Genomic DNA, 144,179 nt, shown 5'->3' with positions numbered 1-144,179 from the left:
GTAAAATATAAATCTGTGTAGACAGGTACGCTCTCTGATCTATGTTATACCAGATAGCCAGGGAGAATGGCTACAACATGCAAATAATAAACAAACTAAACAACAAAATAAAGAATAAAATTAAAAAAGGACAAACAATGAACACATCACCAGCCACAACGCAGAACTAGGAACACAAGCACGTGACAAACACATGGAACCAGAAACACCTTCCAAAGAACATAGCAACAAAAACGCCCACAGCGTGGGGAACATCCTGAAGAAACAAGGACTACAAATAACATTCCGCACAAAAAACACAGTACAGAAAAATCAAGGCACTAGGAACACCTCCACACGCAAATTCTCTAAATCTGGAATCTATCAGTTAACTTGCAGTTCATCTCAGTCTGTCTACACAGGCCAAACATTTCAAAACGAGGTATTCTGAACACCTCAGAGCCTGCAAAAGTGACGGTATACAATCCACTTAGGCAGATTATCTTATTCAAGCAAACCAGTACTCAATATCATCGAGACTGATGCATGTGACAAACTGGCACCACGCTGAGGGCACTGTCAAGCTTTCGCTATTTTAAGTACAGTAGAACCCCTCTAATCCGTCACCTTCGGGACCAGGACCATGGTCGGAACGAGAAAAAGGTCGGATTATCCGAAAAATCTAATATTTATTGCAAAAAATATAAAAACACATTTAGTACAAAAAATTATACTATTTAATAACTAAAAGATGTCCACAGTAATATAAAAAGAAGCTTTTTACTCAGTGTTAAACAGTATATTAACTAAAAAACGTCTACATACACTCTAATATGTATTGGTTTTCAAAGGAAAAACGAAATAAATTACAGTACCGTACTGTACATAATAACGTATAAACGATATATACTGTAAACTAAAATATGTTTATAGCACTGTATATAAAAAAGAAATTTTTTACAAAGAAATAAACTACTGTATGTATAAAATAAGAAATGATTATACTGTATGCATTGTTTTTACAGTAAAAACGAAAACAAATTTTTTGGAAAAAAAGTGAGGGATACATTTTTTACGAGTTTTCCAAGGATCAATCCAGCCTTCACTGGCAGCAAATTTACTTTCGGCTTCCAGTTTTTTCTGCAAAAATATTGCTTTTTCTTTGAGAATTGGCCCAGATATTGGAGTTCCTTTCCTTATTTCTTGACAAAACCACATCCACAATGCGTTATCAAGCAGTTCAAGTTAAGGCTTTTTTAATGTTTTGGGATTCTTCAGAGTGTTATCACAATAATCGTAACTGTATAGGAGTCAACGTCTTTCCGATTCTTCCTCCAATCCTTAATTGTCGTAACGCCTACATTCAGTTTCTTTGCAGTTTTTTGGAGCGAATCTCCTTCGCCCAGTCTTTGTAGCACTGCAAATTTTTCATTTAGTGAAAGAGTTACGTGTTTACGTTCGAATCCAGACATGTTGAAAAACAGACAACTGTACACGCAGTGAATCTACAGTAATAAGTACGGTAGAGAACACGGAATAAAGCAAACAACCAAGTTTTTTAATCCCAACAAAGGATAAAACTGTACAATAACGTACAGTATAACAATATGCACAGCGACAGACACCGCAACAATGGCCCGACAGGCATCCAGTCAGTGACAAGTCGGCACAGGTTCGCGAGCCTGAGCATGGTCGGACTAACCGGAGTGACGGACCATCCAGGGTCGGATTAGAGGGGTTCTACTGTACAGTGCTTCACAAATTTATCGCCATAGATCTGGATGTTGTACTATTTAATGAAGTTTCTGTGACTGATAAAACCTTTCACCGTGCACTAGCGTCATGGCGGTGACAAGTTGCGCACTCTTTGTATTTATTCTTGTATTTGCACCTGTTTCTGACGATGACCCCAGCAATTTGCTCCCTTAGGTATTCACACACATGTGAACATTTGAACCTGTCTCTGAGGTCCTAGTAACACGTCGATAGCAGCTTGAAGACATTGTACTGTGAAAATACTTCGGGCATTTGCCTGTCTCGACTGTGTCTCTAACTTTTCGTCTACACAGAGTTGGTGTTTTTGCTAAAAGAACATGAGCATTATCAAAGACTACTTTTTTGTATTATATTACAGGGGTGGCTTGAGGGCCCTGAAACCCTACCTTCTGTGACACGCTCACCGAGTAACCAAATCAGCGAGGAGTCATGCAACTCATTTATAAATCTTTTCTATCTGTCTTCACTTAATACAACTGAGTCATGGTCCGAGACCGACCAGCAATATTGAAGAACTGGTCGAAAGAGAGTTTTATATGAGAACATCTTACGTGCATGGTTTACACTTCCATAAGATTTTTTTTTTCGGAATATAGCATCTGCCATCCTCCAGCCTAGATTTATCTAGTTATACATGTTAAATCGCCTACCACAGGGGCTCCCTGACACTCCAACAGTGTGATTGATGCCGATGACCAGTCACTGATAGCGTAGTCAAACGTTATCTCATCAGTTTGTCATTTATTTGTGTTTAGAGTTAGGTGGCAATCTTTGCACCGCAGCTGTTCACATATAAATTCCTCTACGTTTTGTAACGAGCATCTGACGATGTCACCTTCCTCTAGAGAACTTCGCTGCGTACGATCTCACGAGGTATATATGTAATTTACCAGGGCAGTTACATACAGTGTCCGACAAAGAAATTAAAGCACAAAAAAGAGGTACAGCATTCCGTAGACGCGGTCGTATGGCATTGTAACTTCGTTCCCGTACACACGATTGTCAGGTATATAAATGATTGTATTTCTGTATGCCAATAGAACGGCCACCAGAGTGCATTAGTATTGTTCATGTGTAATGTCACCAAGCGTGGTAAAACATACAGGGTGTTTCAAAAAGGATATACTTAATACAAAGTATTATTTTGTCCAAACTATCGATCGCTGCGCCTCAGCTCGGCTATTGGAGAAACGAATACATATTCCAGTTCATATTAATAGCCGCTAGATGTAAGTTGTCTTCTGTTTTGCTTGGTAACCGTCATATGTTTAAAACGGCTACTCCGGAGCAGAAATCATGTTGTGTTCTCGAGTTTGGGAAGTGCACTTTCGTGATCCCAGTGCAAAGACGTTTCGGGTTGAGGTACGAAATTGATCCTCCGAATGGGTGGAACATCGCAGGTGGTATTAAGAGTTTCTAGATGCAGGACATGTAAATAAAGGATAGAGTCTTGGCCACCCTCGTGTTCCTGTAGAAAGTGTTGCACGGATTCAAACTGGTTTGCAACGTAGTCCTACAAAATCAATTCGTCGTGCCAGTCGGGAGTTACAACTGCCTGCAACAACAATTTGACGTGTTTTGATACGTCGGTTGGTTATGAAGCCATATACGTTACAGCTGTTACAAGCTCAGCATCCTAATGGCAAATGCAAACGTGTGGCATTTTGTAACGAGATTCTTTATGCTATTGACAATGATAACACTTTCTCACAACATATCGTGTTCAGTGATGTAGCGACTTTCCATGTTAGTGGTCAGGTAAACAAACACAATGTTCGAATTTGGGGCCTACAGAACTCAAATGGAGCCATTGAACATGTACGAGATTCGCCCAAAGTCAATGTGTTTTGTGCGATATCCCAATCATCTGTTTACGGCCCATTCTTCCTTGATGGAAACTCGGTTAACGGTCAGCAGTATGTCGCTATGTTACAAAACTGGAAGTTTCCTAGGCTGCACGAAGACAACTTCATTTTTCAACAAGACGGGGCACTCCCTCACTGGAGTCGCCATGTGTGTGAATATCTGAATGAAACTCTACCGAACCGTTGGATTGGTCGTCAAGGAACCAGCGACTTAGCGTGTCTCAGCTGTGCTCCGCAGTCACCAGACTTGACAATCTCTGACTTCTTCCTGTGGGGCTCTGTTAAAGACAACATTCCTGTACCACCACTCCCACAGAACCTGGAAGAGTTGAAGAACCAGATCCGAAGTGTCATAACATCAGTGACGAAGGACATGCTTGCCCCAGTATAGGAGGAATTTGAGTATCGATATGATATTGTTCGTGCCGCTGGTGGAGAACATATTGAACATCTGTAATCTGAACTTGAGAGGTTCGTAAACATGTGTGTAGAATTTCATATTTGTATGTCTTAAAGTAAAAAGCATCGGATGTTGAGTGATCACAATTAAGGACACGGGGATGTTGCATACTTGTGTAAGGCAGCATTACCAGCAACTGACAAGTCTGAAATGGGCCTCCTTACGGATCTCCATTTGGCTGGCTGGTTAAATCGTGCAATATCCAGATTTTTGAGGCATTCAGATTTGGTAGTGGCCCGACGTTGGGCAGCTGGAGGGCAGGCATAATCATTGTACAGGCTCTGGTCCACCATGTCTGACCAAATTAAAGGAGGATAGCCGTACTGTGCATGAAGTACATCACAGCCCCTTCAAGTCTGCACCTGCCATCCGAGAACAATTAGAAATTTACTCCCTGCAACATTCTCTGTCATCTCACACCACTGTTCAGAGACGCACTAGGTAATTACCGTCCCATTCGTAGACTGTGGTTAACACCATAACACAAACAGCCTCGTTTGGAGTGATGCCATGACAGAGAAGTATGCTGATTTATGGTATCACACTGCGTTCATCAATGAATCGCGATTCTGCAGTACCCCGAATTACCATCATCGACGAGTAGGTCGGAGGGAGAGGTCCTACTCTTCCAGTGTTTTGGAGATATGCAGCGGTGCTACTCCTGACGTCATGGTGTGGGGAGTCATCGAGTATGACTTCAGGTCACTGCTGATATCGACTGACAAACCTCTGGCGGCACAATGGTACGTCAAGGACATCCCATATCATCACGTGTTACCTCTCACATCACAACAGCGCGGTGCCGTTTTTCAACAGGACAATGTTTGTCTACACACGGCACATGTCTGTGCGAACTGTCCGCGTGGTACTGAGGTAGCCTCGTGACCACCGAGATCCCTTTATGTGTCCTCGATTGAACATGTGTGGGACCAGCTCGTATGTCAACACGATCCTGCGCTATCGGCCGCACTTTAAACCACGCGTACCGCCATTCACGCTGCCACGTTTCCTACAGCCGCCACCGCGGCACCAGGCCGCTGCCACGAACTACTACGTGGCTACCAATGATATACAAGCATCCCCTCTCCGAAGCTCCGGCGGCAGGTCTACTTAAGTTCTAAACATCGATGCACAGAGCCCGATTTGTGTGTTTGCCATTTCATAACATTTACAGACTTTTGTAACGGTAAGGGCTCATCATCTATGGAACAGACATTGTATTGAAGACTGACTGAATTGTAAACCTCTGTATTTGTGTATATTTCAACTTTCAAGTCTACTGTTATAGAATAAAGTAACGTCTCAATTCTCGGTCCCCGAACCACATCTGTTCTTCGCGCCCTTTCCACTAAACAACACAAAGCGTGTGAAGGAAGTTACAATACATCCCAGCGCCAGTATCTAAGACATCAAAAGCCAGTTACGACAGTTGTGGGACAGCCCACTTCAGGAGAGGATACAGCGTGTGCACAACACACCTCCCATCCATGTCAAAAGGAGTGCAACTTTATACTGATAACTGGGTTTGTACTCCCAAATTCTTTGTAAATTTGTCTCGATTTTATTACCACTAAAATAAGATCACATACCTTCTCAACCTGTGAAGTATCACGTCATTTCCTTCTTCCCTTCTGGGTGCATCACTTTTGTTTTTTCAGACATCGAGTATACAGATGGTGGACAAAATTACAGAAACACCAAACATACATCACACTAGTACGCCTAATGCGGTGTAGGAAACCCGTTGGCATTCAACACAGCTTCCAGTTGTCTCGTAATGGACAAATACAGATTCTCTTCATGGCCTTCAATGGAAATCCTGTACCATTCCTCTTGCAAAATAGTGGCAAGTGCAAGTAATTCTGATGGATGTGGATAGGATCACGCCTCTTTCATTCCAAAGCCAACCACGAAGGCTCAATAATAATGAGATCTGGTACAGATTACAGGAACACCAGACATACATCACACTAGTACGCCTAATGCGGTGTAGGAAACCCGTTGGCATTCAACACAGCTTCCAGTCGTCTCGTAATGGACAAATACAGATTCTCTTCATGGCCTTCAATGGAAATCCTGTACCATTCCTCTTGCAAAATAGTGGCAAGTGCAAGTAATTCTGATGGATGTGGATAGGATCACGCCTCTTTCATTCCAAAGCCAACCACGAAGGCTCAATAATAATGAGATCTGGTACAGATTACAGGAACACCAGACATACATCACACTAGTACGCCTAATGCGGTGTAGGAAACCCGTTGGCATTCAACACAGCTTCCAGTCGTCTCGTAATGGACAAATACAGATTCTCTTCATGGCCTTCAATGGAAATCCTGTACCATTCCTCTTGCAAAATAGTGGCAAGTGCAAGTAATTCTGATGGATGTGGATAGGATCACGCCTCTTTCATTCCAAAGCCAACCACGAAGGCTCAATAATAATGAGATCTGGTACAGATTACAGGAACACCAGACATACATCACACTAGTACGCCTAATGCGGTGTAGGAAACCCGTTGGCATTCAACACAGCTTCCAGTCGTCTCGTAATGGACAAATACAGATTCTCTTCATGGCCTTCAATGGAAATCCTGTACCATTCCTCTTCCAAAATAATGGCAATTGCAAGTAATTCTGATGGAGGTGGATAGGATCACGCCTCTTTCATTCCAAAGCCTACCACGAAGGCTCAATAATAATGAGATCTGGTACCTGGCGACCAGGGGAAATGCGACAGTTTATCCTCGTGTTCACGAAACCAGTCCTGTCGTCTTGAAACACAGCATCACCATTGCGGAACAAACATTGTAAACCGGGATTGACCTGACCAGCCAAAATTACCACAAAATCCTTGGTAGTAATGCAGTCTTGCAAAGTACCACGGGGCCCGTGGAATATCACGATTTGGCTGCCCAAATCATGACCCCCGCCATGTTTCACTCTTCTACTCTACATCTACATCCATACTCCGCAAGCCACCTGACAGTGTATGACGGAGGGTACTTTGTGTACCTCTATCGGTTCTCCCTTCTATTCCAGTCTCCTATTGTTCGTGGAAAGAAACTTCAACAAAAGCCCGTACCGAACTACTGAGCGTCTCTCCTGCAGAGTCTTCCACTGGAGTTTATCTGTCATCTCCGTAACGCTTTCGCGATTACTAAGTGATCCTGTAACGAAGCGCGCTGCTCTCTATTGGATCTTCTCTGTCTCTTCTATCAACCCTATCTGGTACAGATCCCACACTGGTGAGCAATATTCAAGCAGTGGGCGAACAAGTGCACTGTAACCTACATCCTCTGCTTTCGGACTGAATTTCCTTAGGATTCTTCCAATGAATCTCAGTATGGCATCCGCTTTACCGACGATCAACTTCATATGATCATTCCAGTTTAAATCACTCCTAATGCTTACTCCCAGATAATTCACTCTTGGGATGTAAACTCAGTCAGAAGTTGGAAACAGTATACAACAAGACTCATCAAAGGAAATTACGAAATGACTTTCTTCCATTGCTCCATAGTTCAGATTTTACGGCTTCGGCACCGCGTGTACTTTTTAAGGGCATGAGTGCGTTTGGAATTCCAGCTCGTTCTGCAGTTTCCCCTTATGGAGCTCCCTTCGTGTTGTTTTGCCGTTGATAGAGTCCCCGAGTGCGACATTCAGTTCTGCAGTGAAGTTTACAGCTATAGTCCTCTTATTTTTCGACATAATCTTCTTCAACGACCGTCTGTCACACTCACTCAACAAACAATTCCGTCAGCGTTGTGACAGTTGATGACGTTTATCGCTTTCCCCGTACAGAGTACCAATCTTCGATACGGTGGCTCTTGAAATACCTAACAAAAAAATGTTCAAATGTGTGTGAAATCTTATGGGACTTAACTGCTAAGGCCATCGGTCCCTAAGCTTACACACAACTTAACCTATGGAGGACTCGAACCTCCGCCGGGACCAGCAGCACAATTCATGACTGCAGCGCCTTAAACCGCTCGGCTAATCTTGCGCGGCAAACACCAAACACTTGGACCGTATGAGCAGCCATCACACGAGCTCCAACAATTTGCTCACGTGTGAATTCGCTTTCCTCCAACATATTGCACTCACAACAACACACAATACTGTTCTGAGCACGACGACAATTACAACATATTAAGGTCATTGCAAAGGTGCTGTTAGAGGCATAACAGTGCCACTTACCGTCTACGTTTATGTTTCAACATGGGTTTCTCGCGTAGATTTCATTTTTTTTTTGTCCAACCTCTGTATACAGTAGCAGTGGCCCTGTAACAATGCCTTGAGGGCCACCAGACGCTAACATCGCTTCTGACGAGGCCATCCCATAAGGCGACTCGATAGTGTATATTACCACTGCTAAAGTTGAAACGTCCCCTTTGGAAAATTATGAATGACTATGCTGGAAAACCTCTTACGTTATTTGATTTACAAACAGCTGAGCAAAACTGAACATACTCAGACATTTCTCTCTTTACTCATTCTGATCATCAATAAACTGACACACAATATTTTAGCGCAATGCAATCTGACTTTCAATAATCCCTACCAAATAATGGCCCTGACTAACAATAACCTATACCTTTCGTGAATCACTCACATCACAAAAATCTTCATTACTCGAACTACTGCAATACAGCGAGCGCTAATACTGCCAGCTAAATAAAAGATTCTAACTACTGAAGGCACTAACTATTGATAGGGATAGTTAGCAAATTACAGATTTTGATAGAGAACAAACAGTGCATTTACCTTAATAATGTTCAAAAGTCATCAAATATGTGTCAGTTCATGATATCCAGTCTTACAATTTCCTCTTTCTGACGGACACACGTCCATATCGTCCTCTCAAACCTCTGGCATCTCTGTCCCTACATCCACCACTGCTGGCGGCTCACCTCCAACTGCGCCACGCTATTCGCTATTCACACCCAACTGCCCAACACTACAATAGCGAATATTCCAACAATGCCAACCAGTCAAAGACTGCACACAGCACAGTCAGTGATTTTCATATAGAGCGCTACGTGGCGTTACCAACATAAAAAAATAAACAGCCCACTTGCAAATTGATAAGTAACCCGTGGAAGGACACACAAAAGCGTCACTATGTCTTGAATAGTCGGTTTTTCGTACCAATTTGGTGTGTTATGGTAAAGCAGTTGAAAGAACAAAGTTACAAAACCAATACACTAATCTTGTAGTTTGCAAGAGTATTAAACCAAATAAATAATGGTACTACGCACTGAGAAACAGATGTTAGCGATATGGGGATTCGAGACGAGAGTCTCTTCCGGGGCACGTGTGTGGCTGGGATCTCTTTCTCCCGAACAGACGTGACACGGCGCGCTGCTGCCCGGAGTTCCTCCAGAGACCAGAGCTGCCTGCTTCCGCCTCCGCCGCTGCTGCTGTCATGCGATCTGCGGGAAGCGATTCGTTACTCTTGAAGAATGGCGGCTCGCGCGAAGGGGTCAGCGGATCCGCCGTTTAAAGCGACAGCTCTGAGCTCCCAACTCGCGCTGCCAAACTGCACAGCGGATCGCGTGTGGGCGACACACGGCTCAGACACCGCCACTGCTCACCTCCCGTTTCGTTCCACAGGGGACACATTGACACATGTTCGTTCTCTGGGCTATTAGGTTTTGCGCCCAGACACTTCTTCCTCTTTCCTCGCGTTATTAAACCACTGCATGGCAGGCACTTCCAGAATGACTGTAACGTGATTTTCGACGTGTAATAATTCCTGAACTGCTAAGCTGCAGACTTCTACAACTAAAGCTTCGTGAAGTTAACCGTCTTTGTTACCAATGTGACTCATTACGCGATGAAAAATGTAGAGATGGATGGATGGATGGAGAGGGTTGTATGGGCGCACGACGGCAAGGTCTTCAGCACCCGCTCAGTAACAGATTGAGACGGGTGTCAAGAAAATAATCAGAACATTAAGATGAAACAGAACGTAAAACGCATGTAACAAGGTTGGAAAAATATGTGCCCACGCACACCTATACGTGGGCCGAAGCATGCCGTCAGCAGTAAAACATGAACAATACAAGAAGAAAGTGGTAGAGGGAGCTAAAACAATATAGCAGATGGAAGTGGCTGGCTGACCTCAAGGAAAAAAGGGACGAGCCAGCCACTTTGCAATACACTGAAACTTCCAGCCTAAAAGTTTAGGATAGAGTCCAGACACATCACAAAACTTTAAGACCCTAGACACAAACGTCTCATCATTAGCTAAAACACAGGGCAGAACCCCATCAACTTGTGCTTCTGCCCTTGTGTCACGGTATAAAATGTAGTTTGTTAAAACGTACCGGACAGAGATGTGCACACCACAAGCACCACAAAGCGGGGGCTCCTCCCGCCGTAATAGAAAGCTATGTGTGAGAGGACAGTGCCCAATCTGAAGACGCGTGAGGGTCACTTCCTCCCGCCTAACCAAACGGCAGGAGGAACGCCATGGCCGCGTTGTTGACTTCACCAACCGCAATTTATTGGCCGTCACCGCCAGCCATTCTTCCTCCCACAACTCCATGCACTTCTTGTGAAGTGCAGAAATGACAGACTGCAAGGGAATAGGACACTGGACCACATCCTGCTCTCTGCAGGCCTCCTTGGCAGCCCGATCGGCCTGTTCATTACCCCATATTCCTACATGACCAGAGAAGGGCCAACATCATCATCATGTTTAATGGTCACAGTTTAATTTTTTTCAGGTTATAATTAAAGCTTATGACTACTCATCATAGGCCTGTAAGATTTCTTTTACAGCTTACTGGTCGGTAACTGCAGTAACTAACCCACTCACCAAACTATGAGCAAGGGCAGGGAAGAAACATTCATACTTTACCGACTGACCTCTGCCATCTTGTAGAACCCCTACATCTGTTCCTGTGCCTTTGTCCCACATCAGTTTAGGATCGACGTGCTTACTAACGGATAACGCATGGTTAATTCAAGAGGTGGTAGGATGCCCTTCCTGTTACCATCCCTCCACATTCAGGATGGAAAATGTGTACCCCATTGTCCGGAAAATGGAATATGTGCACCCCAATTGTCTGTGTGTACTGGTATTCATGTGGTAGTGAGCGGAAGTTTTCTAAATGTCCAGTATTCACCTAGTGGTATATGAGAAAACGCCTAAAAACCACATCTGGGCTGGTCAGCGCATCGACCCACCTCGTTAATCTGCTGGGCGGATTTGATCTGGGGCTGAAACACCTCCCTGTCACGAAAGTGAAGTTTCAACACTGCATGCAAGTTCAACACGGAGCTCAGAAGTTTATGTAACGTGTAAATTGGATTAGTGATCTCCCATTGGCACTAAATTTTACTACTATTCTGCCCAACGCCGCCAAGGACGTGTCACACGATGGGAAGGTCGTCACAGCCCCTCTTACCCACATTTCACTCCTTCGTTTGATGACTCTGCGATGGAGGTAAAACCGCGACGCCCAACGCTGAAATCATTCGGTTTTCTTATGGAACACCGAGGGAAACATTTCAGACTCACCATCGTACAGAACCGATAAGGGTGCCAATGAAACAATCCCTTCCATTTGGGAGTTGATTCCCACATATTTCGCTGTCAAAAACAACACCTTACAGTGCGATGAGCTACAGAACGACGTCCCTGACGAAGTTCGACATTGTCGCCACCGCCTGGCCGTTTCAACCCAACTCTAAGAACAACGTGGGGCTACAATTACACTGAACATGATGTGACCACTTTGGAGCGTAGTGCGACCGCAATTATTGCTCTGGTATACAGGGTGGAACCACTAGAGACCATTCGAAGAAATCTGAACGTGATCCGAATCATCAAACGGCTTTTATGCGTTTTCACCGCTTGTGTTTCGCTCTCTCTTATGTGCTACATTATCATTTACATGAATGAAACTGCAAAGGGTCCTTCTAAGATCTCTCAGTTCGACAACACCCTCGGTGGCAATCATCCATCTTCGTCGATCACTTTAAAAATGTAGCTATCGAAAACTTCGACACCAATTCAGTCTCCCGGCTGCTCTCGCGCCTAAAGGTAGGCAAACCGTACCTAACGTGAATAGAAGGGTTTACCTAGCCCTGGTGAAATTTGGCGCCAATGTGACATCATTAATTCGCCTTAAAGCTCATAAATTTCTAAACTGTGGCCTTTTATCGCATTTGTCGGTATCTTGCTGTTTGAAGCGTCGCTGCACCCGAGGATGATGTCACAGGGAGCCATGTTTTTGCACCGTCATAGAGGAATGTTGTTGGCACGTTTCAGCCAAATTTCATACTTATTCATTGGAATGGGAGACAGTTACTGTGTTTCGAAAAGTGATCCTTTGATTTTGTTGCACAGTGTAAAATGAATGCTGCTAACTAACCCAAAGTTAGTGTGGATGAAGACAAGGACACGTCTTAAACCTACACAAGGGCTGGCAGGCACCTTTCATCTATCCAGTCTGTCAGACAGTCGCATTTAACCATGCGGCCACTCCATCACGTGTCCTCCGCCATGGTTCTCGGTGTTATAGCACATAACGAACTCAGGAAAAAATTGATATATGAATCCAACTTGTGACAAAAGTGCCAGTTAAATAATATGTATAGCACTACCAAGATGCTGGTCCCATACTAGCAACACTTATTCGTTAGCAGAACAGACATAGGACTCCTGCTTCAGGCTCTCTGTTATGAATCATTAGAGGCCATATACCCCACAATTTTCTGGCCATTCCCCTCCCCACACCGGTTCTGTTAGGTGCTAGAAGCATGACAATCCTTTGGCGTGTTAGGGTGCTACTGGTTTTCTCCAAAGTGAAGATTTCATTCTAATTGTCGTCTACACTAACTTTAATACTTGTTGTGGATGATTCAAATAAAATATAATTTAAAAGTAAGACAAACATAAGCTAGCCATGCCATAGAATTCTTTCGATATATGAACAAGTCCATCATAAACTCCGCCAGTTGTAAACCTCACGGGAGTAGGTGCATCGATGCGACTTTCCCACCTATATCGTTCTATCGCTTCCGTATCAGGTTAGTCAGATACTACTTCAAGGCATCCCAACGCTGAACAGAGGACTAGAAGAAATCGGACAAGTTCTTCATAGTCGAAAACGTGAAAACAATTGTAACACCCCACCCGTCACTTAGCTGGTTTTGGCATGTGTTCACCCCAACTAATTGACTAACAGATCAACAGAGAGTGCAAAGCTGACGCAATATCGGATAACACAAAAAAGTAATATGGCCCTGTGACTCCTGATTGAACTTTGGTGGCAGTATTGACATTAATTTATTCAAAATTGATCACTTTTAATTAAAAAGGAGTGCACATTGATGTTATATTCAGCTATTGAACACCAGATGCAAATGTTGAACATAAAATTAATTAAGAAAGTGACTTGGGATTTCAACTACTTGATTTAAAACAGATGAAGTCCATTAGCACAAATTTATTTTAACTCCCGACCTTCAATCATCACATTACAAGACTCTCCTATCAGGCAATGGTAATAAATTGCGTTTGTGTGGAGTAAAGCGCGCTAACTCAAAAGTAATTCCTATCGACTGACCCAGGCATAACGTGAAGTGCAAGAAGAATTCTACAATACACGCTCCATGAAACCCTCGTGGAAACTTTGTTGACGTGATCCAACAAAGAAATCAGTGGCCGGAGCGGGAGCAATATCACCGAAAACAGCGTGGCAGAGCGGCGTCGTTGTGTGGACGTTGCCCAACCTCGTGGTGCTGCGAGGCTGCGCTCATCTATTCACTCCTAGCTATCTTTCTCAGTACATAGCTGAACCAAAACTTTCTATCTCCAAGCTCAATCGTTCCATTTACTAAGTCCTAAACTGCAGAGATGCTCACTCTTTCTCAGGCAAGCTGAGTAAACAACACCACGTCCTCATTGTAGGCAAGCTGGGAATGGAAGACCTCTACGGAAACTTCTCACAGTCCGCTCTTCGCCTCCGTTTCCCCTCCAGCAAAATCACTTACGCCAATTGCAGCGCAAGTTGCGTTGATTATGCATTGCTTCCCAGTGCTGACCAATGCCTGCTCTGGGAAGTGAACAAATTCCCATAAAATTTCCCTTCCTCTCAACTTCTGCTATTTAGCGCCTCTCAAGCCACCCATCAAGGTTAGCGTCTGCACAAACACCAATTGTTCCAGAATTCTGATTCCCAGGAGAGTACTTCAAATTCCTTGGTCCTACGTTCGTATCGGAGGCCAGTGTATTTCATCCTGTCGCTCTTCCCCTGATTTACTTCAGACTCTGCGGACCATGAATTCAGTGTGAAGTTGCTGTAGTCATGAACACGCATATTTTGACCTCTGTTGACCACTCCACTGCAGCTATGCGCGGCTTTCTCGCATGTTTCACTGAAAACGGGACGACGGACATTTATCAACAGGCGTACAAGTTCCCGGTACACCAGCATGGGGTCAACCACCCGCTCACTGTCACTCATCTTAAGGCGGCTGGAGGCCGCGCCGCATTACCTCTTTCTCAAGAGTTTGAACCTCCCTAAGCTGCCTATTGTCACTTCCCGTCGTCGTTCCCCAGCCACGGGCCATGGTCAACTCTGTATACTTCCCTGAGCTAAACTAACTTCCAGTAAATCTACGCGTTTCCACAAAGTTTTTCATGTCGTGTGAATTACTTTAAAACCATCACCCAACATTAATTATTCCAATACATCCATACTATACCCTCTACAAGATGCATTGTGCCTTGTCAGTCATTTTTGTTCAGCCCTACTGTTCGCTCAACGTGAGGTAGGTGATCTTTAAAGACTTCATGTAAGGGGCATAGTTCTTGCGATCTTACATAGCCCTCTCTTCAAATCAATTTTGTAGTACAGGTGATGACTCCAGTGGTGTTACCACCTGTGGTACAAAATTAATATCTCCATAACTGGTATTTTAATCCGTTTGCATGGTTAGTTACGGGCTATTGATTACCACTGCTTCCTCTCTGATGCAAACTCCCACTCGTTCCTAGGGTACCTGCCTTCAATGACTGGATATACTGTTAAAGACATGGTCATTATTTCGTCTGATTTTACTTTGATCTCTGCCGATTCCTGGGACAATTACTGGTCAGAGTACTCAAAAGAAAACTACAATTATATTACAAGGACACATGTCGAAAAGGGCAAATACACATGTTTAAGCACCTCTGTGCTTGTCATTTCAATGGCAACCCCCGCAGTTATAACTTAAGGTCCATTCACTCTCAGTTATCCACCCCTACTCGACTTAAATTACTAAAAACATATATGAACAATATTCGTGTAACATTTTGTGAAGTTGATAGTAGTTGCTCTCATTCAATTATATGTGAACGCCCGTTTGACATCTTCTAAATAAAGGTGGTTTTTTTGTGCCTCACTGTCTGTGGACGTTTATATTGTGCATGGTGTGTCATCTTTACACAATTCAACAAGGTCTGGCCCAATCCCTTATTCTAACACAACAGACGTGGCATGACAAATATATGACGTTTTAACAGATAGCACATTTATAAAATCATAACATCCTTATAACATAATTCATAAACAGAACAAATGAGTACGTTCGTTGTGGCGCATGTTATTCTTTTGAATCCACACTGACACACACACAGACGGCACAAGTTTCTTGCAGGAACGGAAGTGACATTAGTTCTGACTAGCAAGTTGAGGGATGGCTAACGGCTGAGAAGAGAGCAACGTCGATTACGGAGATGGCGCCACAGTCGCCCGCATCTTCTTGAGGCAGGATGGCTCTCACCTAAAAGCTCGTTGTTAACATCTTGTCCAACAGGCACCGTTGGTGCATGTATGATCGATGACCACTCGCGGCTCAGCCACAGGTCATTGCTCGTTCTATAGACGTTTTAGGGCAAGGGAGGGACCGTGATCAGACAAGAGCCAATTTTTTTGCTCAGGCCTTCAAAGTTGGTGTCATTACACACAAAAGGTCATCTGGGCTATCGCTCCACCTGACGTGGCGAGCAACAATATAGAAACCTTCTTGGACCTCTTCATTTCTGCCCCCCGATTCGTACCGTGTACAGAGACCTGGACCGACCTATTTGTCGTACACAGAGGTGCTGGATGTCAACTCTCCTTGGCTGCTGAGTTGACCACCGTCCCCGTCGCTTCAGGGCGTGGTCTGCATGCCATCACCATCGACAGCTGTGTGCTCCCCTCATTGCTGTCGTCCTCATTCCTTGTCAGCTCGTGTGTGGTGTGCCAGGTGTCGTAGCTTCAACTCCCTCTTGCTCAGTTACGCCACCTTAACACACCAAGGCAACTAATTTTAGCACATGGAAAGTGCTGATGTTTAACCATCAGTACCATACATTTATTTTTTCTGAAGACAATGAAATTGTCTCATTACAAAAGGAATGATTTTCTTGTTTGTAAATCAACTTCAGGATCAATTAAAATTTAAATGAAACAGAGCTTTTTTTATACATAAACATAAAAAATGTACAAGACACCTTGCTCACAGTCATTCACACACACACAATCAAGGGATAGGGAATCAAGATTGTCTGGACAGGATCCCATCACCATTTCTAACTACCAATTCCTACGACTAACACGGTGTTGGCCAACCCGACGACATATTTACTATTTACTACTTTTTATCTCTAATCTTGTTTTTTCTTCTGAATTCCCTATGTGGCAGACGTCCCTCTTATTGTGCCTGTGAACGTGTATAAAACACAACAAACTTAGACATGTGTCAGTCTTACCAAGATTTTTGTTGGAAGTTTGGATAGCGTTCTTTATCGTGTTCTATTGCGACACTTCTTCTCTCCTCTATTTTCTTCCCGTTTTCTCCTTTTGTCACGAATGGTTTTATAAGGCCTGTGAACATATTTCGGATTAGAAATGTCATAATGGCACAACACAAATATAGCTCACTGCTCACACTCGCAGTTGTTACGGTTTTATAAGGCCTGTGAACACATTTCGGATTAGAAATGTCATAATGGCACAACACAAATATAGCTCACTGCTCACACTCGCAGTTGTTACACTATCTTGGTAGCAATAAGTATTTCTGGCGTATCAATGCTGCTGATCGCTCTGTAGATGATTACATCGGATTCATTATAACATACATTGGGTGCGCTAATTCGCGAAACTCCGCATAGCTGTCCACCTCTTACGTATTCAGGGGCATGCGAGATGCGTCGGTGCGTTCTTGTAACGACCTACGGGACCCGCTACCTTAAACATGTTCTCCAATGACGGAGATACAATTGGAACTTTCCTGTAATTTACAGAGTCACTAAGTAATCTTTTTCTAGGGGTACGCCCAGAAATACTTGTATTCCTTTCTTTAATCATGTATCCTTACAAAATACTCTAGTGCACTTTACTTTTTTAACATCGAGAGGCGAGATATCATTATTAATAATAAAAACATAAAAGATAGGCACATATAAACGAGACATTCTACCACTAAGATCAGTACACACACAACAAACAAGACTTTAGAAAAAATCCTTATTCTAAGCCTATATTTACTACGTCTGCGCTCTGGTCTAGTCATTCGTAATCCTGCCCGTTAAGGTGGGATGGACCAGGCTTCGGAGGGCGGTCTTCGACCTCTTCCTGGTTGTTATTTTGGTAACCATTATTCCTGCTCCTTCCTGATTGCTGATTACCGCCCCAAGTCCTTTGTAATTTATTATGTTGCACCGGAGAGTGTCGCTCTTCTTCCGTGTACCTTCTTTTCGATATGCCATTACCCTTATCTTGATTGTGGCCGTTGTAATTCGGTACTGGCCTACTATACCACTGAGGTCCATTATTGCGACGGTTGTTATTTTGTTCACGATGTCGGCGTTTCTCCCGCGCGTGTTCCTCTTGAAAAGCGAATTCCAGTTCGCGCAAAATGCCCTCAAACACCTCAGTATCGCTACCACAACGACCAGCAAATGATTATTGATACGAAATTGGAAGTTTCATGTAGCATAATCTAATGATTTCGGCACCGCTACATGGGTTGTCCAGGTACTGGTTTCTTTCTGTCATATTTTCAAAAAAATTTACAGGACTCCAGTACCCTGCCCCTTCCATATCTCTGGACATCATAATTTCTTGTTTGACCCTTTCTTGGGTTTCCTTAGACCAATACTTGCCCAAGAAGGCATTTTTGAATTCTTCGAACGAGACGCTCGTCTTCGCTACATTTCTCATGTACTCAGCGGTCTCGCCCTCCATATGGGAGCACACAAAATCCAGCTGGTACATCAATGGCCAGTGTGGGGGCAAAGATAACTCGAACTGCCCCATAAAAGGTTTTGGATGCAAGCTATTACCTTCGTCCTTGTAGTGATGGAACTTTCGGACTGATACAAAATTCTTGTAGTCAAACCGGTCATCATTCCAGTTATCATTTCGCCCGTTCTTACGATTCGTACGAACTTCGGGACGTGGACTAATTCGTTCCGACACGCTATCGTCATCTCTCCCCCTCTGTATGTTCGACAGTTGTTCGGTACATCTAATCAGTCGACAGCAATTGTGCTCACTGGACAGCTACGCGCTGTCCGTATTTATCTCGGTCGTTGCCTCAGAGCTGTGAATCAAGGCGTGACTTCCGTTGCTTATAGCGTCAAATTTGTCACACCGTGAAGCGGTTATCTGTGTTCCGGCAAGTGACGGTTCAGCCGACGCAGTAATTACACCCTTCTTATTTCCTAATGTCTCTGTAATGAGACGTTTCACCTCGTCCTCTAAATTTCTTTTTAATATCGCCACCTCCTCTTTCAACATCTCGTTAGGCCCTATGTCCGGTTCCTCTTGCTGCTTTTCTTCGACACGTTTTATCCGGCTTTGTAGCCTTGATAACATGACCTTTCCTACTTTTGCCGTGCTTTGCGTGGAGTCCCGAGTTTCTCTCGCTATTTTCCTTGCACCTTTCGCAATTAACTTGGCTTCAATTGCCGTTCGTTTGATGATGGCAATCTTTTTCTCTATTTTGACGCATAGAATCTTTACCTCCTCTTTTACTTCCCTGTGAACTTCTGTGAGCCTATCGTTCAGTTCCGAATTTTTAATTTCGGCATTAAGGTTGGCGCTCTGCTCTAAGTTCACCATTTGCATCTGTTGAAACAGGTCCGTAATGTTTTTGAGAGTAACCGCATTTTGATCCTTGTCCTTTTCTGGTTGAAAATGCGCCTCTTCTCCTCTGTTCTGAGGAAGCCTTCGATCTCTAGACAAGTACCGTCTCCGCACCCCCATCGGATCACTTGTGAATGAATCGTTTGTTAATGGTCGGACACCGTTTTGTTCCAACACACTCTGGCTTCTTAGGCTGTACCTTCGATACTTATGGAGTAATCCCGTATTCCCTGCGTCCCACAAGCCCTCAGTATCACTGCCTGAATCAACGTCTTTGCTATTCAGCGGACTAAACCAGTCGTGAGACTCAGTTTCAGGACGTTGCAACTCACGTTTGTCACGCTCATCGGTAGAGCTTTCCCTGTTATCAGCCATGTTCTCCCGAGTAACAGTCTGATTATATTCTGCCGTTGTCTTGGCTTTTCCCCTCGTTATCATTTGCACTTTTATGTTACACGAAAACTCAAAACCCAAGTACCCCTTACACTCAATAATTAAATAACGCAAAACATATTTCAGGACACAAATTGATAGACTAGGTGTGAGCAGTGATCCGACAAATAGTTATGAAGCATTCCCCCAAAAGGGCTAGTACCAATGATAGTGTTCTGTGTGCTCATCATCGGCTGATTACGGCACCGGACATCATAAGTACTCCAACAAATCACAAATATAATGCATAGGCACCTATACTTGTCAGTTTGAAAGGACAGCACATGAAGAAGACAATGTAACTTATTGTAACTAATGCTATCCGTTTTTCAATTAACAATGGCTAAGTAATGGATCACGTCGAAAAATTTCCTTTTCGAAGACTACTTCCTAGCAAATCCCTAAGTATCGTATCCTGGCATGGGTCAGCCATATTTAACACCCCACCCATCACTTAGCTGGTTTTGGCATGTGTTCACCCCAACTAATCGACTAACAGATCAACAGAGAGTGCAAAGCTGACGCAATATCGGATAACACAAAAAAGTAATATGGCCCTGTGACTCCTGATTGAACTTCGGTGGCAGTATTGACATTAATTTATTCAAAATTGATCACTTTTAATTAAAAAGGAGTGCACATTGATGTTATATTCAGCTATTGAACACCAGATGCAAATGTTGAACATAAAATTAATTAAGAAAGTGACTTGGGATTTCAGCTATTTGATTGAAAACAGATGCAGTCGATTAGCACAAATTTATTTTAACTCCCGACCTTCAATCATCACATTACAAGACTCTCCTATCAGGCAATGGTAAAAAATTGCGTTTGCATGGAGTAAAGCACGGTAACTCAAAAGTAATTCCTATCGACTGACCCAGGCTTAATGCGAAGTGCAAGAAGAATTCTACAATACATGGCCCATGAGATCCTCATGGAAACTTTGCCGACGTGATCCAACAAATAAAACAGTAGCCGGAGCGGGCGTAATATCACCGAAAACAGCGCGGCGGAGCGGCGTCGTTGTGTGGACGTTGGCCGACCTTGTGGTGCTGCGAGGCTGTACTCATCTATTCACTCCTAGCTATCTTTCTCAGTACATTGCTGAACCAAAACTTTCTATCTCCAAGCCCAATAGTTCCATTTGCTAAGTCCTAAACTGCAGAGACGCTCACTCTTTCTCAGGCAAGCTGAGTAAACAACGCCATGTCCTCATTGTAGGCAAGCTGGGAATGGAAGACCTCTATGGAAACTTCTCACAGTCCGCTCTTCGCCTCGGTTTCCCCTCCAGCAAAATCACTTACGCCAATTGCAGTGCAAGTCGCATTAATTATGCGCGCTTCCCAGTGCCGACCAATGCCTGCTCTGGGAAGTGAACAAATTCCCACAAAATTTCCCTTCCTCTCAGCTTCTGCTATTTAGCACCTCCCAGGCCACCCATCAAGGTTAGCATCTGTACATACACTAATTGTTCCGGAATTCTGACTCCCAGGAGAGTACTTCAAATTCCTTGGTCCTACGTTCCCATCGGAGGCCGGCGTATTTGATGCTGTCGCTCTTCACCTAATTTACTTCAGACTCTGCGGACCATGAATTCAGCGTGAAGTTTCTGTAGTAACAAACACGCATATTTTGACCTCTGTTGACCACTCCACTGCAGCTTTGCGCGTCTTTCTCGCATGTTTCACTGAAAACGGGATGATGGACATTTATCAACAGGCGTACAAGTTCCCTGTACACCAGCATGGGGTCAACCACCCACTCACTGTCACTCATCTTAAGGCGGCTGGAGGCCGTTCCGCATTACCTCTTTCTCAAGAGTTTGAACCTCCCTAAGCTGCCTATTGTCACTTCCCGTTGTCGTTCCCCAGCCACGGGCCATGGTCAACTCTGTATACTTCCCTGAGCTAAACTAACTTCCAGTAAATCTACGCGTTTCCACAAAGTTTTTCGTGGTGTGAATTACTTTAAAACCATCACCCAACATTAATTATTCCAATACGTCCATACTATACCCTCTACAAGATGCATTGTGCCTTGTCAGTCATTTTTGTTCAGCCCTACTGTTCGCTCAACGTGAGTTAGGTGATCTTTAATGACTTCGTGTAAGGGGCATAGTTCTTGCCATCTTACACAATAAATGACTGCTACATAGTGCATGGAATGTTCTCTTGTTCAAACCTAAAATTCATTTCCAGGGATCAGAATGCTTACCCTTCCTGTTTGCCCCATTGTCATACTCTTGACTTCTCTTATTACAAAGCGAGATTTTTTTGTCTTCCAAGAGCTTGAGTATAGCCTGTGTCAAAGTGCAGCTTGGAGAATCTGACATTGAAAAAAAATCCCAGGAAACGCTTGTTAATTCGGACATTGTATACCTCTTTGAGTTGTGTGTAATAGCTGAAGTGCACCACAACTGTCGCCTCTTAAACTTTCGAAATGTCTGCTGTGCAGTCCTGACTTATACTGTAATATTTTGTAGATTTCCTCATTAATAAAATGTTGTTGGTTATAAATGACCAAATAAGATGAATTATTTTGTTCTGTGTGTCTTTTCTGAGATAAAGATGATACTTGCTCTCTCCTTGCTTTGTTCTCTGCAAGTGCTCCATCATCACAGCATCGAACATTCCGAATATTCCAACGAGTTTCAAGAAGTTTCCGTTGTCACACTGAAAGCGTGTATCTGTACTTCCTCTCAAAGGTAGACACTGCTGAGCTAGGAAATTTATTTTCGATATTAAACGCTCAATAACTTTTTTCCAATGTTCAGCATCAATTTTCAGTAGCTTTTTATGATAGGCGCCCACAATTCGTGAATTTTTCAGTTCTTCAGAAAACACGATCCGCTTTTATATCAATTTCAAATTCTCGTTCGATTTTCCATGACTTTCGAGATAAGAAGCAAAGCGCCGACAGTCGCTTGCCGTTCTTTGCAAGTTCTGCTGTAGATGACGAAAAAAGTTTGCAACAAAAGCAGAAAACATCGTCCTTGGTCTTTGAGTACGCCAACCAATGCCTGACTGCGTCTTCCAGTTTCTTCAGAAAATAGTTGCAACGTACAGAGTTGAAGCACCGGTTGTCCACGTTTTTAGGACATTCTTCAGTTTCCTTAATGCACTCGGGAGGACCTAGCACGGCCCAAGTCGTTCGAACACGGTCGTTAATCATTTTCAGCCACCTTTCGGGATCTTAATCAATTGCATCTTCAATTTAGGCTCACCTTCAATCCCAACTGCGGTGATAACTACCGTAGCTGATGTCCCTCCAGTATTTTCCGTGTCGCGTCGTCTAATTTCAGTTCCGACTGATGTCTCGTTTCGGAGCTTCCCTCATAAGCCAGGTCTTCAATCTAGTGGAGGCCTGTAGACTGCGTTTCTGGCAGTTTTCAGCAGGCTTTTCTCTGGATTAAAATTCCTTAAACTCAGATAATAATAAATCACATCAGAATATTATAGAACTTTACATTGTGATTTATTAATGATGTCAAAATTTACACAACGAGCAAGTTGAAGTACAGTCAACAAAATAAACAATTTGCTGATACAACAATTTAAATTCTATGAGTAGTAAATTATACAGGGTGGTCCATCTGAAGTTTCGGATGAGATTATCTCGAAAGCTCAAAGGGGGAAATCAGATGACACTACTACACGTGACCTCCAGCCCCCGCCCCCTTGAGTGGGGTGGGGGATATCTTTTAAATCTTAAATGGAAACACCAATTTTTATTGCAGATTCGGATTCTCCATAAAAAAGTAATCAAGTTTTGCCTGAAACATTTTTTAAACCATTGACAGATGGCGCTGAAATCGAGAAAAAATTAAAACTGAGGAAGAACTCTGATTTATTTAGAATTATCCGAGAAAGACGAATCAAATCGATAAAAAAATGTAAAGAAATTCTTTCGTTACGCCAACTTAAGCTATTTTTGTACAAAATGTACCGTATTCTTCTTTCAGCGTTAGCCAGGAACAACGACTTGGGCGTAGTAGAATGATGTTCCCATGGGGTGCTTCATTAGTGTGAGTCCCGTTGCCTCTCACATGTTTGGGTGCTTCATTTGTGTGAGTCCCCTTGCCTCTCGCAATTTGGGGTGTTTAATTAATGAAATTAGCCACGAAGAAATTGTTCAAAATGATCCCCATTTGCTGCAATGCATAAAGTCAACCACCTGCAAAAGTTGTCCACAGTTTTGAGCAGCATGTTTCGTGGTATGGCAGCACACGCTCTTCGAATGCGTTGCTCCATATCGTTTCTGGTTGTGGGCTGTCTTTCATAAAAAATACTTTTTAAATAACTCCACAAGAAAAATCAGGAGGTGTTAGGTCTGGTGAACGTGGAGGCCACTGAATTGGTCCGCCGCGTCCTATTCACCGACCAGAGTACCATAAATTTAAAACGTTCCACACATTTTTAGCGGAATGGGGAGCTGCTCCATCCTGTGGGAACCACATTCGTAGATTCTAAATCAACATCTTCCATTAGCTCCAATAGATCATCGCGGAGAAGTTGTAAATAAGATTCCCCAGTGACATTTCGGTCAAAAAAATACGGTCCTATCAAGTAACCGTTTAAAATTCCACACCAGACGAGTGCCAATGGTCAGATGCCCATTCAGTAATAGTTTCCATGTGTTAATATTGGCACATGCATGGGTCGTCAGCCGCAGAGGACCACCATTAAAAATGTTCAAAAACACATGTACTGCCCCCAGCATTAAAGCCAATGTTACTTCTGATACAGTTGGCCACCTGTCCTATTTTACCAGTCCACACAGCCTATGACATCTGTAATGAAGGGTAGCCGCCCAACCCAACGACATCTGGACATGGTCTCACCTTTGTTTTGCCATGTGTAGAAAACACTCATCACAGCACTCCTCGAACACCCAACAAGTCATGCAGTTTATGAAATGCTCATGCCAAGTATGTGTGCTCTCACAATCTGCCCTCAATCAAGCTCAGATATATCGCACAACTTCCCCATTCTGCAAATAGACACCATTTTCACTGATACTACATACACTGTGCCTGTATCTGACTCGAGTCATTCCTCACGAGATGAGACTGCTATCAAATGGACAGGTTTATATCAGTAGCAGGCCGGTGATCCTAACGTTATGCCTGATCAGTGTATGTAAATCTTGATCATCTTATATAAATATAGTTTAGGCTTTGAGTACGCTTAGGGAGTGCTAAATGTGCAGACAGTATAGTCTGTGTATAATATGTTCTTAGGCAATATTTTATTTCCACTGTATGTAAATGGATGGATGTTGACTACAACCTTATCTCTACTAAGAAGAACCAATCTTGTACAGGTGCACAGAAGTTAATGTAGGTTATATATTTCTTACATTTTTTTATAAATGTCTTGTATATCTGGGTGTAGTTGTAGATCAGTAAAAGATACATGAGCATTTTATATTCATAAATTATTACTTTAACAGGCTTAATGTATAAAATACATAACTTGTTTTCTTTTCTATACAATGAAAGTAGTGTACTTCAAAAGGTGCTTATACACTGAGTTATGGATGCCTGCACTACATTAAAAAAAAGACAGTCATGCCACAATAATGGTTAAAAAGGGGAGCATAGGAATCAATGGCAGTTGAGCTGTATCCATCTTAAATAATGAAATAAATTTCATCCATATGGATGTTGCAGACTTCACTTATCGAAGTAGATTTGCTAAATACGTTTACCTGTTCAGAGTCCTATAGCCCACAACAGCGTTTATGGCCTCTGTGCTGGAAATGGGTAGCAGTCAGGTGTGCAGCCAACCAGTCAGCACTCAGTCGGTTTCCTCGTTCCGTACTGTGTAAATATTCATCATATTTGAGCGTCCTTATCGTGTTTTATATGCGCGAAACTATAATTGACTTATTTCTGTGGCATTCTGTGTGTACTGTGAGTTTTTTGTAATGGCTGGAACACCTACAAGGCGACACGTGTTTAACAAATAGACAAGGAACCTTATTTTTAAAGTGTACCCTTCCGTCAAACGTGATGTAGATTCAGGCGAGCCAGTCTGCGAACTTCTCAAAGTGCAGGAACACACTGCAGTGACCTGTGGTGGTACTGATGTTCAAGCTGTCTCATTACGTAAAAGGAATTTCGGTCTCCAGGAAAGAAACGGCATGCCAAAGCTGTTAAAAAGAATCGACGAATTAAATCAAGATGTTTTACATTGAAAGGTTGTCGAATTTTATGAAAAGGTGAGTTCCCCATGACAGCAAAATTGGTCACAGTTATGTGTGAAGCTACTGACTTCGAAGGAAATGCAAAGTCAATCCAAATAATATCCCTTAACTAACGAGGTATGGTCCCTCAGACTGTGTGAATATTTTCGAATTCACTTGCCAACCTCAGTCATGGCCGAGTGCATCTGTATCCCTGCCCCTCCCCCCCCCTCTCCAACACAATCCTACAATATTATGCTGTCGTTTGTATTACTGCTTTCTTTGTTTGTTTTTAACACACGTTACTGACATGTGTTGGGGCCTCCTAGACCGCACCTTGTGAACAACATACCAGTTTTTTTCAGTATAGTACAAAGTTACATCGCAGGAATGTATCATCCTTCATGATACTAAGTTCGATGAAACTGTTAGTCGACGGATGGAGAAGGTGTCAGTCATATAGATCACGAAATATACGAAAAAGTATACAATAGCCAGTGATCACAGTTCTCCAAGCGGATAGTCATTCAAAGGAAGAATTCAGATGAACTGTGATTGATACCTTCCCATTTCTCCAATAAAATACATAATGTCTTAGTTTAAATGAAATATGCTCTGAATGGTGATAAAGAAAAATGTAGATCCCAGAACTGAATGTTAGTTTTGTAGACTTCCTTCATGTACTTATCGAGAGCAATTTTTATCTGGAATTTTAAAACTGAATTCAGTTATTGTGAAAATTTTCTTGGTACAGACATAGTACAACTTTTCAGAAATTAAATTTTAGTACTCTGACAGTTTACTTATGTGCCCTATTTAAAACACTGCACAAAAGTTTGTTGTTTTGTGTGACAAAAAGTAAAATACTATAGGTTTTATGTAGTGAAATCAGATCATAAGGGAGTATTTAAACAACATTTCAGTAATTTCAAAACTAAATGTTACATAAGAACCTAAAAATTTCAAATGATTTGCTCCTTAATACTCAGTTTAACATAGGGTTGACAGAGATCCCACCTCGTAGTATACATTATAGGAGACTTACCGCATGAGTTAAGTTATAATGATTTAAATATGTAAAATCTAATGATGGACAGAAATTTTTAATGGTGTGTAGTGATATTGCTGCTGTTAGGGCATGTCTAAGAACAACTCGCAATGTCAGATCAAAAGGAAATCAACTGAGTATTATTTGCAAGAGACTTGGATAAAGCAAAACCAGAGTAGAAGGGACAAGGCAGCTTGAAAGTTCCAGTGGGAAAAGGACACCATCTTATAATTTGTCAGTCCAGTTCCGCTGCTAGCGGATTTGTGCCTCAAAGAACACTTGTATTTCGATCAGAATCGAAAACCAATTCTAATTACCATTTCGAAATGAGTGGGGAAACTTGGTTTGAGTATCAGCTGTTGGCCTATTTGCATCCAGATCCTTTCATTGTTGTGGAAATGCAAGCTATCACTCTGTTATTCTCAACAGGCCTCCTACTACAAACACAACAAAAAATGATATGCTTTCTTGGCTGTGAATTAATAATATACAACGTTTTGAAACACAAACCAGAGCATACCTGTTGGAGCTCATTAAGATTTCAAAGACAGCTGTAAAAAATATGAAATTGATTACATAATTCTGCAACATGGTCACAGGGTGACACGGTATATCCTTATTGTAATTATAATCCAATAGAAATGGTGTAGGCACATGTGAAGATATATGTGGCAGATAAAAATACTACATTTAAAGTAGCCCAGACTGAAAGACTGATCCATGAAGCAACAATCAAAATCACAGTCGATGATTGGGAAGCGTGCATATGTTACATTTAAAAACTGCAAGAAGAAAATTACGGCAAAGAAGTTCTTAGGGATGAAACAATAGATTCGTTAATTGTCAGTCTGGTACCCACATCCAGCGAGTCCAGTTCTGAAGGCAGTGACAGTAAAACATATGAATAAAAAGTTATCATGGAATGTACATTTATTTCGTAATTTTCATGGAACATTTACCTTCTTGTCAAGCAGTATGTGCAGTAAAATGTGGTTCAGGTAGTAATGTTTCTGTAATGAAAATTTTATTTTACTTATCTCGCTATTCAGACTGGAGTACGATGTAGTTTAAAATGCTGTTCATCCTGCTGTAGATATCTTAGAATTATTCCTTTTCCTTAATAACGTAAGAGGCAATCGAAGGTGTAACCCATTCTTTAAGTTGCTGTTTATTATAGAATCCATTCTGCAATGCGAGAATCTGTATCACTGATTTCACTTCATGTCATTAGGGATGGGATACACATCCCATTCTGTAACGTGTATCTCATACTTACTAGGTACATATAATAAATTTATCACAAGACAGTTTGTAGCCCATAAAGAACTAGACTGTAGCGAGGTAGATTAAACTTCTGCTATCGCTTGCAACTGTCCATAACGTAGTTTCTGTATATACCCTTTCAGCTAAGTTGTCAGTGCAGCATCGCTCGTGAGCTACACAGCCAGTGGCCATTAACGCGGACGCCGACAATAGTTACAAGAAAAGTATGCCTGAGTGATCTTTGACTCTCTAGCAGAGCCGACTAGACTGTCTTCCCCAGTGGATCAATTTAAGAACTGTTAAAGCGTTAATATGTCTGTTCCCATGAACTAATATTGAATATATTCCAGGTAGTTTTAGTTATTAAAAGTTACTAATATAAAAATGTTATGTTTCATGTACTCCATGTCTGATGAGACGATTGGCGGCTACTCTAGCCGCTGTTAAGATGTCCTGAGCATTTCCATGGTGATATCACCTTACACTTTGACCGCTAACTCTTCATCACATTGTATAAAATGAATACATAGACACACAAACATTGTGTATCTGTCACGTAAAATGTGGTTCAGTAACAGAAGCACCTATTAATAATTAATGAACAGTCTCCACAAACCAATGAACATATTTTCCTTCAGAACTAGATAAACCATTACACTGTCTGAGTATTGCAAAGGACGAAAAAAATAGAATGGTACTTGAATTGTCAGTCTCTGACACATTGTCAATCTCTGAAGCTTTTGAAGTAATTTCATGCCCATTGGTTGCAGATAAAATGAAACATAAGAAATCATATTTCTGAACACTGTGAAAAAAAATCTTGTCGTTTAAAACCATTCACATCAGTCCACCATAATTTCGGTTTCACACCACCTCCTGCATACAGCACACAAGCAAATTCCACCACACATTTACACTAACATAACACTTGTGATACTACAAAGTTTTTCTTTTTGACTGCACCCATTGATCAAATATATAGTGTCTCCAAATGCAACCATCAGTACTCTTACATTATACATATTTCATCTAAGAGTACACACTTTAATTCATTTAGTGTACCTCCGTTAGGAATTATTTTTTTATTATTATCTCACACACTCGCCCAATTCTCACATACACATTTTTATACATACCATAGTCTAGACTGTGTCAGATTCTCTGTTTTTGACAGGGGACATCTCTGCGTGCTTTTAAAGATCAGTAGATCTAAGAGAATCAAACTCTAGCAAACTCAGATAAGTAATAATAAAGCACGATCGCAAAGATCAGAATATTTCCTAATGTGAGTCATGTTCACCTAGACTGCTCAGTGACCATTCAGGGGTTGTTTTCTTATAACTAGGACCATGAATAAGTAAATATTTTTAGCATATTCACTCTTGTTAGTGAAATCTTTTAACATTCCTAGGAATGACATTTACTTTTTATCTAAGATGGAGACACTCAACTGCTGTTGATTACAATGTTCTATTTTTTAGCCATTGCTATGGTGTGACTAGTTTTAATTTTAATGAAGCACATACAATCATAACTCAGTGCAAAAACTACTTTAAAATTACACTGTTTTCACTATGTAAAAAAGAAAAAAGTCACAAGTATTACTTATTAGCTCATGAAAGTAATAATTTCTGATTATAAAAGGCTCTTACACCACTTATTGATCTACAACTTGTAACGGAACATATTAAAGGCTTTACTTTACCGAAGTATGTGATACCCTCCACATTCAACCAGTATAATGAGTATTTATGATTATAGAAACGTTATTGTGTATGTTAACAATGATTGTATAACATGTCTCCATAAACAGTCTACCCATTAAACTATACTGAATAACTGACCCACACAAAAGTTAATATCACTTGATCACTGATACAGCAAATGTCATCATGTAAAAACACTAAGTTCATCTTAAATAATTAATATGAAGTACGAAAACTAATGGCCAACTTAGGTATTTTGGATCTCCTTAAATGAAAATCCCCCAGTGAAACCTATTAGCTCACTATGAGCGTTTTCACTCAGTATTCACGTAATCAATCCTACTTTAGACGAAAACCAATGTAATTCTTAATAATTCATGTTATTTACTTATTACGCAAATTAGAGAAGTCAATTGACAAACTTCTAAAAAACGGCCTTTTTGTAACAAAGAATTATTCTGTCAAGTCAACAAATCTGTCTGTCATTTAAATAACATGTTAAATTATGTTACTTGCTGTAAATTAATAACTTTTCTGCACAAATTATGATAACAGATGTACATATGCCTTATAAACTATATCTCTTTTTATTAGTTCTTTGACAATGTTATAAATACAAGCAGCAAGAAGGGCTGGGGGCGCAACCGGAATGTCACTTTGGTAAAGTGTGTATTATGTGTGTTATTGTTTGAGGTGGATAAACAATGCAAAGAACATGTAAAAGAAGTACTACTTTGTGTTGTGTCATTGTCTTTGGTAGACAGTGGAATTAAGATGGCCACCAGAGTAATAAATATTTGAAGTTTAAATATGTGTGTGTTTCACTCATTATTTATCGTCAAAAGCATATTAAAAACACGGGACTTCATCTTTTTACCCCTAGACAACCAGATTTAGAGCCAGCATCAACATCGTGACACAGCAGCGACCCAGCAAGCAGCAGCGATTACTACGATGCATTTTAATGGTGTCAACCTAATATCAAGTGCTAACAAGCTCCGTAAATGGGAGTGAAATAGTGCGATTACAGCTATTAGCAATATCTACAACTAGGTGACCATTACAAACTATACACATAAATATAAGACATGCATCAAAAAATGCATAAAATATACAACCTACCTTAATTTCTATGCAGCTCATGTACAAGATTGGCCATCCTTACTTGGGAGAAGGTTGTAGCCAACATCCATTCATTTGCATACAATGGATACAAAATATTGCATAAGCACATATTATATACAGTTGAAAATGTGTGAACAGTTAGCATTCCCAATGCATACTTGGATACTAAACTATGTTTAAATTTATACATAGCAGCAAAATTTCTTAATTATCTAATACAGAAAATATCCTAAATACATGTATGCACATCGTATTGACCACATCTTTCTAAATATTTGTCTAGGGTATGAAGATAACACTACAGGCTGATATACATTTTTTTTCTTTTTACTATATTTTCTTTTATTTCTTTCCTTCTTTATCTTCATCATACATTGAAAAGGTTATTTCAGAATGAGTTTGTAAATTTAATTCTTTGTAGAATTATGTTCCTGTTTACACATGTAATTTTTATGAATGTGATTGTTATGCTGATGTTGCTATTTGTTAATATGTTATTTGAATTCATTTCATATGGACTGAGTAATATGAAATTGTGATTTTATATAAAGCTCTAAATCGATGTAATCAGAATCTTCGAAAGTGTTATGTGAAGTGAAGTGTATGCACAATGTAGTGTCATATCGACAGGAGGAAAGAGAAGGCATCAACAAAGTGTCGAGAATGAGAAGGACATAGGGAAGTGTCTGTCATACTGCATACATACTGCTACACATCGTGTTCTGATCGGTGAAACTTATCAGTGTTTCGACAGTGGTACATTTATGGTCTCAATGTGTAGTTAACGTAGAGGAAGGTGTCATTCTTCATAAGGCTGTGACTGCATCTATGACGATGGGTCCTACAAGGAATGTTAAGAAAGGTAGGAAGATATATTTGCTCAGCAACGGTGACAGAATACAAATTTCAGAATATCTCAGCAGTCTGCATCAAATATTCGATGCTGAGGACGAAGAGGTGGAAAACAAATGGAATAAATTCAAAGGCATCTTTCAATATGCCCTAGATTAGTATGTTCTGAATAAGTTTTTAAGGGATGAGAAAGATCCATCATGGTTTAATAGCCATGTTAGAAAGGCGCTACATAAACAAAGAGCACTTTATCTCAGATTCATGAAAAGTAAGAGAAGTAACTGACAAACAAAAGCTGAACGAAGCGAAAAAGAGCGTAAGGAAAGCAATGAGAGAAGCATTCAATGATTTTCAAAGTAAGACGATGTCAACCGACCTAAGAGATTTTGGTCATGTGTAAAATCAGTAAGTAGGTCAAAATCATCTATTCATTCTCTCAGCGTCCACACCGGCACCGAAACGGAAAATGACAGAGAGAAAGCAAAAATACTGACTTCGGTCTTCCGAAATTGTTTCATCGAGGAAGATCGTAACACTGTCCCTCCTTTAAATCGTCGTACGAACATCAAAATGGCACATATTGAGATAACCGATTGCGGAACTGAAAAGCAGCTATAATCGCTTAATAGTGGAAAGGCTTCAGGGCCAGATGAGATACCTACAAGATTTTATAAATATTATGCGAAAGAACTTGCGCCTCTTCTGCCAGTAATTTTTCGTAGATCGCTTGAGCAACGAAAGGTACATAACGACTAGAAAAAGGGCAGATAATTCCCCTTTTTGAGAAAGGCCGTATGACAGATTCACACAATTGTAGACCTACATCATTGACGTCAATCTGTTATAGAATTATGGAACATGTTTTATGCTCGAGAATTATGACGTTCTTGGAAGATTAACATCTCCTCTATAAAAATCAGCATGGGCTCCGCAAACAGAGATCCTATGAAACTAAGCACAGTGGACAAAGGCGCTCAGTATGATGCCCTATTCCTCGATTTCAGTGAGGCATTTGACATGAAAACCACGCACTGCATGAGCCGTGCGTGGTTCGTGTTCAAGTCATCTCCTATTTAACACCCTGTTTTTACCGTAGTGCCATCTCGTTATGTTAATTTTCAATTACTGGTGTCACTGAGTAGCTGCCTTGCCTGCCCATGAGCGGTAGCAGCAGCGCTTATCGATATAGGCCCTGCAGTATTATTTTTGCTGGGCTGCTATTACTTCCTGGTGGTCGTGTGTCGTCCAACGAGTTGGAACGCGCCAGCAGCGCAGTTCGGACCGGGCAGTGAAGTCAGTTGGAACGCGCCAGCAGTGGGGTTCAGACCAGGCAGTCGGGACAGCTGGGACGTGGCAGAAATTCGGTCGGGTTGGAGCCGAAGTGAGATTAGGATAGCCACGACTCGTCCGACCGTTGCCAGCACACATGGCTTGAGTGGGGGCGGTCTTGGTTGATCGTCGGTTGGCCGTCTTACCAGACTATGTGTAATTGCTCTCTGATCACTTATGGGTTGGTGGTGTGTGTCTCAACTCGTGCTCCGTCCTGGTGATAGCACAGTCACTGCTTTTAGTTTTGGTCACCTTCTTCGTCCAAGTGTTTGTGAAATTGTGTGTAGTCTGTGATCTTCACTGCCGAGTTATTTTAGTGCTGTCTCCGTGCTGATGTGTAGCAGTTAGTCGGTTGGCGCAGTCGCGTTGTAGCACGAGTGGGGCATGCAGCGCCAGGGAGGTGCGGTTAGCCATCACTCGCCAATGATTGCCGACACACATGATTTGAGTGGGGACTACTTTGGTTGATAGTCGGTCGGACGAAGTATATTTGGCCGGCGATCGCTTATGGGTTGGCTGTGTGTGCCAATTCGGGATTCGTCCTTGTTATTGCACAGTCACTGTCGTTAGCATCGTCGAGTTCTTCGTGCAAGTGTTCGTGAAACTGTGTGTAGTTTATGTGATTCTGACTGACAAGTTAATTTAAATATTCCCGGCGTACTAGCTCTGGTCGGTTGGCGTGGAGTAGCGAGGAAGGACAGTATAGCCATCACTCGTCCGACGATTGCCGACACACACGTTTGAGTGGCAACGACCTTGCTTGGCCATTTGGTCGGTCGTCTGATTAGACGACGTGTATGTGGGTCGTTCACCGCTTATGGGTTGTCTGCGATCCGTTCTTATTGTTGTTCCACAGTCTCTGTTGTTAGCATCGTTTGAGTTTTGGTGCAAGTGTGGAGCGGAACTGATGTTGATCATTGGTCTGTTGACTGTCGGTCGATTGGGTTGTCTTCGGATCGGGAATGGTTGGCCCGACTGCCTGTCTCACCTAAGCGAGCGTCAGTGTTTCAGTTCCAGGCCGACCCTCGAACGTCTGAGCGCCCTTGGATGTACTGCTCTATTTTTCAATTTGTTCTTGTTGTTTGTACTTATATGACTTCTAGCCGATTTTTTAAAAAAATTATAGTTGTTTTGCTCTTCAGGCTTTCACCCTAGTTTAAAGTACTGTTTCACGTAAGCCCTTTGGCATTTTAAAAATTTTAATGTTGTTCAATTTTAAGCCTTGGGCCTTCAGCCGATTTTGAGTTTGAGTTGTTTTGCTCTTAAGGCCTTCAGCCTAAATTACAGAACTGTTTCATTAAGGCCTTTGGTACTTATAAAAAATAATAATGTTATGGAGTTTGAAGTGTTAGGCCTTCAACCGATTTGAATTTAACTTGTTTACTTCAGCCTAACTAAAGAACTGTTTTAAGATAAGGCTTGCCTTTTAAATTTCTGATTATGCTTGCATTTTAAGTTATTGGCCTTCAGCCGTTTTTAAATTAAAGTGGATTTCAGCCGGCAATTAAGTCCCAAAGATTAAAGCTGTGTGTTTAAAAAAAAAAGAATTTTTTTGGATCTTGTAATATTTGATCAGATAATAAAGTTATATGTTCAACTGTAACTGACAGCCACTTATTTTGGTCCCTTTCCACAATTTATACTATCTGTCCTGCCCTGCGGGATTAGCAGGGCATCTCACTGCATGTTGTACCACCATACAGCGAGACCTTCAGAGGTGGTGGTCCAGATAATAAAGTTATATGTTCAACTGTAACTGACAGCCACTTATTTTGGTCCCTTTCCACAATTTATACTATCTGTCCTGCCCTGCGGGATTAGCAGGGCATCTCACTGCATGTTGTACCACCATACAGCGAGACCTTCAGAGGTGGTGGTCCAGATTGCTGTACATACCGGTATCTCTAATACCCGTCCTCTTGCATTAATGCATGCCTGTATTCATCGTGGCATACTATCCGCAAGTTCATCAAGGCACTGTTGGTCCAGATTGTGCCACCCCTCAACGGTGATTCGATGTAGAGCCCTCGGAGTGGTTGGTGGGTCACGTCGTCCATAAACAGCGCTTTTCATTCTACGCCAGGCATGTTCGATAGGGTTTACGTCTAGAGAACATGCTGGCCACTCTAGTCGAGCGACGTCTTTATCCTGAAGGAAGTCATCCACAAGATGTGAACAATGGGGGCGCGAATTGTCGTCCATGAAGACGAATGCCTCGCCAATATAGTTGCATTCTCGGTAGTAGGATGGCATTCACGTATCGTACAGCCGTTACTGTTACGTCCAGGACCACCAACGGCGTACGTCGGCCCCACATAATGCCACCCCAAAACAGAAGGTAATTACCACTTTGCTGCAGTCATTGGACAGTGTGCCTAATATGTTCAGCCTGAAAGGGTTGCTTCCAAACACGTATCCGACGATTGTCTGGTTGAAGGCATATGTGACACTCATTGGTGAAGACATCCTGAGTGGTCCATTTGGCATGTTGTTGGGCCCATCTGTACGACACTGTATGGTGTCATGGTTGCAAAGATGGACCTCGCCATGGATGTCGGAAGTGAAGTTGTGCATCATATAACCTATTGCACACAGTTTGAGTCGTAACAGAAGGTCCTGTGGCGGCACGAAATGCATTATTCAACACGGTGGTGTTACTGCCAGGGTTCCTCCCAGTCATAATCCGTAGATAGCGGTCATCCACTGCAGTAGTAGCCCTTGGGTGGCCTGAGCGAGGCATGGCGTTGACAGTTCCCGTCTCTGTGTATCTCCTCCGTGCCCGAACAACATCGCTTTGGTTCACTCCGAGACGCCTGGACACTTCCCTTGTTGAGAGCCCTTCCTGGCACAAAGTAACAATGTGGACGCCATCGAACCGCGGTACTGACCGTGTAGGCATATTTAGACTACAGACCACACGAGCCATGTACCTCCTTCTTGGTGGAATGACTGGAACTGATCGGCTGTCGGAGCCCCTCTGTCTAACAGTTGCTGATCATGCATGGTTGTTTACCTCTTTGAACAGCTTTAGTGACATCTCTGAACAGTCAAAGGGACTGTGTCTGTGATACAATATCCACAGTCAGCGTCTATCTTCAGGAGTTCTGGGAAATGGGGTGATGCAAAACTTTTTTTGATGTGTATATATAAATGATCATGTAGAAAGCGTCTGATGCTCTTTAAGGCTATTCGCAGATGATGCAGTTGTCTAGTAGTAGTAACGCCACAATATGGTACGAATTTGCAGAACGACCTGCAGAGGATTGATGAATAGTGCAGGTTTTTGTAGTTGATCCTCAACGTAAATAAATGTTACATATTGTGCATACATAGGAAAAGAAATCCACTACTGTACAGCTACACTATTGATGACAAACAGATGGAGACAGCGTCAACCATAAAATATCTAGGTGTAACTATCCACAGGGACCTTAAGTTGAAGGACCACATAAAACAGATAATGGGAAAAGCAGACACCAGACTCAGATTCATCAGAAGAATCTTAAGAAAATGTAACTCATCCACGAAAGAAGTGGCTTATAAGCCACTTGTTCGCCCGCTTCATGAGTGTTGTTCATCTGTCTGGGGTCCCCATCAAGTAGGACTGATAGAGGAAACAGGGAAATTCCAATGAAGAGACGCGCGTATCGTCACGGGATAATTTAGCTGGGGAGAGAGCATTACGGAGATGCTAAATAAACTCCACCGGAAGACGTTGCAAGAGGGCCGTTGTGCATCACTGAAAGATTTACTATAGAAATTTCAGGACAGCACTTTTCAGGAGGAGTCAGACAACGTATTAATTCCCCCCCACACACACTCGCGTATTGACCACGAGGAGAAAATTCGAGAAATTAGAGCCAATACAGAGGCTTACTGACAATCACTCTGCTCACGCACCATTCGCAAGTGGAACAGCGTTGGAGGTATCAGATAGTGGTACCGAAAGTACCCTCCGCCACACACCATTAGGTGGCTTGCGGAGTTATATGTAGATGTAGAAGATTAACGAACTAATAACTTTATGTGTTGCGTTGCCCATTTGCCGGAACTGTGTTCTGGCTCATTAAACATAAAACTTCGATATGCGGACAGGTAAACTATCTGCACACCGTAAAGATGTTTTCGGTTGTAGACAGTACTAACTCTTTAGTGCATACATGGCTTATACAATGAAAGAGAAAATATAGCAACACATGTGTCGTTTGTTGACATGAAGAATTTTAATAGTGAATTCTCGTTGTCCTAATCGCCGCGAGATTCAAGATGTTATGTAGGCAATTGCGCACTGTGCATATTTTTCTGTTTCAACCACGGCCTAATGATCTACAGTACAGTCGTCTTCATTTAATTTCGTATGCGGACAGATATACTGTGAAAAGTGCCCCGTCATGAATGTAAGCCATAAATCTGAAAACTGTGGTTAAATTGTGTGACAAACATAATGACGTCAGGTTACGTCACGCGTTAATGGAAAGAAGCGGGTTTTATTTTCGTCGTTGTATGCAGACATGCAGAGTGAATCACCGAGCGTGCCGGCTGCTGTGGCCGAGCGGTTCTAGGCGCTTCAGTCAGGAACCGCGCAACTGCTACGGTCACAGGTTCGAATTCTGCCTCGGGCATAGATGTGTGTGATGTCCTTAGGTTAGTTAGGTTTCAGTAGTTCTAAGTTATAGGGGACTGATGACCTCAGATGTTAATACCCATAGTGCTCACTACCATTTAAACCATTTGAAACACCGAGCGTACCTGTTACATTCACAACTGGCGCTCATGATAAAGATCAGCAAGACGGCAATAATTAGTGGATCACACACTCAAAGATTGTGGATGAAGAACGTGGATGTCGACGACTCGCGAGCAGCATCATCTAAGTGAAAACTCTTTCGAAGGAACGTCTGATGAGAGACACCGCAAACTACATCATTCTAGTCAGTGAAGTAAAAACTCCTTATATAGGAACAACAACAACTTTTCTTGTTCATTCAAATTACCTAATTGTAAATCGTTATATTGTAATACTATTCAGCTTTATTTTCAGTAACATTCAGAATAATAGTTAAAACTTGATTTCATTCCTTTAATTATTGCTTTTCATAACCATTATAATTTTGCAAACCTATTAACATCTGGTACTGTCATTTTTGCAAACAGTAATTACTAATACTAATGAGATAAGAGTTAAACAGTTTTGGTTACTTTTCATTTGCTGTCAACTGCCAATGTTTTTTGTATTGATATCTGCAAGTGTTTACCTATGTTTGCATATGTGTTGCTCTGCACTTAATCTTGTACGAATTATTGTTCTCTGCCGATGCATTTTGGCCATTACGCATAAACCGTCATTGCGTTAGTATGTAGAAACATATCAGAATTGTTCAGTTTGTTTACAAGAATATTTTATCAGTGGTAATCTGCTTTTATTTGGGCTGATGGGAGATCATTCGTATTGCTATAGTTTTTGGGTAGTTACTTGCATGTGTAAATGTTATTTTTAGACAGATTGAAGAAAAGTATAGTGTTCCTGGTTCCAAGTAACTTAAAATTTCTGGAAGCGATAAATTTAGGGGAGATGTGTCACTGTATTGTCAGTCTGAGTGGTTGAACATGGTCGGTTCTAACCCAGTCGAGGTTCTGTTTTGGATGATACAGTTACAATTTGTGATACCTCCTGATCCGTTATCGCCCCAAGGTCAAATCCCTTAATTTTATGTAATCTTGGACAAGCCAACAAATAGCGTCCTGGATGTGGGATCCAAATAATTTCATGTGGCTCCACAAATATGAGATGCTATTTCTTGTTCATTTTCTTTATAAGTGTAGACTTAGCGAGGCTTTTGTTAGATATACATCACTCTCATGAAATTTCTGAGTTACAAGAAGCTTTTCATAGAAGTACTTTTTGTTTGATGGACTCTTTCTGTAAGGTTCATGAGAGCTTGCCTTACTTTCTCTTCGTATTACAACATTTTATGAATTTCCTTAGACACTATGGGTCATTTCACACACTGAATGGAGGGGAAGGTATGGCAACATGTTTTATCAGGAATGACTTCCATGTGGTATTCATACCCACAAACAGTGCCTGGCCTTTTTTTGAGTGCCATATATAGCAATAATGGGCTGATTAATTCACCTTGCTGTTCTGCTGTGAGAGATTTCGATTCAACCAGCTTATTAGTATTGTATTTCTCAGTACAAGGAACACCTAATTTGCTATGATGCTGACTGCTCAAGTGCAGAATGTCACTCCTAGCCAGTTTAATTTTTAAACCTTGCCAATGTCTGCCATAGTTCTCAATTAGCAACAAATCTATGAAAATATTCTTCCCATTAATCTTTAAGCAGCATTTGGCTGTGAAATGGTCGACTGATGCATCATTCTCTCTCAGGAACTCAGTGTCCAAGACACAATGCTCTACGAGTCCTTCTGCAACTAGGAACATTACTGTATGGTTCCATTCCCTTCACAACAGCAAGATGGTTTGTATCGTAACATTGTGCAATTTTGTGCCTAAGGCTCTCGAAATCCTACAAATATGCACCAGCAATTCTACTGAACAAGTTAGTGGAAACCACATTCACCGCAACTCCAGTATCAATTGCTATTATAGCTGGTATTTTGCCAACAACAGCATTCACATGAGAGTGTGTTACAGCCTTATGCTGTTCACTGCATTTATTGAAATCAGAATGCATCTTGTCCCTGATGTTTGCCTCACCGTTATATCCCAGGAGGTGTTCTTTATTATTGTTACTGCCCCCACACCATTCCATGACCAACACCTGAGGGCAAAATGGGGTCACTTTTAGTTCACTGTCGTCAGTGTGCTCGGCTAACCTTTCTCAGCCACCTCAATCACATTGATAAGTTTATTTTGATTATGCCAATTTTGACCAGGTTGGCTATACTGCAATGGAAAAGGATGTTTACATTGATTATGGGCATTCTGTGACAAATTGTTTCACTGAACACGGTGATATTGGTTAGTGTGGTTGTTTGTCCACTGGTTAGCATGGTTAGGTTGGTATCCAGGATTAAAACGGCGGTCTTTTATGTTACATTGATGATAGTGCTGGAATTTTACATTGTCCATGCCTTACCAGACAATGCTGTTTGTGGAGCAACATAATTAACATGAGACTCATTCATTTGGTTGTATGGGCCACTCTTGTTGCCTGCTGGTGCCGACTGACTCACCACACTAACTGTTTTCAAACTCGAGTCTTCTTGTATAAGATCTATAGCACCTAGTGCAGGCATAGTCTTCTAGGTTTGTCTTTGATGTGTGACTCTCTCTGAATTCTGTCAGCAACAGGACTTTGAGTATGTTATGTGGACACAGCCCAACACCTTATTAAGGTGTTTCTCAAAGTACTCCAAAAACTCAGTTGGCATTGGCTTAAAGCTTTAGGGCGAAAAACTTTCTTCCTGAGAATTTCTTAGATACTGCAGACCAATTACTTCAAAGAAAATGCTCTTTTGAACTGCTCATATGTTTGACAAATTTCTGCTTATTCTGCCGCCCATATGGCAGTTCTCCCAGGGAGAAAAAGTGTAAAATCTAAACTTTGTAGATATAACCATGTTTAGGAGATTCATCCCTAAAACACCATATAAGCACAACAGGCTCAAGCCTTCTTTTGTATGGAAAGACTATGATTGATTAACCTTTCAGTAAAACTGAAGAAAAAACTGATGCCACCCTCACAACTTAAGATACATCATTAGATGACTGGTTCCTTTACCCTGATTAGGTTATTGTTGCCTATCAGATTGAAGTATGTTGTTGTAGTGCATGTCAGCTGATGTTTGTCCAACTGACAGTGTAGCTCGAACTATGTCGTCAACTTTGTATAATTCTTTTCTCAGACCATTCACCTGAGCTGCATCTCCATTACTAAATCATCCCAAGTTTTTTCCCAAAATTGATTTAATATGACCTAATTCAGTTTTTATCAGTACAACCAAACTTTTATGGTTGGGTGATGTTCCAGTTTTAATTCGCTGCAGAGCAAATTTATGCTCAGAATCTTATTTTTTATGATTAGATTAGATTAGATTAGATTAATACTTGTTCCATAGATCATGAATACGACACTTCGTAATGATGTGGAACGTGTCAGGTTAATAAAAGATGTCTGTACAAGAAATTACATTACACAAAATATTGCATGACACTAATGATTAAGTTTTTTTTTTGTTTTTTTTTACTTACTTTATATCTAAAAATTCAGCCAATGAGTAGAAGGAGTTGTCATCTAGAAATTCTTTTAATTTATTTTTAAATGTTAGTTGGCTATCTGTCAGGCTTTTGATGCTGTTTGGTAGGTGCCCAAAGACTTTTGTGGCAGCATAATTTACCCCTTTCTGTGCCAAAGTCAGATTTAACCCTGCATAGTGAAGATCATCCTTTCTCCTGGTGTTATAGGTATGCACACTGCTATTACTTTTGAATTGGGTTGGATTATTATCAACAAATTTCATAAGGGAATATATATACTGTGAGGTTACTGTGAGGATCCCTAGATCCTTAAATAGATGTCTGCAGGATGACCGTGGGTGGGCTCCAGCAATTATTCTGATTACACGTTTTTGTGCAATGAATACTTTTCTACTCAACGATGAATTACCCCAGAATATGATGCCATACGAAAGCAGTGAATGAAAGTAGGCATAGTAAGCTAATTTACTGAGATTCTTATCACCAAAATTTGCAATAACCCTAATAGCATACGTAGCTGAACTCAGACGTTTCAGCAGACCATCAATGTGTTGCTTCCAGTTTAACCTCTCATCAATGGACACACCTAAAAATTTTGAAAATTCTACCTTAGCTACAGACTTCTGTTCAAATTCTATATTTATTACTGGAGTTTTGCCATTTACTGTACGGAACTGTATATACTGTGTTTTATCAAAATTTAAAGAGAGTCCGTTTGCTGAGAACCACTTAATAATTTTGTGAAAAACATCATTTACAATTACATCACTTAGTTCTTGGTTTTTGGATGTTATTACTATACTTGTATCATCAGCAAAAAGAACTAACTTTGCATCTTCATCAATGTGGAATGGTAAGTCATTAATGTATATCAAGAACAGTAAAGGACCTAAGACCGAACCCTGTGGGACCCCGTGCTTGATAGCACCCCAGTTTGAGGAATCAGCTGTTGTTTTAACATTACACGAACCACTTATTTCAACTTTCTGCATTCTTCCAGTTAAGTATGAATTAAACCATTTGTGCACTGCCCCACTCAAACCATAATGATTTAGCTTATCTAAAAGAATTCCATGATTTACACAATCAAAGGCCTTTGAGAGATCACAAAAAATACCAATGGGTGATGTCCGGTTATTCAGAGCATTTAATATTTGATCAGTGAAAGCATATATAGCATTTTCTGTTGAACTTCAATATCCAAACTAAGGAGCAAATCTCCAAGGTCATGGAACATGTCAGTATATGAAAGTACAGCATAAAAGAAATGACAAGTAAAAATAAAATGTTTATGAACCCGAAAAAAGTCAATCATAAGTTTATGTAAATGCAATCGAAATACAACAAGAATCAGCTTAATTTTTCAAGGAACTCTTCGACAGATTAGAAGGAGTGACCCATGAGGAAAGTCTTCAATTTCGATTTGAAAGTGCGTGGATTACTGCTAAGATGTTTGAATTCGAGTGGTAGCTTTTTGAAAATGGATGCAGCAGTCTACTGCACAGCTTCCTGTACAAGAATTAAGGAAGTCGATGTCCGATCCAAATGCAAGTTAGATTTCTGCCAGGTATTAACTGAGTGAAAGCTGCATATTCTTGGGACTAAGCTAATATGGTTAACAAGAAATGCCAGTAAGTAATATATATATTGAGAGGCCAATGTCAAAATATCCAGACTTGGGAACAGGGGTCGACAAGAGGTTCGTGAACGTACGCCACATATTGCCCAAACCTCCCGTTTCTGAGCCAAAAATATCCTTTTAGAATGGGAAGAGTTACCCCAGAATATAATACCATACGACATAAGTGAATGAAAATAAGCAAAGTAGACTGATTTTCGTGTCGAAAGATCACTCACTTCAGCATTAAGTCTTTGAACAAGATCCTGAACGTGGGCTTTCCTATCTGAACACCTAGAAATCTGAACGGTTCAGTTTCACTGATCACATGCCCATTCTGTGAAATTAAAAGGTTTCTTTTCGACATGCCATGATCACAGGTTATGAACTGCACTATTTGAAACTGGGCCAGTGTTGCACACAACATCCTTTACTACCAAGCTAGTGTCATCAGCAAACATAAATATTTTATAGTTACCCACAATACTAGAGGGCATGTCATTTATATAAATAAGGAACAGGAGTGGCCCCAAAACCGATCCCTGGTCCCCCCCCCCCCACTTGCCTACACCCCACTCAGACCCCATGTCACAACCATTCTCAACATTGTGAATAATGACCTTTTGCTGTCTGTTGCTAAAGTAAGAGGTGAACCAATTGTGAGCTGCTCCCCGTATTCCGTAATGGTCCAACGTCTGGAGCAATAACTTGTGTTCGAAACCTTTTGCTTAAGCCATCCATGAACTCACAAAGAAAAGAGAAATTAACATTTTCAGTTGTTAAACAACTTCTAAAGCCGAACTGTACATTTGATAGCAAATTATGAGATATAAAACGATCAATTATTCTTACATACACAGCCTTTTCATTAACTTTTGCAAACCCTGATGGCATAGTAATAGGTCTAAAATTGTTTATATCATCCCTTTCTCCCTTTTTATAAAGCGCCTTTACTACTGAGTACTTTAATTGTTCAGGAAACTGACTATTTCTAAAGGTAAAATTACAAATATTGCCAAGTACAGGTCTAACATATGCTACACAGTATTTTAATACTCTGCTAGGCACTGAATCATATCCATGAGAGTCCTTAGTCTCCAGTGAATTTATTATTGGCTCAATCTCACCCTTGTCTGTATCACAGAGGAGAATTTCAGACAGCAATCTCAGAAAGGCATTTGACAAGAAAGTTATATGATTCCCTGTAGAAATTACATTTTTATTTAATTCACCAGCCATGCTCAGAAAATGATTGTTAAATACTGTACATATATCTGATTAATCAATAACAGAATTATTTTTACCACAAAATGATTTTTTATCGTTGACCTTGTGCTGTTGATCACACACTTCCTTCACAACTGACCATTAGGTTTTAATTTTATCCTGTGAATTAGCTATTCTATTTGCATACCACACACTCTTTGCCTTCCTAATAACATTTTAAGCAGCTTGATTGTGACTACTTCTAACATTTTGGTATAATTCCCACTTTGTTCTACATGATGTCCTTATCCCACTACTCAGCCACCTGGGCTGTCTATTAATGCTAGTATCCTGTTTAGAATGTTCTAATGGAAAGAAATCTCAAAGAGCATGAGAAATGTGTTAAGGAAAGCATTATATTTATCATCTATGTTATTGACACTGTAAACATCCTGCCACTATTGTTCCTTGACAAGGTTTACAAAACTCTCTACTTATGCTGGATTAACTTTCATACATAGTTTGTAATTATAAATGACATTTGCGTAAATACAAAAGCCTTTTAGTGTTAAAATTTGTGCATCATGGTGAAAAAGGCAGTTCACCCTCTTACTAACAGAATGCCCATCTAATAATGAAGAATGAACAAAAAAAATGTCTATGGCTGTGCTACTGTTCCCCTACACTCTAGTTGGAAAAAACAGTCTGGATCAGATCACATGAATTTAGGAGATCTACCAACATCCTTTTTCTTGCACCATCATATACGAAATTTATGTTGAAGTCACCACATATAACTAATTTCTAGTACTTCCTACAGAGTGAATCAAGAACCCTCTCTAGCTTGAGCAGAAATGCTCTGAACGTAGTCAGACTTAAGGGACCTATAAACAACAACAATCAGAAGTTAAGTTTCACTAAATTCAACTGCCCCTGCACAACATTCAAATATCTGTTCAATACAGTGCCGCGATATGTCTATGGACTGAAATGGAATACTGTTTTTTACGTGCATAGCCACTCCCCCACCTCACAAGGAACTTCCTGAAAAACAGCCAGCTAATCTGTATCTTGGTAAAGATTATTTAAGTGGTGCTCTGATATACCGATAATTTCAGAGTCAACTTCTAGAAGCAGTTCATTCACTTTATCACTAATACCTCTTATATTTTGATGAAATATGATAATTCCTTCTCTACTTGGAAACATGGCATCCTCTGAAGGTGGGCCTGTAGTTAGAGGGACCTCCTTTAAGCAATTGTAGCCACCAACTGACTTCAATCCAAAAAAGTTGAGCTCTAACACCAGCTACTACAGGAATTTATCCTTGACTGATCCCACCACCACCCACTGAATGGTCACCTGAAAGCTTTGCCATTCTCTCCTTCCCTTACCTATTGAGGTACAGGCCATGCCAAGTGAAACCCGATCTACTGATAGACCCAACTGGCACCACTGAAATGTGACCCATGGCCTCTGCCATCAGTGCCCTCTCCAGCCCCATGTTAATGCAACTGACAGCTTCATTAAGATGAGATCGATCATGATGCTGAAACAGTTGCACGAAATGCACATTGGTGCCACCAATTTGGGAAGCTATCTTTACCAGGTCACCACCTACATCATATTCCACATCCCTATCACGACTTTTCCCTGCTCCACCCACAATCACTGCCTGATGCTCCTTTGTAAAATTCCTACATAACTACCCTATGCTGTCAGTCACCTGAACAAACGCTGCACCAGGCTTCACAATGCTGGTGAACTGGTACTCACTCCCCAGCACTTCCTAGAACTGCTAGCCCACAGCTCTACTGTGCGAACTACTAGCAGCAGAATCTTGTTCTTTCTGTTAGACTTTACTACTAACCTAGGCCTCCTAACTGCTGAGGTCTGCTGCATGTTCCCTACATCTACAGCTACAAGAGACTCGTCTCCACCCAACTCCGATAGTTAGTCAAATCTATTGCATACATGCAAATGCAAAGTATAACTGTCTGAATACCTTCTTGCCAACTGCCTGTTCCCATTCCCCAACTCCCTTGACCCTCCTCAACCTATCTAGTTCCTAGTTTGCTCGCTGTAACTGCACCTGAAGGGCACAGATCTTATGCCCCTGCTCCTCTATCAACTTATTTTTACTACAGATTGTGCATTCCCAGCTGAGGATCACGCTAGAACGCCCATTGACTTCCCGACTGCATCCCCCCCAAATGAAAATACTTTGAACAAGTCCCACACAGTAACCCACTACTCACAAACCTAGACCACTTCTCACTCATGGTAAACTTTTACAGTTACTGAAAAAAACTATATGTCTACGTTACCTAAGTTCAGTTACACCAGTTTATAGAACTAACATTAGCGGTCACGAAATTCCCTGTCTGCTAAGAAAGCAACTACTTGTATTAATAGTATTACACCACAGCTCATACCAGTACTAACAAAACTTCACAAAATTATTAGCTAAAACCATGGTTAAATTCATGCCATGTTTCATCGAATCCATTTTTCTCTTTGATGTATCTTAAATCGTATGAAGTTCTCTTTAACATCTCCATAACTTTCTTTAAGTTTTTGTCAATCTTCTTCGGTTCCTCACCTCCGGCATCAATTTTTCTACATGCCTCACAATTATCATAGAGTGTCGAAACCTGCAGCTAAGAGGTATGAGGCTAATTTGATTTAGAGTAACACAATCTTGGGAGAGCCATTTTATTTTGTGGCAGTTGTGATGTGGGAATGGTATACCTCAAAAGACTAGCATGGAAACATTCTGAAGTTAGATTAGATTAGATTAGATTTACATTCATTCCAATTGATCCGAAGTGAGGTGGTCCTCCACGATGGACTGAAAGTAAGCATAGTATGCCAGCTTTTTCATTGTTATTTCCCTATGTATGACACAATTCGTATTGCAAATAGAGAGTTGTTAAGATGCTTCAGCAGTTCTGTGGTGTGCTCCTCCAAATTGAATTTATTATCAAGCTGTAGTCCCAAGAATTTAACACTGACCACGTCTTCTATCTTCTTGTCATCGTATGTTAGACATATACTCGTGGGACACCCCTTACTAGTTCTGAACTGTATGTGTGTTTTCAAAGTTTAGTGACAAAGAATTGGCTAGGAACCAGTGATTAATGTCCACAAATATTTTATTAGCTGATCTTTCTAAGACTACACTTGATTAGCTATATATTGCAATGTTTGTATCATCGACAAACAAAACGAACTTGGTATCTGGTAATGTTACTGATGAAAGGTCATCGATATACACAAGAAAAAGTAAGGGCCCCAAAGTGGAACCTTGTGGGACCCCACATGTAATTAGTTCCCAATCGGATTATGCCTGGTAGCTTGATAAATTTCTCTCTCCTAATAACACCCTTTGTTTCCTGCCAGAGATATAAGATTTGAACCACTTTGCAGCATTTCCTGTTACACTATAATATTCTAACTTACTTAAAAGGATATTGTGATTTACACAGTCAAATGCTTTTAACAGATCACAAAATATACCAGTTGCATGCAATTTTTTGTCTAATGAATTAAGCACGTTTTCACTGTAATTGTAGATAGCCTTCTCAATATCAGAACCTTTTAGAAATCCAAACTGTGAGTCTGACAGTATGTTATTTGAGATAAGATGGTTATAAAGCCGCCTGTACATTACTGTCTCTAAAAATTTGGAGAATGCTGGCAACAGTGAAATTGGACGGAAATTTGATGCTATTTCTTTATCTCCCTTCTTAAACAGTGGCTTAACTTCAGCATATTTCAACCATTCAGGAAATATTCCACTGATAAATGATTGCTTACACAGATAGCTGAAAGTGTTACTTAGCTCAGAATCACATTCCTTAATTAACTTTGTTGATATTTCATCATATCCATGGGATGTTTTTTATTTTAAAGATTTTATGATGGACATTATTTCTGCTGGGGTAATGGTGTGTCAAATTCATATTATGGAAGTTACTTGAAATGTCTGGTCTGAGGTATTCCATAGCAGCATCTACCGAACCTGACAACCCCATGTTTTCAGTAACAGTTATAAAATGTTTGTTAAAAAGTCCTGCAACACTATACACATCTGTCACCAAAGTATCATTTACTCTTACTGCTATTTGTTCCTCTTCACTATATCCCATATTGTCTTTATTTTGTGATCTGATATGACTGTCTTTTCCTTGTAATATATTTGCTTTGACATCCGTATTACAGTCTTTAATATTTTGCAGTATTTCTTGTAGTGTGCTATAACATCAACATCGGAACTGTTTCCGATTGACATACACAGTTTTCTTTTTGTTTTACAAGGTACTCCTATTCCACGAGTAATCTACGGATTCTTTGTAGAGTTTGCTCTAACCTTGGTAAGTTTTGGGGTAAAACAGTGTTCGAATAAGGTAAGCACTTTATTAGCAAAAGTCTTATATTTTTCATTCATGCCATGAGCACTGTAAACATCAGTCCAGTGAATGTCTCTGAGGAGTGTCATAAAATAATCAATTTTTGGCTTATTGATTACTTTCGTGAGCTCAGATTTAACAGATTATATATTCTGTTCAGTATTAACATTTAACAGAAGGAACTGCATGTCATGGTCTGAGAGGCCACTGACTATTGGTTTTGTAATATAACTTTGTTCATTGGTCTTTTCTATACAGATATTACCAACGGCTGTTTATGAGCAATTGGCTAGCCTAGTGGGGAACTTTACAGTGGGAATTAAGTTGAATGATAGTGTTACTAACTCAAATAAGTTTTTATTGAGAGAGTCTTTAAGGAAATCTACATTGAAATCACCAGCAACAACTATTTCTTTGTTTTTGGTTGTTAAATGGTCCAGTACAGCTTCCAGGTGGTTTACAAACAGATTAAAGTTACCTGTAAGTGCTCGATATACACTTAATATTATGAAGCATTTTTTATGAAATTCTACTTCTGTTGCACATGCTTCCATATGCTCTTCTAGGCAAAATTTATGAACGTCTATGTTCTTAAATTTATGACAGTTCCTGATAAATGTGGCAGCTCCTCCTTTCTCCATTTCTGGTCTACGAAAGTGAGATGGTAACCTAAACCCTGTAACACTTAAAAGTTCTATACCAGTGCTCACACTATGTTCAGAGAGGCAGATTATGTCAGCTGGGTTCGAAAACTCGAATTCATCTATGCAGATAGTTAATTCATTAATTTTATTTCTCAATCCTCGAATATTTTGATCCAGTAAAGATAGCTGACATTTCACAATGACTGAGTTAAAATTGGGTAGAGTGAAAATATCTGCTGACTGTTGAAAATTCTTAACCAATTCTTAACGAATTACCTTGTTAAAACTTAAAAGCTGTGTAGAGGGGGAAAAATAGCACAAAACGTTTTTTGTTTGTGCCCAATTTCACTTTTATGGTGTAAAACATCCCAAAAGGAAATATGGCATTTTAGATTTAGAAGAAATATCTTCTAAACAATAACATATAAAAATTATTTTCAAACAAAAATTGATTTGTAATTAATCTTCTTGAAAATTATATAATCAACTTTTGTAACAATTTGAAATTTTCCAGAATAACCATCTACCATTAATTAATATTGAAAAAGGAATATTTTTGTTACAAGATGTATTAAACAAGTTCTCAAGCCACATACATCACTGTGTAATAAAGCAGGTTTCTGAAATACCATTTTTGGAAAATAGTCTGTACACATTGTGCTGTCAGAATTTTCAACATACCTAGTTAAAATATCTAAACATTCATTATTATTCTAATTATTTTACTTATATTTGTTTTATGTTTTATATTTGTATTTTACATTTATGGTCTTTTGTTTTTTAGTTCAATGTTTCACATGCATGTATGTTGTTAATTGAAAATAACAAGTAACTCATTAATAATTATGACAATGATAATCTGGAAGGAAATGCTTAAAACGCAACTATTTTTACATGATGCATGCAAAAAGAACGAAACTTCCTCACATTGCGTAACAGATGGAGAAGACACTAAAAAACAAAATACAGCAGGATTTAAATTGTCATAGGTGATTGTCTAAATATCGTGATTTGTATCAGGCTTATTTCAGTGCACTGGCAAGTCTTGGTGAAGAGAATTGATTATGCCCTATTGACTGCAACTCTACTATATTGTTTCTCAACTGGAGGTTGACATGATAATTATTCAACAGAACTAGATCTGAAAATCTTCTCACAAAGTTATTTGGAACCTTGAAAGCTGTATATGTTCCATGTCTGTAACTGTGCCATCAAGCCCTTTGGGACCACCAGATGTTTCTTGTCCACAGGTATGACACTCAAAACGGTTTATTTCATGCTGACCATCTGCTTTTTCGTAGATATAAAAGATACTAATGGTGACTATAGTCCAAGCTTTCGAGAAGTCCTTTTTGAAGCCACAAATGTCCTTTTGGCAGCATAGAAATCTGGTAAACAAACATCTGACCAGCTCAAAAGATGTTTCCTTTCCCAGTGTTGGAGAAATATCTGTGTAATTGTTATATTCTTACACTGGCCTCTGTGAAAGTACCAATTATAGCACCATACCTGAAGACAATTAACTTGCTCATTTGGTGATCCCAGAGTACTTGATAGCCAGGTAAAGCCGTGGACATATACAGCTTTTGATGTTCGAAGAACTTTATGAAAAGACTTTCACACCTAGTTCCGTTGAATGATTATGATGTCAGTCTCCACTTGAGAAGCAATATAATCAATCTGTATCCATTAGTACACAATCAGTTCTCTTAATCAAGGCTTGCAAATGTACTGAAATATGCCTGATAAAAATCAAGACAGCTACAGATCACTGTGACAATCTTAAATCCTGCTCAATCGTTCATTTTATGTGCAAGGCGTAAAAAAGTTATGTTTCAATCTTTCCATAACACGTTACCATTATTGTAATTATTTTCTAACATAATAATAAGTTACTCATTTTTTTCAGTTAACAAAATATAGTATATGTATATGAAACAGCAAATTAAGAAATAAAAATCATGAATGTAATATTACAATGTAAAACTTAAACCAAATGTAAGTAAAATAAATAATAAGAATAGTATTGAATGTTTAGGTATTTTAATTATATATCTCGAAAATATTCTGACAGCACATTATGCAAAGCATATTTTCCCGAAATGATATTTCAGAAACCAGCTTTACTACACAGAAATGCATGAGATTGGAAAACTTCTTTACTTTAGGTTGTAACAGAAGTTTTCCTCTTTCAAAATTAGTTAATGTTGGAGGGTTATTTTGCAAAATTTTAAATTATTAAAAAAGTTGATTGTTCAGTTTTTAGGAACTTATCAACTTCCATATGAAAAATAATTTCTGTATATCATCATTTTGAAGAAATTCCCTCTAAACTTAAACTGCCAAATTAGCTTTTGGAATGTTTTTTACCGCATACAAGTGAAATGGGAAGCAAACAAGAAAAACGTACTCCATTATTTTGCCCCCTCTACACACCCACCATATTTAATCAAAATTGTTTATTGATACTTGGGGATGTTCCCTCGTGAGTCATGTTCAGACCACATATCTGTCAAGAGTTCTCCATGTACATTTCTGTTCCCAATGTCAAGGACATCCATTACGTGCTCAAGGTCTTCTTTTTCTGAACCTACTCTGATATTGAACTCTCCCATTCTAATTTTTATGTCTCTGCAAATAGTTTGTCTAAGGACTCAATTCACCCCTATGCAAAACGCGTCTTTTAACTCTCTTTCAACAAGGTTTATGACTCTGAGTCACACTGATGTTCCACACATTTGTTTTAAATTGTACAGTTATTGTTCTAACTGAGACTGGCTCCCACTTGAGTACACTTTCTTCTAGTAAGCTTTCTTTCTCCTGGACATTGTATCTCCACCTGTTTGCCCTACATGCATCAGCAAGCCTTCATTTTTTGTTCGGATTTCTCCATATTCTGACCGCTCTAATTCCCTTAGACCCACATATCCAATCGGTAGTTATCATCTCCTTTCCAACTTGTATTAGTCTTCCTGTGTCTCTCAGAATTCTTACATTCCAAAATTCACTAAGGGTTTTCCTTTTTCAAGCCAAAGCTCACATCCTTATGATCCACCCAGTTATTTCTCCTTTTAGCTTCTGTGATCTTAATTTTTTGGTGGGGTGAGTCATCAATTTAAGGCGCAGGATGTCCTAGTGGAGCTGCCACCTCATGGCCTAGAAACCTGCTAACACTTAATTTCAGGACATTGTCATTTAGATAACTTAGCTTCACCCCAACAACAAAACATTATCCATCCCTCTACAGTAAGGCCTAAGTGCATCATTATTGTCCTGGTTGCCAAGGATCTTCCACTGCCACATTAGAGGAGTGTGCCTGCTACCACACAGTCACAGAAGCTGGAAAGGAAAGAGCAACAAGCAGGACATTGTTAGACATTGCTTGTCTGGATCTTTTGTGAAGCCCTGCCTGGATTGGGAGGCCCTGTCAATCCCCAGTATTTACCCAACCACATCACTAGACCACACAAAGCCCCTCATTCACATGGACAGTGTTTACATGGACAGTGTTTTGTTAGGGTGATGTCTCCTGAGTGTTCTTACTTAGTATCCTGCATGGAAATGTGTCGTGTTATAAAGAAAGATTACTTGATTTTAAAACAAAAACAAAGCTCTCATTAATGCACAGAATGGTTTCACAAAAGGAAATTTGATGGAAATGGACCACTTTCTTAAACCTTGTTTTCAGAGCTGTAGATGATAGTGAATTAAACTATGGTTTGTTTTTTAACCTTTCCAAAGTTTTTGAGCTTATCATGATTTACTACTTTTAAAACTATGAAATTATAATGTCCATGGTGCTCATATTTGTCTAATAGGAAGGAAAGAGTGGAAAGCTGCCAGGAATGTAAAGTGTACTATGATTGTGAAAAGTTTATAGGGTGCTGACAGGTTCAGTATTGGGTCCATTATTATTTTCAATAGCAAATACTGTTTTATTTGCAGACAATGACAGCTTCTTTGTGAAAGGAATGAATGATCATGACCTGCAGCAGAAAACTGAAAAAATAGTAGTAGTAACAAAAAAGTTATACAAAGGTATCTGTCTAACTTTTAATGAACAGAAAATGTGAGGATCAATTTCAGCCATATAAAAAATAAAACTATAATCAATGTAAAGGTTACATTAGGCAACAGCCAGATCCAGCTAATTAATCATATAGAATTGTCGGGATTATGGGTGGATGAACATTAAAGGTGGGGAAAACACATAGAAACGTTTAAGGAAACGTTAAGGAAGTGCTATGCATATTAATAATGCTCTAAGATTATTTGAAATACTGAAACAGTGCTAACTGTTTATTATGCCTCCATCCATAGTTTACTTGGGTCTTGTATGCTATGCTAGAAAACTGATTTTGGAACTTAAGAACCTGTACTGGCACTACCACAGTCATGTACTTGTTTTTGTTCGAACAGTCAATTCAGTTGTAAGACACCCTGCTTAATTGGCAGTTTCTAATTCTGTAGCACCACAGGAGAGTACCTAATTAGTTTTGTACTATTACAAGCTTCCATCTACAAGTGATATAATTGCATTTATATGTGTACTTAGTAGTTTAATTCTTAAGTGTATTGTGTGTTTTTATATTTGCTAGATACAGTTCTGCATTTTAATAACTGTTTCGTGTATAGTTCTGTTGCTTGTATTGGTGAACCACAGTCATTTGTTTGGTTTTGTTTGTACAGCAGTAAGACACCTTAGTTACCTTGCACCTTCCATTCCTGCAGCACCAGAGGGGGGTACATCATCGGTTTGTGAGTTAATTTATGAGCTTCCGACTAGAAGCGACTTATTTGCATTTACCTGCATGCTTAGTAGTTTGACACTTGAGTTTATCACACGTTTGTTTATCTGCTAGACGTTGTGTGTTTTAATAATTGTCCAGGGTATAGTTTCGAAGTATTTATTATGAATAAGGACTGTGATTGCAGTGTCTTGGCACAAATTGAGCTGGTGACACTTTGCTCATAGTTTTAGGTGTTGCTGGTTTCACTCACATAGCTTGATACTGTGCCAATAGCGTCACTGTGGGGAGTCAGATGTGTGGATACAAGGGTCATCCAGCTCATCCCAGGTGTCCCCCAGTCAGTCCAATACTGTGACCAGCACAGTTATTACCTGCACTAAGTTGACCACTCAACCGTGGTCGAGTGGTACATCGTTCCAAGGTGTGGTAGGCATTGAACGACTTTCCAGAGGCCAATGAAAAGGCCTCTCCCATTCGTCTGGCAAATAGTTTTCAGGTGCTGTTTGTAACTGATAAAGATCCTGGGTCAAATGCAATCGCTTGTATTGTTTCAGAGGAAGCCTCTCAGCCTGCAAGATTCAGGCATTTACATATGCTGGATTACTTAGTTGGTAACTACCGTGTTAGATGTGTAATGAGGCCCCTTGAGACATGGCGCTAAAGAGGGAAAGATGTCCAGTGTGCACTCTGTGTGCTTACTGGGAGAGTCCTCCCAGATATTAAACAGGTTTTTCCTGATGCCATGAAGAGTACAGGTTACAGTCAACGGCAGTTGGTGGCTCATGTCGCAATTAGTGATGTGTGTTACTTTAGATTGGAACAGATTCTCCCTGGTTTCTGGTGGCTATCTGAAATTGAAATAGTAAAGCCTGCGACTCACACTTGCAAGATGAAGACAGAACTCACCATCTGCAGCATCATCGATAGGACCGGTTGCTGACCTTTGTCAGAGCCGAATGCAGGGTTTGAATCAGATGCTCAGTTGTTAATGCAACTGTGTAGGCCACATATCCCTCGACTTTGGCAATGGGGTGGTGGGGAATTGTGTTACACTTTATAGATCAAGTGTCACTCAGGAGGCAGCTACAAATACAATTGGTGATGGCATGTTTCTTGCTACTATCTTGTAGCAGTGAAACTGAAGTGGGTAGTTCATGTGAATTAGTATGGGTACGTTATGCTAGAAAGTCAGAATTAATTTACAAGGGTTCGTTTTACAACTGTATGATACAGGTGATATAGTTTCTCAAAGATTGTAAGAAAGCATGAAGATCCTTTAAAATACAGTTGTAGTTGTTGATAAATCGATATATTGGCGAAAATAGATATTCAACGTCAATGGTATGCACAAAATTTCGTCAGAAATTGTATTAAATATTTTCACCAAAAATTGTTTTGAGCAGTTAATTCAGCAGACAACTCGATGTGTAAATGGTTGTAGCAACATGCTAGATTTCTTAGCAACAAAAGATCCTGAACATCACGACAGATATAGGGACTAGTGACAACAAGGTCCTTGTAGTGAGACTCAGCACTCTAACATCGAAACTCACTAAAAAGAAACATAAAATATATCAATTTAAAAAAGTAGACAGTTGTGTGCTTGACACCTTCCTAAGAGACAGCCTAAGCCTCCACTCCTCCTTAACTAACTATGTAAGAATAAATAGTATCGACAACAATTGAGAGATTTATACTAAATAAAATAATAAGAGATGGAACTGATCACCCAAGGCACACAAAATGGGTCACAACACTGTGGTAGAACTAACAAAACGAGCATGTCAAATTTAAAAGAATGTGAAATCACCAATATTGGCAAAGTTTTAGAGAAACACATACTGCAATGCTAGATGCACAATATAATTTCCGTAATGATACTCTATCTCAAAATCTGGCAGAAAGTTCAAAGAGATTCTGCTCATATGTAAAGCTCACCTGTGACAAGAAAAAAATCAATACCTTCCCTGTGTTACCAATGCAGAGCCATAAAATCAAAGTTACTAAATGTGCTTACTCTGAATTCCTTCACCAAAGAAGATGAAGTGCAACAAACAGCATTCAGACATGTAGCCTTAGAGTTAATCTACAACATGTAATGCCATTATAAAAATATAATTGGTCTATGAATACTGGAGCATTTCCTTACAGATTAAAACTTTCTACATGATGCCAATACACAAAATTGGTGAGAGACATGTGGTATCTAACTGTTGACTATATGATCATTTGACATAAAATGGATCACTGGCACCCTCCAATTTCGGCTTTTTCATAGGGCTGTCCTTGTAGAAAGCAATGTTCAGCCTCACAAAAGAAATTACAGATGAACTGTACTACAGAAGGTATCCTATGGGAATTTTCTATGATCTCACTAAGGCTTTCGATTGTGTAAGACATAACATACCGGTATTAATTTTTTTAAAAACTCACTATGGTATCAAAGCCCAACCACTTATTTATTTTTATTTATTTATTACATATTCCATTAGTCAGTATTGTGATAAATCACAAGGATATTAAATGAGTCATGATTGCATAACACAGATATAAAATATGTCTATAAAACGACAAAACTGTACCATAAAATAATGAGTAAGATTGACAGTTAAAGTCAAATCAAAGGTATAGCTCAAGTAACAATACAATTACTGAAAAAGAAAATATATTACATTGTCTAACTTAAACAGTTAACATGGGTTACAGCAAAACACATTCTAACAAAGTTTTAATAATGTAAATACCAATGGCAATACAATTAACAAAAAAACATTGATTTATCTGCAGGCACACAACAAGAGAGTAGAAGGAATTTCCCATTAGGTACTCTCTTAATTTACATTTAAAAGTAGGTAAGACATTAATGTGAACTGTAATATCTGAAGGAAGAAAACAATCATCAAACCTTTCAGACAAACATTTGACACCATTTCAGAGAGCAAATAACGAGTTTCAAGCTTTTGAAATAGGTATTAGCGATCAGAAAATAAATTAAACTTCATGTAGCAGATTTATAGGCATACGAATGGGTGATAAATTAAGTTACAATGAACATATTGATCACCTGCTCACAAAACTAAGCTCAGCATACCTTGCACTAATAGCTGTTTCGTCCTATGTTGACAGGGAAATAATAATGTTGTTGTATTTCACATATTTCCACGTTCTGATCTGATATATTACAATGTATTGTGCGAATTGTGCAAAAGTCGAAACTACAAAAACAAGCTGTGAGGGTGACTTCTGGTGTTGCAAGACAGACGTCATGTAAGCAGCTTTCACGACTCTTTTGGCATTGACATTCATTTACAAGTCAATACAGCTACTGGTCATTTTATATGTCTTAGTTAGAGAACATCGCAGCTGTTTCATAAATATTGCAACCAGTCACAAGCTCTTTTTTTTAATTATTTTATTTCACCGTTACTGGTTTTGGGCCTGAGCCCATCGTCAGACAATAGAGCTGACTTCTTTGCACGCTTTGCTTTTTTGCCTTCATGAAAAGCCCTCCCTTACACATTGCAAGAAAGTATATTGATTTTCCTTTACAATCGATGCTGATCAGTAAACTGAATTAAATACAAGTGTTTAGTTTATTTATTTATTTATTTATATATTTATTCCTTCAAATCCTACATGTACAGAATATATAAAAGGATACTGGACATGGTTAGGTATTTACAAGATAAAATACAATTTGTATTGCAATCCTAAGGACTGAATATTGAAGTAATTTAGCAAAGATTCATAAATACAACAAACATTACAGGCAACATACAAAGTAGAATATTGGTAATGCATCTTTATTTTTGTTGTTTGGCTTTTATGTACTCTGTCAGACTGTAAAAGCAATGATCAATTAAATATGCCTTTACTTCACCCTTAAAACTACAGAGTTTACCTGCTGATTTAATATGGTTAGGTAGATTATTGTAAATCTTTATTCCAGTATGTAGTGTGCCTTTTTGGCACTCTGATGTTCTCACCTGTTTCATGTGAAGGTCAGATTTTTGCCTTGTGTTGTGTGTATTATATCTTCATTTTTAATAAGATATCTGATTAGATTACATTAGATTAGTACTTGTTACATAGATCAGAATACGACACTTCATAATGATGTGTCAGGTTAATAAAAAGTGTCCATACAAGATATTACATTAGACAAAATATTACATGACACTCAATTTTTTTTTGAGGTTGGGAAATTACCCACTTACTATATCCAAAAATTCATCTAATGAGTAGAAGGAGTTTCCATTAAGAAATTCTTTTAATTTCCTTTTAAATGCTATATGGCTGTCTGACTTTTTATGCTATTAGGTAAGTGACCAAAGACTTTTGTGGCAGCATAATTTACGCCCTTCTGAGCTAAAGTTAGTTTTAACCTTGAGTAGTGAAGATCATCCTTTCTCCAAGTGTGGTAGCCATGTACACTGATATTACTTTTGAATTCGTTTGGATTGTTAATAAGAAATTTCATAAGAGAATATATATAATGTGAGGCTACAGTGAAGATTTCTAGCTCTTTAAATAAGTGTCTGCAGGATGATCTTGGATGAGCTCCAGCAATTCTTCTGATTACACGCTTTTGTGCAATGAACACTCTTTTACTCAATGATGAGTTACCACAGAATATGATGCCATACGAAAGCAGAGAATGAAAATAGGCATGGTAAGCTAATTTGCTCAGATGTATATCGCCAAAATTTGCAATGATCCTAATAGCATAAGTAGCTGAGCTCAAACGTTTCAGCAGATCCTCAGTGTGTTTTTTTTTCAGTTCAACCCCTCATCAATGCATACATCTAGAAACTTTGAATATTCTGCGTTAGCTACCGATTTCTGATCGAAGTCTATATTTATTAATGGGGTCATTCCATTTACTGTGTGGAACTGTACATACTGTGATTTGTCAAAGTTTAGTGAGAGCCCATTTGCAGAGAACCACTTAATAATTTTCTGAAAAACATCGTTTACAATTTCACCAGTTAATTCTTGTCTGTCGGGTGTGATAGCTATACTTGTATCATCGGCAAAAAGTACCAGCTTTGCATCTTCGTGGATATAGAAAGGCAAGTCACTAGTATATATTAAGGACAGCAGAGGACCCAAGACCGAACATGTGCCACACCATTCTTTGATTTTTCCCCAGTTTGAGAAATCACCAGTTTTTTGCATATTATGTGAACCGTTTATTTCAACTTTCTGCACTCTTCCAGCTAGGTATGATTTAAACCATTTGAGCTCTGTCCCATTCATATCGCAATACTTGAGCTTATCTAGAAGTATTCCATGATTTACACAATCAAAAGCCTTTAATAGATCACAAAAAAATCCCAACAGGTGACTTGCGGTTACTCAGAGCATTTAATATTTCATTAGTGAAAGTATATATAGCATTTTCTGTTGAAAAACCCTTCTGGAAACCAAGCTGACATTTTGTTAAAGGTTTATTTTTACAAAGGTGTGAAGCTACTCTACTCTACATTACTTTTTCAAGAATATTGGATAAGGCAGTCAGAAGAGAGATTGGGAGGTAGTTGTCGACATCAGACGTATTCCCTTCTTTATGCAGTGGTATAACAATGGCATACTTCAGTCTATCTGGGAAAATACCATGCTTCAGAGAGCTATTACATATGTGGCTAAGAATCCCACTTATTTCTTGGAAATATGATTTTATTATCATGCTGGAAATGCCATAAATCCCATGTGAGCTTGAGAGAGTTTATTATCTTCCTAGTTTCAGATGGAGAGGTGGGTGGAATTACAATTGTATCAAAGGGTGTGGGTAAGGCCTCTTCCATTAACTGCCTTGCTTCTACTAATGAACATTTAGATCCTATTTTCTATACAATATTTTAAAAATGATTATTCAAAATGTTTTCGACTTCTGGCTTGTTGTTTATCAAGCTTCCATTCGCTTTGACAGTGATGTCTTCATCCAGTACTCATGGTTGTTCTGTCTACCTTGTCATAATTTTCCAAATTGTTTTGATTTTGTTATCAGAGGAATTAATCTGAGACATGATTCACAAGCTTCTGGACTTTTAAATAACATTTCATAATGTAGCACAGTAGTTTTTATAATATTTTGCTGTTTCTGTGTTAATACTCTTTCTTGTTGTTAGATACAGTTCCCTTTTGTGGTTACAAGATACATATTGTCTGATGAAAACTGATGTTTCATAGATAAATATACAAGGAAGAGGAAGAACTGACGGTTGTTTGAATATGGGTCTGCATGATTTCATATTGTTTACCCCTTCAATAATTCTTAATGTTCTCTTTTGCATCTTGCAAAGTTTAATATTTGTTGTTGCATTGCCTCAGAAGATTATGCCATATTTTAATTACAGAATGCACATAGGACTAATATACATTTAACAGGCTAGCTTTGCTGCAACAAGTTTTTAACATCCGTATCATGTAACAGGTTTTGCTTAGTTTTCTTTGCAAATATTCAATGTGTACCTCCCATTTTGTGTTGTTGTGGACCCAGAGCCCCAGAAATTTTGTGCTGTCAACACTTTAAAGAACTCTGTCCCTAAGTTCTATTTGTATGTTTGGGTGGTGTCTTGCTTTTACACTATAGAAGTTCAGTGCTACTGTCTTTTCTTTGTTTATAATTAGCTTGTTATAGCTGAATCACTGTTATACACTGTTCATTGTTTGGATAGCAGAGTCTTTTAGTTTTTCTTCTGTTTTACCACTAATAAGGAAGCTTGTATCATCTGCAAATTGGAGGTAGTTTGGCAATACTTGTTGTACATGAGATCATTGACATAGAGGAGAAACAGAATGGGTCCTAATACTGATCCTTGAGGGACGCCACATTTCACATTTTCATATCCTGAATAATAGTAGCTGATTTTGTTATGGTCAGTATATTGCACTTCAACCACCTGTTTACGACCACAATGGTATGTTCTGAGCCACTCATTGGATATATCTCTAATTCCTAATTGGTCAAGCTTCTGAAGTAGGGCATTATGGTCAATGACGTCAAAAGCTTTAAATAAATCACGATATATGCCTGTCACAAACTCACTTGCATCCACTTTACTATAGATTTAATTAAGAAATCCAAATAGTGCACTTTCAGTTGAATAACCTTTCCTGAAGACATGCTGTGAGGGAGAGAGAATTTTTTTTTTTTATTTAGGAAATCAGTTGAGTTCATTGATCTGGATGAATCGTTAAAGAAAATCAAATATGTGTCTTATAATGTGTGAAGGAGAGCTTTTCATGAAAACATAAATGAAGAACTTGTAAAGAAGTCAACGCTACGATCTGACGATGAAATCAACAGCGAAACTAGTAACGGTACAATGAAATCATTTGAAAAAACTTGTGGCTGGTTGCAGTATCGCCTACAGTGCCATCTACTCGCTGTCGATACTATTTGTGATCAACAACAAAAATCTTCTCCAAACTAACTGTAAGATCCTCAATCATGATGGAAGGCAGAAGTAAAGCCTTCACAAAGATTCACTAACTCTTGATGTAGTACAAAGAGGAGTTACTCAGTGTGGAATAAGAATTTACAATAAGCTACCAATGAATGTAAAAAAGAACATTATCAACCCTCATAAATTCAAGAGGACACTCAAACAGTTCCTCATAAACCATAGGTACTATATACTATTTAAATGAGTTTCCAGAGCTATAAATTTTGTAAAACAATACTGTATTATAAATGATTTAATATTGTACGTTAATTTATGTAACATGTTACATATATATTTATTGTATGCAGGTTTCTTTTGAAACTTCAATGTAATATTGTATACCTTCTATGTATATTGTTGACAGAATTGTTTGTTGCTCTCCTCTTGTTGTTCAAGAAATATTGTATCGTTTGACTTGCCCTACTTTACGATACTACCTTTGTACACTGTACAACAGAACCAAATAAAAATCAGGCAAACAATCATACCATTGTTGATAGTGCATTGTATTATTACCTTTTACATATTTGTTTTTCTTCTTTTTGTTCACTTATTCCGTTCCACATTAAACAATCAACTTATTTAAATCGCAGCGCAAGACTTCTGTTCAATTTACATAAATGGCAGAAATTTCTCAGTTTGTGGCGAAAATGTTAATTGATCAAAACAAGTCGGTTTCTGTACTTTGACACAACGATATGTTTATGTTTGTGTCGTACTTACAGTTCTTGTTTGTAGGTTATGTTCGTTTGTTTATTTCCATCCGCTCGAAAATATTCGCGTATATAAGTAATTTTACGTGTAACAGTGGACGCCAGAATGAACATCGTCATGTTGGTATTAGACCAATGTAAACTTTTTTCAGTATTGTTGCCTGCGGCCTCAAGGAAAAATGTCGGCTTGACAACTTGCGATTTAAAGTGCATGACAACTATTTATACACATCTGATTGAAATATTTTAAAAATCATGTCGTGCAATTATGCGGATGGACTGTCTCCTTATGAAAATAAAGGAAAACTTGGATTAGCGGAGGTAAAGATATTGAATATTGTATTTTCATGAGTACGTTTATTTTCACCGGTTGTGTAGAAAAAGCCGTTTGCCCAGTTTTACTTAATGCCATGGCATAATAGTCTTAGAATTGTCGCTAAATTATTAGCTTTTGCATTTTACATTACGTTCCTTAAGAAGTCAGTATTCTCGTAAATGATTCGTCCAGTTTCCAAATTTCTGTTTTGTGTATGTTGCATTCTAACACAGTTCACACACCCAGACGAGAAAAATATTTTAGGACATACCCCTGCTCTGACTTGTGTCTCATATTGTTAATTAAGAATCGAAATTTTAAAAAGCTCAATTAATTTTTTTTTTATATACACTGCATCATACAGTAAACATAACACAAGCTTGGCAAGTTCTTCTAGGTGATGGTTTAGGTCATTCAGTAACAGCAAGCACATGAGGAGCAGGAAAATATTCTCTCATCTGTGCAAGTAGTATGAGAGCAAACATCTTAGAATGTGCAAAAATTGTGTGGCAACATCATATTCTGTTGTTTTTAGTTTACTGATCATCCTGAAGTACTAGAACTCGAATATTTACAAGCTACGTGGGATCAGATTTTCTTCTCTGAGAAAGAATGTCAGTTTAGTCCTTACATTGTATTTTAAGCTGGGTTCCACCTCCCTGCTTTCCCTCTTAGTTTCTAAGTTCCCCAAACAACTAACTGCTTAATGTTTTGGAATCTTCAGATTCCATAAAGTATTTGAAGTTCTGCAGAGTGTAATGCAAAGTCAGAATATATCTGATTTACAGAGTCTTTAGAAGTAAAATAGAATTTCATTTTCATAATGTTAAAAACTGAAATAAATCTGATGGCGATAGTATTTGATTTCCTACGGATTTCTGTAAAATTTCCTTGTGTGATAATTTCGTAAATGGCATTCCTAAGCCATCACACTCAGTTTCTCCATGGCTAGTTGCAAGGAATGACCAGTTAGCACTGGCAGTAAAACTGTTTTGAAGAAAATGTAAGTTCGTAAAATTAAATTTGAATTTTTTGGCCTGTGCAACCATCACTAAAATAGCGGATTATTCATGAAGATTTGAATGTGTTTCCGTGATGAATTCAGTCACAGTTTCTTGTCTTTATTGGGCCGTACAGACATTTACTTATTACTGTAATATTCCATTTATCGTTTTATGCTTAATGGCATGTGGCTCGAGTCTTTCAACTGCACAGCACTTTGGCAACTTGTGTCTTCCTAACCTGCTCCAACAGTCTTACCAGGCAAAGGGGACATATAGTTTAATGTAAAGTCTGAACCTTAAGTAGTTCCTGTTGCATCTTTACATCACTGAGACGTGAAGTCTAGGTTAAAGGCAAACTGAAAAATTTCCGTGATTTGACTGGGATTTTGTGACCTCCAGATGTGCTCTTTGCTGCTATATCACCAGGCCCTCTAAATCTAACATGTGATCAGGGAAAATAAAATTAATGTACAAAAACAGCTACAAGCAAAATGAAACCACAAAATTGGATGCTGGTAACCTTGGCGTTGAGTGCCCGTAGCCCCAAAACACACGTCCTCATGAATGCACGAAACCACAAAATTAGAGTAAACCAAAAACAAAGTGAAAAAATACATCATACGTGGGTTAACACATGCTTGCATAATACATAAAAATCAAGCAATAAAAATACACACTAAAAAGTCTGTACATATCTTTAAAAAGTCCTTCATCATACATTTATTAAGCAAATGCATTTTTATTTTATTTGTAAATAATGCAGTGTTTCTGCATAGGCCATTGACACACTTTGTTATTGAATTAAATATTAAAAACTGTACCCCTTTCTGTGGCTGAATTATATTTTTGAAGTCACAATGGAGGTCACTCGTGTATTTTTGTAAATTTCACAGGACTGTCAACCACGAAATCCACAATGAGTAAATATTTGGGAGGGGGGGGGGGGTGTAGTGAGCACCACAAAGAAATTCAATAATCTTTCACCTGCAGTATAGTTTTAGATGAATTATGAATGGATGTACACTTCAGGAGCCCAATGGTATCATAGGGCTCCACCCTGGATAACATATCTCGTGTTCTTGAGCATATCTGTTCATGCTCTGGCGAGTCATTCCTTGTATGTAGTGACTCCTTGAGCGTCTTACAAGCTATCAACCAGTGCTACCCTTGCCATCCTTTGATAGCAACCATCCAGAAGTCTGTCTATGCCCTGGAACAGCCTGGTTGTTCACTGGTGTTTGTCTGGACCCCAGGACATCTCGGAATCACAGACGATGAACTTGCCGATGGGCTGGCCAAACATGCTACATAGAAACCACTTCTGGAGATCAGCATCAAGGTTTTTTGTCTTTGGCATATGAAATGGCATAACCTCGGTATGCACGACAAATGCGTGCCATGAAGGAGACTATGAATGTGCCCAAGTCCTCCATGCTGGCCTCTTGCAGGGACTCTGCGGTTCTATACTGGCTCCGCATCAGCCACGCGTGTGTGACCCACAGATATCTCGTGCATCGTGAAGACCTACCTCTGTGTCAGTGCGACGGCCAGTTGACGGTGAGCCACATTCTGTTGCGCTGTCCTGCTTTGGCTGCCCTGCCTCGTCGGCTGATTTAGTTGTATGTTTTATACATAAGTTTTTTGTGCATTCAACCACATATTTACAAAGAGAAAGAAAGTTTTGAAGAACCTGCTTCACAACATAAAATTTTATAGAGCATTTCACAGTTTCATATTTCATTTAACAAACAAGCTCTCCACCAAAGAGATGAATTCCTCATCCATTAAAATATCAGTCTTTTTGTTTGTTTTTCAACTTCAAGGAACAGATTGTAGAGTACGCACAGAATAAAGTTGCCAGCAAGGCAAGGCATGTGAGAGGAGAGGGGTAGTGGTGGGGGTTACGGGCAGGCACTGTAAGGAAAATACAGAATGCTGGAGGGAAGTGCCTTTCTAAACTGAAGCCTGCACTCACGCTTTTTGCAAAGCCCCCCCCCCCCCCCCCCCCCCCCCACTTGCATGATGACCATTCAAAAAGATCTGCCACTTCTGCATTGGTTAGTATCTAAAAAAGAATGTTGCTAAAAATGCAACAAACACAGCTAGGCCTATTTATTTTTGCTTGGCTTGTTAACCACTTGTAACTTTTTACAGAGAACCACCATGAGTGGCGAATTTTGAGTAAAACCTACACACTTATGTTGTTGCCATGTTAATATTTGCTTCTTCTGCCAAACGCAGCAGATTTCACATAATGTCACTTCACTAACATGTCGTACAGACGCTATTATGAGAGATTTCTGAAACAATGGTTTATTGAGTGAGGAACTGAGGGAAAGTAAGTTCAGTAGCTTATGAAAAAGCACATCTTCTGTACAAAATAAACATGGTATGTCTTCACTTATGTTGTTCCAAAATCCATAGCATTTCTTGTTTCACCAGCTAATGATGGTCCTTAAAAATTAAATTCTTTCATTGAAAAAGTCTGTATTTAGTGGAGATAACATGGGAGATAATGAAGCTTTGCATAATAACCATTTGGTAAAATACTCTCCTCTTTCAGTATAAGGAGAGGAGGTACCGTCGAAAGTAAAGCCATGAGGATTGTTTGTGAGTCATTCTTCAGTAGCTCAGTCGGTAGAGCCCTTGCCTGCGAAAGGCAAAGGTCCCGAGTTTGAGTCTCAGTCTGGCACACAGTTTTAATCTACCAGCAAGTTATTCTCCTATTTGCGTGGTATTAGTTGACAAAATCTCATTATGATATCTCAAACCATTTATAAAATATGAGAAATGTTGTAAATGTTTCACTCTGGCTACATCACTGGTGCACGCAATCGCCATTGAGTGTGCTACATTAGATCAGTTTTCTTGAGCTTGGTGACAGATAGAGATCTCCCCCCAAGTCTAAAGAAAAATTCAATATGTTAGTTAAGTTCCACATGCAGAAGCATATTGCACACTTTCTTGCTACTTTTTCCCTATTTTTTGAAATATATTTACACTCATCACGTACCATTTCACATAATATTTCTTTCACACCAAACTCTTGATTGATTTGTTTTTATGTCGCACATTTGTTCTCTTTTTGCATAACATTTTGTAACATAGACATCTCATAGTAGCAACATTATGTTGAACTGAAATCTGTTTTCTGAAAATTATGTGATGAACAACATTAAAGTGTCTGCAGATTGAAAACTCTGTATTTAACTGCCGTATTTAACCAGTGACATCCATGCACAGGACACAAGTTGCTGTCTTGTCTTGTTTCCATTTCTTTGAATCTCTATTTTTCTTTTTCACATACAAAAGAGAAAATATCCAGGACAAGGAGAGAAGTAATTGTTTAGACATGTTGAGTCATTATTGAAACCCTTATGGGAGGCCGAGAACAAGTCTGCACTGACAGAGAGATACAGCAAATACATGGTAAGTGATTTTAACAACATATATTGGCTATTACTTATCTTTTTATGTGTTTCATTTTTGCAGAAGTTTGATAGCAAGGATGAAGTCACAGAAAAAGTAAGCAAACTTGCTACTTGGATCCAAGAAGCCAAGCATGTTGTTGTCCATACTGGTGCAGGAATAAGTACAGCAGCAGGAATTCCAGATTTCAGGTGTGTAGACTGAAAAGTGTGTAAGATTGCATCTGGTCAAAAGACTACTTACTATATATTCAGTTTTAGTATATTTCCAATAAAATTTTACACTAGTTACCATAGATCTTCTCTTTCTGTAAGGCCCCATTGGGTACCATTATTAAGTGATTGCAAGTTGATGACAGAAATTATGAGCAGTTGGAGTAGAATTTTCATATGTGTAAGTAAATAATCTACTACCACCTTTCATATTCTTTTTTCCATCAACAATATGTTTGACACTAATTTATAGGTGCCATTCATGGTTTTCTTTTTGAAATTTCTGTATGTTTGGCTAATGTTCAGTATTCTAGTTGAATATTCTTAGTTTCTTCACCGTACATATGGCATTCTCAAACAATTAGTGACCTTGTTATTTCCATTAACATTCTGGAATGAACTGACTTTTAAAAGTGTAGTCACTTGTTTAGAATTGATTAATCTAAAAAGTAACATGAACACAAGTTATGGAATAAAATATTAATATGACTTACAAATGCGGTGGGGTGAGTTTCATGCCTCAGTGATACAGTTAGCCATATCATATATGCTGCCACATTGGAAGGTATGTGTGGAGAGACAAGACTAACATATGGCTCCTGAAGAGGGGAGCAGGCTTTTCATTCACTTTAGGGCAACAGTCTGGCACTGTAGCAGTATCCAATGTAGTGGGGTCAAGATGGCCTGGGTGTTTAATAATCTTACTTCAGGTCACAATGACAATATAGGATGGTTGATGGAGCAGCACTTATATAGTGCCAGGTGGACAGCCATTGCAAAGTCATAGAAACACTGAGAAAACAGTGGTATTTTTATTATAGTCATGATCGGTAAAGCAGTTGGACAAGAAGAGGGAACGGACAACGTAGACGGCGTGGCAGAATAACAAAGGCCAAACAAGTGCTAGCTGCTACTGTCAGTTTCCATGACCTCAGGCAGTTTTTCATAGTTGCCAGACAATTATGCTAGATCGCTCCCCCCTGAAATTGAAGCATAGGGCTGATAGCTCCCTGGACGATGCTTTGGAAACTGAACTTGTTGCACAGTTGATGTCATAGTATGTAAGCCGATGGGATGAACCAGGGAGGGTGTTGGCAAAACATACTTGGGTGAAGCAACAGTGTCTGATGTTGCAGAGGCTGCATTGAGACCTCCAAATCGATGGCTGAGTCCATAGGAACTATCGCGGGTATTCTAGAGTGAAAGTTATACCTATGCATTTGTGGGATTGGTAAACGTAGGCTTTCCAGGTCTAATTGAATCACTGAAAGCGGTGCATTCGGAAGGTGTGGATGGATTGGTGGGTCTCTCCAAACCCCTTGGTGTGCTTACAATCCTAAGACACTGTCCAGAGTTAGCAACCGTTGTAGCCAACATCCATGTCCGTATTACTGTTCCCAGTGGATAGCACCCCATGTGCTGGGTCCAAAGTTGAGAGTATACAGCTGCCGTCCATGGAGGAGCTCCTGTGGACTGTGGACATGGACAGGATTGGTCCTGTAAGTCTTCAGGAACATTGTTAACTCATCTGTGAAGGTAGTGGTTCCCACTGCTTTTAACATTTGCTGTTTAAACATTGGCACCATACTCTCTGTTTTGCCATTGTAGGACAAGTGAAATAGCAGACTAAATAGGTGTTTGATATTGTTTCAGGTGAAGACTGAGGTGAAGAAGCCACAAATGTGAATTTAGGCCCATTGTCTGACATGATCATTCAGAGATCCCACTAATGGGAAAAAATGGATAAATGTATAAATTACGGCACATGTTGTGGTAGGTGCCATACTGACCACTTATGGGTAGTTAGTGTAGGCATCCATGAAAATGAGCCACGTAGGCCACAGAAATGAGCCTGCAAAATCCAAATGAATGCTATCCCAGGGTAACAGAGGATAGGCCAGTAGGCGAAAGATTGGGATGGAAACTTGAGGCCGCAAGGCAATTGGGATGATGACATCGTGAATATCTGCCTCAGCATCAAGCAGGAGAACATTGTTGATTACCAATAGACAGTGGGAGAGGCAAGCCCAGGCCCGGAGCTTCAGATTGGCATTCCTCGAAAAATATGTGGGCCACCCTTGGGGCACATACCTGTACTGTGTGATGTCCCATAAGATAGGGTGCCTACACATTTCTACAACAATTTGAGCAGCCATCCATGGCTTGCAGCCATTCATCTACTTGGAAACATGAGATTTCCTGCTCGTTAAAGGTCCTGTCTGGGCCTGCTGGTAGGCAAGACAGTCCACTCACATTTGCATATTTAATAATATGATTGTAGGAGCTGCCAAAAAATGCCCAGTGCTGTCCACTCTGGAAGAAGGGAGCACGGTCCAAATAGTGCTAACAGTGATTTGAGGCCATAATGACCATTAACTTATTCCTGAAAAGGTAAACATGGAACTTCTTACCTGCAAAGATGATTGCTAAAGCATCCTTCTCTACCTGCTATGAGCACTTTTGAATGGGTTTCAGCATTTTGACGCACAAGCAATTGATAGCTCAGTAATGTCATCCTCCCTTTGTGCCAGCACTGCACCAATGCAATATGGAGAGGCACCTGCAGCCAAAATCAATGGACCTTACGGGGAAAAAGGGCTTGAGGCAGGATGCTGAACGTCATATTTGCTTCAGCTGTGCGAACAAGTGCTCATAGGTAGCCATCCTCCTGTACTGAATGCCTTTCTTCCATAATTAAACAACGGAAAATCCAGGATGGAATGTCCATCCATATCAAACCTACTAACCACCAGCAATACCTCCACTTCGACAGCTACCACCCATTCCATACCAAGAAGTCCCTTCTGTACAGCCAGCTACCCGTGGTCTTCACATCTGCAGTGATGAGCAGTCCATCTCAAAGTATACTGAGGGTCTCACTGAAGCCTTCATTGACCATAATTATCCTCCCATCCTTGTACAAAAACAAATCTCCCGTGCCTTATCTTTCCAGTCTCCCACCACCTCCCAAAGTCTCACATTCCGGCCACAGAGGAACATTCCGCTTGTAACTCAGTACCATTCGGGACTGGAGCAACTGAAATACATTCTTTGCCAGGGTTTCGATTACCTCTCGTCATACCCTGAAATGAGAAATGTCCTATCCTTCCCATCCCTCCTACAGTGGTATTCCGTCGTCCACCGAACCTACACAATATACTCATCCATCCACACAACCCCTGCTCCCAAACCCTTACCTCATGGCTCATACCCCTGTAATAGACCTAGGCAAGACCTGTCCCATACATCCTCCTACCACCAACTACTCCATTCTGGTCATTAACATCACTTATCCCATCAAAGGCAGGGCTACCTGTGAAACCAGTCATGTGATTTACAAGCTAAGCTGCAACCACTGTGCTGCATTCTTTGTAGGCATGAGAACCAACAAGCTGTATGTTCACATGAATGGCCACTGACAAACTGTGGCCGAAATACAAGTGGACCACCCTATTGCTGAACACGCTGCCACGCATGATATCCCTCATCTTAGTGACTGCTTCACAGCCTGTGCCGTATGGATCCTTCCCACCAACACCAGCTTTTCTGAATTGTGCAGGTGGGAACTTTCCCTGCAATACATCCTGTGTTCCCGTAACCCTCCTGGCCTCAGCCTTGGTTAGTCACTGTCCTCACCCACCCAGCCCTCTCCCTGTTCCCATTCCAGCACTATATGACCATCACTTCATTGCCACACCCAGTCTTTTAATTTCTTTTTATTTCTCCCCTTTCTGCTACTTACCCCCTCCCCTCCCCGCACCTTCTCTCCTGCTCTTCGTCTAAACTGCAACACTTCACTGTTCGACACTCCCACCATACTATCCCTCCCCCTCCCCGCCCCAGCCTCCTCCTTACCACCACCCAGTTGCCACTTCCATCATGCACTGGTGCTGCTGCTCGCAGTGTGGTTTCAGTTCTCCAAGGCTGTAGATGTGTGTGCAAGTTGCATTTTGTGTGTGTGTGTGTGTGTGTGTGTGTGTGTGTGTGTGTGTGTGTGTGTGTGTCTACCGCTGACAAAGGCCTTAATGGCCAAAAGCTATAATTGTGTGAATCTTTTTGTTGTGCCTATCGTGACTCAGCATCTCCTATATAGTGAGTAGCAACATTTCTTCCATAATTGGTTTAGTTAATACATAATGTGGGCCACTTGCGGGATGCACATGGTTAACTGTTTCTGGTATCTCTGGAAGATTGCTTGAGCAGAAGAAAACCCAAAAGGCAAGTGCTTGAGTTTACATATGCCGACGGGTATGTTAATACCCATGATGCCTTCTGACTCCTCATTCAGAGGGATCTCGATATGTATTTGCATGGTCTGTCTTACAAAAATATTAACCCAGGACAAGCTTTGTGATGAGGTCCCTGGACATGGTATGGGATAGTTTTTCATTTGATGGCCATTTTTGTAAAACTCGCTTTACACAAAAAATCAAATTTTACAGGAGTCACATTAAGTTAATTTACACAAATTTTGTACAGTTTTGCATCTATTTTAAGATAGTCTTGGCATGTACATAATTTTTTTGTAGTTTATCAAATGCTGAAAGCAGAAATCACCGTCTCCCTTCCTCCAAAAATTGCTTTATCCTCGTACTAGATCAGTGATATCTGAATATTAAATGCTTATTTCTTGCATTAAAGTTTTAAAATAATATTTCTTTTTTTCTTCAACTTCAGAACACTTTTCATCGTCATAAATTCTCCATGACTCTCATGACCATATTCCTTACCACTTGCAGAGAGTGTAATTGCAAGAATTTGCTGCATCCTTAGTAATGGTAAGGAAACGCATTAGCTTTGTTACTTCTCTCTCCTTTTCTGCACCCCTATGGTTTATCTTTGTAGTAATCACAGCAAGTTTCATGGCTCTGATTAAAGTAATGTTCTTCAAAACTACTGATCCAGAGATATACGGCTTTTTAAAAGTGTATTGGAATCTTACCATTTTGGTTTGTCTGTAAGTTATTGCTTGTACATCCAACATTTAGAAATCTGTTTGAAGTCATGGGAAAACCAGTCTTCTCCCAACACCAACACCTTTCCTAACTTTGCTATAATATTCCTGTATTCACAAGGTAATATGATCTCTTCTTTCTTCCGATATTCCTTCTCAGCTCTACTGAACACACAATCCGGTGGCATGAAACTGTGTTCATGAATAGGAAAATAGTGGGCACGTTCAGAGAACTTTGGACTGCATTCCATAGTGTTACAGCATACAGAGCATTGTAAAATTCGTGTTCTGGCTGGTGCACAAGTCTGAAAACAGCAAGATTCATCTCTACTACCATTGTCTCTCGTCCTGTCTTCGAAATAATGTAGGAGAAAATGTTGTAGTGTACATGCAGTTTCATTTGCCCCTCTTCCAGCCTCTGTTTCAGACCCAGTGTATCGAAAAATGTTAATAGTACCTTCTTTTCATCCATGTACTGCCACAGCCAGGTTGTAGAGCCACACTTGTCATCTGTAAAATACTTCTCCAATATAAAGATTTGGCAGAGGTTCTTGTGTTCCTCTTGAGCCAGTCCTTCTTCCCTGTAGTGCAATCCCATGTTCTTGATAGTGCCTAGCAATTCATTCTAAGTGATCCAACGATACCCCTGTTATTCTTTGAAATATAGCAGCACAAACTGGTACTTGGGATCCCTCATGAAGTTTTATCTTACACTTGATAGACTCTGGTTTAGATCAACAACATACCTGGCTGATGCTGAGACATCCATGTATGATAGAAAGAATGCATCTTGCTTGCTCTTATCTCCTGAAGAATACAATAGATTATTGAAATATGTGAGCATAGGAGAGATGGCCTGCATGATATACTTTCCCTTCACAGTTGTTCACCTCACTCCTTTCAGAATTTCAGCAGTCAATAACAGGCGCAGCATTTTGGTTTGAGTATCGAAATGATTTTGCTTTGGAGATGTTAGACTGATTCATTTCTCTTTTTTTATGCCGCAGCGTGTTTCACTCCCAGGAATATTGTATTCACCATCATTTTCCATATTTACTGTTTAACACAAGTCTAGGCTAATCATGTGACCAAAAAATTGACCATCCTTTTTTTCCCAAAAAAAATTTTATTCCAAAAGACCACTAGATGGTACTATAGATATGTGAATCGCTATTGTTTTAAAATGTGGCACTTGCTGTTTTAAAAAATGGTTGCTCCATTACTAAAAAAAAGTAGTTTGTGTACAGTGAACACTTAAAAAAAGTTTATTCTCACAGTCTCAGTTACTTGACGTGAAGTGCTTGTTGACTAGTTTGCAGTATTGTGCCAAAATGGAAATTTCTCGCAAAGGTTTTCGTTTAATGATTTTTTTTAATAGTGGCTTAAGTTAACAATGATGCCTAAGATCACTTTGTTCCCCTTCTCCCTATGGGGTCTCCATTTCTTTTGTGAGTTTGTGCGTGGTGCACACAGATCCCCAAGCTATTGCAGCCCTTTTTTCCTGCCCTGGTAGCTTTTCCTTCACCTTCCTTCCCCACTGCCCCCTCCTACCCCTCTCTCGGTATTGTGATTTATATCAATCTGGCTTTCCACCTGGTTCACTGTATTCCATGCGATTTTATTCCTCTTGTGTATTCTCTCTCCTCCTTTTTGGAATTTTGGTCCCCTCTTGAGGGTTGACCTTCACTTCTAAATTTTCCATTTGGGGAAGAACTCCCACATCTAACATGTGAATTCCTCCCACTCCCCCCCCCCCCTACACCTGTCCTTCCTCACCATAGACCCCTCCCCCCCTCCGCCTCCACCAGGTCACCAGCACATGTAGCCAGTCCGTGTGGTGAGGCTGTTGTGTGCCCATCTGGCTGAGTGCCCTGACGACAACACAGGGATTACACTTCTAGCACCTGAGCTGTTGGCTCCCCATGTATGTCAAGGAGAGGGTGCTTGTTATCCTGGAGCAGTGGAACTCCCGGCCGTGGCCGCCATGCCAGTCGGGTGTTGCTGTGGCTGGGTAGCGCCCAAGCGGAAAGCCCCCGATCAGAGTGGTTGGTATCAGAGCAGATGCTTAGTGCATGAAGCTTATCGAGGTGCAAAGATCTGGCCATTCCCAAACAACCATCTCTTTGCATGGTAAAGGATCATTGAATGCTGCTTCATATGACCCAGCGGCTTTCTCTTCCTTGGTTGCACTCTGGGAGGAAGGCCAGGCTCACCATCTTGGCATGAAGCACTTTCCCCACTATCTCATCTGTACCAGGGTGGACAGCGACACATTCACTGCCACAGAGCCATTGCTTTTGGTGGAGAATGTCCAGGACAAGTTTGGTGAAGTGGAGTGTGTCAGTAAGATGCGGTCCTCGTTGATCAAAGCTTCTTCTGCCATCCAATCTGCAGCTCTTCCTACTTGTGATCATCTTGCCAATGTCCTAGTGTTTATTACCTTTCATCAGTCTCTGAATATCCTCCAGGTGACGATTTTTCATAGGGACCTCATCCTGCAGACTGATGAAGAGCTGCGAGCTAATCTGGAGCGGCATGACATTCATTTTGTTCGACTTGTGCAGAAGGGTTGTAAAGACAACTGAACCGATACCAGTGCCTTCTTTCTGGATTTTGAGTGACATATCGTCCCAGAGGAGGTCGAGGTTATGTGCTACAGATGTGATGTGAAGCCGTACGTCCGGAACAGTCGCGGGGTGGCTGAGAAAGCACAACGGGACCAAACGGAGAGCGGCCTGTGAACAAACTAACGGAAAGGACGGACACGAAACAATGACGGATGTTGGAGAGAGACCTTATGACGACAACACACAAGGAGCAACGGAGTGACAGAGACAACCAAACGAATCCAAGACGTCCACTAGTAATGAAAACAAAGAACGATAAACATGCTGTCTGTTGTCGAGGCGATGTGTCGACACTCACGCAATGATTAGACTCGCTTGCTGAGCAAGAGGCAGGAGCTGAGGTGCCACTATTGGCCGCTGCAACCATGTGTTCCACTGTGGCGCCCTCACAACACTAAAAGTGGGCCAGGACGCGGGCACCGCCACAGCTTACAGTGCGATGGTGCAGAGACCTCTAGGGGTCTAAGACGTCCATGACGTCTGGCGGGGATTCAAATTCCGCAGCGCGCAGCACCAGACCTATCATATGCTGAGTCGTGCCAAAAATATGACCAACTCAATCCAGAGTGACTTTCTTCAGCTTCTGCCTCTTGTTACACCTTCTCACTGCTTGTTAGCAACAGACACAGTGACTGTGCCAAAGACTGAGGAGGCGTTTAGTTTTACAATTATTTATTGAACTTTCTTTACAATTTCTCCCTTGTCGTCGCTGGCCAGCCCTGCTGTTTTGCCATTCTCCACTGCGTGAAGCAACACTTACTACATGTGGCCGCAACACTGCCTCCTCCTAAAAATTAAATTCGTCCCCGAATTTACCCTATATGCTAACTCTAGTTCTATCCAATATTCTACTTCTTCCCTATATACATCCAGGTTTCCCTGACTCATGCCCTACTGGTAATCCATTCTAGAGGAATCTCATGGAGCGGTCTTGCATTAACATGCTGAATCCTCTGTTTTAATAAGACATATACCACAGCGATGAATATAATCAACACGGTAATAGTACTGGTTGAAATACCAATGGTCACTATACTACGTTTCTGCTTGGTATCGTACTCCTCCACATGCCTTAATAATTGCTGCATTGAAATTTGACCTTTCTCCTGACCTACTAGTTTATCTATCGTTTGCAATAGTGTAGCATCCAAGCTGTTGTTAATATACGTCAAATTTTCTCCTTGAGCAATGCTGAATGACGCATCTGGCCAGTACAACGTCAGATGAGTATCTGTAACCTTGGTGACTCCCGTGACTGTCGCTGGTAACTGAAACGATCCCCTACTATTTCACAATTTGTCCAGTTGATTATCAAACCACTGTCTCGTAATTCCATCTCCGTGGTTACTGGCCAATTCCCATTGTCATAACACTTGGCTGATATCCTCTCCGTAGCGAATACTGAATACAACCAATGCCTCCCAACTTGCTGAAAATGTGGCGTAGGCTTCACTATTATTCTCCGACACTCCGAAGCTTCTACTTCTGTCCTAAATAACTGGATCTCACACGACCCCTTGCCCGTGAAAACAGCTCGTGATAGACAAATGGAAACTGACTCCGTTAGACATCTACTCAACTCTAAACTTGACATAGTAACATGAGTATCCCCCTCCTTACAAATTAATAAAACCTCCTATGTCCTGAACTGTACACCCTTCCCCATGCGCTCCCATCTGACCAGATAAGGATGCACTGTGTAACAGTGATACTGTCTCCCCACACTAGTTACTGGAAATCTAATCTCTACATACATCTTAACTAGATCCGTTGTACCTTAATCCTAGACATATGATAAAAAAGTGACATACTCGCTTCAATTATCAGCACTACATGCTCTACCCCCTCTGGAAACTCTCCCTCTGCCTGCTTCAGACTCCATCTGAACTTTTCTGGTGACATAACGTCACACTCACCTGCCCGTGCAATGCGTGATGTACCACCTCTTGCAATTCATCCATCCTCACTTGTGCATCACCAATGCTGTTAACCAGATCCCACAGCAATTTAGCCATTTCCAGCTTTCTTTCCACTATAACCAATCTGATTTGCATCTGTTCCAGATCCGTATTCATTAATTTCTGTGTTTGTTCGATATATGCTCGTAACCCTGTAGTCATCTCACACACCACGCGTGTCACATTCAACATCTCTGTACCTAATCCCCGTATCTCTGTTGTGTGTATATCCACTAACTTCCCTATGCTTTTCTCCCTGTTGCGAATAACTGTTAAAGAATTGTTCAAACCCTCAATATCGTCTCTATCCGCTGTTCCAAAAATTGTTTTCAGCAGCTTCCCACCTGCATTCAACCAACCCCTCTTTACTCTCTTTCTCCTCCCTGGAATCATGCTCACAACTTGGCGCAATTGTTCCCTTATTTCCTTACATGACTTATCCAAAGCCTCATACTCTTCTTGCACGTCCCGTAATATTCCGTTCTTGGATGCACTAGATCCGTTGTACACACTCGATACCACCTCCTGTAGCTGCTGCATCTCGTTCCTTACCTGCAGGATATTGAGTGCCAGCCGAAGCGTCCACTCATGACTCGTGAGGACCACGTCTGTTTGTTTCCCGAACAACACCACACTTCGCAACGGCATATCCTGTAACTTACCAGCTTGTGTCAGCTGCCAGAGGATTACGCCCAATACTATCCAGTTGTATCCCATCTGCGTCACCTACAGAATGGAAAGAGAAGGGAAAAACTCCCATCACTACCCCCTAATACCAATAAAATAACCCTAGTCTGTGCATGAAAATAATACACACATGATAATTACTGCTAACTACACATCCCTCGAACGCAATTTATACTTAATTCCTGGTTTACTGTATGCTTCTGGCACTTCTTTTCGCTTTCTGCCAGAAGGAGAAGTACATATACACGGATCTGCTACCCCCTGGAACGGCTTAACTCTACTAACGTGAACCACCGTTGTCTTGGTAGGCAATTGTAATTTTACATTGACAGGAGATGTCATTTCCACTACTTGGTACAGTCCCTGGAACTTGTTTGTGAACTTCTTGGTTCTCCCTTTTGGAACATACGGATTAGCTAGTAGCACCCATTGGCCTACTCTGTACTGTGGCAACTTCCTCGTTGTACCTCCCATCCATTCTTGTCGTTCCAATGCTTTCGTGTTAGCTTCCTTAATGGTTTTTGCAAATTGCCTTGCATGCTCGCCCTCTGCTCCCAGCCTTGGACGAAGCATGTCAAAAGGTGATGGCATCTTCCGCCCATACACCACTTCGTACGGCGACAATCCTGTTGACGTATTTACCTTACTATTATATGCACTGGTTACGAATTGCAAGTCCACATCCCAGTCAATGTGTTGACTATTTACATAGTGACTCAACATCTTAGCGATTGTGCGATGCACTCTCTCTGTTCGTCCGTTTGCTAGCGGATGGAATGGACTAGTCCATAGTTTCTTTATGTTCAGTAACTTACACAGTTGCTTCATCAGATCAAACATGAAATTAGTACCTTGATTCGAGATTAAGGACTGAGGTATCCCATACCTGAGTAACCAGTTATTAACTAAAGCTTGTGCCAACGTACTTGCTTTCTGATCTGGTAATGCGACCATGACTAAATACCTAGAAAAGTCATCAATAACTGTTAACACATACTTATTCCCTGATGCACTCGTATTAAATGGGCCTAATAGATCAATTCCGATTTGTTGGAATGGTTTGTCTGCCTCTAGTAATCTTTGAAGCTGAATCTTTTGATGGCTCAAGTCCGCACGCTGTGCACATGGCACACAATTCCTGACGTACTCGCCCACGTCTTGACGTCGTGTCCTCCGCCAAAACTTCTCCACTATCCGCCTATCCGTAGCTCTTCTCCTGCCATATCCTGAAAGAAAATGTCATGCGCCTGTTGCAAAACTTCAGATCTTAAAGCTGCTGGTACGACGACGCGAGGGTCGCATTTCGTCGACCTGCACAGTAACCCGTCCTTTACTAGGAACTGCGGTTGCTTTCTGAACAATTGGCAGTCCTATCCATGGCTTGTGCCCTTTTCCACTCATCTTCAGTCACCCCTGTTACTTGTAATACCTGGCTTGTATGTTACCTCATAATCGAGCTCACTGAGTTTCAGCGCCCATCGTACTAGCCTACTCGCTGGGTCTTTCAGACCTAATAACCATTTCAGAGCTGAATGATCTGTCACAACCTTAAACCTTCTATCGTACAGATAACATCGAAAGTACAAAATCCCATATATTACCGCTAACAATTCCTCCTCCGTCGTGTAGTAATTTTGTTCCACCTTGTTAAGTTGACGAGACGCGAACATAATCGGATGTTCTTTGCCATCAATTTCTCGTCCCAGGACAACCCCAAGAGGGTGATTAGATGCATCACATTGTAGTAAAACTCCTTCAAAAAGTCTGGAAACTTCAAAACTGGATCTGATGTCAGTATCCGTTTCATCTCTTGAAATGTTTTCTCGCACTCTGACATTCACTGGAAGGTAACACCTTTTCTTAGCAATTTAGTAAATGGCCTCGCTGTTTCTGTGAACCCCTGTACAAATTTTCGATAATAGCTTGCAAGACCAATATACGATTGCAGTTGTTTAACCGTTTGCGGAACTGGAAAATCTCGTACTGCAGAAGTGAGACGAGGATCTGTCCACACCCCGTCTTGACTGATAACATGCCCAAGATAATTTACTTGTGCTTGCGTAAAATGGCATTTGTCCAAACTTAATGTTAGTCGTGCTGCATCTAATCTTTTAAACACCTCCTCTAACCATTCCACATGCTGCTCTATCTCTTGAAAAAACTATAATGTCATCCAGATATACCATGCATTTTTTTTAGTTTCAACCCACAAAGGACTCCATCCAACAACCTCTGAAATGTTGCTGGAGCGTTTTTTAGTCCAAACGGCAGTCTTTTATACTCAAAGTGACCACAGTGCGTCGTAAATGCTGTTTTTGGCCTGTCCTCCAGACATACTTCAATCTGGTGATAACTGCTTCGCAAATCCACAGTGGAGAAAAATTTACACTGCCCTAGGTTGTCTAATGTTTCTGTGATATTCGGAATCGGATATACATTCACCACTGTCCGTTCATTCAAATGTCTGTAATCGCAACAAAAGCGAAATTTTTTCGACCCGTCCCGGTGTCTTCTTCGGAACTAGGACCACACTACTAGACCAAGGACTATTACTGTGTTGGATTATCACATCTTCCTGTTGTTGTTCTATTAATTGCTCTACTACGGGTTGTAATTGTTTCGGTAGTCTGTATGGCTTATCCCTGTCGGAATACAATGCTATGTTATTGGTGTAGCAGGTAACGTGCTCTGTGCTTCAAACAATGCTTTATACTTTAGTAATAATGCTTCCATACCTGAACGATCATTTCCTCTCAAACGATTTACCTTGTCACGAAGTGCAGACATGCTGACGGTTTGCTTTACATCATAGTCTAGCCTCGAACTATTGATATCCTCATCATCCATTAACTCTACTGTGGCTATTACTAATCCCTTCGGCAGATCGGCATCATCCCTCCCGAAGTTATCTGAACTCGGCGGAACCATAAACTGCCCGTTTATGTCCGTTACCCGTGATACACTCCTACGAACATAGCAATGCTTTTCGTCTAAAACCTCATTACTCAGTAGTGGCTCTACCAAGAATAACCCCTGCTGCAGCACATCGACACCCACCGGTACCCTGATCAACTTCCCTGTACCTGTTCGTACTTTTGTCACACGAAATCACCTTTAATGCACTTATACACAGTTTAGTTGGTATCACCTTAGATATTGGTGCACCTTGCGACTCTGAAATATTTGCAATGGCTGTACCCATTGAGAACAAGTTCCCATCAAGTTCCAGCGTATGTTTCAAAAGGTCAGTTTTGGCGTGATGTTTAATCAGAAAGTCCAACCCAAGTATGGCTGAAAATCCCTTTCCCACAGTTGACAACAGCTCCATTTGCTCCCAGAACCACACGTTCTCTATCTTAAACTTGAGCTGTGCTGTCCCTAGTGCATCTAATTTTTTATCACCTACTGCGTGCAATCTGTATCTTGCCCATGAGGTCCACACTGACAACTGATACATGCAGTCCAGTATCCACTGAAACTCTTCGCCACTTATCTTTTATCCAAACCATCAAACTACAATCCGCGTCTTCATGCACTCTCTGAATACTTTTTTTTACTGGGAATGCCTCCCAATGGCAGGTACCCTCCCTTTTTCGTTTAACAGTTTTTTATCTGCTGTATCATTAACCCGTTTTTTGGCTTTACACTGCTGTTCCTTATGCCCTATTTTCTGACAATTGAAACACTGCGGTTCCCGACATAGCCCCTTAAAATGGTCTTGCTTCCCACAATGGTAACACTCTTTGGAAGATGAAAAAGTTTTCTTGTCATTGCGACTTATAGTGGTGCTATCCACTTCCTGCAAATGTGTAGCTACGCGCAATGCTGCTGCAAAGTTACTTGGATTTTCCATCTGTATCCGGCGTGAAAAATCCAGCAAGATCCCTTGCAAAAATGCGTCTAAAGCTCTATTCTCTGCTTCTTTCAGTAGAACTTCATTCGCACTCACATTTTGAGTTAACTCATACATGTGCGCATTCATTCTCCTAATTCTGTCTGAAAATTCTTCTACCGTTGCACCCGTTTTTTGCATCATCCTCCCCAATTTTCTCTAAAAAAATCTGCCACTGTTTTGTTTCCTAAACCTTTGCAATAATCCCTCAGCCAACTCTGTGAACGTAGTAGCATCCTTTAACCCTTTGTGGTATGCCACATAAGTCTTTGCATAACCTACTAACCGTAACCTCGCCATTTGCAAACACATTTCATCCGACCAGCCTCACAGTCTAGCCGTACTATGTACATCACCAATGAAAACATTCACATCCTCTGATGTTTTACCTGAGAAGGAAGGCATCAAATTAGCCGCTGAGAAGGAAGTTATCAAATTAGCCACTGAACAACCTGCCACACCAGAAAAGACAGTACCCTTGCATTCTAGACTATCGCTTCCCGAGCCTGATTGAGTATTTTGCAATTGTTGCTCCATCCTCTGCATGTGCTGCTTTTGCAACTTATTTTCTTCAATCAGTTTATTAACTTGCTCTGTCAATGCGACTACAGCGTCACTTGTCCCGGTTGCACATGTCTCTGGTATTTTCCTTGTTGTGTACCTCACCTCACAAAAATAAAATTGTATTACCCAGAAGCAAGTTAATTCCTAGCACGTCTAATGACAAGCCACCTAGACTTACCACATTGCCCCGTTACATGACCCTAGAAGCCACATACATCACAAGTGCCAGTTACAAATTTATCTCAAGGGGCAACGTGACTTGTTAATCCACACACTACACATTTAGATGGTACTAAGTTAACGTGACTATCATTCCCACGAAACTGCGATAAGTCTACAGGGTTTGCTAGGCCTTTCAAATGACTCTCTCACATCCCTTAACGTTACCCTTGACATGTCTAGCTACACAGTAAACATAGAGAGAAGGCAGTTGCTGGACTCATCCTATTTGGTGTGTTTCTCGGTTGCTCCGCACGGTGCTAGTCAGAGTCGTGGCATGGGTTCACCTGACACCACTTGTTACGCCTTCTCACTGCTTGTTAGCAGCAGACACAGTGGCTGCGCCAAAGACTGAGATGGCGTGGAGTTTTACAATTATTTATTGAACTTTCTTTACAATTTCTCCCTCGTCATCGCTGCCCAGCCGTGCAGATCCCTCCGCCTGGCTGCTGCTGTGTAGATTCTCCTACAATGTGTGCAATGCGTGCCACTGTGGTTGAGATGAACTCGTCATTGTGAGGTCAACTGCCAGTACCTGCTGCACCGGCAGCTGGGAAGTGGTCAGTCGCAATGTCCGCAAGGTCCTGTCATGGACGGACCATGCGCCGTGGGACCGGGTTGCCGTGAAGTCCGGGCGTCAGTCTCCGGCTGTGTCTGTGACCAAGACCGTGCTGTGGCCAGTCCTGCTGGAAGTTCTTGCTGTAGTTAGTCAGCCGTGGTGCCAACCGAACTCAGGTCGACCCTCAGAGCTGAAGTTGTCATCTGGCGGTGAACGGATGACTCCTGCGAGCTGGAACAGACTTCCGGAATCGTCACCTACGAAGATTGAACATTCGGACACCGACCACGTCAGATCCAAACTGCTTCCTAATGGCTAATGGCTGTTGCTGCCTTCTCTCCACTATTTATATCTGGCAGTAGGACTTTTTTTACCCTTGGTGGTAGCTTTTTGTTATTGCTCCCGCAGTATATTGCAGCGTAACTTAGCGTGCTGGCCTCACTTCCCCTTACTCAGCACTCTCCAGGCTTCGCTCAGCACTCAGTCTGTGTGCATCCTTGCATCAGCTTGTTGGTTGACTGCTGCTGTCGGCAAGGCTATCTGTGCCACTTACTTCGCAACGTCTTGGTCGCCAGCGTGCCTCTATTTTGCCATTCTCCACTGTGTGAAGCAACGCTTACTACATGTGGCCGCAACACTCTGTTACATCCTTTCCCCTTCCTGCCTCTTCCTTACCACAGTCCAATCCTCATCTCCCCTCTCCATCCCCTGCAGTTCCCATGCCCTCCGCTCCGGCTGCTGCTCCCCCTCCCCGGACGAAGAAGTGCCCCCTTCTTCAGCACCTATTGGTGATGGGGCTCCCAGCGAGGACAACTCTCCCCGGTGTCCCTTAAGCCGAAAGCCTGTTACCACAAATCGGCCACGAGACTCATCATCTGCATGCTGCAAGGTTACCCGCTCTCTTTCGGTTCCAAACCTTGCAGAAGCTTACTCTTCCTCTGTGCCCTGCCTTCCTCCACCTATGAAAGAGAAGAAGAAGAAGAAACACAGGTCCCAGCACAAGGCCACTCCGGTGCCCCTGGAGGTGCCATATCTCCTCTCGCAACCTGAGTCTGATGTGTCACTGTGTCCTTGTTAGTGATGACCACTGACCATGTCACATGACCTCCCCATGGCTTCTTTATGTCCAGCCTGGACCCTTGCCACATGATGATCCAGTGGATGTTATCATTACCTACTGGAAATATGACACCTTGTTTCCTTTTATTTTGGGTTCTATGTTGCTCTTCAATGTTTTGTGGTTATCAGTGTGTTCTGTTGGAACCATGCCGGCCCCGGAATAGCATCAGGAGGGGTCTGCACTTTAGCTGGCACCGATTTCATTAGTGACTTCATACCAACCTGGAAGCAATAGTAGTCAGAGTGCAAACGACCCCAACAATCACTGTTTGCAATGTCTACCTCCCTCCAGTTAGGCCTCTTCCTTACATTGAACTGTCTACCTTAATACACCTTCCCCACGAACCATGGACATTGTCGTTGGTGGGGAGGCTTGCGTGCCTCAGCGATACAGATGGCCGTCCCATAGATGCAACCACAACAGAGGGGTATCTGTTGAGAGGCCAGACAAACGTGTGGTTCCTGAAGAGGGACAGCAGCCTTTCCAGTAGTTGCAGGGACTACAGTCTGGATGATTGACTGACCTGGCCTTGCAACATTAACCAAAACGGCCTTGCTGTGCTGGTACTGTGAATGGCTGAAAGGAAGGGGAAACTATGACCGTAATTTTTCCTGAGGGCATGTAGCTTTACTGTATGGATAAATGATGACGGCATCCTCTTGGGTAAAATATTCCGGAGGTAAAATAGTCCCCCATTCGGATCTCCGGGCGGGGACTACTCAAGAGGGCATCGTTATCGGGGGGGGGGGGGGGGGGGGGGGGGGGGACTGGCGTTCTACGGATCGGAGCGTGGAATGTCAGATCCCTTAACTGGGCAGGTAGATTAGAAAATTTAAAGAGGGAAATGGATAGGTTAAAGTTAGATATAGTGAGAATTAGTGAAGTTCAGTGGCAGGAGGAACAAGACTTTTGGCCAGGTGAATACAGCGTTATAAACACAAGATCAAATAAGGGTAATGCAGGAGTAGGTTTAATAGTGAATAAAAAAAATAGGAGTGCGGGTAAGCTACAACAAACAGCATAGTGAACGCATTATTGTGGCCAAGATAGACACGAAGCCCACGCCTACGACAGTAGTAAAAGTTTATGTGCCAACTAGCTCTGCAGATGATGAAGAAATTGAAGAAATGTATGATGAGATAAAAGAAATTATTCAGGTAGTGAAGGGAGACGAAAATTTAATAGTCATGGGTGACTGGAATTCGATAGTAGGAAAAGGGAGAGAAGGAAACATAGTAGATGAATATGGATTGGGGCTAAGAAATGAAAGAGGATGCCGCCTGGTAGAGTTTTGCACAGAGCATAACTTAATCATAGCTAACACTTGGTTCAAGAATCATGAAAGAAGGTTGTGTACATGGAAGAACCCTGGAGATACTAAAAGGTATCAGATAGATTATATAATGGTAAGACAGAGATTTAGGAACCAGGTTTTAAATTGTAAGATATTTCCAGGGGCAGATGTGGACTCTGACCACAATCTGGTTATGAACTGTAGATTAAAACTGAAGAAACTGCAAAAAGGTGGGAATTTAAGGAGATGGGACCTGGATAAACTGAAAGAACCAGAGGTTGTACAGAGTTTCAGCGAGAGCATAAGGGAACAATTGACAGGAATGGGGGAAAAAAGTACAGTAGAAGAAGAATGGGTAGCTTTGAGGGATGAAGTAGTGAAGGCAGCAGAGGATCAAGTAGGCAAAAAGACGAGGGCTAGTAGAACTCCTTGGATAACAGAAGAAATATTGAACTTAATTGACGAAAGGAGAAAATATAAAAATGCAGTAAATGAAGCAGGCAAACAGGAATAGAGACGTTTCAAAAATGAGATTGACAAGAAGTGCAAAATGGCTAAGCAGGGATGGCTAGGGGACAAATGTAAGGATTTAGAGGCTTATCTCACTAGGGGTAAGATAGATACTGCCTACAGGAAAATTAAAGAGACCTTCGGAGAAAAAGAACCACTTATATGAATATCAATAGCTCAGATGGAAACCCAGTTCTAAGCAATAAAGGGAAAACAGAATGGTATAAGGAGTATATAGAGGGTCTATACAATGGCAGTGTACTTGAAGACAACATTATGGAATTGGAAGAGCATGTAGATGAAGATGAAATAGGAGATATGATACTGCCTGAAGAGTTTGACAGATCACTGAAAGACCAAGTCGAAACAAGGCCCCAGGAGTAGACAGCATTCCATTAGAACTACTGACGGCCTTGGGAGAGCCAGTCCTGACAAAACTCTTACTATCTGGTGAGCAAGATATATGAAACAGACGAAATACCCTCAGACTTCAAGAAGAATATTATAATTCCAATCCCAAAGAATGTGCCCCGCATATTTCTTCCTGCACTCCCACTTGTATGGTGCCTAGACCACAGATTAGGACTGACGTATTCCAGGGACCTAAGGCCTCTGTCACCCCTGTGGTCGTCCAGTGTCTTGTAAGTCCCATCCTTGCAGATTTCCAGGGTGCTACCATCTTCTTCACTGATGGTTCTAAGACAACAGATAAGGAGGGATGTGCTTTCATGTGTCCTACTGGTTTAGAAGACCATTTATTACCGGGATCATGTAATGTGTTCACAGGAGAGCTACTGGCCATTAACAGGGTTCTCCATTTTGTTACTCAGGCCTCCCTCCACAGTGTTGTAATACAAACCGTCTCGATGAGCAACTGGCAGGCTATAGACAGATGCTATTCTCATCAGCTCTTGGTCTCTGCTATCTATGATTACCTCTCTGCCCTTGGCCGTGCTGCCTGCTCAGTTGTCTTTCTCTGGGTCCCAGGTCATGTGAGCATCCCAGGGAATGAACTGGTTGACCATTTGGCTGGACAAGCAGATACTTATTACTCCATTCCCTTTCATGGTTCCAGCTGCAGATGTGCTGTTCTACATCAAATCTCTCTTTTTTTCAAAAGTGGAGTGACATCTGGTATGCCACTGCTCTCAGTAATAAACTCTGCACAATCGAGACTACTGCCATTTGGCACTCTTCCTTCTACTCCTCTCAGAAGGAGTCCACTGTCTTATGCCATCTAAATGTTGGTTGTACCAGGCCCACCCATTATCTTCTCTTGCATAATGAGCCTCCCCCACAATGTGGATGTGGAGTCAGACTGAAGATAGCCCATATATTGGTGCAATGTCCTCTTCTTTTGGCCCTTTGTACTAAGTATAATCTTCCAGGTTCCTTGTCTTTAACATTAGTAGATGAATCATGGGTTATTAACTGGTCTTCAGTTTCCTCCGTGAAAGTTGTTTTTATTTTCAGATATAAGGTGTTGCTTTACTCCTGGGGCTGGGGCAGAGTATTGTGGTTAGGGCATCTCTTCCTGGTTTCCCAGTCTGGGACCCGTGACCACTCCCCTGTACAAAGACCGCTCTTTTATTCTTATGTTTTTCCAGTTTTTAGATGTGGTTTACCCTTTTTATCCTTCTACTGTATGTGTTTGAACTTCCTCATTTTATAGTTTGACCCCTCTGACTGGATCTGTCCACTTTTAGCAGGTCTCCTTTCTTCCACAAGTAACTTAGGAATTGTGGGACTGATGACCTTGCTGTTCAGTTCCATAACCCCCTCCCCCTCAATTAATCAATCAGTCAGTCATTTTGTTCAGCTTTTGATATTCGGTCACCTTAAAAAAAGACTGTATAAAATGATTTGCAGACTTTCCTAAAGTTTCTGTTAGCAGTGATTTCTTGAAGGTCGACCAAAATCCATTTTTGTTCCGAAAACATTTGTGCAAAGAGTTCCAGTTTGTGGCTTCTTATTATTATACTCAAGACATAAAAAAATTTCGGTTCTAGGTATAAAGACATTCAGATAAAAGCATGCACACTGAATATGTATTACATTTGCATTATGAGGGTAAGCATTTTTGTGTGTGAAAAACTAAGCAAATGGATTAAGAAAAGATCAAATTAAAATAGAATATTTGCTAGTGAACTTGAAATTCCTGTATTAGTTGTAAATGAGCCTTCAGTTTGCACAAAAGAAGGTAAAACACCCACTGACAACACCAAAAAAGACGAAAAATGTAAAGTAATGTTCCAGAATGTCCAGTACATCACTAATAATATTTAAGGGGCATTCAAAAAGATTCCGTTCGAAAGCTGTACGGTTCATAATCTGTACACCAGTCAGGCAGAATCGCCATGAGCATTGAGGCCATCATTCCTACCAATAGTCCAGGTTGAAGATACGTGTTTGGTAAAACACCGTGTCCTGCTGTTTGAAGAACTCCATAACTGCCTGCTGCACACCCTCATCCTATAGGAATCATCAGCCCTTCAAGAACTTTTCTAAGGTACCAAAGATGTGGTAATTACATGGGGAGAGATCAGGACCACAGAGCAGATGTAAATATGCACAATAAAATTACATTTATCTGCAGTACCTGGATTTGTTATAAATTGTTGCAAAATTCACCCCAAAATTAGGTAAAAAATATGATTTGTCATTAAAATCCAGGACCTATTCATTACCACATGTTGGGATTATTATCGAAAGTCTAGCTGTAGTGCGTATATGCTGCAGCAACACCCTCAAACATAAAGTTTTTAATCACCCCTTATAGAACAGGTTGAATCCTAGGATAAAGTAGAACACACGCATATACTGTGTATTAAGTCAGATGCAACATCAAAGAGATTGGTAGTTTTAAGGTAAATAATTACAAAATTGCGAGTGCATATTGTAGAAAAATACACAAGGTAGGCATCTATGTTAGGAATAACATTCATTGTGTAAACATTGATTGGATTGATGAACTTGCTGTGGAGATGGCCTTTGAATCACCAGCAGTAAAAATAAAGCTAGGCAACAAAAGCTCAATAATTTTTGGCCATCATATACCACCAAATAATGACGTAGATGAATTTTTCTGCCATTTAGAACAACTTCTGGACAAACTAACACCAAACAAAAAACATTATAGTAGTAAGAGGCTGTGTACATAGACTTTTTATGCTATAATATAAATAGTATTAAGTACTCTGACTTGTTACGTTGCTATTACCTTATCCATATAAATTTATTACAAACCAGAATAACGCCTGATTCACAGTCTTGCATTGACTATATTGTTACAAATTTAAAAAGGGAAGAATTAATAATAAGAACTACTGAAAACTGCCTCTCGAACCAAAGAGCTCTATCTGTAGAGATGAATGCAGACCACAAAATAGTTCTTTATAGTGACTGATCATAATAAACTTAAGCTGGGCCTTGCACCCGAAGACTAATGAAAGTTATATAAAACAGATGATATATTACTGTAAAGTGGAGCTATTTCTATGAAATATTTAACCCCAGTTTTAATCAGGCAAGTCCAACAGTAAAAACTCTATGGAAATCAGGTTAGACAAAGAACATCAAAATTCCACCAGAAATCTGCAATATGAAAGACCTGTAAGTACTCTTCAGAGATACAAAATTGTAGTGCTTCCTAACAAAGTACAAAATACCAGAAAATCATACAAGAAATCACTGAAGACTCTAAAAGCACACTGTTGTACTGAACTGATACATGAATACAGTTATGTTAATAAACAAAGAATGGAATGTAAGAAACAAAGAATGCAAAAATAAAGAGAATCGAAGTTGCAGTAACATAGCACACTAGAAGAAAATGGAATGTTGGTGAGGGAGCCAAAGACAGTGTGGGAGAGCTTCATACAACATTTTAGTAAAACATGCAATGAAGGTATTGAACTAAATGTACAAATAAACTCAGTTAAAATGAGTAATTCACATTTCTGATGGAGTGTAACAGAATACAAAGTAATGAAAATAATCTAAAAACTCAAAGTAAAAACTTTTAGTAACTAGGATGACATATCATTCACATTACTTCAGGAATGCAAAAATGAATTAATTAAACCAATAACACATTTAATAAACAGTTAAATTGCCCAGGGAACCTTTTGTGAACTTTCAAAAATTATATATGGCCAATGTATAAGAATGGAGCAACCACTGACATAAACAGAGGCCAGTTTCATTGACTTCAACACTTGGAAAGTTGCTTGAAAGAGTAATTCTAGATCAAATGGAATCTTTCTTCTGTAAAAACATTCTATTAAACAACCCACGGCAAGGCTTCCAAAAATGTCTATCCCCAATAACAGCAATAGCAACTACTTTCCATGAAATGCTAAACAGACTGGTTGAATCAGTCAGTCATTGAGACTTTTCTAGATTTCTCTAAGGCCTTTGGTTCTGTGAATGCCGCAGTACCATTATTCAAATTAGAAACTTAACGCAAGTAAGAGGAGTAGCACTAAATTTCTTTCATTTGTATCTTGGAGACAGTGTTCAAAACTAAAATATAGTAATGTAAGTAAAATACTAACAGTAAATCAGCATAAAAATCTCTCAGCTGTGGAGTCCCTTTAAAAGAGTGCAGTTAGAATAACTGCTAATACAACCAAACACCAGTCCTGTAAAGTCTACCGGTGAACAAAAAGTCAGTATAAATTTGAAAACTGAATAAATCACGGAATAATGTAGATAGAGAGGTACAAATTGACACACATGCTTGGAATGGCATGGGGTTTTATTAGAACCAAAAAATTACAAAAGTTCAAAAAAAAAGGCCCAACAGGTGGCGCTTCATCTGATCAGAATAGTAAAGCAACGATGATGTTCTTTACAGGAAATGCTCAATATGTCCACCATCATTCCTAAACAATAGCTGTAGTCGAGGAATAATGTTGTGAACAACACTGTAAAGCATGTCCGAAGTTATGGTGAGGCATTGGTGTCGAATGCTGTCTTCCAGCATCCCTAGAGATGTCGTTCGATTACGACACACTTGCGACTTCAGGTAACCCCAAAGCCAATAATCGCACGGACTGAGATCTTGGAACATGGGAGGCCAAGCATGACAAAAGAGGCGGCTGAGCACACAATCATCACCAAACGACATGCGCAAGAGATCTTTCACACGTGTAGCAATAGGGGGTGGAGCACCATCCTGTATAAACATTGTTTGTTCCAGCAGGTATTTATCAGCCAGGCTGGGGATGATGTGATTCTGTAACATATCGGCGTACCTCTCACCCATCACGGTAGCAGTTACAAAACCAGAATCATGCGTTTCCTCAAAGAAAAAAGGCCCGATAATGTGTAGATGTGGTAAATCCAACCCACACCGTGACTTTCTCGTCATGCAATGGTGTTTCCACAACAGTTCTAGGATTTTTGGTAGCCCAAATTCTGCAGTTGTGGGAGTTGACAGACCCTCAGAGTGTGAAATGAGCTTTGTCGGTCCACAACATTAAATCGCCAGGTAACAGTTCATGATACCGATGGATTTTGTACGGATAGCATCAGTGCCAACCAAACAGTAATGTGTGCCGGTGCGACGTGCAACTGCATGAGCACTGACTTCCCCGTGCATAGACAAACCCGCTACAGTCTCCATTTCTTCCTGAACTGTCTCAGCAGCATTACGCCTTGTGCTCGGTTGGCCACTATGGGGTTTATCGTCTAAACAACCCGTGGCTTCGAACTTCGAAATCATTCTCGCCACAGCTGCATTTGTCAACAGACCTTTATCTGTTGGAATCCCCTTCCTATTGTGATAGGATCATAGCACTGAACTAGCACATTCCCCATTCTGATAAAACAGTTTCACTAAAAGCGCCTTGTCAGGTAACATCAACATGCTGCGACTGCTGACGCATCTGGTTCTCTCTCTCATTACAACTCCTTTTATACACGATTGTCATGCGCAGTCACTGATGTTTTGCTGTCCAGTGCCATCTGTCGGACATTTTGTGAACTTTGTTTCTTTTTTTTTGGTTCTAATAAAAACCCATGTCAATCCTAGCATGTCTGTCGATTTTTACCTCTCTATCTAAATTATTCCGTGGTTTATTAAGTTTTCAAATTTATACTGACTTTTTGATCACCTGGTACTTTAAAAATTATAACTTACTGACTGTGTATTCATTGTATGTCCATAAGACTATTAAGTTTGTAAAAGAGAATGATCAACTAGGCCTAATGAATAGTTCATAATTACAAAACACAAATGAGATGTGATTATCATAGGATACTTAGTAATAAAAGGGCTACAGATTGCAGTCTCCTTGAAGCTGGAAGACAATTCTATATCAGATTGCCACCTGGTATAAAGCAACTTCACGGAAATCTTTGTAAAGGCAAATTGAAACAGTTGTTAATTGAAGAATGCTTACACTCTATCAAAGATTGAGCTCCATTGCTGACAGTTCTGCTTTTATATGCTGCAATATGTTAATGGTGGTAAATGTTTACATAATAGTATATAATGTGCTTCTTAATGTTTATATTCATTATTGGTATGACATATCATTTTTTTAAATGTACAAAAAATCACAATGACCAAGAGTGTCAACTTATTATGGGCTATAATTATTATTGTTATTATTATTAAAACAGCAACTGCAAGTCAGGAGGGCCTTTTTCCGTGCACCAAGTTTCTTGCTCAGAAAGTGACATACATAATGCATTCTGACGTGCGTGTCAGTAAGTGACATCTGTTTGCCTCTCTCTCTCTCTCTCTCTCTCTCTCTCTCTCTCTCTGTGTGTGTGTGTGTGTGTGTGTGTGTGTGTGTGTGTGTGACTACCAACTGTTGTGATGGAAACAAAAATCCTACAGCAGTGACAGTATTAGGGACCTTGTCAGAGCTGGATATTCAGTGTGCTGAGCCATGAGTCACATAACTCGATGCCTGTGCCATAGACTCACCACTTGCAAGAGTTCTACCAGCGCTGAGGATGAAGATATCGACTTCTCCTTGGCCAGTTGCCAGCAAAGCACAATTCGCCAATGACGGTATGACGATGGAGAGAAGCCTACTCAGAAGATAGAAAAGCAATTCGCGCTCACTTGGTTATAGATCATCATCCAAGGCTGTCTTAGATAGGGAACGTCGTTTAGTGAACTCCTAAGTGACCAGACACTCGTTACAAATTTCATAAATGGAATGACCTATGATTATTTGCAATTAGCCATTGAGGGCCTTTTTTATGTTATATTACAAGCAGTGTTGTAGACTTAATCATTCAGCAAGTCGCAAAGATAAGTAAACCTTTTAACTCATTTGTGTGACTTTGTTATTAATTTGTTGGAGGGTTGTAGAACCTCTGTTCTCCTATCGTGTTACCTGCCCCTGGGGCACAGCTGTGTAATAGTGGCAGGGAGAAATTGTGTTAGTGATGTACTACAACAGAAGCTATTTCACAAACTCGGCCTCCACAGCCGAGGCCTTTACAAAACTGGTGATGAGAGTTTACAAACACAAGACAGATTGTAGACAGTGGTTTTTGGCATGTTTTGATGTAGGGGAAGGTGCTTTTATGCTTGAAACCTCATGGCGGGGCCTTAGTTTAACTGTCGTGCAACTTTGAGCTCAAACTTATTTCACTATATTATTTGAAACCTGTTGACTGTGGCAGAAAGCAGTTGAGTTGTTACTTCCATGGGCTGCAATAAATATGAGCAACTTTTGTGACTGACTAATGAGGACCAGCACATGCAACATTTGATGATGAGTTGGCATTATCCATGACAAAGCTGTGCTGCTCAGTGTATAGATTTATTGCAGTTGGACCCACTTTATTTGTCTACCTCAGCATGGATGGTTGCATTTCTGCTGTGCTCATAGTCTCAGCATCTATCCAATTAAATAATTTTAGTGATTGTCCATATTATCAGCATGGCAGTATTGATTCTAGTTCAGCTTATCATCTGCCTGGGAGCAAAGAATTGTATATATGGTGTTTCTTTAATGGAATTGAAGAAAGATGTGATAAGATGAATGAAAATATCAGATGTTAGAAAGCATTCCTGGAATACTGTATTTTATTTCATACATAATTTTTTATTCAAATTCGATGAAGTAAACACAGGTATCTTGAATCATTAAAAATATTTCTTTACTTTGTGATATTTCGCTTTTGTTCAGTTCTCTGCTACTCTCAGTACAGATGCTATGATGCACAAGTTTTCCAAATGTGTGATTCATTTATTTTAAAAACATGACATGTTTTGTAAAGACATAATCCCATTGTGAAGTTACTGAAAGAAAATATTAGGCCATTATGCCCAGTAAGTGAAAACGTGGTCATGTCTTCCCAAAACATGTTGTGATTTTAAATTAAATAAATCACTCATTTGGGCAACTGATACATCATAATCTCCATGCTAATATCGTGATACAGTTGTACTGTGACTTCACAACATGTAGCTCTACTACTCTTGTGCATCCATCCCATTCTCTTCCTTCATTTATTTAAGATTCATAGAACTTTTAATATAAGTTGACTATTTGCTATTATAGGGGGCCTAAGGGAGTGTGGACAATGGAAGCAAAAGGTCTGAAGCCTGAGAAAGATATCTCATTCAAAGATGCCATACCAACTACGACTCATATGGCACTTGTGAAGTTAGCAGAGGCAGGTGGTGTATATACCAAATACATTTAGTCCTTGCATGCAGACTACCTTGTGTTTTATAAATTTATTTATTCTAAAAATATGTTGTAAATGGAAATTTATTAATTGACTGCTGATGAACATGTTTTATAAAATTCACCAATTTAACCATTTACATGTGATTTAAAATGTGTTTCTTACTGTGTAAATACTTCTTTTTGCACTTGTAGTGGTTGTGATTTGCTCATTAAATTCAGGTAAGAACAGTATTTCTTTTCCATATCAATGTCACTTTTTTTTAATTATTTGTGATGCAACCTGGGATTCTGTTGTTTTACATTATTAAATAAATTGGTTTGTCAGAATACAAATAAAATAAACTGATTGGTATCAGGAGAGTCACCGAGCACCATTGAGGATAGAGAAATAAAATAAGATGGTAAATTGCTGAAGCTTTAAATCAATCCACGAGAAGGAGATGTTAGTACTTTCAACATTGCAGCCCAGTCAGCAATCGTGATAATCTAATATGTAAGAAATTATCAGCCTCAATTCCGGTGATGATACCAACCTTTACCTAGGTTTCAGCCCAAGTAATTGAGCATTCTTCAGAAGATAAACCTGATTCTATAATATGTCTATGAGGGCATGGTCTTGGTGGTGACTTAGTACTTATGTACTGCAATTTTAAAATGTGACTACGTCTATTCAGGCTGTTTTAGTTTTGTTTTTAGACCATGCTCTCTTAGACATATCATAGAATCAGCTTTACCTTCAGAAGAAGGCTCAATTACTTGGGCTGAAACCTAGGTAGATGTTGGTATCATTACCGCTATCAAGGCTGATAATTTCTTATATTTTAGAAGATGTATTGAGATGGCACAATTAGACGAACACTGATTGTAAAATAAAAGAATACAGATTCATGTTCAACATACAAATATATTGAAGATGACTAACTAATTTCATTCTTCAATTATAGATATTTCACTAATGAAACAAAAAGAATGAGGACAGGCAAACACTCACTTGTAACTAAGTTTAGCACAAAGAAAAATATGACAGCATAGAGATGTTACTTGCTTTCAAGCTACCAATTTGTTTCTACTTTAAGTGCGAACCCCCCCCCCCCCCCCCCACACACACACACACACACACACACACACACACACACACACACACACACAGAGAGAGAGAGAGAGAGAGAGAGAGAGAGAGAGAGAGAGAGAGAGAGAGAGAGAGAAGGGGGGGGGGGGGGAGCAGCAGTAAGAAAAAATGCCTGGGGGGACATGTAGATACAAGTTTCATAAAAGGGAGGAATGGTGTGGAAAATGACAGGAAGGGTAAGTGAAGGACAAGCACGAGAGAGAGAGAGAGAGAGAGAGAAGGGGCTAATGGAGGTTAGGCCAGGGAATGTATGAGAGCAAGTAATTTGTTGGCGGGACAGTTCCCATCTACTCTGATGCTTGGAGGTGGGGGGTTATTGTATGGCTACTGAAGCAACTATTGGTGTTGTGGTGTTCAGCCTGCTCAGTAACTGGGTGGTAAAGTATGCAGTTATACAAAATTTGGCAGAGGCCATTCATACTTGTAGTAGACAGCTTGTTATTTGTCATTCCCCTGTAATATGTTGCACAGTAACTGCAGCACACTTGGTATATAAAGTGGCTGACAGGAAATGCCTGTTGCTGGACTGGGATAGAAGGTAGTGTGTGATTGCATAGGGCAGGTATTGCATCTGAGTCTCTCATGGGTTGTATGGGTGATGAAATACTGCTTTGGACAGTGGAAGAAATGGTGCAGGAAATCAGGCAACATATTGTTTTTCTGTAAAGTCTTGGACAATGTCATCAGCATATTTTGCTAAATCCCACTTCCCACAGCAGATTTGTCTTCTCTTATCTATTAACACAGAACAGGTGACTAATAAAAAAAAATGGAGGCACCATTCATACTCAGTCAGTTTGATATAAACAGAGCTTTTTATGGAGGTCATCTGAGATATGGAAATCAACATCCAGGAAGGTTGGTTGTTGAATTGGGAGGTTGTGGAAGAAAGAACTGATGCTCTCTTTGTCATAGGTTGAGATCATGAAGTCGGTTAATCTACACCAGAGAAGGGTTTTTGGTGCTGAGAAGATTCCTCTAGGCAGCCCAGAAACAAGTTAGTGTAGAACGGTGTCCTGTAAGTATCTGTTGCAGTTACACAGATTTGTTTGTAGACTTTGCCTTCAAACAAAAAATAATAATAATGGGTCAAATTTACTTAATCAGAAGGATTAGATAGGTGGGATTGGTATCAGCAGGGTTCTTATAGAGGAAGTGCTGGCCATGGGAATGAGACATGTTGGTGTACAGGGACAAAGCATGCACAATGGCAAGTAACAAGTCTAGTGTTAATAGGGGTAGGAACTGAGGAGAGGCAGTGGAGAAAGTGATGAGAGTCTTGGATATTTGGAGGAAGACAGTAGACAATTAATTGAAAGTGCAGATCAGTTAAGGCAGAGGATCTCTGTTGGGAAACATTGTAACCAGCTATATCTACATCTGCATCTGCACGTATACTCTGTGAACCACTGTGAAGTGCACGGCAGAGGGTATGTCCCACTATACCAGTTATTAGGACATTTTCCCATTCCTTTCGCATCTGGAGGCAGGGCAAATGATTCTTTAAATGCCTCTCTGTGTACCGTAATTAAACTAATCTTGAACTGATGATCACTATGGGAGTGATATGTAGAGAGTTGTAGTAAATTTTAAGAGGCATCATTAAAAGCTGGTTCTTGAGACTTTGGTAGCAGACCTCCTCGGGATAGTTTCAGTCTATTCTCAATAGTCTAGCACTTCAGTTCTTTCAGCATTTCGTTGACACTCTCCCATGGGCTAGACAAACCTGTTACCTTTTGTGCTGCCCTTCGCTGTATATGTTCAGTATCTCCTGCTAGTCCTATGTGGTACAGGTCCCTTGCACTTGAGAAATATTCTGTGCTGGTTACATAAGTGATTTGTAAGCAGTCTCGTTTGTAGGCTGATTGCATTGCAATAAACCAAAGTGTGCTACCTGCTTTAACCATAACTGAACGTATTTCATCTTTCCACTTAACGTCCCTACCAAGTGATACACCTAAATATTTTCATGAGTTTACAGATTCCAGCTGTGACTCACTAATATCATATCATAGGACACTTTTTTTCATTTTGTGAAGTGCACAGTTTTACATTTTTAGTCATTTAGAGAAAGCTGCCAGTAATTGAACCACTGTGAAATCTTACCAAGGTGTAACTGAACGTTTTTATATCTTCGTTCAGACTGTACTTCACTGTAGGTAACTGCATCATCTGATTTTACTGTTAATATTGTCCACACGATGACTAATGTATAACATGAATAGCAAGAGATCCAACACAGTTCTATGGGATGTCCAAGATAACTTGCCACCCCTGTCTCTATGTACGCCATGTGATCGTGCGTTTGATAATAAGTGAAGGTGAGGTGCTGAGGGCGCTGAGTCCAATGCTTTTCAGAAATCAAGAGTACTGCATCTATCTTATTGCCATGATTCATGGCTTTCAGATGTTATGTGAGAAAGGTGCGAGTTGGGTTTCACATGATCTATGTTTTCAAAATCCATGCTGGTTGTCATGGAAGAGGCTGTTCTATTCGAGATACCTCATTGTGTTAGAGCTCAGAATGTGTTCTAAGATTCTACAACAAATCTGTGTCAAGGATATTGGATGGCAGTTTTGAGGATCACTTCTCCTACTCCTCTTATAGATAGGTGTGATCTTTGCTTTCTTCCAACTAGTGAGCACAGTTTCTTTGTTTTATGGCTCTATGAAAGATTATAGTTAACAGAGGGGCTAACTCAGTTGCAAATTGGGTATAGAATCTGATGGGGATTCCATCTGGGTCTGGAGCTTTGTTCAGTTTTAACAATTTCAGCTGTTTCTCAATGACACTGACACTGTAGTTAACATCATGTAGGAAGACAGCCACTGTGTGCATCCCCCATCCATTAACTGCTAGCATCCAATAAGAATCATTCTCTTTCTGAATAGCTGGCCATGAGCTACAACTAGACTGCAAGAATCCCTCTGCCACACACTGGGCTGTTGCTGTGTTTCGCAACAATGCAGCTTTAACAGACTGACCGAATTATTCATTCAGATGTCGATGTTACTTTCGTGTAGCAGTACAGCTGTGATTGTGTATCTGTAAATGTTTTAGTGTGATATACAAATAAATGTCTTGTGACGGCGAATAAAATGAAGTGCTTCACAAGCAGGTGGGGAAGTTTGTTTACTGCATTTATAACTTTTTTACGCGTGAATCTGAAAATGGGACTCCTGTTTTTGTTATTTTGAAGAAGCAATAACAACCTCAAACCTATGTGTTGGCAAGAGACCTGTACAGAGAATAATAAACAAAAGTGTCAGAGCTGTAGACACTTCAGCAAAATTTGGTTTTGTGTCTTTTGGAAAGCATTGAAATCACAAGAAACTTGCATCACGAATGAATGGTTCTGACTACAATATTGTAAACTGCTCCTTGTTTGAAATGTGGGATTATGTAAGCAGTGAATAACCGACTCCACAAACACTTGTTACAGTTATGTGTGAAAGGTAGCATTTTGTCAGTGCAGAGAATCTAAAAAGACATTGGTTTCAAATATGGTAAGAAGAGTGTTTTTAATTGGAAGAAGTCACATAGGTGAGGCACAAACAACAACTCTTATAAAGACGCACTATACAAGAGAAGGCATTAGTTGAACACTGTATTAGATGAAACGTGAGTGAATTAGAATAATTCCATAAGTACCTGCTGGAAAATGAGTGCTGGTACTAGCAGCTTTAAAGCTCCTATAGGAAAAGGTTCTGGAATACTTATTCTTCATGCTGGCTTTTCTTCTGGTTTCGTTCTTGAGAGTGAATTTTTAATTTTTATTAGTTGTAAGGAAACCAGCAGTGACTACCATTCAGAAATGAAAGTTTTGTTTCAGAAAGTGGTTCACTGAACAGTTCGTGACATATCTTGTCTTAAAGTCGGTCATTGTAATTACCATGACAGTTATCATACAGCTGTTAGCAAGAAAACACGGAGTACAAACATTAGGAAAGCTGGTATTGTAATCTGTTTTAAAAATAAAGATATTGCAAGCAATACAAGCCAGACTCTTGCCTAACTTGTGCAGCTTGTTAATTTCTGCAAGTCACGCAATAGAAAATACGAAGTTGACTTTCTTAAAATACGAAGTTGACTTTCTTGCACGTGAATGTGGTCACACAGTTTTGTATTTACACACATTTCATTGTCAGTACAATCCTACAATCCTACAGAGTTAATTTGGGTGCAGGTTAAGGGTTATGTGAGGGGGGGGGGGGGGGGGGGGGAAACAAAACATTCGAGATAAGACACTGAATTAATTTGCATGAAGCAATAAACATCCCTCCTTCAGTGTGGGCACACTGTGTGCGGCACGCTGAAAAGCTACAGAAAGAAGACTTGGGGTGACAGTGAAGTGAAGATGAATATAACCCTTGAACCTATCATCTCAGATTTAGAATCAGATGGTTAGAACATGGACTCAAAGAGCAGTGACAATGGTATCTCTATATAGACATTGGAACAAAGTAAAGGAATTATATTTCTAGGTTTTAAAGACTCATGATTTGAAAACTGTTTGTCAACATATCAACTGTATACATAGCATATGAGAACTTCTTAGACTTTATCGATTAGTAATTTGTATCCTATGAAGTTTGCAGACTGTAATGTTCAACATATTGCCCAAGGAGGAGTTAAGCGTTTCCCAGCATGTCGTATGCTCTTAATTACTCGCGAGAATGTGTCCAGATAAATTTGTCAAAAACTCCAATATTCCAACAAGTCGAGATATTGGTGGTTTTCGGTGTTATCGGTCAGCATTCCCTCAAGTTATTCACTGAAGATTAATTATTTGCTTGTTCAGTTGATGATGTATGTGGCCTCTCGCTGTAATGTCAAAATAGTTTGTTCACACTCACAGTGCCCATTGACAGCAAAACAACAACATAGTGACAGTTTTAATGATTGTCTTTTTAACTAGTCTTTGCTACCAGTAATTTTTTTTTTATATACAATGATTTACATTTAACTACAGTCAAACATACCCCATACTAGCATTATACATATTAAAAAAATACATAGAGTTGAAGCATTTATCAAGCAAATGTAATGATTTTAGTTTGATTGTGAAGTTAATTTTATTGCGTATTACATTTTTACTTATAATACAAATCAAATTACAATAAACAACTATTATAGCAACCAGTTTTCATGATCTTGCCGTTAGATAATCATCTATTAGAGAAAAATTGCACTTGACGTCTGTACAAAGGCGTGTCAGCTTGTATCACCTTCAAACGTCGTGTGCTGTAGCTGTGAAGCAGTAAACGAAACATAGAGACATGAAGAAAGACTTCCTCATGTAGGCAGTTGATTGAAATCGGTTTTAAAATGTGTTATTCCCCTCGTAGATTTGAGCGTATAATACGATGTACCATAAGAAAATGAACCTGATTGTTGTCTGTAGTAACACAGTCCGGCAAAGCGGACTTTTGTTTGAGTGCCCTCTGCCCCCACACATGAACAGACTTCATCCCCTCCACACTTCCCTATCACTCTGCCTCTATGCACGGAAATGCCTTCCTAGGTGATGCAGGCTATAATATGTACCTTTTCAGTGGTATGATGATTAAGATGGAGCAATACTCCTGGTTTCCTTTTCGTAAAAGAACGTTTGTGAACAGAGTTGAGCATTTTTGCTTTTCTTTGCTACATCTACATCTACATCCATACTCCGCAAGCCACCTGACGGTGTGTGGCAGAGGGTACCTTGAGTACCTCTATCGGTTCTCCCTTCTATTCCAGTCTCGTATTGTTCGTGGAAAGAAGGATTGTCGGTATGCTTCTGTGTGGGCTCTAATCTCTCTGATTTTATCCTCTTGGTCTCTTCACGAGAAATACGTAGGAGGGAGCAATATACTGCTTGGCTCTTCGGTGAAGGTATGTTCTCAAAATTTTACCAAAAGCCCGTACTGAGCTACTGAGTGTCTCTCCTGTAGAGTCTTCCACTGGAGTGTATCTATCATCTACCCTAAACTACAGTTCCAGTCTTGTCTGTGAGTGACTGGACATGAACTTTGGTGCCAGTAAGGAGATGAATGAGGTTAATGTTGAAAGCAGGTAAAAGTTGGATCTATGGGGGTTGCCAGTTTGGGGGAGGGGAAGATGAATTCAGATGACACGTATTGAGAAGTATTTAGTATTTTTAAGGACTTATTGTAGGTCATATGTGACAGTTCCCCAAAGTTGTTTAATTGTGGTCTACCAGAGGCCCCCCTCTTCCCCCATGGTGTGTTGTGTTGTGGGTGGTGGTGGTGGTGGTGGTGGTGGGGCAGCTGTATATGTGCAAGAGTTTAGTGACTTGCCTTAAATTTGCAAAATGTTCAGGTTATATTAAAAAGAGGGACCAAAGGAATGCAGAGGCATACTGCTAGATTTGTACCCATCATTTCAGCCAAAACAAGAATGCTACATAGATCCTCAATGATGTTACATGGCAATTCTTTAAAGGAAGACTATGGATGTTTTCACGAAAGGCTGTTATAAACGTTTAGAGAAGCAACATTGAGCAATTTACTCTTCTCAGTTCTTGATTTTATACTTAGCAGAATAAACACAAGAACAACTGAAGAGAGATTATGGTGTCTATATTGGGATACAGTCATTTTTCCCAAAGTCTATTCATCAGTCGAATAAGAAAGTGAGAGATAAATAATGACTTGATGTACCCTCTGCTGCTATACAGCAATTTGCTGAGTATTTATATAATTGTAGATGTGTATGTGTCAACCTGTTACCATGTTAAGACATTGGAAGCACATTCAGTAGAAAAAGTGTTCAGATATCCCTCAGATCATCCACATGTAGGTTTGCATGGTAAGTGGGTAAATGTTAGGATTGTTCCTTTGGTGGTAGGGGAGGGGGGGGGGGGCAGTTTTCCTACCCATCCTACTCTGTACATTACTTACATCCATCTATCATATTGGCTCATCATCAATGGGACATTAAATCATAACCTTCCTTCATTCTCAAGCACATCTGCATCTGCATACTGGGTGGTTATAATTAAAGTGCAGCTACTCATAGAGGTTAAGCTTGGCCAGTAATTATCATATGGCAGTGAAACTTGGTAAATATTGTAGTGGATTAATGCGGAACTGTTTTACACCGGGGGGGGGGGGGGGGGGGGGGGAGTTCCAATTTTCGTCACCGGGTGCAAATCTGGCACTGTGAATGCAAAAAAGATGTATAGAAATGTTTTCAAATGTCATGAATTAGAAGTGGGACATGGGCAGAAAATGTCAAATAACTGAGAAAGGCATAATGTTGATATTATTATTACCTTCCACGTACACAATTTGCTCAATATGAGTACCAGAGACATCAACGAAATGCTGCATCTGCAAAACGGTGTGATCAGCAGTTGCTTTCAGCAGTTCCAGTGGAATCTAAGCAATGTGTTACTGAATACTGGCCTTCATATCAGGTAGAGACCAAAACATGTCCCTGGTAACCATCTTCTTTTAGGTATACCCAGAGCCAAATGTCATGTGGATTCAGTTCAAATTATCTTGCAGGCCTTGCATTTGGAAAACCTGTGAAGGTAACACGTTCGTGGAAGATTGCATTAAGTAGATTTTTCACTGGGTGAGCAACATGAGTAATTGCCCCATTTTGCATGAAAACAGTGGTTTCCACACAGTTGTGCTCTTAGAAAGCAGGAATCACATGCTGCACAAGGTCTCAATAACATGCAGATGTCACGGTGCACCTGGCAGTCCCTCTGGGTGTCTTAAAAGAAAAACAGACAAGAATAAAGGTGCTTGTGAATCCACACCATGTAGCCACATAAGTTGAGGGTAGTGGCTCTTCACGCTTAATACATGGTTCAACAGTGCCCTAAATCCAACAGGTCTGTGTATTCTCTGCACTCTGTAGTGTAAAACGTGCCAGATAACTCCATAGAATATTGCCTGGCCACATGCCATCAACTTCAATCCCTGCCAGAAACCGAAGAGCAAATTCAGAATGTTGCTGTGGATCATGAGTTTTCAGTTACTGCACCGTTTGGGTCTTGTATGAGTACCGTTGTAAAATAGACTGTAAAACTGTCCTGTTGACTGCACAAACACTAGCTCTGTCCAGGGCACATGCTTCATGGTCAGTTACAACTACAGCAACCGTGTCAGTGACTTCCACCAGAATTTGATGCCTTCCCCTCCCAGGTGCCACACCAAGCTCACGTATGTTTTTGAATTTCATTATCATCTTCTTTAAATCATTGAATGACATTTAGCCCCTCCTCAGACCTATCAATTGGTGATACTATCTGAATGCAGCACTATAATTGCTGCCATTCACAAAAAACATTTTCACTAACAGTGCATGGTCTGTCTTCTTGATAGCTACATTGCTCACCCACATTATGGCTTGTGTGTACGTCATACCATCATATAAACAGTGTATAGTGCTAGATATGCAGCTGGTCACCACAATTGAAACTAAAGTTTTTGTCCAGTGGAAATTGGTTCATATTCATGCATTAGCATATCTGCTAAGTTTTGCTGCCATACGATAATTACAGTCCAGGCTGGACCTCCATGAATAGTTGCAGTTTATAACCATCCGGACATATTCTCCAAGCCACCTTGTTGTGCATGGTGAGGGTACCTTGTACCACTAAGAGTCATTTCCTTTCCTGTTCCATATGTCAATGAAATGAGGGGAAAGATTGTCTCATTTCTCTTATCTTCATAGTTCTTCCATGAAATGTATATTGGTGGCAGTTTAATCATACAACAGTCAGGTTCAACTGCCAGTTCTCTGCATTTTCTCAATATTGTTTAATGAAAAGCCTCCAGGTATTCCCATTTTAGTTCACGAAGCATTACCGTAGTACTCACGGGTTTATCGAAACTAATTTCCCTGGGGTACTCCTGACAATACCCTTGTCTCTGATGAAAATTTTATGTTGAGGATAACATATCTGGGTTCATTATTTAAGAAGCCTTAGAGCCACTCGTATATCTGAGAACCTAATCCATATTGTATCTTCATGAAGAGTCTGCAGTGGAGCACCATGGCAAATGCTGTCTGGAAATCTAGGAATCTGGAATATGCCTGTTGCCCTTCTTCCACAGAGTGCTGCAGGATACCTTGTGAGAAAATGGCAAGCTGAATTTCACATGATTGGCGCTTTCTATATCCGTGCTGATTTGTGGACGGAAGCTCTTCCATCCCAAGAAAATGTATTGTATTCAAACTCAGAATATATTCAAGAATTCTGCTGGGAACCAATGTTAAGGATATTGGTCTGCAATTTTCTATGTTCATTCTTTTGCCCTTCTTACATACAAGAACATCTGCACTTTTTTCTGTCGCTTGGGACTTTGCACTTAGCTCTAAATTCATGATAAATACAAGCTATGTAAGAGGCAAACGCCATAGAGTACTCTCTGTAAAATTGAATTGGTATTTTATCCAGACCTGGTCACTTATTTGTTTTTAACACTTTCAGTTGCTTCTCTATCCCTATTACTGTGTCCTCCATACTGGAGTCTGTGCAATGGTCAAATGACAGTATGTTTGTATGATTCTCCTGCAGGAATGATTTCTTAAATGCAAAATTTAAAACTTCATATTTCCTTTTGCTCTCTTCTACTGCCACAGTAGATTGGTTATCGAGTGAATGGATAGAAGCCTTCAACACACTTAGCAATTTTATGTAGGACCAGATTTTCTCTGGTTCTCAGCTAGATCCTTTGCTAAGGTATGGTGATAGTTGTTGTAAACTTCACACATCAGTCTTCTCAAAGATACATGAATTTTTACTAACTTTTGCCTATTGTCATTTGAGAGTTCTCTTTTGAAGCTAGATTGCAACAGTTGCTTCATCATCATTTTTGAAATTTTGTTATTAGACCAAAGTGGGTCTCTTCTGTCCTTAATCCACTTACTGGGCACACACGTCCCAGAGCACAATTAACAATCTGTTTAAAATTTGCCCATAATTGCTCTACATCCATCATATTGGAAGTAAATGATGTAAATCCACTGTCTAAGTGGGATATTAACAATTCCTATCTGCTCTTTCTAGCAAAAATACTTATATGAGTAGTCTTACGGATTTCTTGTTGCAATGATACCATGATCACTAATCTCTGTCTGTATACTGGTCAGGCCTGTTTGAAGCTACAAGGTCTGAAATATTTCCGTTGCATGTGGGCTGTTGAACTAGCTGCTCAAAACAGTTTTAGGAAAATGTGTTCAAAACTATTTGACAAATCGTCCACCTGTACCACCTGCAGTAAATCCATAGACAGTAATTCTCTACCCTGTAGGTTTAAGTTGCTTCCAACTAATACTGCACTATCTGGGTATTTCTGTGCTACTGAGTGTAGACTTTCATTGAATGATTCTGAAACTGTAATGGCAGAGTTGGGTGGCCAGTAAAAACATCCGTTAATTGACTCCAGTTCACCTAGGCCTCTTACTTGCATCTAGGTAACTTTACAGTCTGACTTAATTTTGACTTCAATAGACACAATATTTTTGTCAATTGCCCTCCTATGGCATCTAATCTGTCTTTTCAGGATACATTCCATGTTTTGCTAAATATATATGAGTTTTCTATGTCAGGTTTCAGCCAGCACTCAGTTCTGAGAATAATTTCAGCATGAATACTTTCCTGGAATGCTGTAAATGTAAGACATTTTTCACAAATTATACTGCAATCTACTGTTAAAATTTTTACAATCAAAGTTTCTTTACTTTCTGGGTGATCTGATTTTGCTTTCTGAATCTCGACTGGCATGCTTTCATCAGTAGACCTCAAACTATCACTTATTGTTAAAAAATGTTGCCATACTGCATGCAAATATTTTTGCTATCCTTGTGTGGTTTGCAGTTTCGTTTTGGATTGTGTTGTCCAGTATATGTGCTATAGCCAACAGTTGAGCTTGCAGTTCATGCATGCCCAGGCTATTATTTTATTTGAGTTGTCATTCTGTTTTGTGTGTTGGGTTCTGTTATCATTTGTATTATAAAAGGTTTGTTGCAGCTAAGTTTTATCAATGTTTTCCCAGGAATACAGCAATGAGCCACTAATGACAGTTTGTTTTTCCAACAAGAGGCTTCACTAGCTACATATCTCCTTAGGATAAAACCATAGTTTTCTTTTATTTGAGATCCTGCTTATTTTTAAGATGTTGACCCCATTGTATGTATCATTTTGCCTGCTCTTGTACAAATATTGTGTGTTCTATAGAATTACCCATCATGGTCTGAAAGACTGCTGTGATGTAGCTAAGTTCTCTGAAGATTATTTTTAGAATTTGTCTGCCTTCATTTTCTTTTTTTCTTCTTTTTTTCAGCATGCATAAATGTAATATAGGGAAATATGCTGTTCTTTCTCCACAGGGAAGATATCATATGTGGTGAGCCAGAATATTGATGGGCTACACATGCGATCGGGTTTACCACGTTCCCACATATCTGAGCTACATGGAAATGTTTTTGTGGAACGATGTGATAGATGTGAACGTCAGGTTGTCCTTGCTGCCCCTAGTGCTACTGTAGGCCAGAAGAAGTCTGGAAGAGATTGCAAATGGGGAAGAGGTGGGCGCATTTGTCGTGGACAAATGCGTGACACAATTCTTGATTGGGAGCATGGCCTGCCAGATGACGAGTTGGCACTCGCTGACTATCACTCTTGGTAGGATTGTTGTTTCATAAACACCTGAGGTTGCTTTAAATTTAGAAATTTATCAAAGTTTAATAGAAGTGCTTACAGTTTAAATTGTCTTGATAGTCATTGGCCCCTTATCTGTTTCTGGTGTTATATGTGTGATATTTTTTATGTAGTATTAGTGATGATATCTATCATTTTCAATAACCGTAAGGTGATAACGTTTGTAGTAACATAGTTAATATTTTGCAAAAGAACTGTTACAAATGGTACATCAATTTAGAAGAAATGAAATAACTGATGCACTACTTTATATTAGTTTGAAGATTTTGTTCTCTATACAACTCTGTAGCAAATAAGTTAACCTAATCTCAGTCTCTGCTGCATACCAGTTGAAACACTGACAACAAACAAAATCTTCCTTTAAAAAATATTTATTAACTAAGCGCTGTCATAAATTGTGTATAAGGGTTTCTCAAATTAAATAAGAATCAATAGCAAGTTGTTCTCGGTTGATAAAATTGGGCGAAAAGTAAAAATTGTTATATTTTGTTGAACTTGTTAAATAAAATATAATGATGATGGTGATGATTATTAAATCAAATATTCTCATAGTAGAAAAGTGCGGAAGCCGTCATAGAGTAGAAATGTTTGACAGTGACAAGAATACCAATGCTTTTTCTGTGTGGGATGCTGGGAATCACTTTTTGCACGTATGGAAAGGTTGCTGAACTGACAGTAGTAATTGTGACTTATTTTCCAATTACAAAGAAGGAGCTGCTGCTTTTGAAACTCAGAGCTCTTGTGATTTTAACATGGGCGGAATTAGAACAGTCAAGAACTGCAGTAAGGGTATGTCATTAAATTGTGGTCAGACCTGTCAAATCAGGCAAGAGATTTAAAAGATGCTGCAAATATGCTAACTTTGACAGAAGCTACATAAGTGGACTGAATGCATTTGCAGATACAGTAGTGTGTTTTTTTGCCGTAAGTAGTGACTCAAGCAGAATTATAGAAGAAAAGTGTAGTAATACATTTCATGAACTTGAAGGATCTTTCATAGTGTATTTACTGCTAAAATAGTACCTATCAAGAAATCTTAAAATAAAGTTAAACAATATAACAACTAGAATAAGAATGGTAATAAGATATCTAGATGTATTCCTAGGTAAACATCATAACGTCACAGGCCATATAGGCATAGAAACAAGTCAAAGATGATGCACAAAATTGGAAATGGACAGTTTTAATTTGAAAACAATCAGGCCATGCCATCAGTCTAATTTGTGTCTCTTGTAGATATGGTGTGAGAATATGATTCCATGAATTAAAGATTGTGAAGCTTAAGTCAAGAGTGTTACTGAGATTGACATGCACCTTTTGTGCAACCTTTATGATGCATTGTTGGTAATTTTGGAAATATGCTCATTAAACCTGGACATTGAGAAAAGAGGAGTTGCATATTGATGAGAGATAAGCCTTTGGAACAGAAATACATAGGATACTTGGAACTGAGATGAATACAAAAAATTATATAATTATATCATTTTACAATTATGGAAAAACAAAATACATTTCCAACACAGGCAGAACAACACACAATTTTCTCCCTAATGTCAGGAAGTGATTAAGATTCCTTAACCATCTGAACAGACTGATGTATTGCCTGACTGGTTCTCGTCTGTATGCTACATATCTGTATTTATTTATTTGGTGAACTACACTTGAATCTGCAGCAGTGTAAGCATTACAGAGTACAAATTGTAAGTGTGTGCACTATATGAAGAACCAATGAGTCATGGGCAGGAGGTGAGGAATGAGTCAGCCTGGTGCATCTTGCATCTTTGGTGATACTACAGCAACAGTATCCAGGAAGGCCAAGGAAGACTTCACGAGTCATTCAATCACATGTCAGCGTGGTGCCATCACTACTGTCTTCAACATATGAAGAAAAGGCAGCCGAGCTCAGTGGCCACTAGATAAAACAGTCTTCAAGACTATCCACTGCATTAGTGTAAGTAATTACAGAAGTATGTCAGTGAACCACGAAATCGATGTCCACATTGGAAAAGTTGCTGATATGCTGCCATATCGCCTTGGTGTCCGGCAAATAATGGCTGTTGACAAGGATAGTTGATAGTTTCAGGGCAGATCTGTTAGCAGAAACAGCCTACAGTTGTTAATAATTGGACAGATAAAAAAATTGACTCACTAAGCAGCGGCAGGAGAAAACACATTTAAAAGTGAAAGAAAATATGCAAGCTTTCAGAGCCAGTAACTCCTTCCTCTGCAGAAGGGTTTAAAGAGAAGGAAGATGGATGAGGAAAAAGGATTAGTGAGGCGTAGGAAGTGGAGAGGGTTTCAAAAAAGTTTCCCAGAACCCCGAGTGGGGAGACACTTACCAGATAAGATGAGAAGACAAGTCTGATTGTTGGGGACTTCACTGCATATTTGAAAACCTGAGAGCTTAAAGGTGAAAGTTAGAGTAATAAACAAGACTGAGATTCCAAGGACAAAACATCATGCTAGAGTTAATAAGAGTGGAAAGCTAAGTGCCCTGTACATCTTGAGAGGTGCCATGAGTGGAAAAAAAGGGACAGAAAATAGAAGGCATAGAAAACTAAAATGGAATGAATAAAGGAATAGTTACTGAGAAGAAATGCTCAGACAGAAGAAATTCATGTAAATTAAGGTGAGGTGGGTACCCAGAACCAAGGAAGTGTTGTAACTCTGGTTCCCATGTCCAGAGTTCTGAGAAATTGGTGTCAGGGGGAAGAATCCGAATGATGTGTGGTGAAACAGGTAATGAGGTCACAACTGTCATGTTGCAGAGCAAGCTCTGCAACAGAATATTGTATGTTGCTAGTATGCACCCTCTAAGCCTCTTCATCCTAATTGATAATGTGGCGATGTTTATTCCAATGTAAAAGGCCGAACAGTGTTCACGTAACAGCTGGTACATGACATGTCATTTCACAGGTGCCTCTCCCTTTGATAGTATGTATTTTGCCAATTGCAGGGCTGTATATTTGGTAGTAGGAGAATGCATATGGCAAGTCTTACAGCGGGAATGGTCACAGGGTTGGGAATCGTAGGGTATGGAAATAAGTGCAGAATGAGCACAGGTTCTGACCAAGAATATTGTTTAGACGTATTAGGCTCGCAAAGAAAAGATGAGCCTGATAAAAAAATAACAAGAAATGAATAGTATTCATAGAAGCAGTAGTACTAGTAGCTGGATAATAAGTTCAGTGTTTGGTGCTAATTTGGAGTAGTAGGATATATACTTTTTGTTATGCACTGAGGTGACAAGTCGTTTGATAGCAATATGCTCATATACAGATGGTGGTAATATCACATGGACAAGATATAAAATGGCAGTACATTCAGATGATTCATGTGAAAAGATTTCTGAAATGATTATGGCTGCACGGCAGGAATTAACAGACTTTGAACGCAGAATGGTAGTTGGAGCTACACACATGAGACAGTCCATTTCAATAATCATTAGGGAATTTGGTGTACTGAGAGCCACAGTGCCAAGAGTGTGCCGAGAATACCATATTTGAGACATTATCTCCCACTACGGACAATTCAGTGGCTGTCAGCCTTCACTTAATGTCTGATAACTGCAGCGTTTGCATAGAGTTGTCAGTGTTATGCAACACTGTGTGAAATAGCCATAGAAATCAATGTGGAATGTACAACAAATGTATCCATTAGAATAGTGCAATGAAATTTGGTGTTAATAGACTATGGTAGCAGACAACCGACATGAATGCCTTTGCTAACAGCACGACATTGCCTTCAGTGCCTCTCGTGGGCTTGTCGCCATATCAGTCGGACTCGAGACAATAGGAAAACCATGGCATGGTCAGATGAGTCCCAATTTCAGTTGGTAAGAGCTGATGGTAGGATTACAGTGTGGCACAGATCCCACAAAGCCATAGAGCCAAGTTGTCTACAAGGCACGGTGCAAGTTGGTGGTGACTCTATAATGGTGTGGACTATGTTTGCATGGAATGGATTGGGTCCTCTGGTCCAATTGAACGGATCATTGACTGGGAATGGTTATGTTCCACTACTTTGAGACTATATACAGCCACTCCTGGATGTCATGTTCCCAAATAACTGTGAAATTTTTATTGCTGATAATGCGCCATATTACGAAGCCACAGATGTTCCCTATTGGCTTGGAGAACATTCTGTGCAGGGAATGTAAGAAGACAGCATAGATTGTCTTCAATCAGAAAAATTCCTAACAATTAGTAATAAAATGATATTTATTAAATATGAAGAAATACTCAACTTAAATGATACTTCTTCTTGTGAAACGTCCAACACAATTAGATGTTTAATAATAAGTCCTCTAAAATATTAAAGTCCTTTCACTGTGACTGAGTGATGCCCATGTAGAATCCAGAGCTGGACAACTACAAGGTCTAAGTCTCGAAGATGATGATGGCTTTTCCCTTTCTCTTTCCCTTTCCTCTTTAGCCATTCATGCATCTTTTCATCCTACATCTTTATACTATATACCTCTTTACTTCTGTATGCATCCTCTTTGGTTTGAAGCTGGCACAGTACCTACAGTAGAATATCTTTGGCTTCCTTCTGACAACCATGCCTCCATCCTTGCTACCCTCCCTGTTTTCCTTTCCCTGTTGCTTCATAACCTGGGTTGTGAGTAACTAAATCCACTTTCCTTTCTTTCCCCTCTCTCCTCCCTGATGAAGGAACATTTATTCCGAAAGCTAGGAACTTAAATTTTCGGTTGTTTTTTGTGTATCTATCGGCTGTACTGAGCTAAGTACTGGCCAGCCCCTCTATCTCTTTGTTAGTATTTGTTTCACATCTTTATATAAGATTTTCCGTTCATTATTATAAATGGAAGACCTAATGCCCAATGTTGAAGTTTCTGAGCTGTGCAGTCCAGTATATTCTTGGACGGATGAAACAAAGAAGTCAATGGCTTGTGGTCAGTGATTACAATAAACCGTCTTCCATAGATACTGGTGAAATTTACACACACCAAAGATGATAGCCAGAGCCGCCTCCTTTATCTGGCTGTAATTACATTGAGTCCCAATAAGTAACTTGGATGGGAACACAATGGGTCATTCTGAGGAGCCCACTTTGTGTGACAACACTGCCACTATGCCTACATTAGGAGCGTCTATTGCTAGGGTAAGTGGCTTCACCGGATTGACAGGCGTGAGGTATGGGTCACTGAGAAGTGCATCCTTAAGTTTTTTAAAAGTGCATTGACATTCCCTTGTCCATTGAATGGCCCATGCTCCTGCTGAAGGCAATGGTGCGGAGCAGGGATTTGAGCTGTGTTGAGGATGAATTTAATGTAATAAGACAACTTCTGCTAAACAGTCTGTAGCTTAGTCACACTCTTTGGCACTGGTAGCCAACGAATAGTGTCCAAATGCTTTTGAGCTGGGCAAATGCCTTATTTATCAATCACATGGCCCAAATCTTCCAACTCAGGAACAAAAAATACACACTTGTCACAATTACATTTAAGACCAGCCGAAGCCAAAACAGTAAAGAAATTTCTGAGGTTTTCAGGTGATCCTCAGGCGATGTTCCCGAAATGAAAATACCATCCAAGAATGTGGCACAACATGGAACCTTACACAATAAATGGTCTAATTACTTTTGAAATAATGCAGAAGCAGAAGAGCTGCAGTACATAAATGTTGAAAACAAAAGAGGCCAATGTGAGTAGTGATCACCATAAACTGTTGGGTTTCTTCATCCACTGGTATCTGGAGGAAGGCATCCTTTCTATCAGTTTTGGAAAAATATGTACCAGATTGAAGTATGTCAATTAGAGATTCAGGATGAAGCAGAGGAAAAGTGTCAAATGTGGTCTGGACATTTATAGTAGATTTGAAATCCATACAAATTATAATGTCTCCATTAGGTTTGTTTATTACAATGAGAGGTGACACCCACTGACTTGCAGTAAAAGGCTGCAAAACACAAATGCTTTGCAAGTGACGTAGCTCTGTTGCTACTTTGTCATGAATTGCGTGAGGGACAGAGTGTGCCCTATAAAACTTGGACATGTCTTGGCAAAGAGTAATATGTGCAGCATAATCTAAAATTTTAAATTCATCACATAAGACATTAACATCAGTAAAAGATGTCTGAGAAGCCAGGTGTTGCACATTGTCCTGTATTTTCTGATCAAAAGTGTCCAAACTGAAAATGCTCTGACTTGAAGCTGCGTGGAGGACAGTAAAGACCACTTTTTTTTTTTAAGACACATGGTCCTAAAAGTCAAGTTTAGCACAGTCATAAGTCGTCACACATGTATTTTAAGGGTGCAGTCGTGGGCTGCCAAGCAGTTTGTAAGTATTTTGATTAAGTAATGTAAGAGATCCGCCTGTGCCCAGTTGAAATTATACATTGTGCTCCCCAGTATTAAGAGAAATGGGTACCAAAAACTTCTTTCAGTCAGGATGTGTCATAGATTTCTGTGTTCATCAGTTTGGTTCAGTACCGCACCAGATTTTAAAAGCTTCTATTCTCTTTTTATTGTCCACACTTCATTTTTATACAGGGCAATACTCCACATACCTTCACAAAAGACTTCCTAACATTTAAATTTATGTTCAGTGTTAAGAGAGTTCTCTTTTACAGAAATACTTTCCTTGCCATTTTCACTTTGCATTTTATATCCTCTCATCTTTCAGCATTATTCATTATTTTGCTTCCCAAGTAGCAGAACTCACCTACTACTTTTAATGTCTCATATCCTGATCTAGTTTCCTCAAATCGACTGATTTAATTTGACCATGTAACCTTCCCCATGTTTTACTTTTGTTGAGATTCATCTCATAACCTCTTTTCAAGACAATATCCATTCCATTTAACTTATAAATACTATGCCATCTCTGACAGAATTAGTATGCCATCAACAACCCTCCAATTTATTACTTCTTTTCCTTGAGCTTCAATTCCCTTTCCACATTTCACCTTTGTTTCCTTCACAGCTTTTAATGGTTGAATAACTAGATATCATGAGAGACAGACCTGCTAGTATAAATGGTGTTGTCACTAGAAAAGCAGAAGTAGCAAAATGCGTTGGTCAGGAGAGCTCAGTGACTTCAAACATACGCCTAGGATAGGGAACAATCCTGTCTCGATCCTTCCTCGACTGCTATTTCCCTTTCATGTGTTTTGACACATAAAACTGCAGTCTGGTTTTTGTACAAGTTATAGATAATCTATTGCTTCCTATATTTTATACCCACTACCTTCAAAGTTACAGAGGTTGTCATCTAGTCAACTCCAGCAAAATCTTTCTCTACATCTGCAAACATAATAAAAATGTTTACCTGTTTTTAATCTATCTACTGAGACAAGTCACATGGTCGTTATTGCCTTGTTTGTTCCTACATTTATGTGAAACCCAAACGGATCTTCCCTGAAGTCATTGTGTACCAATGTTTCCATTCTTCTGGAAAAATTCATTTCAGTATTTTCCAGTCACGACTTATTAAACTGTTAATTTGATAATCACCTATTTCAGAACCTGCCTCTTGTGGAATTGGAATTATTACATATTTCCTTATGTCTGAGGGTGTTTCACCTGCCTTGCATATCCTGTGTAACAGATGGAACAGTATTGTCATACCTGGCTCTCACAAGGATCTCTGTTATTTTGCAAGAACACCCTCTACTCCAGGGACCTTGTTTCGACTTAGGTCTTCCAGTGCTCTGATCTCTCTCTCTCTCTCTCTCTCTCTCTCTCTCTCTCTCTCTCTCTCTCTCTCTCTCTCTCTCTTGCCCCCCCCCCCCCTTTCCCTCTGTGTAGTGACTACTATACAATTAAACACCCCACAATACTTATTTATGGACACCAAAGTACAAGCACTGCTTAACAGTTGATCCGAACAGAGTAATCTGAACAAAGTCCAGTCATAAATCCAAGCACAGAGACCAAGTACATGATCGTGACGGTGCAGTTACCAAAGTGAAGCATGTAGCTTGGGCCGCAATCTAAGTAAGCCACTGTACTTCCAATGGGTTCCATTTGGCGCACTGTGAGCTTCAGCACTTACATCTGTGTTGCAGACTCTACAGGGAAGCAGGCGCTGTCCCTAACGGACGATTCTGGAATGGACGTCATGGGCTAGCAGATGAGTCTTGATGGCATAGCGTGGTGAGATCGTGTAACCTACATTTAACTTGAGCAGCTTTAGAAGGACTGAAACATCCCAGGTGGATTTGTTATACAGGTGACATTCAATGACTATGCCATGTTCAAAGTTACTGAGCTTTCGTGACTAACCCACTTTGCTGCTTCTGCTTTTTCTATTGACAGCACCATTCTCCTCACCTCCTTTTATACTAGCAGGTCCATCTCTCATGATATATACACTCCTGGAAATGGAAAAAAGAACACATTGACACCGATGTGTCAGACCCACCATACTTGCTCCGGACACTGCGAGAGGGCTGTACAAGCACTGATCACACGCACGTCACAGCGGACACACCAGGAACCGCGGTGTTGGCCGTCAAATGGCGCTAGCTGCGCAGCATTTGTGCACCGCCGCCGTCAGTGTCAGCCAGTTTGCCGTGGCATACGGAGCTCCATCGCAGTCTTTAACACTGGTAGCATGCCGCGACAGCGTGGACGTGAACCGTATGTGCAGTTGACGGACTTTGAGCGAGGGCGTATAGTGGGCATGCGGGAGGCCGGGTGGACGTACCGCCGAATTGCTCAACACGTGGGCGTGAGGTCTCCACAGTACATCGATGTTGTTGCCAGTGGTCGGCGGAAGGTGCACGTGCCCGTCGACCTGGGACCGGACCGCAGCGACGCACGGATGCACGCCAAGACCGTAGGATCCTACGCAGTGCCGTAGGGGACCGCATCGCCACTTCCCAGCAAATTAGGGACACTGTTGCTCCTGGGGTATCGGCGAGGACCATTCGCAACCGTCTCCATGAAGCTGGGCTACGGTCCCGCACACCGTTAGGCCGTCTTCCACTCACGCCCCAACATCGTGCAGCCCGCCTCCTCTGGTGTCGCGACAGGCATGAATGGAGGGACGAATGGAGACGTGTCGTCTTCAGCGATCAGAGTCGCTTCTGCCTTGGTGCCAATGATGGTCGTATGCGTGTTTGGCGCCGTGCAGGTGAGCGCCACAATCAGGACTGCATACGACCGAGGCACACAGGGCCAACACCCGGCATCATGGTGTGGGGAGCGATCTCCTACACTGGCCGTACACCTCTGGTGATCGTCGAGGGGACACTGAATAGTGCACGGTACATCCAAACCGTCATCGAACCCATCGTTCTACCATTCCTAGACCGGCAAGGGAACTTGCTGTTCCAACAGGACAATGCACGTCCGCATGTATCCCATGCCACCCAACGTGCTCTAGAAGGTGTAAGTCAACTACCCTGGCCAGCAAGATCTCCGGATCTGTCTCCCATTGAGCATGTTTGGGACTGGATGAAGCGTCGTCTCACGCGGTCTGCATGTCTAGCACGAACGCTGGTCCAACTGAGGCGCCAGGTGGAAATGGCATGGCAAGCCGTTCCACAGGACTACATCCAGCATCTCTACGATCGTCTTCATGGGAGAATAGCAGCCTGCATTGCTGCGAAAGGTGGATATACACTGTACTAGTGCCGACATTGTGCATGCTCTGTTGCCTGTGTCTATGTGCCTGTGGTTCTGTCAGTGTGATCATGTGATATATCTGACCCCAGGAATGTGTCAATAAAGTTTCCCCTTCCTGGGACAATGAATTCACGGTGTTCTTATTTCAATTTCCAGGAGTGTAGTTGTCAGTTCCACATTACAAAGGGGTGTCAAAATACTTTTGACCACATAGTGTGTCTAAATGTTGACCTGTCTGTATCCCTTTTTGAATCTCTAACCTATCTGCCCAGTTAACCTGTGGTGCAGTTGTCCACTTCAGTGGACAACTGTTAATGTCTCTTCTTTGGCATTTTTAATCAGTTCTGAGACAGCAAATGTATGCAGTCCACTCCCGTGGATAATCCCTACTGGTACTGTGCAATGTATGCATTTGCAGCCTCAGAACTGGTTAAAAATGCCAAAGAAGCAACATTAACAGCTGTCCACTGCAATGAACAACAGCTCCACAAGGGTAAGGCACATGACATTCCAGACTCCAACTTGTAGAACACCACTTTTGTTTTCCCTGGTGGTGACCCTCCTGCATAGTCCTTACCTGGAGATCTGAGTAGGAACCATGTTATCTCCAAAATATTTTATCCGAAAGTCAAACTGTATAGTTGTATGTCCTCAGGAAAAATAATTCAAAACAGATTATGCATATGATGTTTGCTAAGGAAGTCAGGACCACAATGATCTCAGGACTTCTCAACATGTGCTGAATTTATGCAATCATGGCCAAGTGATTACCGACCATCTGAGTTGTGAAGTTATCTATGCTTAGGGTTGATAAAAATAAAGTCAAGGCCCCCATTCAATGCCACAAATCCAATTTCCAGATTTCATCAGTATCACAGGATGAATTTTAATAGCTGCAGTCAGTTCTAAGTTTTGGGTCCCGGAGATCAAGAGTGATATCCGTTTTTGAAACTACATGCCATGTAAATACTGTCAATCTCTTCTAATTCATTTGGTCAGTTTTCAGAGGGATTACACACGCTGTTTCTCATGCACTAACGTACACTGTCGTATCACACACTACAGTTCAGAGCCCTCATGCAGCAAAGGGTTGCAAGTTGAATCAGTGAAGCAGGAAAGTTGACCGAGTAATATTAATGGCATGTAATACCTCAACCAGTATTCAGTACAGAATTAAAAAATGGAGGCATTACTGTTCAGCAAGCCTTCATAATTAACAGAAGGTTCATTGAATGTCTGCTCTGCATTCATCGACTATCTCTAGAATAGATTTACTGTTGAGTTAGTTGTGTGTGAGCAAACATGTTTCCCCAGGCTGAACATGTGTTCATTCTTGAAAGGTAAGAATAGAAGCCGAAGTAATGAATTAAAATTTGTGCCAAGGCTGGGACTTGAACCCGGGTCTCCTGCCTACTAGACATAAGTGCTGTCCACACCACCATCCTGGCATTGTGTCTAACACAGCTACATGATAGGACTGTTGATATTTTTAGAAATATTGGGAGTCCGATATATCAATATTTCAAAAAATATCATTATCGGCTTTCAATATATTGACAAAAAGTATCGACATATCGACAGACATAAATACCTATGTACCTACCTATAAAAATAATGGCTGGGCATTGTAAATACAGGGTGTTTCAGGAGGAATGGTAAATATTTTAGGAGATGGTAGGATAGAGAAATTGCAATAGAAATGCCATATAATATGTGTCCAATTCTCTTTGAGTACAGAGATACAGCTGAGTTCAGTGCATTTTCATTTTGTGTGTTAGTACACCAGTTGCTACAGGTCGCTGTGGGTGTGTTTATCAAATGTCAGCAGTAGAGTGTTGATGTTCATGTTGTGAAGTTGTGCTGTAGTTTCCATTGAAGTTTTCATTATGATTTGTTGGTGAAGACTCTTGTACTGTAGCACGTAAACATGTCTCACATATTTACACATGCTGAATATGCCAGTATGTATGGGTTTTGTAATGGAAATGCCACTACTACGGGTAGAAAATAACGGCATACCATTTCCTAACTGCAGACTCCCAGAGTCAAGAGTGTTTACTTGTTTGTTCAATACATTGTGTGACACTGGTACAGTGCCAAGCAGTCATAAAGCATCTGAACCTGTAAATGTACAAACTGGATGAAGTAGAAGACATTATTCAGTCGGTAGAACATAGTCCTTCAACAAGCATACATAGAATTTCTCCACGTATCAGTGTTCCACATACAAGAGTATGGTGGACATTACATATGCACGGGTTTCGTCCATATCATTTGCAGCTCATTCAACATCTTTGATCAGAGATAGAGATAGACAATTGGAATTTTGTCATTGGATACTTGAAAATCGCCAGGTAATTCCATTTTTACTTTTCACTGATGAAGCCAGTTTCACTCATGACGGCATCAATAACGCTCGTAATTCACATCATTAATCTGAAGAAAACCCATCTTCCATTGTGGAGACACTTTTTCAAAACACTTCTGTAAAAGTGTAATGTGGTTTGATAGACAATCAGTTAATTGGGCATTTTGTGTCACCCCATCGTCTTAAAGAACCCTCTTATCTACACTTTATTGAAAATGAGCTTCCAGCATTATTGGGAGAAATTCCTCTGGCTACAAGAATGTATATGTTAATTGAGATTGATGAGGTTCCTGCACGTTGTACTCAGCAGGTGAGACATCATCCAAACCTAACATTCCCTGGAAGATGGATCGGTAGATATGGGCATGTTTTGTGGCCACCAACGTCCCCGGACCTTACCCCTTTGGATTTTTGTGTGTGGGGATGGTTGACATGCGAAGTCTACAAAGAAAACATAACCACAAGAGCTGATTTGATCGTTTGGATTACAAATAGTGCAGCCCTCCGAAAAGAACGCAAAGATGACCTCAGAAGAGCTACATGTGGTGTTATCAAGAGAAGTCAAAAGTGCATTAAAGTTGGCGGTCGAATTTTTGAAAATCCATTGTGAACGTCCTCATTTGCTTTCGCTTTAAGTTTGTTTGTGTTGCATACGAACAGCTTTACCTCTATACTCAATAAAAATTGCACACATGTTATATGGCTTTTTTTATTGCAATTCATCTATCCTACCACCTCCTAAAATATTTACTATTCCTCCTGAAACACCCTTATACTGCCAGTTTTAGAGCTGTATATTTAAGTATCGATTTATTGTTAGGTACTCTGTTCATCAGCAAGCACGCAGCTACTTATCCCCCATATAGCAAGAATTGCAAGCAAAATGATGTGTGTTCACTTGGCAAAAAGGTATCCGATGGGTCTGTCACTCGGTTTCATCACATATCGGATTTGTCTGGAACACTTCACTTTGGCTTCCCTGTTTTTTCATTTCTGCCAATGCGAGTGACCTAGCAGTTGTGGGGTCATAATTGGTGGGTGAAGCTAAATGTTGCAGTTTCTGTTAGTAGTGCTGAGCACCAGTTACGTCAGCATTTCCTCTCACGTGTCTGCCCACCGCGAAGACCAATCTTGTCATTTAGATTTTAACCAATTCTTTTTTAAGAATGGCGATATTTTTTAATGCAACTGGTGTGCTCTTGCTTCACACAGTCAAAAAGAAGGACATGGTGAAAGCTCAGAAAGTAGTAAGACTCCTTCACATAGTGAAAGTACAATTATATTCTACTACAATATCAAAAGAACAACTTCAAATATTCACCAAAAACTGTGAAAAAATATGATACAAAGTAAAAATATTGCCACTCAGTATTGCCATTTCAATATCAATATATCATTTGAAAAGTTGTTAAATTAAGATGGCAGTATTTTCTGGGGAAAAAATATTGATATTTTATCAACAGACCTATTGCACGGATTACCCTAGTCCAATGCTCTCCCTACCATGAACTTGAATTCACACCTCAGCCCATCTTGATTTTCCTCTTATTAAATCATCAGAATTGCCAAGACTCTCAAATACTGGAATTGCACCCTCGCTTTGTTCATAATGGGCAAATCTTGCATTTACCTTATATGTAGGTGATTGATGGATCTGATGGAATTATGAATGCATTTTCCTGGAGACATATTGAGTCTCAGCTTCATCTTTGATAAGGTTAGAAGCTGAAGTAATGTATTATAAATCTGTGCCAAGGCCAGGACTTGAACTCTGATCTTCTGTGTACTAGACAGATGTGCCAGGGTGGCGTATAGGATAGCACATTTGCCTATTTCCACTCAAAAATCCAGGATAGAATGTAACAAAATTATGAAAGCCCATTTCATGTAGTAAGGCGGACCAATTTTCAGTCGTTTTGCACATCCCCCTCCACCAGCCACTGGCAGGCAATAAATATTCATTCTCTTACCAAGCAGCTAGCAGCAGGTTACAGCTAGACAGCGAGAATCTCATTCCTAACATGCTGCACGGTTGCCGTACTTCGTGACAACAACAGAATTATTCATTCAACTGGAAGTTGTTTTTTGTTCTTTCTTGTAACAGTGGAGCTATGAATGTGTATTGTAAATTTTTAAGTGTGATTTAGAAAAGTCTGGTGATGGCAATAAATGTAAAGTGCTTCACAAACAGGTGAGAGGGACTTTTTACCGCATTTTTAACTTTTTCAAATGTGAATTTGAAAGCCGTTCTCCTACTGAAGTGACAAGAATGGACTCCATAATCATGTGGTGTGAGCAACAGAACTGTAAAGAGAATTGTAAACAAAAGTGTCTGAGCTGTAGGAAGCGTAGAAAAAGTTGGGTTTGTGTCACCTGGAAAGCATCAAAATCACAAGGAATCTGTAACACCAGTGCATGGTTTTAACAGCAATCTTTTAAAGTGCTCAATGTGAATGATGAATGCACAACATCACAAAAACTTGTTACAGTTACGCAGTAGAAAATTGGCTTCAATTGTAAGGGCTTCGTCAATGTAAAGAATTTTAAAAGATGTTGGTTCCAGATATGATAAGAAGAGAGATTTTAGTTCAAAGAAGTGACATAGATGCAGCACAAACTACATCATATATAAAGATTTACAATACAAGAGGAGGAGGTAGTTCAACAGTGTATGACCTTGTTGAAACATGGGTCAGTTAGAATCATTCCAGGAAGATCTGCTGGAAAATGAATGGTGGTACTGGCGATTTTAAAGTTCTCGTGGGAATAGGTTCTCTGATAATTATTCTGCATGCTGACTCTTTTTCTGGCTTTGTTTCTATGTATTTACATGTAAGAAAAACAGCAGTGACTAATGTTCAGAAATGAACGCTGTCAGTTTCGTGGCGTGGTTCACAATTCTTGTCATACCTTTCTTCAAAGTCGGTCATTGCCAGGTATAAGTCAACTGTTCATAGACAAAACCAAGTACAAACATCAGAAAAGGGGATATCTTTCCTTGGCTGAAAAATAAAAATATTAAGCACAGTATAAACCCGACTCGTGCCAATCTCCAGCTCATTAATTTATAAGTCACGTGACAGAATGTACAAGCTTGACATCCTTGCAAGTGCATGGGTCACACATTTTTGCATTTACCCATATGTCACTGTCAGTGCATCCCCATGAAATTAATTTGGACAAAGGGTTAAGGTTATGTGGGAGACAAAAGCATAACATTCAAGATAACATACACTAAATCATTTGTGCGTGAGGCAATAGACAACAACCCAGCCTGTAGCGTGGGCACAGTATGTACAGCATGCTGAAAAGCTTCAGAAAGAAGAATTTGACAGGGAAGTCTTGAACATGTCATCGTAAATTTACACTCAGAGTGTTCAGCAACAGGCTCAAATAGAAGTGACAATGGTATTATGATGTAGAGTTTGAAGCAAAGTAATATTTCGTAATTTTAAAGACTTGTGGTTTAAAATATGTGTCGACATATCAGTTGTATACATAATAATGAGAATGAGAACTTCGTAACATTCTTGATTAGGACTTTATATTCTTTGAATTATGCAGACTATAATGTTCAACACATTGTCCGCCCCGGTAGCTGAGTGGTCAGTGCAACAGACTGTCAATCCAAAGGGCCCGGGTTCGATTCCCGGCTAGGTTGGAGATTTTCTCCACTCAGGGACTGGGTGTTGTGTTGCCCTAATCATCATCATTTCATCCCCATCAACGCGCAAGTCGCCGAAGTGGCGTCAAATTGAAAGACTTGCACCAGGCGAACGGTCTACCCGACGGGAGGCCCTCGTCACACGACATTTCATTTTTTCAACACATTGTCCAAGTAGAAGTTAAGCTACTCCCACCACGTAGTATGCTCTAATAATATGCAAGAATGCAGCTGGATAAATTAGTCAGAAGTCTGATATTTCGACGTGTAAACCCTTGTAATTTTCAAGGCACGAACTGGATAAGGCTCTAAAATGACAGGAACTGTTACTTGTAGAGATGTTGGTGGTTTTCAGTGTTATCAGTCAGCATTCCCTGGAGTTATTCACAGATGATGGTTAATTGTGTGCTTGTTCAATGTATTACAAATGCGGTCTCTCACTGTAATGTCGAATGAGCTAGTTTACACTTATAATGCCCATTAAAAGCGAAAAATGACACCTTACTGACCATTTTTACAATAGTTTTTTGCATTAGTCTTTTCTACCACTAATTCTTTTTTGCGCACAGTGATTACACTTAACTACAGTCAAACACATTCACAGACACACCTTACACATTTTTAAAAATTCCATTGAGTAGAAGCTATTGTCAAGCAAATATAAATCATTTCGGTTTGTGCTTAAAGTTAAATTTTGTTATGTATTAAATTTTTACTTATAATACAGTTCAAATCACAATAAATGATAATTATTGCAAGCGGTTTCCACGATTTTGTCATTAGACAAATATCATTTTGAGAAAAATTGTACTTTACATCTTCACAAAGCTGTTCTCGCCTCCTGACGTCACACAGAGTAAATCTGTGGAGCAGTGGACGGAATGTCGTCTAGACGCGAATTAATATTTCTCTCGTGACAATTGATTGAAATTGGTTTTAATATTTACTATTGCCCTCATAGATTTGAATGTGTAGTATGACATACCGTAGGCAAATGAGCCTGACTGTTGCATGCACCAACGCAGTTCGCACATTTCTTGTCCCTCCATGCTTTCTTACCACTCCACCCCTATGGGTGGAGGTGCCATCCTATGTGAATCGGGCTATAGTAAGTAAGAGACCCGGATTCAAGTCCTGGCCTTTGCAAAAATTTTAATTCATTACTTCAGCTTCTATCCTTATCAAAGATAAAGTTGAGACTTAGTATATCTCCAAGAAAATGTAACGCCGTCTTGAAAGTAACCTCAAATCACAGTCTTTCTTAAATTTTAGCTTTTCTTGAAACAAGGATGCCTAACAAATAATCATCACTTGTTTCAGAAAAACTGGCAATGCGAATGGATGTGAACATTCCAGCTGATCTTCGGTGTCAAGTGGTGCCTCATTGTAAAATACTTGCTCATCCTTGCTATGTACCCAAAGAAAATTGATACAAAAACTGTGTCAGCAAACTGTAAATGTCTTATGGGAGTGGTTGGAGAGCCACAGAGAAGCTGAAACTGTTATAACCTTTAATCACAATAATTGCGTGGATATTCACACTCTCTCTTAGAAACAATAGCTGATCACATGATTACAACTCAGTCTCTCGTATTCTACTGCCGTGCCGCGACATGCGGCCGGCGCCGTTCGTAGGTAGGTGGCGTTCCCGCGCTCAGCCGATTTGCGGAGCGCCTCTATTGCCGTTTGTGCGTACTGTCGTGGCGGCACTGTTAAATGTCGTGGGACTATCACAACACTTTTCCCCCCTTGAAAAAAAAAAACACTCACTTCCTTGGAGACATGGACAGCGCGGAGACATCCATGGCCTCTTGTGAGGCCCCGAGGAGATCCCGCGCAGAGACACGAGAGTATGGTTGAAAATGTCCAGGACGGAAGCTCGTGCGTGGAACGTGCCTCTGGGATGAAATGATGGGTGAAAACTCCGGAGCAGCATCCATGGGAGTGTGCTCCAGCGAGATGGGTCCCGGAGAAGGCGGCGTCGCAACTGGGGCCGGTTGCGGCATACTCGGAAGCGGCAGCGACGTCGGCTGCATCAACACGGACGGTAGATCGGCAGCAGCGACAGGACTGGCAACTCGGGCTGGTGGAGGCGAAGGATGGGGCGGTGGCACCGGCGTGGCCACCACTCGTGGGCGCATCTGGTCGTAATGGCGAACAACCGTGCCGTCGCCCGTATGGATTTCACAAAGCCGGTGGCCGCAAAGAGCCTTGACCACCCCTGGAATCCATTTAGGGCAAGATCCATTCCCTCGTGCCCACACGTCGGCGCCCACCGAGTATTTTCCCGCACTAGGGGACACAGTACAAGGCCTGACAGGATGAAGCAGGTGCAGTAGAGTGGGCGGTTGGCGCCCATGCAAGAGTTCAGCAGGGCTGCGATCACCCAGAGGCGTGAAGCGATAAGAACTCAGAAATTGCAGCAGGGCGTCATCTGTGGAAAAATCACTAAGGAATTTTTTCATCTGGCATTTGAAAGTGCGGACAAGGCACTCAACCTCCCCATTCGATTGCGGATGGAAGGGAGGTGCTGTAACATGATGAATCCCTTGTCCAGTACAAAAATCACGGAAGGCCTGTGAAGAGAACTGAGGGCCATTGTCCGTGACGATTGTGGATGGAAGACCTTCTAGCGCAAAGATTTTGGACAAAGCCAGTGTCGTCGCCGCAGTGGTGGGTGACGGACATCTAACAACAAACGGAAACTTCGAGAAGGCGTCAATCAGCAGTAGCCAATAAGTACCGAGAAAGGGGCCAGCAAAGTCGGCGTGCACCCGTTCCCCCTGTAAGTGGAAAGCCCTCCACTGCACGACGTTCTTCCTCATCAATGTGGAAACAGAGGAGTTCATCACGATCGAAAACAGGGTCGGGGCCCATCGGCAATCGCGACAATGCATCAGCGTTGGCGTGCTGGGCTGTGGGGCGATAGTGAATCTCATAATGAAAACGAGACAAGTATAAGGCCCAACATTGCAGGCGGTGAACTGCCTTATCCGGAAGTGACGCCGATGGGCTGAACAGAGAGACCAGCGGTTTGTGGTCGGTGATGAGGTGAAACTTAGAACCATACAAAAAAAACGCTGAACGTTTTTAGAGCATAAATGATAGCGAGCACCTCCTTTTCGATTTGAGAGTAACGCCGTTGCGCCTCGTTGAGGGTCTTGGAAGCATAGGCGATGGGTCGTTCCGACCCATCCTCATACCGATGGGCGAGAACAGCCCCTAGGCCATACTGTGACGTGTCAGTCGCCAGAACCAAGTGCTGACCCGGACGGAATGTGGCAAGACAAGGCGCCGACTGCAAATGAGCCTTCAGGCAGACAAAAGCCTGCTCACACCCGTCGGACCAACAGAAGGGGACATTTTTGCGTAACAGCTGATGCAGAGGATAAGCTACCGCCACTGCGGATGGAATGAATTTGTGAAAGTAAGCAATCTTGCCTAGAAACGCCTGAAGTTCTTTGACCGTAGACGGCCGGAGTAGAGCGTTAATGGCCGCAATGTGCTGACGAAGAGGACGTATACCCTCACGGGACAAGTGGAAACCAAGATACTCAATGGAGGGTTGGAAGAACTGTGACTTGTCCAGATTGCACCTCAACCCAGCCGAATGCAAAACCCGAAACAGTGAACGTAAATTACGAAGGTGCTCCTCAGTGGAGGCTCCCGTGACAACAATGTCATCCAGATAGTTTATGCAGCCGGGAACGGAAGCCGTGAGCTGTTCCAAAAACCGCTGAAAAATGGCCGGTGCGCTAGCGATGCCAAATGGTAATCGCTGGTACTGATACAACCCACAAGGAGTGTTGATAACGAGAAATTCCCTGGAAGTAGCGTCCAACGGCAACTGATGGTACGCCTCCGATAAGTCAAGTTTGGAAAATTACTGGCCCCCCAGCGAGCTTGATAAACAACTCCTCAGGACGGGGAAGAGGATAAGTGTCAATGAGGCTCTGAGCGTTGACGGTGGCTTTAAAGTCACCACACGATCGCAGACTCCCGTTTGGTTTAGAAACCAGCACGATCGGCGATGCCCATTCACTGGAGGTAACCGGAAGAAGAATCCCTGAAGCTGTTAACCTGTCTAGCTCAGCCTTGACAGGTGCACGCAAAGCCACCGGAATAGGGCGTGCCCGGAAAAACTTAGGGCGAGCCGTAAGTTTAAGAGTAATGTGGGCTTCAAAATCCTTGGCACAACCCAGACCAGCAGAGAACACGGACGAAAATTCAGAACACAATCCATCCAGCTGTTGATACGGAATATCCTCAGATATGAGGTGCACATCATCATCAATGGAGAACCCGAACAACTGGAAAGCATCATAACCGAACAGGTTTTCAGTGCCCGCATGATCCACCACATAAAACGTGAGGGGCCGAACAACAGACTTGTAGGCAGTGGAAGCATCAAACTGGCCCATGATAGGAATTTTCTGTTTATTATAAGTCCTCAGATTTCGCGTAACTGGAGACAAAGGAGGGGAGCCCAACGCCAAATACATGCGAGAATTAATGAGAGTTACTGCAGAGCCAGTGTCCACTTGCATGCTGTTGTCTTTATTCAGAACACGAACAGTAACAAACAACTTATTTGTTTGAGAAAGCACACAGTGAACATCCATGTCCGATGCCTCGTCCTCGTCGACAGGAACTTTATGGGACTGACACACAGAAGCAATGTGGTCTTTTTTCCTACATGAATTACACGTGGCCCAACGTTTTGGACACGCTGCCCTGTCGTGCTGTACGAAACAACAGGGGCAAGAAGGAAGTGCGGAACAAACCGGCTTCTGTGGTTGCTGGTTTCGCTGCGAGCATTGCGGCCCAACGCAATGTTGTTGACGCGAGTGAACTGCCACCACATCGTCGTTCTCCTGTGAAACAGGCAAATTGCCCGTGTCGAGAGTTGACTGTACAGTGCCTACATCACACCACGCGTTGATTTGCGCGCCAGCAGCGTGAGACACTTCAAAGGATTGAGCGATGCTTAGAACTTCCGCCGACGACGGGTTTGGCAGTTGGAGGGCACGTTGCCCAACTTCTTTATCAGCAGCAAGCTGTAGAATAGCATCCCTAACCATTGAGTCAGCATAAGACTCGTGATGTGTGTCCGTGACAAAATGACATTTCCTACTCAGACCGTGTAGTTCCGCCGCCCAAGCTCGGTAAGATTGATGGGGCTGTTTACGACACCGGTAGAACGCAACGCGGGCGGCAACGACGTGGGTGTTTTTTCGATAATAGTCAGACAGTAAGTCACGCATTTCTTGGAAGAACAGGGAGGCAGGTTCCTGCAGAGGGGCTAACTCTGATAGCTGATAGACTCGAGGGGAAATCCGAGATAGAAATAACGACTTACACATAGGAGCGTCGACAACGCCGAAAGCCTAGGACGTCGACAACGCCTGAATCGCTGCCGTCAGCTGTGTTTGTTGAGCCTGCATAGTAGCCGTCAGCTGTGTTTGTTGTTCAATGAGCGCTTGCATAAGCTGTTCCATGTCTGCCCCGTCACGAACACGCAAGTCCACAACACAGTGAAAATATCCCGACCTCATCGCCAAAAAGTGTTATAACCTTTAATCGCAATAATTGCATGGATATTCACACTCTCTCTTAGAAACAATAGCTGATCACATGATTACAACTCAGTCTCTCGTATTCGACTGCCATGCCGTGACATGCGGCCGGCGCCGCCGTTCGTAGCTAGGTGGCGCTCCCATGCTCAGCCGATTTGCGGAGCGCCTCTATCGCCGTTTGTGCGTACTGTCGTGGCGGCACTGTTAAATGTCGTGGCACTATCACAACAGAAACTCCATCTGTATCGCATTCGCGTTATGCATGAAATTTGAAAATCTGTTAAAGGAAAAGTAGTATGTTACTGTTAGTGGTTTTAGCATTTTATTCTCAACAGCATTCGTATGTTGGATTATGTTTTTTACTCTGATGAAGCAAGGTTTCATCTAGGTGGCTATATCAACTGCCAGAATGATGAAAACTGGAGTTCAGAAAACCCTCACATATTCCCTGAGACCTCTTTGCATTCACAGGAGGTTGGAATTTGGCAGCAATTTTGCTCAAAAGAATTGTAGGCCCAATTTTTTCTCAGAAATGGTAACAGTTTAATGGTACCTGGACATCGTCATGCAGTTTGTAGCATTATTAGAGGCTGCTGAACAGCACTGCAGGCTGCAGCAAGATGGAGCAACAGTGCACAAGCAAATAGCACAGTGATAGTATTGCCTGAATTCTTTAGGGGGACACATCATATCACGTGACGTACAGCCACCTAGAGCCCGAGATTAGCTCCCCTCGACTTCTTCCTCTGGGGACATTTGAAGGATACTGCCTATAAGAATAACCGTAACACAATCAACCAACTGAAGCACAACATCGAAGACGAAATTCATCCTAAGTGTAGCCATAATCTGAAAAGTAGCAGCTAATTGAAGAAATGTGTTAATGCTTGTGTTGCAGGACACAGAGGATATTTCCATTATCTGTTATGAGAAAATATATATTGTGAGTGGATACATCATAAGTACATTAATAAATATTTGTATTTGGATAGATAAAAAAACTTACTCACCAAGCAGCAGCACACACACGTAAAAGAAGGTTATAATTTGGCAAGCTTTCAGAGCCAGTTGCTCCTTCTTCAGGCAGAAGGGCTGAAGGGGAAGGGAGATGGGTGAAGGAAAAGAACTGGAGAGGTCTAGAAAAAGGGGTGGATTTTGGAAAAATCACCCAAAACTGCAGGTCAGGAGAGACGTACTGGGTGGGGCTTCCCTTCTTGTCCCATCCAGTAAGCCTCCCCTCAACCGTAGTTTCCAAAATCTACACCTTTTCCAAGGCCTCTCCAGTCCTTTTCTTTCACCCTTCTTCCTTCCCATACAACCCTTCTGCCTGAAGAAGGAGCCACTGATTCCAAAAGCTTGCGTAAATATAACCTCCTTTTATGTTTGTGTTCTGCCCACCACTTGATGTGTAGATTTTTACATATCCAGTTGCATTATATTGTCAAAAATCCATTGTTTTCATTGTTCAATGCATATTAGAATTTTCTGAATTTAAGGTTGCATAACTTCTGGCTCACTCTGTAATAGTATTAACTTAAAAGAAATAAATTTGTTTGAATGTATAGTAATGTGATAGCAACCCCATTTGAGGCCACTATTGCTTTCACAAACCTGTCTGCCATCTTATAAAAATAAAATAAATGAAATTTTTATGAAATTAGAGTGATTGAGAATTGAGTTGCACTGTCTCATCTGTAAGGAATACTCTTGCTTTTTCCAAAATTGATTTTAAGAATCTGTAATATTTCTGAAGAAGTTACAGTGAATTAATATGTTGTAATTTATACTTTACTGTTACAAGATTAGCATAAAGTATTTCTGAAATAACAAAAATGTATTTCTAAGCAACTATGCTCAACACAGCTAAGCAAATTATTGCAAATGGTGGCTTAACTCATAGTATTCTTTATGGAGACAGTTCCACAGGTGCTTTGTTTGTTGCCCGTAGAACGTAGAGGCAGTACTCAATCTCTCTCCAAGTCTTTGTCAACATCTCTTCCGTCACCACCTCTAAATCAGCTCAGATCAGTTTTCCTTAATGTAACCCCCCCCCCCCCCCCCCCCCCCCACAAAAAGGGCAAGAGTAGTTACGTATGATGTATGCTGAGCCTGATGTTGTACCATCTCATCCAAGAACTGTGAACAAATTACCTCCAGAGTGACAGTGCTCCATCTTATGGAAATACTACCTATGGTTGAAATGCCTGTAACTGAGGTAACTTAGCAAATGTAGAAATGTGTCTGTAAAACAGTCGAGTTAAAATTCAATCTGCTATAAATCACACAGCTGTATCTAGCATAATTCCTTAAAAATAATTATTTTTTGTAATCAGAGATAGGCTTAATGATCACCCCATGTTAATTCACCTGATGCATTTGTCTTACAGTTGTATGTGTAAAGCTAAGCTAGGTGTTTTGTCCTTCATCATCTGCTGAATAAATATTACTTTTCAGAACAATTTTTTTAATTTGATTTTAATATTGCACTACAGCTTCCTTTGTTAATACATGAAACAATTTTAGAACTAGCCAAAGATTTTATGGTGTCTACAGAATCAGCAAGCAGTCAGCAGTGTTGTGCTTTTGTTGTAATTATGTCTTATGTATGTGGAAAGGAGGAATTCACTTGATATAAATTTAGGTTTGTATCAGAGTTTGTTGCAAGTTGTTACAACCTACTTTGCTTCAATAATCAGGTATTATATCACAAAGTTAAGTGATAGTCAGGACAGTCCAAATGTGTAATTCAGATTGGGGATATAAAGGTTTTCTAGAGAAGCTGAATAATATGGAATAGTTTTTTATGTTCATAGAGAGCTGACAAGTTGCATTATCCTGTTCTTTTGTCACATTTATCATTAGAAGTTGTAACTGTGGTGATAATAAGTAGTTTATTTTTATTGTATCCAAGCATGGGTAACGTCACAACTTGTACGGGGAAAGTCTAAACTTTCCCCCTTCTTATGTTTCCCCCTTTCATCAAACATTGTGTCACATAGATCGCATCAAGAATGAGAACCATCAGTGATGTGACATGAGACAACGTATACTTTAACAAAAGAGAAGCAACTCTTTAAACTATATGCTGTATTCCCAATAATGTAATCATATCAGTATCCGACTTATGAATCGGTCATAAATGCGAAACACTGGAAGATAAATGTGATGCATCACTATCCAGTCTGCCCCAGCTTTCCTTGTTTAATGTAAAGTAACTCAAAGTCATGGTCGTTAGTGTAGTTCACAGTTGATTCCTGCCTCAGCCTTAGTCAATTCATCAATGACGACACACCTGTCAGTCTACTGCTTGTAATAGCAAAGATGTCACAGATACAGACTACCGCTTGTTTGTGATTTCGGATAACATTTTCATACCGCATGTAATAACAAAGACATCACATATAGAGCTACCCCTTGTTTGTGATTTAGGATAACACTTTCATTTGTCTGCTGATTAACTTCCTCCAGAGCACAGAGTTTCTGGTAAACATTGAAAATTCAACAGTTACTCCTTCGATAGTATTATGGTCTATATAGTAGAGAGCAGAATGCAATCACCAACGCCACCTCACGATACTGCATAGTTTTACTTTCAATCTGTTGTCCACCTGAGCCACTCATTATGAAATTACTGCAACTTCATACAGTAAAGAATGGAATGGGCACTTTGGCATTGGAATGCACAAGTTCCCTATACCTATAGAACATTTAATTTTGTCACTATTGTTTTTATGTGTGATGTTACAGGCTTTTTACACGTACACACATTGTGTGTGGAATTAATTTTGGGGTGATACCAAAGTTTGGTAATGTACACACACCAAAAAAAGTTTTGCATCACCCCAGTTCCCAGAACTCCTGAAGACAGACGTTGACTGTGGATATTGGATCACAGACACAGTCTCTTTGATGTTCAGAGATGTCACTAAACCTGCCCAAAGATGTACAAAACCATGCATGAGCAGTGCCTATTAGATGGAGGGGTCCGACAGCCGATCGGTTCCAGTCATTCCACAAGGAAAGAGGTTCACGGCTCATGTTGTCTGTAGTTCAACCATGCCTAGACAATCAGTACTGCAGTTTGATCGCGTCCACATTGTTACTTTGTGCCAGGAAGGGCTCTCAACAAGGGAAGTGTCCAGGTGTCGCAGAGTGAACCAAAGTGATGCTGTTCGGACATAGAGGAGATACAGAGAGAGAGGAACTATCGATGATATGCTTCGCTCAAGCTGCCCAAACGGCCATACAATACATGGATTCCATCTTCCAACTGATAGTGCAACCATATCAGTAGCATATTGGCAAGGCATTCGTCTTCATGGACAACAATTCATGCACATCTTGTGAATGACTTCCTACAGGATAACAACATCACTCAACTAGAGTGGCCAGCATGTTCTCCAGACATGAACCCTATCGAACATGCCAGAGATAGATCGAAAAGCACTGTTTATGGATGACATGAACCACCAACCATGCCTTGATGAACTTGTGGATAGTATGCTAAGACGAATACAAGGATGCATCAATGCAAAAGGACGTGCTACTAGGTATTAGAGGTACCGGTGTGTACAGCAATTTGGAGCACCACCTCTGAAGGTCTCATTGTATGGTGGTACAAAATGCAATGTGTGGTTTTCATGAGCAGTCAAAAGGGCGGAAATGATGTTTTATGTTGATCTCTATTCCAGTTTTCCGTACAGGTTTCGGAATTCTCAGAACCGAGGTAATGCAAAGCTTTTTTGATGTGTCTATTTAAGATTCACATTCTTAGTTGTCTCTGACAGATTGCTAAAACAACAGGGTAGAAAGCATTAATTTTCCATGGTGTAAACAGGGGTGACTACCATTTGTATACATAATGTGTAATTTGAATTTTTTTATCTTAAGTAAATAACAAAATTTTCTCAAAGCAGTCTGGAACAACTTACCTAAACTTTTTAGATGCCATAATATCCTGTTTCTGTTATAAAGCACAAAGGTCAACATATTTAAACATAAACATTGTTTTAATAGCTTTAGCAATGTGATGCCTAGTGAATATTATGGTTAACACTTGGGTTAGCAGGTACAAAAGCCTAAATGACTTCATCAGCATTAGTAAAGTTCAGAAAAATAATTATATCTCTTCATATAAATATTAAAATGACCCTGTGGAATAAAAATGTGGATCACCATAAAGTTTACTAATAAGTTATTAGAGTAACTGTGACTCAGTGAAGTGAAGCTCTGTCATTGGTTTTTCCATGTATATGTCCTTAACAGTATTTTAAAGTTGTAAATACATGTATAAAAGTGTAGTACCAAATTTTACGCTACTGATCTTAATATGAACTGTGAACAGCCTAGCAGATCTAAGTATTACCCTTGGAACCACACTTCAGATTGTTCCAAGTGGAAACTTACCACTCAGTACGAAGAAATTTGGTGGACGCCTTGTAATCTGCAATCTACAACCCACTAAACATGTAAGTTTTGTAGATGTTTTAGGAATTCGAAAAAATTATTTCCATTGAATTGTTGTGCCAACATTTTACAGTAGTGTCTCACCAAGTACTTTTATTTTTATAAGATTTTACGTTAATGATCTTCTATGATGGTAAGTCAGTCTGATACAGTGTCTGTCCGATAATTCTGTGACCGATTTTATTCTCGGCACCTAAACAGTGTTTGTGCAGTAACTATGATGGCAGCTTGAAGAAACAACTGTAAGTAAGAGATGTGCATTTGATCAGTGTGAAGTAGTGGAAGCACTGTGTGTGAAATTTGTCATGCATACTTTGACTTGCAAACAAAAATGACAATGCATGGACATGTGCCATGGCTTGATTGAAGTGCAACATGCAGACATTTCTTTCCTGGAAAAATCACCATAGGTGGCAAGACTTGGTGTTGTCAACATCAGTCTACCACAAAATGACAAAAGTGCAGAAATTCATATGAAGTGTCTTCACTTTGATGACATAACTGACATTCAAGTGAATATGAAGTCCCAAAGAAGGACTTTTCTGACAGTTTCACATAATTGTACAAATGTTCTGTGCATTGACTCAAGTGGGGGGAGACAATGTAGAACAACCAAAGCATTAAAGCTACCATCTTAACTTTTCTCTATTTTTTATTAATCCAGTCTTGACTAGATGGTGTATGTGCATCATAATGTACAGTGTTACTATCTTCAAGGCAAGATAGATGATAAAGGAATCCAGACTGAGATGGAATGGGTGGGTGGGGGGCAAAGATTAAGAATTACTTGATAGAGATTTCGTATGATCAGGTGAGGGAAGTGGGCTGCCTGAATGATTTCACTGATTGTGATAATACATCTATTGTGATTGATGACCACTGACTGCTGCAGAGACAAGATTAGGTTAATTTCAGTGCACACAGTCATTTAAATGATTGTTATGCTACACACATCACAGTGGTTTGCAGACTATATATGTAAACCAAATTAATATGGGAGTATCTGATTAGAAAATAAGACATCAAATGAGTAAAGACAACCACTTAACATTAATGAGAAACGTGTCAGTAGTTGAGAGGCACATGAAGAAGAAACTGAACATGGTATTCAGTCCTTGAACACTCATTCTGGAAATCATCTAAAAACTAAGATACATGTTCTGAATCTTATTGGTGTGTAGCAGCTCAGTGTATTAACTGTGTGGTTATCTTTACTTCTCCCAGTTTTTGCTTGAATTTCTACAAATTGTGAAGTTGTGGATTATTGTAGTGTATTGCAGTGCAAAAGAGAATGGGATACTCCGTGAGGATTTTCCATGTGTGTTTTGTTATACTAAAAAGGGAAGTAGACCACTGATTTGAAAGCTGTTATTGATGCTGTCAAAGCAGAGTTGAAAACAAGAAATATGAATATTACTATTTAAAATGACACTAGAAAAGATAAAACACGAAAGAGAGCAAACGTCGAGCCTTTAGCTGGCCAATAGATTTGGATCTTACTTGGTTAGAGCGAGAACTTCATACACAGCGGCAGTGGCCAAAATATTTAAGATATCCCAGGGGAAAAAGCAGGGTAAGGTGGAGGAAGATTAGAGGGAAGTTTCTCCTTCTAGAGATGAGTTACTTAAGAGAAAAAATTCAGTATATACATAAGACATTAAATGTATGTCACTTTGAACTAAGTGGATGTAAACTACTAACATTTACTCATGTAGTTATGGTAATGTTTAAAACAGTCTATTTTTTATCCACTGTTGTTGTTATGGTCTTCAGTCCAGAGACTGGCATGATGCAGCTCTCCTTGCTACTCTATCCTGTGCAAGCTTCTTCATCTCCCAGTACCTACTGAAGCCTACATCCTTCAGAATCTGCGTAGTGTTTTCATCTCTTGGTCTCCCTGTATAATTTTTACCCTCCACGCTGCCCTCTAATACAAAATTGGTGATCCCTTGATGCCTCAGAACATGTCCTACCAACCGATCCGTTCTTTTAGTCAAGTTGTGCCACAAATTTCTCTTCTCCCCAATTCTATTCAATACCTCCTCATTAGTTATGTGATCTACCCATCTAATCTTCAGCATTCTTCTGTAGCACTTTTATTCACTATAAAATTATTATTTTTATTTTGCACTTGCAATTGTTGTAATTAATGAGAACTCTTGTTAAATATATGTTTCTTATTGGTATCATTTGTAATGTCATTTAAATCTTATGTTAAAATGAATATTTACCCATTCCAGGATGAGAAAGCAGACCTAATAATTCATTGTTATGTTGATGAACTAATGAATATGCTAATGAAAGCATTGAACATTCCTATACCTGAGTATGACCCAACAAAAGACCCAACACTGTCTTCAGAAAATGAGAAAAATGATTGGACTGTCGAACGTCGCAATGTAAAAAAAATGCAGAAGTTATATGAAGAAATGAAAAACAAGAAAGGAGTAGTAAAACGGAAATTAAAAAAGATAGAACATGAAGATAAGAAGATTAAGAAGGAAGATTGTAGTGAAGAAATTAAAAAGGAACTGTGTGAAGGAGAATCTCCTGCAAATATAATAATAAAAAATGAAGCAATTCCAGATTGTGGCATTCCTTGATAGTATCATGCAATTAGAATGAATGATTTTTTTTAACATCTCTACAAAGATTTTAATGTACATAAATAAGCTGCTAGGTTTATGTGAGGAAGTACTTCCAGCTTTTGATGATTGTTATTGTGCACAGACTAAGTATTTCTTAAACTTTGGGCTACACTGCCAGAACTGTGATGATGATACAGGTTCCCAGTTATTTTAAATTCCATTTATCTTAGGTACAGTTCCAAGTTTTAGAATCAGTTTTTGTACAGAAACAGATGTCTTATACATGATGTCAGATTAATTATTAATCTGATCAGTACAATGAAGCACTTTTCTTTTAAAATAATGCTATGCATTAGCTTATGCATATCATATGTTGATAGTGCTTTTGCACTAATTGTGTATGTTTGGAGAGTAGTATGCTCAGTCAACGATTTTTATCTTTGTCATTGTAATAGTTGGTGTCAATACTTAATAATAAATTATTTAAAAACCTTATAAATAATTTTTTCAAGCCCTGAATATAGAAAGTCTTGTCCTGTTTATCAAATGAAATCATCTTCCTACCTTATGTCACTATCGGTATGCTGTAGTCAAAGATAGCTTCATGAAGAGTTGAAGGGATAGTCCTGTTTGTGAAAATTTGTCTTTGGCTGTATCAGAGGGGTGCAGAGAGATGAGTGCATTAACTCTACTACTTGCATGGAATAAGTGGAGTGTGCTTCAAGAGTAGTATCTGACAACCTACCATAAAAAATTGCAATTCTGTTTTGTTAGGGTGGATAATAATAATTAACCATCTCACTATACTATTAATGAACTATATATTGCAGCACCTTAGTGCATTATCTTTTTTTAACAGTACTCTTTTGCCGGGACAAGTTTTTAACTTCCAAGTCAACCCAGTGGCAGTGGACAACAAGCAATTTACAACAGATGTGTGCATGCAATGTACAGTAAGGTGTAAATGGCAAAGAAAATGACATGCATAAATATTTTGAGCTCTAAAGGAAACAAATACGGACATATGTAGGTTCCAATGGATCCTTCTGTAAAGTAATTGAATATATTTTGTAATTATGTACATGTACAGTATTGTTTTCTTGATCTGTTTGTGTCAGCTTCATGTACAACATTTTGTGGCAGAGGGCAAGAGCACATCAATAGTAAACTGGACATTCATTGCCACTGATGATTGAGCAAGTTAAAACTTGCCAGGGGCATTATTCAAGACTGCAAACTCATACGCCATGACCAGTAGTTCCTTAGCAATGCGAGAAACCTCATTTCTTTTCAACAGACCTCAAATGCCTATTATTTCTAGTGTGCATACCACAGTTATTAGTCAAATGAAAAGACACAATTTCAGAGACTTTACTGAGTTTCAATAGACTGTGGCAGCAGTGAGAATTCAAATCAGAGGGAGGCGTGCCAGGGTAATCCAGCAGTTGTGTGAACCACTGTGCCAAGGTAGCTTAGTGGCTAATGCACCTGCCTGGTATGTAGGAGGCCTGGGTTCGATTCCCGGCCTTGATGCAAATTTTCACTCACCACTTCAGCCTATATCCATAACAACAATTATTATGTAAATAAAATAGAAAGAAACTTCCACATGGGAAAAATATATTAAAAACAAAGCTTACAAGACTTACCAAGCGGGAAAGTGCCGGTAGACAGGCACAATAAATAAAACACACAAACACACACACAGAATTTCTAGCTTTCGCAACTGACGGTTGCTTCTTCAGGAAAGAGGGAAGGAGAGGGAAAGACGAAAGGATGTGGGTTTTAAGGGAGAGGGTAAGGAGTCATTCCAATCCCGGGAGCGGAAAGACTTACCTTAGGGGGAAAAAAGGACAGGTGTAAACTCGCGCGCGCGCGCCCACACACACACACACACACACACACACACACACACACACACACACACACACACACACACACACACACACACACACAAGCAGACATTTGTAAAAGCAAAGAGTTCGGGCAGAGATGTCAGTCGAGGCGGAAGTACAGAGGCAAAGAAGTTGTTGAAAGACAGGTGAGGTATGAGCGGTGGCAACTTGAAATTAGCGGAGGTTGAGGCCTGGCGGATATCGAGAAGAGAGGATATACTGAAGGGCAAGTTCCCATCTCCGGAGTTCGGATAGGTTGGTGTTGGTGGGAAATATCCAGATAACCCGGACGGTGTAACACTGTGCCAAGATGTGCTGGCCGTGCACCAAGGCATGTTTAGCCACAGGGTGATCCTCATTACCAACAAACACTGTCTGCCTGTGTCCATTCATGTGAATGGACAGTTTGTTGCTGGTCATTCCCACATAGAAAGCGTCACAGTGTAGGCAGGTCAGTTGGTAAATCACGTGGTTGCTTTCACATGTGGCTCTGCCTTTGATCGTGTACACCTTCCGGATTACAGGAATGGAGTAGGTGGTGGTGGGAGGGTGCATAGGACAGGTTTTACACCGGGGGCGGTTACAAGGGTAGGAGCCAGAGGGTAGGGAAGGTGGTTTGGGGATTTCATAGGGATGAACCAAGGGGCTCCGAAGGTTAGGTGGACGGCAGAAAGACACTCTTGGTGGAGTGGGGAGGATTTAATGAAGGATGGATCTCATTTCGGGGCTGGATTTTAGCAAGTCGTATCCCTGCTGGAGAGCCACATTCAGAGTCTGATCCAGTCCCGGAAAGTCAAAAAATTCTAGTCAAAACAATCTGGAACCACAACACCTCAATTCAGTAGTTAACCTTTCCTCCAAACCTCTCTCCCAATCCAAAACCTCTGTCCTATCCAAAGGCCTCACCTTCAGTCCCACTTCCAGATTCAACCAAACTGCCCTTGTCAAAGATTTACTGTCCTACACTCGTAGTCTCTGCTGGAAATATCACTTTGCCACGAAGAAAAATAATCCTGATCCCACTCCTAATGATCCAGCTCCCCAAGACACTATCCAAATTGAACCCTGCCTGGAACAGTTCCATCCTCCATCACAGCGGGAGCCACCTCCTCTTCCTCAAAATCACTCTCTCCAAACCTTCCAGGAATTTCTCACTTCCAGCCTTGCCTCTCAATCTTTCTAAAAAACCCTTAATCCTATTCCCAAGATCACCACAGCCAAAGCCCAGGCTATCCGTGATCTGAAAGCTGACCGATCCATCATCATTCTTCTGGCTGACAAGGGTTCCACGACTGTGGTACTTGATCGTCGGGAGTATGTGGCTGACGGACTGCGTCGGCTTTCAGACAACTCTACATACAAAGTTTGCCAAGGTAACCCCATTCCTGATGTCCAGGCGGAGCTTCAAGGAATCCTCAGAACCTTAGGCCCCCTACAAAACCTTTCACCTGACTCCATCAAACTCCTAACCCCACCGACACCTCGCACTCCTGCCTTCTACCTATTTCCTAAAATTCACAAACCCAAACATCCCGGCTGCCCCATTGTAGCTGGTTACCAAGCCCCCACAGAACGTATCTCTGCCTACGTAGATCAACACCTTCAACCCATTACATGCAGTCTCCCATCCTTCATCAAAGACACCAACCACTTTCTTGAACGCCTGGAATTCTTACCCAGTCTGTTACCCCCGGAAACCATACTTGTAACCATTGATGCCACTTCCCTATGCACAAATGTCCCGCACGTCCAGGGCCTCGCTGCAATGGAGCACTTCCTTTCATGCCGATCACCTGCCAACCTACCTAAAACCTCTTTCCTCGTCACCTTAGCCAGCTTCATCCTGACACACAACTTCTTCACTTTTGAAGGCCAGACATACCAACAATTAAAGGGAACAGCCATGGGTACCAGGATGGCCCCCTCGTATGCCAACCTATTTATGGGTTGCTTAGAGGAAGCCTTCTTGGTTACCCAAGCCTGCCAACCCAAAGTTTGGTACAGATTTATTGACGACATCTTCATGATCTGGACTCACAGTGAAGAACAATTCCTGAATTTCCTCTCCAACCTCAACTCCTTTGGTTCCATCAGGTTCACCTGGTCCTACTCCAAATCCCATGCCACTTTCCTTGACATTGACCTCCATCTGTCTAATGGCCAGCTTCACACATCTGTCCACATCAAACCCACCAACAAGCAACAGTACCTCCATTATGACAGCTGCCACCCATTCCATATCAAACGGTCCTTTCCCTACAGCCTAGGCTTTCATGGCAAACGAATCTGCTCCATTCCTGAATCCCTGAACCATTACACCAGCAACCTGAATACAGCTTTCACATCCCGCAACTACCCTCCCGACCTGGTATAGAAGCAAATAACCAAAGCCACTTCCTCATCCCCTCAAACCCAGAACCTCTCACAGAAGAAACCTAAAAGTGCCCCACTTGTAACAGGATACTTCCCGGGACTGGATCAGACTCTGAATGTGGCTCTCCAACAGGGATACGACTTCCTAAAATCTTGCCCCGAAATGAGATCCAGCCTTCATGAAATCCTCCCCACTCCACCAAGAGTGTCTTTCCGCTGTCCACCTAACCTTCGTAACCTCTTGGTTCGTTGTTGTTGTTGTCTTCAGTCCTGAGACTGGTTTGATGCAGCTCTCCATGCTACTCTATCCAGTGCAAGCTTCTTCATCTACCAGTACCTACTGCAACATACATCCTTCTGAATCTGCTTAGTGTATCCATCTCTTGGTCTCCCTCTACGATTTTTACCCTCCACGGTGCCCTCCAATACTAAATTGGTGATCCCTTGATGCCTCAGAACATGTCCTACCAACCGATCCCTTCTTCTGGTCAAGTTGTGCCACAAACTTCTCTTCTCACCAATCCTCTTCAGTACTTCCTCATTAGTTATGTGATCTACCCATTTAATCTTCAGCATTCTTCTGTAGCACCACATTTCGAAAGCTTCTATTCTCTTCTTGTCCAAACTATTTATTGTCCATGTTTCACTTCCATACATGGCTACACTCCATGCAAGCACTTTCAGACATGACTTCCTGACACTTAAATCTATACTCGATGTTAACAAATTTCTCTTCTTCAGAAACGCTTTCCTTGCCATTGCCAGTTTACATTTTATACCCTCTCTACTTCGACCATCATCAGTTATTTTGCTCCCCAAATAGCAAAACTCCTTTACTACTTTAAGAGTCTCATTTCCTAATCTAATTCCCTCAGCATCACCCGACTTAATTCGACTACATTCCATTATTCTCATTTTGCTTTTATTTATGTTCATCTTATATCCTCATTTCAAGACACTGTCCATTCCGTTCGACTGCTCTTCCAAGTCCTTTGGTGTCTCTGACAGAATTACAATGTCATCGGCGAACCTCAAAGTTTTTATTTCTTCTCCATGGATTTTAATACCTACTCCGAATTTTTCTTTTGTTTCCTTTACTGCTTGCTCAATATACAGATTGAATAACATCGGGGAGAGGCTACAACCCTGTCTCACTCCTTTCCCAACCACTGCTTCCCTTTCATGCCCCTCGACTCTTATGACTGCCATCTGGTTTCTGTACAAATTGTAAATAGCCTTTCGCTCCCTGTATTTTACCCTTCCACCTTTAGAATTTGAAAGAGAGTATTGCAGTCAACATTGTCAAAAGCTTTCTCTGAGTCTACAAATGCTAGAAACGTAGGTTTGCCTTTCCTTAATCTTTCTTCTAAGATAAGTCGTAAGGTCAGTATTGCCTCACGTGTTCCAGTATTTCTACGGAATCCAAACTGATCTTCCCCAAGGTTGGCTTCCACTAGTTTTTCCTTTCGTCTGTAAAGAATTTGAGTTAGTATTTTGCAGCTGTGGCTTATTAAACTAATTGTTCAGTAATTTTCACATCTGTCAACACCTGCTTTTTTTAGGATTGGAATTATTATATTCTTCTTGAAGTCTGAGGGTATTTCGCCTGTTTCATATATCTTGCTCACCAGATAGTAGAGTTTTGTCAGGACTGGCTCTCCCAAGGACGTCAGTAGTTCCAATGGAATGTTGTCTACTCCTGGGGCCTTGTTTCGACTTAGGTCTTTCAGTGATCTGTCAAACTCTTCAGGCAGTATCATATCTCCCATTTCATCTTCATCTACCTCCTCTTCCATTTCCATAATATTGTCCTGAAGTACATCGCCCTTGTATAGACCCTCTGTATACTCCTTCCACCTTTCTGCTTTCCCTTCTTTGCTTAGAACTGGGTTTCCATCTGAGCTATTGATATTGATACAAGTGGTTCTTTTTCTCCAAAGGTCTCTTTAATTTTCCTGTAGGCAGTATCTATCTTACCCCTAGTGAGATAAGCCTCTATGTACTTACATTTGTCCTCTAGCCATCCCTGCTTAGCCATTTTGCACTTCCTGTCTATCTCATTTTTGAGACGTTTGTATTCCTTTTTGCCTGCTTCATTTACTACATTTTTATATTTTCTCCTTTCATCAATTAAATTCAATATTTCTTCTGTTACCCAAGGATTTCTACTAGCTCTCGTCTTTTTACCTACTTGATCCTCTGCTGCCTCCACTACTTCATCCCTCAAAGCTACCCATTCTTCTTCTACTGTATTTCTTTCCCCTGTTTCTGTCAATTGTTCCCTTATGCTCTCGCTGAAACTCTGTACAACTTCTGGTTCTTTCAGTTTATCCAGGTCCCATCTCCTTAAATTCTCACCTTTTTGCAGTTTCTTCAGTTTTAATCTACAGTTCATACCAATAGATTGTGGTCAGAGTCCACATCTGCCCCTGGAAATATCTTACAATTTAAAACCTGGTTCCTAAATCTCTGTCTTACCATTATATAATCTATCTGATACCTTTTAGTATCTCCAGGGTTCTTCCATGTATACAACCTCCTTTCATGATTCTGAAACCAAGTGTTATCTATGATTAAGTTGGGCCCTGTGCAAAATTCTACCAGACGGCTTCCTCTTTCATTTCTTTGTTCCGGTCCATATTCACGTACTACGTTTCCTTCTCTCCCTTTTCCTACACTTGAATTCCAATCACCCATGACTATTAAATTTTCGTCTCCCTTCACTATCTGAATAATTTCTTTTATTTCATCATACAATTCTTCAATTTCTTCGTCATCTGCAGAGCTAGTTGGCATATAAACTTTTACTACTGTAGTAGGTGTGGGCTTCGTATCTATCTTGGCCACAATAATGCGTTCACTATGCTGTTTGTAGTAGGTTACCTGCATTCCTATTTTCCTATTCATTATTAAACCTACTCCTGCATTACCCCTATTTGATTTTGTGTTTATAACCCTGTAGTCACCTGACCAGAAGTCTTGTTCCTCCTGCCACCGAACTTCACTAATTCCCACTATATCTAACTTTAACCTATCCATTTCCCTTTTTAAATTTTCTAACCTACTTGCCCGATTAAGGGATCTGACATTCCACGCTCCGATCCGTAGAATGCCAGCTTTCTTTCTCCTGATAACGACATCCTCTTGAGTAGTCCCCACCCGGAGATCCGAATGGGGGACTATTTTACCTCCGGAATATTTTACCCAAGAGGACGCCATCATCATTTAATCATACAGTAAAGCTACATGCCCTCGGGAAAAATTACGGCCGTAGTTTCCCCTTGCTTCCAGCCGTTCGCAGTACGAGCACAGCAAGGCCGTTTTGGTTATTGTTACAAGGCCAGATCAGTCAATCATCCAGACTGTTGCCCTTGCAACTACTGAAAAGGCTGCTGCCCCTCTTCAGGAACCACACGTTTGTCTGGCCTCTCAACAGATACCCCTCCGTTGTGGTTGTACCTACGGTACAGCTATCTGTATCGCTGAGGCATGCAAGCCTCCCCACCAACGACAAGGTCCATGGTTCATGGGGTTCTTGGTTCATCCCAATGAAATCCCCAAACCACCTTCCCTACCCTCTGGCTCCTACCATTGTAACCGCCCCCGGTGTAAAGCCTGTCCTATGCACCCTCCCACCACCAGCT

General features: G+C 40.6%; 1 protein-coding gene and 1 non-coding gene across 2 annotated transcripts; both read left to right on the top strand.

Moving 5' to 3' along the window:
- Nucleotides 1-62,139: 62,139 nt before the first annotated feature.
- On the top strand, nt 62,140-136,780 carry LOC126281208 (NAD-dependent protein deacetylase Sirt6). The gene is made up of 6 exons (XM_049979945.1): nt 62,140-62,504; nt 66,996-67,123; nt 94,063-94,181; nt 106,680-106,974; nt 133,558-133,681; nt 135,920-136,780. The coding sequence occupies exons 1-6, from the start codon at nt 62,439-62,441 to the stop codon at nt 136,280-136,282; spliced, it is 1,095 nt and encodes a 364-aa protein (XP_049835902.1). The 5' UTR covers nt 62,140-62,438; the 3' UTR covers nt 136,283-136,780.
- Nucleotides 136,781-137,728: 948 nt separating this feature from the next.
- Trnat-ggu (transfer RNA threonine (anticodon GGU)) lies at nt 137,729-137,802 on the top strand. Its single transcript has one exon. It is a non-coding gene; the product is annotated as a tRNA-Thr (tRNA).
- The last annotated feature ends 6,377 nt before the right edge of the window (nt 137,803-144,179 follow it).

This window comes from Schistocerca gregaria, chromosome 7, assembly GCF_023897955.1.
Source record: "Schistocerca gregaria isolate iqSchGreg1 chromosome 7, iqSchGreg1.2, whole genome shotgun sequence".
Classification (NCBI taxonomy): domain Eukaryota; kingdom Metazoa; phylum Arthropoda; class Insecta; order Orthoptera; family Acrididae; genus Schistocerca; species Schistocerca gregaria.
The sequence above is the reverse complement of the archived record's forward strand: the minus strand, read 5'-3'. Positions and strand labels throughout refer to the sequence as shown.

What these genes read in the sequence shown, in the direction of transcription:
- LOC126281208 (XM_049979945.1), top strand. Translation starts at nt 62,439, where the DNA reads ATGTCGTGCAATTATGCGGATGGACTGTCTCCTTATGAAAATAAAGGA. An exon ending in TGTGAAGTTAGCAGAGGCAG is followed by an intron (nt 94,182 to 106,679) that starts GTGGTGTATATA and finishes CTTTCTCCACAG; the next exon opens with GGAAGATATCATATGTGGTG. An exon ending in CTCGCTGACTATCACTCTTG is followed by an intron (nt 106,975 to 133,557) that starts GTAGGATTGTTG and finishes AACTGTGAACAG; the next exon opens with CCTAGCAGATCTAAGTATTA.